General features: G+C 42.1%; 3 protein-coding genes and 1 long non-coding RNA gene across 23 annotated transcripts; all 4 read left to right on the top strand.

Moving 5' to 3' along the window:
• Nucleotides 1–5,356: 5,356 nt before the first annotated feature.
• On the top strand, nucleotides 5,357–45,922 carry camk2g2 (calcium/calmodulin-dependent protein kinase (CaM kinase) II gamma 2). 10 transcript variants are annotated; one of them, XM_054798456.1, is made up of 21 exons: nucleotides 5,357–5,531; nucleotides 6,423–6,517; nucleotides 21,969–22,028; nucleotides 22,237–22,291; nucleotides 22,357–22,422; nucleotides 24,486–24,558; nucleotides 27,545–27,647; nucleotides 27,734–27,817; nucleotides 27,894–27,988; nucleotides 29,416–29,538; nucleotides 30,024–30,107; nucleotides 30,195–30,237; nucleotides 30,778–30,837; nucleotides 32,663–32,703; nucleotides 33,218–33,250; nucleotides 35,992–36,036; nucleotides 37,588–37,633; nucleotides 41,569–41,644; nucleotides 41,723–41,817; nucleotides 43,368–43,611; nucleotides 44,503–45,922. In XM_054798456.1, exons 1-20 carry the CDS (start codon nucleotides 5,467–5,469, stop codon nucleotides 43,598–43,600), a joined length of 1,575 nt encoding a protein of 524 aa, XP_054654431.1. In that variant the 5' UTR covers nucleotides 5,357–5,466; the 3' UTR covers nucleotides 43,601–43,611; nucleotides 44,503–45,922. The 10 variants fall into 10 exon arrangements, with proteins under 10 accessions (XP_054654431.1, XP_054654423.1, XP_054654422.1 ...); XM_054798448.1 differs by lacking the exon at nucleotides 33,218–33,250; XM_054798447.1 differs by lacking the exon at nucleotides 33,218–33,250 and having other exon boundaries at nucleotides 37,588–37,642.
• Nucleotides 45,923–47,078: 1,156 nt separating this feature from the next.
• LOC129193798 (uncharacterized) lies at nucleotides 47,079–49,442 on the top strand. Its single transcript, XR_008573614.1, has 3 exons — nucleotides 47,079–48,497; nucleotides 48,622–48,699; nucleotides 48,814–49,442. It is a non-coding gene; the product is annotated as an uncharacterized LOC129193798 (long non-coding RNA).
• A 1,093-nt stretch (nucleotides 49,443–50,535) lies between these two features.
• Nucleotides 50,536–110,213, top strand: LOC129193762 (girdin-like). 11 transcript variants are annotated; one of them, XM_054798368.1, is made up of 38 exons: nucleotides 50,536–51,179; nucleotides 51,266–51,366; nucleotides 61,934–62,042; nucleotides 73,371–73,440; nucleotides 78,559–78,617; nucleotides 78,796–78,879; nucleotides 78,949–79,089; nucleotides 79,699–79,871; nucleotides 84,629–84,710; nucleotides 85,128–85,286; nucleotides 85,419–85,565; nucleotides 85,633–85,777; nucleotides 86,130–86,299; nucleotides 88,466–88,603; nucleotides 89,095–89,278; nucleotides 89,385–89,515; nucleotides 89,611–89,904; nucleotides 90,013–90,195; nucleotides 90,284–90,562; nucleotides 90,647–90,771; nucleotides 92,219–92,357; nucleotides 92,781–92,957; nucleotides 93,052–93,213; nucleotides 95,233–95,510; nucleotides 95,576–95,719; nucleotides 95,793–95,979; nucleotides 97,106–97,251; nucleotides 97,338–97,430; nucleotides 97,513–97,715; nucleotides 97,873–97,920; nucleotides 100,447–100,524; nucleotides 104,014–104,241; nucleotides 104,328–104,381; nucleotides 106,566–106,655; nucleotides 106,785–107,068; nucleotides 107,285–107,729; nucleotides 108,759–108,852; nucleotides 109,469–110,213. In XM_054798368.1, the coding sequence occupies exons 1-37, from the start codon at nucleotides 51,117–51,119 to the stop codon at nucleotides 108,815–108,817; spliced, it is 5,652 nt and encodes a 1,883-aa protein (XP_054654343.1). In that variant the 5' UTR covers nucleotides 50,536–51,116; the 3' UTR covers nucleotides 108,818–108,852; nucleotides 109,469–110,213. The 11 variants fall into 11 exon arrangements, 9 of the variants coding, with proteins under 9 accessions (XP_054654343.1, XP_054654342.1, XP_054654344.1 ...); XM_054798367.1 differs by having other exon boundaries at nucleotides 109,465–110,213; XR_008573605.1 differs by having other exon boundaries at nucleotides 107,285–108,852.
• A 1,400-nt stretch (nucleotides 110,214–111,613) lies between these two features.
• LOC129193861 (polyribonucleotide nucleotidyltransferase 1, mitochondrial) lies at nucleotides 111,614–121,534 on the top strand. The gene is made up of 28 exons (XM_054798601.1): nucleotides 111,614–111,802; nucleotides 112,549–112,609; nucleotides 112,672–112,746; nucleotides 112,830–112,935; nucleotides 113,020–113,069; nucleotides 113,141–113,204; nucleotides 113,294–113,341; nucleotides 113,407–113,520; nucleotides 113,611–113,797; nucleotides 114,419–114,470; nucleotides 114,551–114,608; nucleotides 114,686–114,782; nucleotides 114,863–114,965; nucleotides 115,054–115,124; nucleotides 115,346–115,382; nucleotides 116,290–116,356; nucleotides 116,439–116,528; nucleotides 116,597–116,650; nucleotides 116,730–116,839; nucleotides 116,922–116,993; nucleotides 117,079–117,142; nucleotides 118,346–118,429; nucleotides 118,505–118,588; nucleotides 118,671–118,777; nucleotides 120,317–120,372; nucleotides 120,449–120,527; nucleotides 120,608–120,655; nucleotides 120,738–121,534. The coding sequence occupies exons 1-28, from the start codon at nucleotides 111,684–111,686 to the stop codon at nucleotides 120,909–120,911; spliced, it is 2,331 nt and encodes a 776-aa protein (XP_054654576.1). The 5' UTR covers nucleotides 111,614–111,683; the 3' UTR covers nucleotides 120,912–121,534.
• The last annotated feature ends 375 nt before the right edge of the window (nucleotides 121,535–121,909 follow it).

The raw sequence follows: 121,909 nt of genomic DNA, 5'->3' as shown, positions 1-121,909 counted from the left end.
TTGTGTAGATAGAAAACTTTTACATCTTTGATTTCAGCTCATGAAAGATGGTAGCAAAAACAAAAATGTAGTGTTTCTATTTCTGTTGAGTATATATTGTGGTTGTAGTCACTGCGCTACCTCAAACAGTGAGGCGTTTCTAATATTTTGCCCCTTTCGTGTAGCTAAATGAGGTAACCAAATTGGAAAATCCTCAAGCGAAAAGACACATCAAACCGAGCAATGCCTTGCAATGTCAGTGGTCAGTGAAAGGGGAGGAAAAGTCTCTCCATAAGGCAGCCGTGAGCCAAGCAGCAAACATTCTTACTCAATCGAGGAAAAGGCTTCTTGAGACGTCATCTGTACTTCTGTGTAGAAGGTGTCGGACGTTTCGCTCCTCATCCGAAGAGCTTCGTCAGCAAACTAATAAGTGCTGGTAGCTTAGGCCTTAAATACAGTAAGAGTGGGCGGAATTGGTGTGCCAACACCCTCCTCCTATTGGTTCGTTACACTAAGCCTGGGCGGAGCAGTGGTATAATCCTATCCTGTTATTCACACCTACGATAAAAGGGAAGTGTCGCTCCCTGAATTGGGTATGAACGACTCTGATACTGGCTTGTTAGCATCTATTGTTCTGGCTCGGCCCTGCCTTCACCTCATTTGCAAGACTAAGAGCTGTGGGTTTTGGTCTCAGTAACCTGCTGAACACAGGGTCCAAATTAAACCTCAAACCACCATTCCGATTCAATGATGGGTTCTGTTGTTTGACAAAAATAGCTTCCTTAACTCCTCTTTCAAACCATCTGTTTTCTTTGGCCAAAATCTTAACCTCGCTGTCCTGAAAAGAGTGATTGGTAGCTTTCAGGTGTAGATGTACTGCTGATTGAGGACCACTAGCATTGTCCCTGCGATGTTGATAAAGCCTTTTTTTGGAGCATTTGCTTAGTTTCCCCAATGTAGTGCTCTTTGCATTCCTCATCTTTACAGTGGATGGAATAGACCACATTGCTCTGTTTCTGGTTTGGAGCCTTGTCTTTAGGATGCACTAATTTTTGTCTCAGGGTATTTACTGGTTTGAAATAGGTAGGAATTTTGTGTTGCCATAAGATCCTCTGGAGTTTTTCGGAGACCCCCGCTACATAAGGGACTACCACTCCTCTCCTTTTTGCTTCTGTGGGCTTTTGGGTTTCTTTCCCTACTCTCTTCTTTTGACATTTGTTAAAAGCCCACCGTGGGTACCCACAGGTTGAGAGCGCTCTCTGGACATTTTTTATTCCGCCCACTCTTACTGTATTTAAGGCCTAAGCTACCAGCACTTATTAGTTTGCTGACGAAGCTCTTCGGATGAGGAGCGAAACGTCCGACACCTTCTACACAGAAGTACAGATGACGTCTCAAGAAGCCTTTTCCTCGATGGACAACTCCTGTACGACTGAGAGCCTACACAGACGCATTCTTACTCAATGACTCATTCCCCTTTGGCCTCCACAACACTACTCTTACTGTGTCATCACCGCAAGAAGGAAGTTGGACTCGAAAAGAAGCACCATTATTACACTACAATAGTAGCGCCCAGATTTCCACCAAGGCTGAAGGAACCTAATTTGGATCAGCACCATACTGCATTGCATATATAAACAGAACTGTGAAAAAGGTCTTATTGGCCACCATTAGATGTGTTGTTTTGTCAATGCTATAATAACCAGACTGTATCTCACAAAAGTGCATATAGCCATCACATTTTAACAAGCACTTGTATTATATTATGGCCTCTCAAGGGACAATACTATAGATATAAAATTGGATATACTTTACAGTAGTCAGTGAACAGCTTGTATATCTGTTTAGATTTATTATTTGCTGAAAATGAGTCAACACACACCCATTATTGTCTCAATAGCTGGCAACACGAGTGAGGAGCGAGATAATTGTGTCTTGCCTACATGATGGTCGTGTGCATGAGTGCTGCCAGCATTGGGGGAGCTATGATTCATTGAGGTTCATTTTCCAACATAATAAGAATCCCAAACAGACACCCAAGCTGCTGAGGAAGCTGAAGTTGAAGGTTATGGAGTGACCCTGTATGATCCCTCCAGACCTGAACCCAATTGACCACCTGTGGACGTTTTCACAATGAGGTGTACTCACTTTTTTTGGCAGCTATTTAGACAATAATGGCTGTGTGTTGACTCTTTCAGTGGATAGTAAATCTATACTGCGATAAAAGTTGTACACTGACTACTCAAAAGTTTATCCAAGTTTACTTTCTGTAGTATTGTCCCTTGAAAAAAACTGTAAAATGCTGTTGTAGCCCAAGACTTTTGCACTGTATATTTCTCTATGGTCAAGCAATGCAGGACGGATGAGGTTGTCGGTAAAAAAATAAGAAAGGCAAGAGGAAGAACCTTCTTATCAGCAGTCTTTCATGACTCACTATCTTTCTATCTACAGTCCAATGACTCTCATTTTCTGTGTACTTGCTGAATGCTGCACGTGTTTACACGTGTACCACTCTGACATGTACTGTAAGTGACCTCATCCAGACCTGATGATCTATATGCGGAAAGAAAAGTCTGAAGTGGATGGAAGAAATGAGCCGCACATTTGGCATCAGACACGCGATATGTGAACATCTGATTCCTGTTTGCAGCACAGGAAGTAGAACATGACAAAGCTGTTTTTCTGAGTGTGTGAATGGCACGATACAAGCAAAAAGAAAATTGTGGCAATGTCCTCGATTGTAATGAGGCGTGCTTCGAAGCAAGACGTTTCTAGGAGAAGAATTCCATGACCATGACCTCACAGATTTGGTTCTTTCTGCATCGCTTCCACCTGTATCTACTGAAGTTGTCACTGATGTGAACACACTGATACTGTACTTGAAGCTTCTCATTCTCTCCACTTCCACCTCCCAGATAAACAGTGGCCGATGAGTTCTCTTCTCCTTCCTCATGTGCACTATCATCTCCTTGGTCTTGTTGGTGTCATCTGCAAACTCTAGCTTGGTGCGTGAATAGTGTTTATAGAATGGGGCTCAGGACACAACCCTGTGGGGTGCCAATGTTTGTTGTGGTGGTGGTTGAGGTTCTATTTCCAATCCTGACAGACTGTCCTGGGGATTATGGGCTGACAGAGGGACAGGTTGAAGATAGAGGTGAGAACATCAGGGAACACGGGGTAGCACATGCTCTACGGGCCCGTCCAGGGTGTCGTCAGTCCCTAGTGCTTTGCTGGGGTTGATCCTCCTCAGGGCTTTATGCACCTTGGCTATTGCGCACCGAAGGGGATCATACTCCTTAGCTTGCCTGGGAAAGTCTTTAGTTAGTCAAATCTCAGATCCAGGATCCAGGGTACGGTTTTCATTTTGGTCTTGGACCACTGGACCCAGGACCATACTCTTACTGGGCTATTGGAGGGTGCATGGTAGGTTGCACAACTATTCCGCATATGCTTTGTGGACACATCAGGACCAAGAGGTTCAGAGTCCACTACAGATCATTCAGAGCAGAATCCAAAGAAATTAGCAATGGAGGATGTGGCCACAGACAGAGAAGTCCTCCCGCAGGACCTGGACCTGAATAAATTGGGAAAAATTGGATGGATTGATGGACAATTTTCCCTTTTTAAACTTTTGCTCTTAATACTAACAAGAAGTGGACACACAATAGTCACAATGCTGAGAACCCCCACCACTGTTTCCACCCAGCTGTCATCATGCCTCCACACTGCCTCTTCGGAGCCTGTCCTCTGACAAGCTTTCTCGTCACAGCAAGACCCAGCAGCTCGGCGTAATTAATATAACGCTACCTCTGCACCATCGCTAATTAGGCTTTGGAATCAGAGCGGTTCCCTGTAATTACACAAGTAACTGGTCTTCTCTCTGCTCCCTGCATGTGCTGGCTGCAGACACATTTCCATTGCTGCAAAGGCTCACTGAGGCTGGAACATTCACACATAGTAAAGATTAACAACGTTATTTCTCTATGTACTTCCACAATGAGGCAAACAGTAGTGGAAAATCATAAATTCGCAAGGATTGCCTAACCTTACTTAGACCACACACAACGCAAGAGTTGGTCATAACATATTTTTTTAATCTCTTTTACAAGTTTAAGCCCCTCAAAAGACATGCTGTGAATCAAAAGTGAATTTTTTCCTCCTATAATTTCCCTATGATTTCTTTAAATGTGTAATTTAGTGACACTTGCAGTGGGTGATGATGATTATAATGGTGTGAAGAGTAAAACAAAAAAAAAAACATGCGGACGGTTCTCAGAGGCCTTACATATTGGTGCGTCACAGCCTTTAGGGTGACACTAATGCAATGCGACGGCAACGAGCAGCGACCAGGCGGTACTTGTACCGAGTGAAGAAATAAATTAGCACAGCACTGTGTCATTATGGGGGTTATTTCAACATTTTACAAGCTTTATGATCTACTTCCAGGGCTAATGAACTGTACTTCTCAGCATTCCCCAAATAGAAGCTTAAACTATCCCCATCCTCCTTTCATGGCTGCATATAATCTAATATGCTGTACTTTTAAGCATAACTACATTATAGTGTCCTCTAAAGTGAAGTTAAACTCACAATTTCCAGTCAAATTATGCACATGATTTTAAAAATGCGTTATTATGAGCCCAGAACTGAATCCACATTAAACCAAAATGTTACTCAAGAGGTCGTGCCTTGGTGTCAGTGCAGCAGCTCACATTAAAATATTGCGGCATTCATCTCACCACCATGATTGGCTCCAAGGAGGATGCGGACCTCCATCAGCTGCTCTGGTGTCAGATTCACTTATGTGCAGTTAAGCATGATGAGATGGAGAGGAGTGGAGTTTAAAACTGACCCTAGAACTGCTGCTCATACAACATGTACGCTACCACAGTATCGAGGTAAAGAGGTCTTCCTCTGACAGTTATTGGCTTTCTTCTGTGCTGGATTTATCTGAAGATATCGGGTGACCGGAGGGACATTACTTTCAATACATTCCTTTTCTTGCTAATATTGCATGTTAAAAAGTGTCAGTGGGTTATCTGAAATGTAGATTCGAAGATGGAAAGCCTTTTTACCTTTGCCATTGGGAGGTCATGATAGTGTGAATGTCTGACCAAAACATCGTTGGTATCAATACCAAAGGTAGTGTCAGTATTGTTATATTTATATTGTCATATTGAAAATGTTCAAGTAAAACGTATCGGTATCGGCAGTACTGGATTTACCTGCTATCGGATGGATACCAAAATTTGCAGTACAGTATTGCCCGACCCTGTTGATTAGATATCGCTCTCAATTAGACACCATGTATCCCCTTCAATAAACAGAATGCCTCTTCGCGCTAATATACGATCTGTGTTTTTTCCAGCTCCTCCTAGCCCCGCCCCTCTCTGCACCGAGCAATCTACCTTCTTGTCTCTCTCGGTGGTTGTCAGCGAGTCGAGAGGCAGGCGTTCCCCCACCTTGTCCCCTTTCACGTCGGTCAACATGGCTACTGTGGTGACCTCAACTCGCTTCACGGATGAGTATCAGCTCTACGAGGAACTCGGAAAGTAAGCGCTCTTCCTCCATCTATCTGCTGTTGTGTGTTGGTTGCCATTGTGTGTGCGTGTGTATGCCGCGCGCGCGCGTTGAGTTGACACGGCGCGAGACGGGGCTGTCAAAAACAGGGAAGCCAGCGACCTCCTCGCTCTTTAATCCCCAAATCCTCACCTCTAAAGGTGCATCGCGCCATGTTGGAAGAACTTGTTTGCAGTACAAGCGTGTTTTTAAAAGACTGTTAGTGCAGTTAGTGGTGGCATTTTACTGCTGCAGCTCCACGAGCGCCATGCTTTCTGTTTTTGTACATGATTACTACTACACGGCTCCTGGAAACACAAGGACCCTACCTCCCTTTTACAAACAGGACTGCATATTTTTGCCATGCACGACCCAGCTGCACCCTTTTTTTTCTTGAAATGACTACACAAACACATCCTGGCTGCAAAGCTGCTGTCTAATCTCCCTGCACCTCCATTAGTAACTGCAGCAGCAGCATGGCTTTAGATGAGAGCTGCAGGCTACTTGTTCCATTCTTCCTGTTGCCTTCTCACATTTCGACCATTTAGCTAATAATGTTTGCGCAATCGAACAGGTTGCCTCCATCCCATGGACTTCACTTTTGTAGTCAAATATCTAACATCATAAACATGCATGTGCCTTCCTTTGCACTTTGAGTGTGTATATTTACATACATACATCCGTTTTCTTGAGTGCTTGTCCTCATTAGGGTCACGGGTGAGCAGAGGCCTTTCCCAGCTGACTTTGGCATCTCCAGTCAATCACAGGGCACATTGAAAAATAACCATTAACACTCACTTGCACACAACATGCATTTTTTTAAGGATGTGAGAGGAAGCCAGAGTGTGTCTGTACATTTGATACATATATTTTTCCTGCTCTAGGGGGGCATTCTCCGTGGTGAGGCGATGCGTCAAGAAATCCACCGGCCAGGAGTACGCTGCGAAAATTATCAACACAAAAAAGCTCTCTGCCAGAGGTGAGTGCATGCAGACGTGCAGTAGCGCCGTGTGGAAAGCTTGACAAATGTGGCTGTTCAGTAGTGAAGTCACCTCCGCTTGCAGGCGTGTTCATTTTCATCCCTGAAGAGCAGCTGATTCCTCTTCCTGGTCAGCTGAGTTTCCTGAAGAGCTGCAAGCCACGTGGCTGAGTTGCCTGCTGCGGTTTTAAAGTCGCACATAGTGAGGCTCAGCGAGCTTCTCACATTTGCATTAGCAGCAGCTTGACATTTGATGCCATAATATCCTTGGATGTAGTTTATGATCAATGCAATCTCTTATTGATGAGAGATGCCACTTTGCACAATAGAAACAAACAGAACTGGCAAGAATTCACAAAGCCCATTCGCTTACTAATGCACAAGCACAGACGAGCAACGTAGGTGTGTCATAGTTCCTCCCACCATTGATCACTGACTATGACTCAAAATAATGTACAACAGGCATGTGCAAAGTCACCTCACATAGATGTGTCATGAAATTAATGCGTTTGTTCCTCTGACCAGTTAATAATGATAAAGTCAAAGCCCCTAGTACGTTTACTCAGGCATACAAAGTAGATGTCATATGATGCGACTGTTCCCCATGGCAGTTATTCAAGATAGCCACCACCTCTCATATGAAAATTAAACAGAATGACCAAAATGAACAAAAATCAACAAATTCCAAGCCGGCCGTACACTTTCTCTGCAAAGTAGACGTGTCATATAACTCATATGATCATTTCTCCTGCCAGTTATTTGGTAATAGCCACCACTTTTACATTAGAAATAAACAAAGACCGTAAAGTAGATTCTGGACTATTGAGTGCACCTGAGTATAAGCCTCACCCACCAAATTTAAAGAGAGCTAAATTTTTGTTCATATGTAGGCCACACTTGTCTGCAAGCCACAGGTGTCCACATTGTAACATGGGATATTTATACAGAAACACACTATAAACCTTCACTTGGTGTTTCCAGCATCATTCATTAGCTTTGATGAGTGAGACGTGAGACGCTTTTTTTTTTCCATCGAAGTTCCAACAGCCCAACAACCCCAGTTCCAACCGCAGTCCAAGCAGAAGCTGTAGCAATTCTACACTTGATCTAACTTACGTAAGATTTGTCAGATCAAAACACCATCACTGCATAAGACTTAAAACCATTTGATATTAGCGTCCTTGTTGAAGCCACAGTGTTCAAAGCATCTGAAAAAAGTAGTGGCTTATAGTACAGAACTTATAAAATTCCAGTGTCAGCAAAGCTATAATAAAGCGTTGTATTATGAAGTGATGACATTGTTCAACTTGTTTATGCAACTTTAACTGGAATCCTTTGACTTGTACAGTGCGAATGGATTACAGTTGATCATGTATAATTGTGATTCAGCATTTGTGACCACGCAAATTCAGGCCTTTTTATATTTTTTTTCATATTGTATTTCTTTTTCTCCAAAAACAGATCTCATTCACCCTAAGTTGGTAATATTTTATAAAAATATATATATATGTATCTGTAAAAATAGACATTTATGTGCGTATCAATTATTCGCAGATTTTCGCCATTCACTGGTAGACTCGGAACGGAACGTCTGCGAAAAGCGGGGATCTACCGGAGTTTCAAAGTAGATCCCTTTATCTTGATGTACAGTGTGAATGAATTAGTTTCAAACTGGAATCCTTAGCGTGGATATGCAGACCACAACGCTTCCACCTTGTCGAAGGTGTGTTTGTTTTTGCAAGTCTTATTTCCAGTTTTGGTGTGAGTCTGCAGCAACCTCACACCTGCTGGAATGTCCACACATGTTGCTAAATCTTTGCATTTCTGCTGTCTGACGCGTTGCTGTACGTGCTGTGCATGTTGGTCCGCATCCCGCAGAGGCTCAGTGACGACGCTGGCGACGATGTTAGCCGCAGTCCAGATTCTGTTCTGGCCTGACTGGGCTGTTCCTTTCCCACGGGGTTGCTGTGTCTTTCCTCGTCACCCTACCCATGTCATTTTTCCCTTCCCCTCCCTCTCTTCTCCATAAACAACTCATTGATTGGAGGGGAAAATCCTAAAGGCGAGACAAATTTGGTGGAGCGTATGCGGATTGTGCACTTGGCTGTGCTGGCAGCAGTCCCGAGCTGGTAACCCCAGCAACAGGAGGAGGAGAGGGAGGATCTCCTCATCCTATAGGCTGTCTCATGGAGAGACCACTTTATCTTTGTTTGTATTTGAAAAAGAATGACCTCTTCTCATTTTAAGTGGACTTGCCAATGCTTATTTCAATACCTTCTTTATACTAGTATGGCCAAACTACTACTTGTAAAAACTATCCTTGGGGAAAAACAACTAAAAACAGTGTTATGTGTGTGCCAGGCCACTAGTTGGCGATGTCACAAAGAAACGCTATGCACTCGCACACCACCTGCTCATTCTCCCGGGTCTTACTCAAAACCGTATTTTCAACACTCTTTGTTGATATACATGCGATATGAGTGAAGATTTTAGAAGACTTTAGTGGTGCAGTAAATGTTATCAACATAGCAAAAGTCATTTTTACAGATGACCATTTTCAAGCGCTAATGCTGCCATTTTTCAAAAGTTGCATTTTCCAATTTTTGGTTTTCAGTCACCTAAAACACTGCTGAAATATCTGTGATGGAATGGTCAAAAATACTTAATTCATGTCAGTTTTGAGTTAAAAACAATCTTAAACATATTGTAAATCACATAAAAAAACTGCGTCACACCCAGTAGAACAGAGACCTCCTCCAAGGCCAAGCCTTCCCCATGTGGATGAGGAGGGTATTTTACACCTTTATAGATACACACTGCCTACATATCCCTGAATTGTTCATACATTATGTACAGCAAAATGTTGGAAAATGCCCTCCCCTGCAGTCTTGGGAGTGAAAGTAGACGAGAAGTAGAGAGGACAACTTCATGATACTTTTAATAGCCAAGACTCAAGTATTTTGTGGTCTGATTTGAAAGATACCATAAAAGGGAGTGACTAAAGCTTCCTCATATCATTCTACAGTCCTTTTTTCTTGTGCTTTGTTTTCCTTTTGGTGAAAGTCCAAATATAGGCAGACAAGTTTTTGGACACATCTTGTATTGATTATTTCATTAAATGAATCAACAGGGGCTTGGGTGAGACTACTTTTTTCCTCTTGAATCTTAAGTTCATAACTAGGGCATTTTGGACAATTGTCTGGTGCCAACCTTGTAGGAACAGTTTAGGGAAGGCCCTTTTCTTGTTCCAGCACAAAGATGGCAAGCCAGGAGGCCCTCTCTGAGTGCCCTCTGACCTCACAAAAGGGCAAAAAATTCCCACAGACTCAACATCTCGTACGATGTCTTCCCAAAATAAGTTTTTGCTGCTTGTGTTGATAGTGCAAGGGATTTTTTTTTTTTTTTAGATTTTCCTTAATTTTTCAATGACTAATCTTGATGACACAGTTCAGACATATGCAGGATGTGGTCTTTCTCTTTGTTGCTGGAATACGCTGAATGTGTGTTTTTACGTGTTTTGGGGCTGGGGGGTGGCGTTTCGCAATGCTCTGGGCTGCTGGCTGCAGGCTGATTGGCAGAGGAGAGCTCGATGTGGCAGCGCCGCGGCGTGAATCTTTGATGAGACCAAGTGTAAATATTAGATGAGCAGGGGAGCGTCGCATATGGAAAGAAGAAGCACGTACAAGTGGAACAAATGGGAGTGAGACGTCGCCAACCCAACTATTAGAACAGAAGTGTGGCTTGGTGTCACACGTCCTCCCTTTTGTAGACCGGGACAGTAACTGAGTGCATGCTTTCTTATCTTATCTCTACCCCCGACTGTTTCTAGCATATGGCATGATCTGGAAGCCAACTTGGATCAAATTTTCATCATATAGAGCTTTTTAGAAGACATGCTCATATGCAGTTACTGTTACCAACAAGTTCTAGGCGAGTAGAATATTAAAAATTTGCTTTTTCTTTAGATAGGGAGCAAAAACAGTTGCACATGTTTGCAAATGACTGTCTTTAGGCGTTTTTGTGACTAGGGATAGTTGTCGTCTGTCCATTATATTCTTAAAGAATGCAAAAAAAATAAAAAATAAAATAACTTTCTAAATTGGTCTCATTTGAGCAAGCCCCCATTTTGCCCAAAAACCCCAAATTGGAAACCAAAAATATCAACTTTTCAGTCATTAATTTGTTTGAGTACAGTAGATCTCCCTAAGAATCGTGAAATTACTTGCTTTACTTCACTTTCTTCACTTTCATTTGCAGTTTGTATTACTTCCATTTTTAAAATATTATACCTGCATTTTTTAATTTTTTTTTTTTTTTTACTGCTACCTACTCCTTCAGACACCATGTAACAATACACACGATGCCATCTAGGTTCAAACCTTATTGGTTTGTTTGTCACAACATCCGCTGAAACTGGCATGCGTCATAAGAGTGCAACCTGTTTTTCCTTTAAATTCTTTCATCCACATTTTGTTATTGCTATTTGGATCACGCTGTTAGTGAACATAAGATGTCTTCACAATACCTCGGTGTGCGCCAGATCAATATTCATCAGCAATATTCAGCTTCTGCAGTCACATAAACCAGTGAAAACCTCCGCAATATCGAAAGACCAGACAGAGTACATCTGAAGGCTGTGACTGTGTGTGTGTGTGTGCGCGCGCGTGCAGGCGGGCCTATTTATAAGGTCACACGTGCATGCATCAGACTTATGGGAGCAGTAATCAGACTTTACAGAGAATTAAGTTACCAGCAGTGAAAGTGGACTAAGAGAGGTGTCTTTATTGAGATTATTTATTGCGGCACTTGGATATTGAGAAAGTAATAAAAGCATGCACACACCAGGGAGAGACATCCGGCAACAGATAGTGTGTGTGTGCGCGCACGTGTGCGTACGAAGTCGGCTCACATTATGGTGGCGACACTCTTACTCTTCCTATTAGAGTTTTCCTTTTTGATTAGCTTTGGAATTGTCACATGATCATATTTCACGCGTTCATATTGTGTTGTTGCAGCACATAAAAAAGGATGGTCCTACTTTTACGTCGCCATGACAACAGTGGAGCTCTAAATGCCAAAAAGGAACTGGAGAAATTAAGTGTGAAAGAGAAGAAGAAATACACAATAAACACAATGACTCATTTATACAACACTATTGCTCCTTTCTATTTAAACTTTTTTGCAGTTTCCCTTAGCCCTTTTTTTGGGTGGGTGGGTGGGGGATTCATGGTTCCAGTGAAAACACTAAGTTTCTGGTTAAACTTTTAATTCTTTATATAATTGTTGTAGCGCTAGCCTGACGACCTGGCAACCTTTAGCTTCAAAAGAGCCATTTTGCTCCTCTTCTAGTAAAGAAAAATAGTCTACAGCTGCAAAACATTACACAACTTATAAACTTTAAAAAGTTCTAATCTTTTTTTAAATTTAACCTGTTACAAAAACAGAGTGCATGTGTAGGCCTACTTTGAAATAATTCAAACACTGAACCATGTAGGCCTTTTTTAGTCGTTCCTGTATTTGTGTAAAATCAAAACAAAACGTAGCCAACTTTAATATGAAAAAAAATTCCCATCATAGCTCACATATCTGCATATCAGCGCTGTCTGCTCAGTATCGTTTACATCACCTGACTCATCACAGGCAATTCAATATGCTTTTATGAATGTCATCAATTTGCCTACTGGTGGTGTTTGTTGTCATTCTATTGGTCCTGTCCTGGACTGTCTTTGCAGAAAGAGGCATTTTTTTTCATTTTCTTTTTTTTTTTTTAATTTGGAGAATAGATGCTCTGATATTTCTATGAACGATTCTCTCATGTATTCTCCAGCTGTGAGCAGTCTCCCCTTTCTTATGATCTCATGTACAGCCACAACGCTAGCAGCTGTAGTTGACTTTGGAGCGTTCATCCACTTCTTGAAAGTACAGTATGTTTGCTCTGTTCAACCTTCCGTAGTAGTTCCGAAATCGCTCTCCTACGCCCATCTGCAGTTGGGTACTTTTCAGAAAAAGGAGAGTGCTTGTTTGAAAATATCTTTCAACGTTAGATTTTAGGTTGTTTGTGAATTTCTCACCGCATATCAAGCACACGGGTAAGCCAGCGTCATTGGCAGTGAAGGCAAAGGACGATATCCCTTAAACTCTATTTTCTTCCGGGATTTTTACCTTAAGGGACATATTCATGGTTATCGATAGCTTACCACAGGGGTCGCACACTCAACAAGATGTCTTCTTTGTGTCTCACTGCACACACTGGCCTCCCTCCCCCTTCCCTTGCTCATCCAATCAGCAGGATGGATGCATTGGTGAAAATGCATATTTCTTCCACTGCGGTGTAAAAAAAACAAAAAATCAGAGCTTGGCGAAGTGAGCCGCAACAAGGACGCTGACCCCTGGTCAGTTCATCATTTTTCATTGTCATTCATTAGTGGCGATTGACTATACATTTTATACTTTAAAATGCCTTTTATTAAGTGTGTAATGCATATTTAGGGATTAACCTGCATTGTGCAGCTATGCATTTAGCTTGTTAGCTTTCTTTTGCCGTGAGCAAACTGTGACAATTGAAGAGTGATGGGGAGGGTTCTGGGGCTGAATCTAATCTATGAATTAAATTATTGCAAATGTTGATTCGAAATCGGAGGAAAACATAACGTCAAGCTGGGAGGAGGGTCCCAAACCTTTGTAGGTGTGTGAATGATGAAGCTTTAATATTGAGTCTCTGCACTATAAACGTCAGCTTTACAGATGCCATATCTTATGTACATATCTTCTCCGTTGCGTTGCTTTTAGAGGTGGGAATCTCTGGCCACCTCATGATTTGATTCGATTCGATGCGATTACGTGTCATTATTATTTATCCAGGAAGAAGGCCGTATTAGTTTTGTTGGACTGCTTAACAAAAATGCATTTTGTGCTATAAATACTTTGTTGAACAAACTATGTATGTATTCATCTGTGCAAATATTGATTCAACGGTATTTATCATTTACATTGCGCACCCTTTGTACAAGGCTGCTATTTTCTCAAAGGAAGGATGTTTGATTAGCCTTGCACCGCAGACACGCCTACTTATTTACACTGTGCACGTCTGCCTGGTGCTTTCAATGTCTTCTTTTTTACCACTTTCACCTGGCCGTCACTCCTACAAGCTGCAGTCGGGAGCATGTCCTGATAAACCTGCTCAGTGGAGTTAATTGTAGAGCGCTTTGTGATGAGGTCCGCCGCCATCTGTGTTGCATTTTTGTCCGCTTCCAAGGTTACAGTCAAAATAAGCTTTCATAGTAATAAGAGGTTTTATTGGTGGGGTGCGTGCCACCAAAGATGGAAAAAGAGTTCTGTCAGTGTTGCCCTGTCTTTCTTTTATGTCCTCTGCCATCCGTTTTTGGACTTGTAGAGAAAATGAAATGAAATTCTGGACTCTTGTTGCGAAGCACATCCAAACAGAGGCACATGTTGTTATGTAGAATTTGTGTCATTTGTTGAGTCAAATGAATATCCTCATCGGAGCTGATGTATTCCATGTGCATTTGTGTCTGTGTCCAAAAGATGGAGCGTCAGGACACCAGACGAGTGTTTGTGTGTGCGAATTCATGAAAAAATTCAACAAAACAGGATGCTGGTGATATTGTTTGACTGGTGAATGTGTGTAAGAAGGTTGAGCCGTGTTTTACCTTTTTATATCTATTCATGAATTCAGGATTTAATTAATAAATTCTGGAATTAATGAGTTTGGGATTGCTTCAGAATAAGCATGCAGATCGCTTCTGACTGTCTCTGCTGGGTTACATCTTCATGTTTTCTTCTGCAACTCACAGGAGGGTATTCAGTATGGATAAAGGATTGATAAAATAGTCTCCCATTCTCCTTTTGAAAACAACAGTTTGAAGCTAAACATGAAACAGTTTAGCTGTAAGGTTAGAAAGCTATGCAAGTAAAATAAAAAAATCATATTTTAATTTATTATTATTAAGGTATACAAATGGGGGAAGTGTTTCGATAGCATCAATTTATTATATGGAGTACTTTGGTTTAAAAAAATAATGGCAAAGATTAAATTACTAAAACAAAATGTATTCAAATGCTGAATTACAAAATACTTGTAATTAATGTATTGTAATGTATTGTACCTGGCTTGTGTAGTGATTTTTTTCTTCATTTGTACTATGGTATTCTTATTTTGCCTTTTTTTTTCATGTTTTGCACGTTAAAATTGTAGAGAAGCCTCGTAGGTTTTGAATGTGGTTTTAATGTGGCTATTTCCTGTCCTATGCTCTCCTATTTTTGATTGTCCCAAAAGAACGCTAATGCATGTGGGGATACTGATGGCTCATCCACACTAAATCGACCATGTCGGCGCATAAACAAGTCTCTGCCTAATTATTAGTTCACTTCTGGGCAAAGGTGCCTTATTGCCAAAATAAAAAGCAAAAGGTAGTTTTTCTTCAGACTAAAAAAAGGTCAAAGCCTCATTTTTTAGTTAACCAAAACCACACAGTGATTGCTATTTGTGCTTCGTTTGTTAATATCAGCCTCTGACGGCCCAATCAGTCAACCAATGAATTCTGTATTTCTGCTCGATTTGATGATGGATGTCTTCATATATCGTTGATGTGTACAAGAAGGAGCATGCGGCTCTCAGACAAAGGTCACGGGGCTCCAAAAATAACCTCATTGCTGAAAGATAGATCTCCTTTTGCAGCTGTAACAACGTCCACTCGTCTGGGAAGACTTTGGGAATGTGTGTGGGAATTTTTCTCCATTTGTGAGATCAGCGCTCACTGATGTTGGACCTGTTGGATGGCCAATGCCATTCTAGTTCAAACCAGAGATGTTCTTCCACTCCGAAATCGTCCTGGGATGCCTTTACGGAAATTGCTTTGTATACTGGGAAGTTGTCTGATTGATTAAGAGGTGTGTCTCCCTAATTTGGTGCACCAAAAACAGGCTCTTCCATTAACCACCCGGCACACTGCCATGGTGGGGGTAAATATTGACATACTGTAGTTTGCTGGCTCATTAGAGCTTGTTAGACTGCCTGCTTTGTTTTAAATAGCCTCCAGCTGATGATACAGGGACCTTTTGATAGAGGGGTGTAACGGGACGCCATAGTCATAGTTTGGTTCACTTTCAGTCCAATGAGGTTGTAGCCCCCCCACCCGTTCCCATCTCTACTGAACAGTGGCAGTACACTGCTTTTGTCGTACACACTTGTCTTTGTCCGTTTATGTATTTCATTGGGAAGGTCAAACATTTCTCACAGGCTTTAACCATGGAAGAGGGTTTTCAAGCTCTGGCTTCTCCTTGGCACTATCACTAGCCAAGTCTGGGCTTCACTGTGACTATATTGTAAGGCAGTTACACTTACTGTCCCTCACTGTACTTGCAGAAGTTATTTAATTATTTTTTTTTTTAAACCGCATCTCAGCTACGTCTGAAAGTGCATTTTTAGTAAGAGCTAAGGTCTGTGCACTTTTTTCTCCCCCATTTTTGCCCTTTTTAAATAATTTTCCAACTATTATAATATTTTCTTCTTGAATACTGTTTGTAAGTTTTCTTTTTGTCATATTTTTACTGTATTTCCATAATATAACTTTTCCCAAAACAGATTTTCCAAAAATTCCAAATATATTTTGCTTTGTTTGTTTCTCATACTATTACAAACTTTTTTCTTTAATATTTCAAGTCTACGCTATTAAAATTATTTTTCCTCACATTACGAGTTTTTTCCTGTTTAGAAGACGACTTTTTTCTCTTAATATTTGACTGTATCCTCATAAAATTACAACTGTTTTTTGCATTTCCACTTTTTAAAAAATTTTCCAACTTTCTTCTTGTAAATTTTCTTGTCATAAATATGACTTTATTCCCATAATATTTTGACTTTATTCTTGTATAAAAACCTTTTTCACGGAAAGTTACACAAACAATTACAACTTTATTCATCGTTTTATTTTTCTTAGTATTCCAACTTTTAAAAAATTACATCTTTTTACTTTAATATTTAAAGTTTATGCTACAAAAATAACGTTATTTTTTTTCTCATAATATTATAATGTTATACTTGTAATATTATGACTTTCTCATTAGATTACAACTTCATATTTCTACATTATTCTTGTAAAATTACTGCTGATTTTTTCACTTTTGCTGTTGTTTTTTTTGTTGTTCCCTTGTTAAATTATATTTTTTAGGATGTGCCGGGGGCCACGGGCTGCGAATGACCCCTGGACATACTTTGGACGCCCTGGTGTATACCACACCGAATGTTCCGTACCGAAAAATCAGATGAAGAAAACATGTACCGTTGCACTCCTAGCCTTTTTAGGGTTTGAAAAAGTGAGAGAATCCAAGCATGGAAGCTCCTCTTAGATGGCGTCCAGCAGCTCTGTCATTGTACTTGACATGATCAGAAGGCCCTCCTAATGTTGGCATTGTTACGCACTATCAGCCTCATGATTGACTTCACACTGACCTCCCGCCATGACACCGATGTCAGACCGCAGCCTATCCAGCAACCGAAAGAGAAATTTCTCAAATTCACTCTCACTAACTCTCCTCCTCGTTCGCTCTCTCCTCGCTACACGCCCACGCCTGACAGCCTCTCCCTATCCTCTTCCTCCGTCTCATTGTCCTCAGCGATGGCGGGCAGGCCCGGCCACTGTGATCTATGTCTGTAAGCCGAAGGGTGGATTGCTTCTATTTATAGTCTCGTCTGCTGTGGGCCAGCACTGACCCAAGTCCATGACTGTTTTGCTTTTCATCTGCTTGTCACTCATTTATTGATCTCTTTCTATGATGCCTCGACCGTCAGACAAACACTTTACGTTTAACAGTATATAATATCTGGTCACTAAAATCCTATTTTCTATTCTAATGCTTTCTTGGGATCTACACTTGACCGTTCATGTTGGTGTTCATCAGACATGTGGCTGTCGATGCTGAATGACTGTCCGTCGAGTACCTCAACTGATTCATTACGCCACAAGATGAATCCTAATAAATGGGTGATCATATGTTTAAGACCAGATAATGAAGGCTTCTTCTTCTACTGACTACTCTCTGCTCACTATTCTGTATAGAGCCATGTGGAAAAAATGACATCCCATGGCATTCAGGGCCTTCTATTTTTTTCACATGACTGTAAATGACATTTACGGTGCACCCTATTGGTTCAAAATGCTTTGGAAGACATGCTAGCATACATGCCATACACATATCCCCAAAGTTTTAGGTTTTGTTACAAACATGAATTTGTTGGATTTAATATGGTTATGAAAATAGCTCATCAAAGCATTAAACATAATGCACCTGAAGTATTGCGGAATTTACTTTTTTAGCATGACTTTAGCATGACTAAAAATATTGTTTGGCTTTTGTAACAAACCTCTGTGAGTCAGGTCCCTAATCCAATAAATGATCCAATAAAAGTGGGAAAAATGGGCGTGCAAAATACTTTTAGGGTAGGACTAATCATTTGACATGATTATAGATTGTGGTGTGATTTAGAATAACAAACTCTCCTTTTATGTTACCTCTCCTCGCCAACAAACTGTCTTAGCTCCGTATGAAATCCATTTTATTTTTTCCCAAATTCTGTTTTCTCCGTTTAATTTTTTTTAGAATTCAGTTTTTTACCTTTTCCACTTATTTTACCAGCATATGTGCTATTTGGGTTACTAAATAAAATGCAAAAATCCTTACATTTATTGATGCAATACATCATTGGCCCATTTTGTCCAGTAATTGAGAAATGGTTGTAGCTTACGGTAGCTAACTTTTCTAATGGGATGTCAGCTTCAGCACATATTGCTACAAAATCAAACAACAAGCTGTAATGCCCGTGCTTGTGATTAAGGAAGATGTAGTCACAAATGCAATTCCAATCGTGTTGTGAATGATATTTTAATGACACCATTGTTTTATTTAGACAGTTAGACAAATGTGACATAGTGCTCTTATTTTGAAGGCCGGAATGTGTTGTGTGTGTGTGTGTTGAGAATGGCAATTGACAGTTGATATGTGCTGGGTAAGAATAAACGTGCCTCTCGTCTTTTTTCACTTAGAACCTGCACGTTATCAGTGTAAAATGTAAAATGGTCTTTACATTAAAGCAGTAAAACACAAAACGGTGAAAATATACTCATCCAGCCTGAGTCACGCACACCCACAGCTGCGCTAGCTAAACTAAGCTAAGCGAACCCTGCTAGCTTCCATTCACGCGCCGTAACAGAGGAGTTTTCAAGGAGTTTTTTGACATGTTTAATAGTGTTTGTGCAGTCCCTATTATAAGCAAGCGGTGGTCAGAGCGGCACGTCCCGTGCAAGCTCCCTACACCACATGTGTCAAACTCGTGCCACGGAAGGCTAAGACACAGCGTTTTTTCTCTCCAACCAGTTTCTTCAGCAGGTGATTTAATTGATGAGCGGCTTCTCTCAAATTGAAGGAGGTGTTGATCATTAAAATCACCTGCTTTAGTGACCGGCTGGAAAGAAAACCTGCATTGTCTTGGCCCTCCATGGCACGACTTTGACACCCCTGCCTACACCATGACGCAGCAGCCCGGGCACAGTGAGAGGGAACTACCGCTGTAGCTACGGAGACGAATACCCATCGTCCAACGTGAAACTAACTTCACCACGGACATGTCTGTATGCCGGTGTTGTGTTTTCTTCTTCTTGCGGGTTGCGCAAGTCGATTACATTACAGCGCCTTCCATGTTGGAGTGTGGCTCAGAGTTCCGAATGTGATACAGCAACCGGATTAGCCCGATCTCGTGGCGGAAGCCGATATTATCCGATCTTCACAAATACAGCGGATCGGCAGCCGTTCCTGATCCTGAAGATTGGATCGGGACATCCCTAACTCTACTAATTTTATACTTAATTTCATCTAAATGGTTAATCTCAGAGGCCTCTCCAAATGTGGTAGACTCAAGGAGGACAGGAAGGATGGAGGGATGCGCCCACTTGCTGTGTTTTTTACATAAACTGTAAAACTAAATCCAAATCACCAGAGCGGTTTCTTTATTCCTGCTGAAATGGTGTTTTGTAACTATTGTCAGGCTGTTTCCCCTGCTGAAGTTAATTGATGTACAAGAGGGGAAGGGATCCATTTTTCAAGCCAGTGCTAAGCCATCTATGTCTCCATCCATCCTGCCCACAGCTTCATGACGGCAACGAGGAGGAGGGCCTGATGGATAAATGAGTGTGAGGATGTGGCCTCCTGTTGGCCATTAATCTAGTTGGGCTAAGTGGTGTGGTGTTCCCCACTGGAGCCAAAGTTATGGTATCAGTGTATCATAATGCTGTAAAAGGATGTGCATCATATGGCTAGGTGGGGTCAGATCCAGCAGACAGATCCGCAGTCATGTTCTTAAATGATGAGCATCAAAGCCTACTGTCTGTTGTCCTTACTTTTACGAAGTGTTGGCTCTCTAATTGTTGTCTTTTGTCTTGGACACACACATCCTTTCTCTATGAATGGTCCCTTCAATTCTGCCCTCACAGTTGTAGTGTATTGTCTCATCTTTCTATCGTGCCAGGGCCACCCGCCATCACAAACAAGTAATAAAGCCGTCATCGTCAGCCAGGGTTGAAAAATAGTCCTTTTTATTTTTGCAGGCCAAGGCAGGTTTCTAAGAATACAAGAAGCCCATTTGGCCCAATTATAGCGCAGAGAGGAAAGTTGTGGAATGTCTACAACTGCTTTGATTGCGCTCCCTGAACAAGTCAGATGAGAGCTGGTTTGAGGTCCACTCCAAAACCAACATGCATGACTAGGGATGCGTACTGCAACAGTAGTAACTGCAGTAGACATCAGTGCCTCATTTCTGTGAAAAGCGACGCACTTTATTAAAATGTGAGAATCAAAAAAGTTTGTAAAACGTCAATGGAGTCTTTTGACAACATCTTAAGCCAATTGATGCTGGCGTGTATGAGCGCTCACCTATCAAAGTCATTGCAGTTTGACTTTTCTGACATCTTTATTTATTCCCTTTGCCTTGGCTGTCACTCTGCCTCAGCTTGGTGGCAACTACCTAGCTAATGAATAAACAAGCAATGATGGGAGTAGTCCAAACATTTTGGTGAAAATATTAGACAAAAAACAAATCATATGAAAACTGGGGCATTTTTTATATTTTTTAGGGAAGTCCCAATCCGATCTTCAGGATTGAGACCGACTGACGATTTGCTGTATAACGTTCGTAACTCTGAGCCATACTCCAACATGGTAGGTGCGGTAATGCGCCTCAGAGCTGGTTGCCACCAAGCAGACATGTCCGCGGTGTACCGTGGTTAAGTTGGTTTCACGTTGGCTATTCGGCTCCGTAGCTACAGCTTTAGTTTCCCCTCACTGTGCCCGGACTGCTGTGTCATGGTGCGGGGAGCTTGCACGGGAAGTGCCGCTCCAACGGCTAGTTGTTTATACTAGGGACCGTCAATAAATTATTATTGCGTTGAAGAGATTTTGTAAAAAAAAAAAGAGTCAAATATTCTAAATCACTCCACAAATTGATCTATAACCATGTCTATATGATTAGTCCTACCTTTAAAAGTATCTTGCGCGCTAAACTATATATATATATATATATTAGGGATGCCCCAAACTAAATTTAACTACATTTTTTTAATAGGCGGGCAGGGACCTGGGGGGATTAATAAGGGTGTCCAGTGCCTCTCCATCCCTGTCACGCTCAAAACAACAACAACAAAACAAACCCACACAGATGCTTTCACCCACGTAAGCGGCCCATCTGTCCCACGGTGGGACAGCTGGTGGGTGGTGATGGGGTGTCCACTTTGAACATGACCATTGACTCTCTGCTCCCTGTGCCTATGCTAGGCTGTGTGTTGTCAACATACACACACACAGAGGGGCATCCTCTCCTCGCCATTAAAATCATTAGTAGACAATGATTATATTAAAGCCACACCCACTAGACTAATTTCACTAAGTGCAAAAGGCCATTTGCAGCTGTGTGTGTGTGTGTGTGTGTGTGTGTGTGTGTGTGTGTGTGTGTGTGTGTGTGCGCGCGCAGTATGCAGCCGTCTGTCGTCCTACATGTGCATGCTCAACAAAAGTCAAATGCTTCTAGCCTTTTAGCTTGTTTGTCTCCCTAAGTGTTTTGTTTTTTATCTTTCTGGCATCCGGTTATTGTTGAAAGTACACAATAATTAGTACATCTGTCCATTACACCTCCAGGAAAATGGAAATAAACGGAAGAATATTTAAGAATTGTGCCCATTTAAAAGATTGTGAGGATCTTGGAGCTGTGTGAGGGTCTACTGTCCCCATTAAAGTTCTTTGCCATGGGTGGATGCATTGAACTTTAATGTTACCATGACATAATGGTATTAATGTAGGCTTAATTTTGTTCCTGTTTCCTTGTAGCCAAGCCCCATTGCTTTTGTCACATCTAAATGTCCCATCTGCCTCGTTTCTCTCCTTTCAGATCACCAGAAATTGGAGCGAGAGGCAAGAATCTGTCGTCTGCTCAAACATCCAAACATTGGTGAGTTAGTCCTGCACAGTCTTGCATGAACAGGACAAGACATGATAATTGAAAATGAACATGCATGTGCTGTATTATAATAAGGCTTTCTGCCGTGATTCCTTGTTAACCAGATAGCATCCACGCAAGAGAAGATGACTTATTTTAGGAATTTCACCATATTCATTGATATTTAATTGTTTGCTGTGTTCTATTTCCCCCTCACTAGTCCGACTCCATGACAGTATCTCAGAGGAAGGTTTCCATTACCTCGTCTTTGACCTGTAAGCACAGACGCACACCACACATTTACAGACTAGCACAGACTTACCGTCTATTCTCTGCGCAGTGTCACTGGTGGCGAGCTGTTTGAGGACATCGTCGCCAGAGAATATTACAGCGAGGCAGATGCCAGGTACCGCATGACCTCATGCAACATTTCATCATGTTATTATGCCATCGTATGTTGTTGTATGTGTCTGTGTCTGTTTGTGTGTGTGTGAATTCTGTGAAGCACTAAGTGGGCAAGGAGCCTCTTTGGTTTCTCGGCAGCCAGTATTCACTCCATCTGTGTGAGCATGCGGTTCTCTGAATGCCATTTTATCAATAAGTAATGAAGCGCTGAAACCTTAGTTTGGGGGTTTGCTCACGACCGTTGCAGTGATCAGCATTTCCATGTCCGTTTATAACCTGCTTGGGCCGCACAGAATAAAGCTGACGCCAGTTTTGCAGAAGTCCAACTGAGAAAATGTATTTCTCAAAACAGCCTGTAAAATACCAAAATTCTGTGTCAAAATTGCGTAAAATACTGTAAATTAGGCCACAAAATGAGGTTTGTCTCTTATATTTCTGCTTTTAGACAACTGCATGTACTGTATGAAAATGTATACATAAAATATCAAAACTAGAGATGCTTCATATTGGCTTTCTTACCAGTATCCCATATTGTCCAGCACTTCATTACTGATACGGCTACAGGCAGCAGCTCTTCCCTCACACTAATGCTGTGTAATGAACAAGTTATAGGACAAAGTGCCAAATGCTGCTTGCGACTCTGAGTGATTCTTCCTGAGGTGTGCAAAGTGCTGGCCGGGGGCCATTTGCGGCAGGTGGCTGTTTTTTTATATTGGCCCATGGCACATTCTAAAAATAGATTTTAACAAGACAACCAAAAAAAACAACAGCAAAAGTGGAAAAATCAGCAGTAATTTTATGAGAATAAAGTCAAAATATTAGAAAATTTTTGTTTTTTATGAGAATGTAATGAGGAAATATTAATATTCTGAGAGAAAAATAACAATTTTAGTAGCATAAAATTGAAATATTAAAGACATTTTCTTAAAGCTGTAATATTATGAGAAACCAACAAAACAACGAATAAAGTGATTTTTGGAAAATAAGGTTGGGGGAAAAGTTCTAATATTAATTTAATAATAAATTACTATTAATTAATATGTAATGTTAATTAATATGGTCAATATTTAATATTAATAAAGTAAAATATTCTAAGAATAAAGTCATGATATAACAAAAATACAATTAATGAAAGATTATTTAAGAAGAAAGTTGAAATATTTGGAAAATGTAAACAAAAAAACCCATCAAAAATGTGTGGGGGGGGGAGAGCAAAGACCAAAGTTCGTACTAATAATACGCTTTTTCACCTTCATCAGAAATCTACATGGGTTGGTTTCCAAAATAGCAAAGTGGCCCCTGCATCCTTTTTAATTTTTCCGTATGTGGCAGTTTAGACACCCCTGGATTAGAAGTATTAAAGGTATTGACATCTTACTTGCAAATAATTCCAGACCTGTGACCAGTCCCTCCAGACCTCCACCAGCAATCTAATTTGGATTACCACCAAATTGCACACCTTCATAGACACCAAGAAAATGTTGCAAAAATGGATGATGTCTTTATTATATAGCTTTTAGCTTAGTCTATGCCCCAGCCCTCTATATAGTTCGGCAGTTTGTGTAATCCTGCTAACAAAACATCCCAGCTCATCCCCAAAACCTTCATAACAAATGTCAAGCTCAGCGTGATTCACAGTGATCTTAACTGTGCACCAGACCAGAAAGAAAAATGCAGATGTGCAAGCTCAGGACTTAGCTTATGTAAGACCGTCGTGCTGACGGCACAAACACACACATCCCTTCCCTTTTGGGTTTCATCCTGTCAATACAGACTTTCTCTGCAGAGATGTGCTCCCTGTGATGTCACACTGTGGTGTCGGCCACAATGCTTACCCACATATAAGCTAAAAAAAGGACAGTGGCAGAATGTGTTTGGCACTCAAAAAAAGAAATGTCATCAAGGGTTTGATCTTTTGTTTCCTCATTCCACCTGGACTTGTTTTTCCTTTCCTTGTCGTTGTGTGAAGCTTGCCAAATAACGCTACAAAGAGAGCCAGATAGATGTGCCTTCCGTGTGCGTGTGTGTGTGTAAGCATGCTTTGTCTTCTTGTGTCTGTCACAGCCACTGCATCAATCAGATTCTGGAGAGCGTCAGCCACATCCACCAGCATGACATCGTGCACAGGGACCTTAAGGTGAGCTATTGTGTAACATCTGCACATGGTCTTAAGTTACACGTCATAGCTTTTGGTTGTGAGACGAAAGGGGTGGCAGATTGGCAAACAGCTGTGCTGACATCAGCCCATGACGTTAGCGGCAACTTAAGAGTCATTCCTGCCTGTCTTCACCTGTTTTGCCCCGCCCCCCTGTCTATGTCTCTTAATTCATCAGTCTGTGTCGACACAAACACCCCTGTTTTGTCTACAGTACACCCCTCCGCCTTTCTCCTCCCTCCCATTCTGCTGAATCTGAGCGTGACGACAGCAGGACAGATGCTATTTTTAGCTGGTCGTTCTTGAGATCATGTCCAGTGACGACCCCCCCCCCCCCCCCCCCCCCCCCCAACATTATTCACCCCCCCTCTGCAAGATTATTCACCCCCACCGCATGCTGACCTCATCAGCTTTGTTATGACGTGGCAATAATACAGTGAAAGATGACAGATTGATTATGGGCGAATTTCATCAGCTGTGTCTCAATTTGCGCACTTTCATACTGAGAAGTACAGCAAAACACAGTGTATTGTAGAGTACCCTGATGTTGCACTCAACACGCCCTGAATGGTGCAACGATGCACCCTAACCACCCTAAGTCACCATCTTGACCAGGCAGCAGAAGAACTTCAACTTGCAATTCACAATTAAAAAGGAGAGAACAAAAAAAGCAGAGTAATATTGCGTTTGTGATTTCTGGTAAGTGTGTAGCAATCTTCGGGACAGCACTATATTGTCAAACTTTGCGCCCTCAGCAGCTAAGTACGCAGTGTACATAGTGTACTTACTAGGGGCGGGGGAAGTGATGGATTCTTGGATGCATTGCGATGCGGACGTAAACGATTATTAATCGGTTCATAAATGTCAATAATCAATGCTGACGGAACAAAAAGAAGGAAAGCGGACGTGCCACCCAGACAGTTTATGGTGGTGCACTGAAGTGTTAGACGCTACCAGAATGGCTGAGCGTAAACTCCGACCCACACCCGCTGGATTTACAGCAAGCATCCGGAAGCACTTTGGCTTTCACGTAGTTGAAGGTAAAAATAAGCTGGACAAGAGCCAGACAGTATGCAAGCTTCTGACAGAAGTATTCTATTTCACACACATTCATCCGTCCATTTTCTTCCGCTTATCCGGGTCGAGTCGCTGGGACAAGCAGCCTACGCAAGGAAGCCTAGACTTCCCTCTCCTCGGCTGCTTCGTCCAGCTCATCCCAGCAGATCCCGAGGCATTCCCAGGACAGTTGAAAGACATAGTCTCTCCAGTGTGGCCCGGGTCTTCCCCGAAGCCTCCTACCGGTTGTCCTGGTGTCCAGGAGGCATCCTGACCAGATGCCTGAGCCACCTCATCTGGCTCCTCTCGACGAGGAGGAGCAGCGGTTCTAGTTCGAGTTTCTCCCAGATGACGGTGCTTCTCACCTTATCTCTGAGAGCCCAGCCACCCTATGGAAAAAACACATTTCGGCCGCTTGTACAAGTAATTGCGATCTTGTCCTTTCGGTCTCTACCCAAAGCTCATGACCATAGGTGAGGTTAGGAACGTAGATCGACCGGTAAATTGAGAGCTTTGCCTGTCGGCTTAGGTTCCTCTTCACCACAACTTTGAATCTTAAGAATCTTATTCCTCTTTTATTTGGAGTGTGAATTATAAGCACTGTCATAATCCAATGTCCAACATGTCCACAAAGGCCATTGGTATTATAATTTCCTCACTAATTCCCCCAACGGATGGCCATTTTAGATGTATTTTATTCTTCCCTACGGAGATAAATGAACAACTGCACAACCTTGCAAACAAAAGTAAGACTGAAGAAGATAAACTTGTCATAGTTTTGCCTCCCTGAAATTGTCAGGGCCGCTTAGAGGGGGGAAAAAAAACATCAGGAAAATGCTGTCAGGCTGAGTTGCCATGGTAACCCTGGCAGGGGTGAGGTCACCTGGCTGCTGTTGCTGCTGCTCCAGCGTAGGGACTCATTACGCCACCTCCTATTTATCTATCTCTATCTGTCTAGGCACATCAGCTCCATGTGTCTTTGCTGCTTTGCCATTCTTCCATGCTTCCTCTGATGGAAACCATGGATTAGCAAGAGCCCAGATATACCTGTATGGTCCAAGTGTGAGATGACTGCTGCAAAGAATTTGTTTGGAGGGCACTGAAACTCTATCAATGGAGCTTGTAGAGTCATGTTGAGACTCCCAAGAAAAACATCTGTACAATGTGCATTCTTTTTAGACTCAACCTGTATGAACATGCAGTGGGGTCAACTACCCTAATATGCACATTAGGACATCACAATGTTGAAAGAAAAGTTGTTTTTCTTTCCTTTGCATATCATGCATTATCATTTCCTCATGGTTTACTTGTTTCGTACGTGCTTAGTACGTTGCTGTACAATAAAGAACATCACATGCTTATATTTGCACAATTGAACATGTCCAAAAAGGAATCGGAAGAAGCAGAGATTATTTAATTCTACCCTTTCCCCCATGTCTCAGCGGTTACTAATAATTAGTTCACACCCGGTGTTATGGTGTGTTGAGAGAAAGAAATAGATATAACTTATTTAGTCATGAAAGAAAAGAAAGAAGAAAAAAAGCTTAAAAATACAAATAAAGAAGTAAATAAAAGGTCAACATGTAGAGGTTAACATGTTCCTGCAGCTCAGCCACTCATGCAAGACATGATAGAGGGCACACTCATCACTTCTGCCCTTCACCATCTTGTTAGAACGTGACTGTTCTGTGATTCAGCTCATGTCAGGCCAAACTTCCGAGAACTGATTTAAGGATAAACGTGACCCATTAGTTGACTTTTATATCTTCTTGAAAACATTTGTGGTATTATCATACCCTATTGTGTGTGTGTGTGTGTGTGTGTGTGTGTGTGTGTGTGTGTGTGTGTGTGTGTGTGTGTGCGCGCGCGTGTGTGTGCGCGCGCGCGTGCGTCCATGCGTGCGTGTCTCCAGCCGGAGAACCTGCTCTTGGCCAGTAAGATGAAGGGAGCAGCGGTGAAGCTAGCAGACTTCGGCCTGGCTATTGAGGTCCAGGGGGACCAACAGGCGTGGTTTGGTAGGTCCATGTCATGCCAAAGTCACCACAAACACCTGACATGTAGCCTGAACACTTCATTCTTACGTTTGTTTTTGTCTTGAAAGGCTTTGCAGGGACTCCTGGGTATCTGTCGCCAGAGGTGCTGAGAAAGGACCCGTACGGGAAGCCGGTGGACATATGGGCATGTGGTTAGTTGAGTCATTAGTTTCTTTCTTAACAACATGAACACATAACACATTTTTGACGTGTGTGTGCTTGTTTCAGGTGTGATCTTGTACATCTTGCTGGTGGGCTATCCTCCCTTCTGGGACGAGGACCAACACAAACTGTACCAGCAAATCAAAGCTGGTGCTTATGATGTCAGTATATATCTGATGCTCCACGTTCATGCATGAGTTCAGCTCAATTTCGTATCAAAAGTTCTGTATTTTCCTCAAATAGAGGCCAGTGCTATAATAGACACCGCACCTCAGATAGACTTCTCATTTTTTCCCCTCAGGAAAACAATAAGATGAGCCATTGGGTGGATGTAAATACCTTCACTATCAACTGATAGTCATGGTAGACACCAGTACCACAACAAAAACTGGCTCCACAGTAGACATGGCATCTGTAAAGCTGAAATTCATGGTGGACATTAAAGAGAAAGCTGGAAAAAATGAAATAAAATGATACCACGACAGAATCAGAAAAGGGCCGCATGCTGCATTTTAGTTAGGAGATCGAGGGTTCGAATCTCCTTTGGAACTGTGTAGTTTGCATGTTCTCCCTGTGGATGCGTGGTTTTCTCCGGGTATTCAGGCTTCCTCCCACATTCCAAAAACATGTTAGGCTAATTGGAGACTTAAATTGTCCATAGGGTGTAAATGTTAGTGTGAATAGTTGTTTGTCTGTATGTGCCCTGTGATTGGTTGGCGACCAGCTCTCACCTCTCTAGAAGTCAGCTGTGATAGGCTCCAGTCTTACAAATGACCCTAATAAGGACAAGTGGGAAAGAAAATGGATGCAAGGATGGTATTGTGAAAATGTACTGGTACAAATAAATACCTTAGCCCTTTATAGATCCCTGTTACTTCTACAATTGACAAAATAAACAAGATGGCCACTGTATGAGGAAATTTGGTACTGTAAATTCCTGCTATTCGCTTTGATGTTCTCCTATGATTTCGGATCAGCTATACTATACTATACTATATACTAACTATTAGATTAGATTCAGCTCCAGAACCCTCCCCATCTCCCTTCAATTGCCATTGCTCACTCGCGGCAAAGCACGGCAACAAGCTACAATGTAAATGCATAGAAGCACAATACAGGTTTAAGTCCTAAATATGCCTCACACACTTATTAAATGTATTTTAAATGATAAAATGTATAGGTGTTCACCACTAATGGATTATACTGAAAGATGATGGAATCTGACTCACGTTGTGGTCTTTAGCCCGGTTGTCAGGCTCATGCTACATCCATACCTGCCAACGTTGCATTATAAAGTAAGGGAAACGTTCCAGCAAAGTAAGGGAAAAAGATAGAAAATACGGGAAAATTCAGATCTTCTACAAGAATATCCACCAACGCATATTCATTAATTATTGCAGAGTTAGGGTGAATGACACATGTTTTCTGCGGGGTGGGGGAAAAAACCCAACCTATTTTCAGAGAGAAAAATAAATAAATAATAACAATTAATTTGCAGAGATGTAAATGCTGCTGGGATTCACTGTATATAGGAAAAGGTTCTGAGGTGGTCAAGGCATGACCAAACATGTTGTCTTTGTTCTTTCAGTTCCCATCTCCAGAGTGGGACACAGTGACCCCCGAGGCCAAGAATCTGATCAATCAGATGCTAACCATTAACCCTGCCAAAAGGATCACTGCCGACCAGGCCCTCAAGCATCCCTGGGTCTGCGTAAGTGACACATCTTTCGGTCTTTGCATTCATATTTGTTCTCCTCATGCAAACGGTCCCATTTTTTCGACTTCCCGCCTAATGAAGTCATGCGGGGACTTCATTTTAGTGTAAAGTCTGCCTGGTGCAACCATGACTAGAAGCACATTTGCACAACTTGCACACTTTTTCCATCACTTCACAGCACATGAACAGTGGCTTACATTCATTTCCTCAAGATGTTCCCCAGCCAAACTTGCTACTTTGCTCACGTCTCACTCCAAAGTGAATTTCCACACAGTCAAGTCAGCAGAACAGCTGTGGCTCACTAGTGCCCTTTCAGGAACAAACAACACTCCTGTGGTGGTGTGCTTTTGGTGCAGGGTCATTATTAGCCGTGCAGCTTTGTTAGCATCTACTCATTCTTTTGGTATATGCAAATTAATATTTGTGTGTTACCTTATGTAATGTGCTCATGTGTTATTTTATCTCCTTTACACACACAGCAACGCTCCACAGTGGCTTCCATGATGCATCGCCAAGAGACTGTGGAATGTCTGCGCAAGTTCAACGCTCGAAGGAAACTGAAAGTAAGGGTGGACATGCATGTGCACACATACACACACACACACACAAACCTTTTCTGATTCCTAATCCTATTCATAATGTCTCTGTAGGGAGCCATCCTCACAACCATGCTGGTGTCCAGGAATTTCTCTGGTAAGTGCAATTTAAGATTTGATGTTGTCTCTATTAGATTTGAGACTACCGAGTTGAAAATCTCAGCATATTTTCTAAATCTGACATCCCAGGGAGGGCAAGCCTTATTTATTGTGCAGTTTTGGCTCGGCACTTCGGGGTGTTGCCTCCAATTTCTTCCCTGTAAGCACTTTGAAAGGCGCTGTACACTCTTGATGGAGCACCCAGTCTGTGGGATGGCTGGCCGATGGCTTTTTAGGCTGATGCATTAATGCTGCTGGTGTTTTAATGCCTTCATGTAAGCAAAGCCGCTCCCGTGGGTGACTGCCAACTGCTTTCGATTGGCCGGGATTGATCCAGACTGTGCAGACATCTGGAAAGCTTCAAGCATGAGTGTGAAGTCACTCAAATATTAAAGTGTTGAATGAAGGCACAGGGAAGAGGGTTAAGTAAGAGAATGTCCCAGTTATTAAGGGTCACGCGGGATTTTGGCTGTTTCACGTCAATGACATCCTGAGCCTGAAAGACTTAAGTGAGGCTGAATCCCTCTCTGTCCCCTAGTGGGACGGCAGCATACGAGCCCTGCCGCCACCACCAGCACTGCCGCCATGGCACAGGAAGGTACGTCTGCTATAGACGGCTACAGTCCGGTCAGGACTTCGCCATCTTTGCATTTGGGTTGTTGGCATGTAGGCCTGGGGCTGCCTGAATAGACCCAATCACCCCTCCCCACCCCCGACTGATGGACCACTCTTGATTGGTTGTCATTGCACTAGGGCATCTTGGACGCACATGCATTAGAAAATAAAAAAGAAAGCTCGGTTGTTGATGTCGCATGTGTGGATGCAACACTCCTGTGACTGACATAAGCAGCCCTTTACCGCATAGCCATCATACTCCAATCAGAAAGGTATCTTCTGTAATGCTCCCATTTCTGCGACATTTGCATCATTTTTATCTCCACGGTACTTGGCCGATGCCCAGTCAGTGCCTGCCCCCACCTCCTCCCCCCTGCATGGCTTTGCCTCTAAGGGCCAGCCAAGCATGTGTTGTTTGAGCAGAGCAGACAGTGTGCCAGTCTGCATGGTTCTACAGTTCATGATAAATGCAATGCACTTCAATGTCCTGCCTGCCTGCTGTGTTGATATGCATGCAGTACTATCTTTATTCTTTCCATTATTATCTATCTATCTATCACATGCAAGATATTATTATTAGTTAGTAACCACTTTCATTCTTCAATGTACATTTCAGTGTACAATTTGAATTCTTCTTCAGGCTAAATTGCCGCATTTTACAGTTTAATATATTCTTTTTATTTTCTATTTTATTTTTATTCAAGGAGTGACCTTGTATTCAAAGGTAGCAAACACCAAAAACGCCAAAAAAGGCCATTAAAAGGCATTGGAAGGATGTACATCAAATGTTATGATACACTGACTTTTCTTTTTTTGTTGTTCTTGTGTGTGTTAAAGTCTCAGGATTTTTGATCAAATGCACTGCGATCAGTCTGGTCAGTCTTCTTGTAGTATGCAATGTCTGTAGTTTTATTATTATTTAAATCTAACAGCTAAGAAATGTTTCTGATTAAAAAGTAGTCACTCAACAAAAAAAATAGAGAGAGAATCTATTAAACTGGCTTTTCAGTTTTACTTTAGGATTTTTTTAACACGCCAACTGCATCTTGAATGTTACATCCCCCTGGTTCCATGCAAGTCAAGTGCTCGCAGATTTTAGGTTGCACATCACGCAGCTGCTACTACTACCATCTTCCAATGCTGACCAGCTCTTAAACTCAAATGTAATGATATGTTAATGGACGACTTCAAAGATATGCAGTACAAGTATGGCAAAAATGCTTTTTCTTCCACTGTAAGCCAGGGGTTGCCAAAGTGTGGCAAGGGAGCCATTTCCTGCCCGCAGCTTGTTTTTTTTTTATTGGCATGTTCTGGAAATGAAATTAATTCATTGTTAATGAGAATTATGATTAGACATTATACTAATTTGCTTTGTCGCCTATAACACCAAGCTTATATAGCTTATAGTACAATATACTGACCTAGCATCTTTAATGCACAACATGTATTAAAATGTGTGTTTTCATTGTCTTAGCCGTGAATGCCGCATGCCAACGCATGAATGAACGAACCCCCAACACCTCTGAGTGGTGTTTTGTCTGCACATTTTCTGAAATGCCAATGTTAAATAAATACACCCATGTTTTCTTTTTACCGTCTTTATTGCTTCACTCCTTCCAACTTTTAAAAACGGAAGGTAAGGAAGGATCACTGGACGTTAATTCAACGCAGACACTAATAATGTAACGTTTCATTTTGATTAATGGGCCCAGCTGAGTAAGCAGTGGGTGGCATTGCTACTGTAATCTTTTTAAAATATATTTTGCTGTTACATCCTTGACTTAATTATTGTTATTTCTGTCTTGCAGCTTGCAAAACCTTGCTAAACAAAAAGTCGGACGGCGTGAAGGTAAGTTCTCTTGAGGACTCGTCAATAAAACTGACTTTTATGGCTTTTTTCCCTCTGTCTCTGTGTAACCTCCCAAGGTTTATTGGATTTAGGAAAGGTTTTAAGCTGGACTAGTTAATGTTATTACTTAAAGATGGTACACATGCAAAACATATTTTCTGTCTTAGATTTTACCGTAAGACTTACCGTAAAGCGAACTGTTTCTTTTGGCCTGGTGGTCAGTGTGAGTAGTGCATGCAGCAAAGCACCATCAGAATTAAATATACGACATCCCAAGCATGGATTTTTTTTTTAATTCAGTGTGACGTCAAAGCTTTATTTTCCAGCCTTATCCCATTTTTTTCTACAAATGGCTTGCCATTTTTCTTTTTATCTGTCAGCTTACGTAGCCGTTTTTGTTTTCTTCTTTTACTGGACTGCTTGTTTTGTTTTTTGTTTTTTTTTAATATTCTTTTCTTGCTTCCCGATGAGCTTTTATTTATTTCCCTCCTCCTCTCCATTTGCTGTCTGTCAGAAAAGGAAGTCCAGCTCGAGTGTTTGTTTGATGGTGAGATGAGCTCGTCGGTTGCTTCCGTTTCCATTTTGTCATCCGTTGTCTCCTTTCGTGGCTTTTCAAACCGTCCCTTTCTGTATCACGTTGGTATTAGTCTGTGTCTCTGAGCGGAGATGCTTAAGCTTGTCGGCCACCAGATCTCATGGCATTCATGTTGAGTATCTGATGTCCATCCTCCATCCTTGCATCTCTTTGTGCCACCAAAAAACGTCCTGACCCACACTAGGACAATCCACGACGACAGAATACATTTTCTTCGGCTATTGTATTTATTTTCATTCGTTCTTGCCTATTTTTTGTCTTTTTCAAACGTAACAGCTACCTCGCCTGTCGACAGTCTACATTGTTAAAATCATCAATGCAAGACAGAAAACTGCAATGTAGTATCAATATTTAGGTTTGTGGTTCAAGTTATGCTTGAAAGACCAACGTCAGGGGTGTCCAAAGTGGGGCCCGGCGGCCATTTTTGTCACTCTGCTGTTTTTTTTTTTTAATTGTCCCTCAGCATATTCTAAAAATCTTTAATTAGCAGCCCTCCCTGCACCCTTCATCTTTTCTGTATACGGCCCTCGGTGGACACCCCTTACTTACAGAGTTAACTTACCCATTTCCTTGACCTGTGCAATGGAAATATGCCAAAAAAAAAAGTCTTGAGACACAACTATTAATCAATGATTTAATTATACAGGGGTTAGGCTAAAGCCCTGAATTTTAATTCTAAGACATTCTGGACAATTGTAAGGCTTTTTTCTGTCCCCAGTGCACAACACAAGCTGCATAAAGGCATGCTTAGATGAGTTAGGTGTGGAAGAAGCTAGCAGGCTTTCCTCAGTGCCCAACAGCCGTGACCTTTGACGGTACAAATGATAATCTAAATGAAAAATGTGTCCCTTAAGGCTTTGTCCCACTGCCCCGTTTCACAATTCCATCTGAAAAGTTAAGTTGTGTGTTTTTGGACATTATTTGTTTTTTTTTTACCTGGTTATCTAGTAATATCTAGATTTATCTAGATATTGATAGACGCCGCTAGCCATTCCTTTGGACATGTTCAGAATTTCTTTGGATGGCGACTGGTGTTTCTTGTAAGTTACTGTGGGGCTGCTTTTCTTGTTGTTGTTTTCATCATTACTCGGGCGGAATTTTACCGCTTTTCAGACTTTTATGGCTACGGAACTGACAATACCCAACGTTTTGACCACAATAAGATAAAAATGAATGCTTTCACAGCCATGACATGTTATTTACTCACACAGTTCATGTAGGAACTCCCTCTCCTGCAGGGCAGAATGTGTATTATGGGACCTAGTACTCCAAAACAATAATATTCCAAGATTGTCATGTTCCAGATATAATTTCAAAACGAGCAATGTGGACCTTCCAAGAGCTACAACTGTTGTGATTGGCAAAGTTTGGCCTTTAGACATTTTCCACCTGTTTATTCATTACAGGCGTTTGATGTTCCGTAAGCTAGGCTGAATGAAGACTTTCTCAAGCATTTCTGAGATGTTTTTGGACGTTATTCACGCTGTTCTATCTGCTGTTCATGGCCAAAACATTTGAATTTGCTGCAGTATGACTCCGTCTGACGTAAATGTTTAGGTGGATGCAGACAGAATCATTAAATGGCAGTATGGGACAGAGCCTTTTGCTGCATGCGCAGTCCTGAATCATCAACATAAAAGTTGGCTGTTGTGCAAAAATAGGCCAGACTTTTTTTTATATTGCGGTGCAATATTGTTTTTTATGGTGTGAAAGATGTTATTTCAATACCCAAACAACCGAGGTGCAGATATTGTGATAAATGACTCACAGAGGCAGTACTTTGGCATCCTACATGGTGGTATATATCCATAAGCCACTCCTAATGGAGCATCATGTTGTGGGGTGAGGCTGCAAGATCAGTGTTGTTGTCAAGTAAAAGTATGGCCATCAGCAGCAGCAGCAGCAGCAGCAGCAGCTCCTCATTGTCTCCATCCCTCACCTCACTTATGGCTTCATTTCGTCGTTATTTGCATCTTCTCAGTGTCCTCTTCTGCCTAATCGTCTCTCTCTCTCCTGGGCCCTCCATCTCCCCTTCTCACCTTTTGTGCTTCTTCTGTTTTGAACATAAATTGCGACGTTGACATTAGCAATTCAAACAGCGGGCTTTGTGCCTCAAGGGTCTCTCCCAGCTTGTGGCCTGCAGACTCGTGTGGTATTTACGCTCTTAGCTCTTGACAGGCATACGACAAACGACTTTCATTTTGCAGCAAGACGTCACCTGCTTACCTGCTTGTGTGCTGTAAAATGAAACGTTGTATATCTTGCACTGGAATCTACAAACACGGGGAGTGGGAATGCCAAACCATGACTAGGGGATTCTCAATAAACATCCTCTCACCAAGTAGATACAAAAAAATATAAACATAACTGCTTTGAATAAGAATTAACTGCTTGTTTGTTGCTAACTAAAACAGAAGCACCTACCGAAACACATCCCTCATATTACTTGATTTTTTCTACCTTGATATCATGACCCATCACGCTCAAATAGAGATTGACATTACAGAGTGACATTAAGCTTACAGACGCTGTCTGTCATCTATGATGTCATTCCGTCACCGCGCAGCTGTGTACGCACGCGTTGTGTTGGTGTTTTCTTTGTGTTGTCATGGAATATTGTGCGTCGGTATTCCCTAGCATCATCATCATTCATCCCCCTCCCCGCATGGTAAAGTGTGTCTACCTCCCCCCAGGAAGCCCAGACAACTGTGGTACACAACCCAGCTGATGGCACTAAGGTAAGGCGCTTCCTCTCTAATCGTTAGCCGCTGCTAACACTAACATAGGCGGATGCTAAAACAATCTCATGAACTGTGTAGGTTATTTTTATTAGTGATTTTGGAGTTTAAATTTTTAGCATGTACAATTTTGTAGATGATCTGGACAAGCCAGCATCCTGTGTTTATACTCCAAACCAAAAGGCGCCAATGAAGTAGAATAGAGGAATGCTGACTTGCTTGCTCCTTGTTCAGGCTAAAAGTAACATAATAAACATGAAACCATAATAACCACAACATTTTAACTATTTGGGATACTATGCTAGTACTCTGCAGTACTATAAATAGAATTGCTCAAGGCGAGGAATTTAAACCACTTCCACAGTCTTAGCCAGGCCTGTCATGATAACAAATTTTGCTGGTCGATAATTGTGTTACAAATTATCGTTGATAGTCAATGTTATCGACAACATTTTTTTTAGACTATTTTTTCATTAATTCACATGTAATTCACATTTTAACCACAGATGGTACTCAAGTATAGTGTACCTGTGTGAGCCAGAAGTTGCCTGTATGTACTGTATGTTGTTGGCTGAGTTGCAAGCTGTTGACATTGAAAGACGTTCGAGATCAACCACGTTGCTGTTCTTAATGTTTCACGGAAACATCACAATTGTATGGCATAAAATGAATGCTATACAACCATATTGAATGTTTATATTTCTTTTGCTATGTAGCGAGTGACACTGTCTGTTAGCGCGCACCATTTTGCACTGTTTTGTTTATATTTCCTTTGCCGACCAAACAGCTCAGTAAGCGTTGACTGTCGGACGAAGGCTCCGCTGCCCGAGACACTTCAATCGGTAGTTGTTGTTTTTTTCCCAGTTGAGAAAACTGTTCATGTCGGCGTTCATCAGCTCACCTTGTTCATTCGGTTTAAAATCTAAATATTCCCACACTGGGGCTGTTGCGTTCGCCTCAGAAAACATCACTTCTGTGCCTTCATTCATGTGAGCATATGCTTTCACGAGGCTAATTTGGTGCTAGTACTCTGTTTGTGTCCACTCGGCCCCGCCTCTACAAAGATGCTGAAGTTGATTCCACTATAGAACCAATGCGCACAGACAGGTGCAGCGTGAACCCTCTTGTCATCCAGCCTGTGTGGTACAGAAAGACGAGCAGAAGAAACACACCCGCATATGTGAAAGTGTCAATTTATCAAGGGCGTCATTATCGACATGTTTTTGGTTTTTTTATCGTTCGATTAATCGATTTATTGATTATCATGACAGGCCTAGTTTTAGTAGTGCTCGAGATGTAAGATTGGTAAGATTTCCACATTAGCAAGCACACAACAACTAGTCTCCTTGGACAATGACTGCTGCCTTGGCTGGTTTGTGCTCCTGGGAGGGATTTTTGTGTCCATCTGTTTGTCATATTCTTCAATGTCTTTATGTACAGTATGTGTCCCGTAGCCGCACCATCAAAAGTAGTGCCATGTTATTTCTCCCTGCGCCTTTTTCATCTCTTACTTGTCTTTCCCAACACGTGTGGTCTTCCATCGTGTCTCAGGGCTCCACGGAGAGCTGCAACAACGCCGAAGAGGAGGAGATGAAAGGTAGGAAAGGTACTTGTCGTCCAACTTTCACCTTCTCTGCATGCATTTTGCTCCTCACTCCAAGCAGCCCAGTATGTCAATGTATTGCTCATGCGGCACTGAGCAGCCAGATCCAGCGCTGTGTTAAAAAAAAAAAAGTCAATTCCTGGTTCTGTGGTTGTCATCACCCTTTTCCTCATTGCCATAAATTTTGGCCCATTTGTAGTGGCACCAAAAAAGTTAAACTGTTGGAGGTAATCCTTTAGATGAGGGCTATTCAACCCCCGACCCACGGACATCACACTGGACCACAAGTTGGGTTCAAAACTAGGCAGCTCCTAACAGAGTCCTAAAAAGACCAGTGCGCTCTTGTCATACACTGTAAAGGGTCTTTGATGAGTGTTTTTATAATAAGACCTTAAAAACAGCAGCACACTCCTGTCATCTAGAGGATCTTTGACTAGCATTTTTGTAATACAGTCGTCCCTCGCTCTATCGTGGCTTTTCACTGGGCGTCAGTAATGCTACACAGATGAGACATCACCTTACATTACGTTACCTTAACTTGGAGTCATGGATGCAGAGACCAACATGACAAAAAGCTTTTCTTCCCATTCCGTGTTGAAGTGGTAGGTTTTCGGTTTCTTACTTTGTCCTTATTCCCCGCTCCGTTTCAAACCCATTCTTAAGTTTAGAATAAATAAATTGGAGGCTAACTAGTTAGCTCGGTAGCTTGCTGTGCTAAAAGAGTTGCGCAATGTGATGTAAACAAAGCTAGCAGGGGTGTCGGAGTGTACATCTATGTGTGGCAGATTACTGTCAGACTGGCTGTCCTGTATATCAGCCAAGTGACAAACGTTCTAGTGAGGATGGATGATCGGCTGATGTCGGTCTTTTTTTTTAATGCCATGCGATCAACCCACATTACAACAAGTAACTTTCCCAATGCTAACATGTGAATTTTGTCGTATTATGCTTGTCATGTCTTCTATATTAGGTAATCCGAGTGTGAAGGCGACTCTAGGGGTGTTATTTTATGTCTACAGGGCATATTAATAATATTAACAATATTATTAATTAATTAATATTACTAATAATATTAAAAAACGTTTTAGAAGGTCACAAACAGGTTTTCTATGCTCTAGCTACGAAATATATTTATTAACCTTGAGTCCTACTTCACAGAAATTCAATTATTGCGGTCGAGTCTGGAACCGTTTACCCGTGATAAAGGAGGGACGACTGTTGGTCCTTAAACACAGCAAGGGCTTCTGTTGTATAGACGATCTTTGACAAGCTTAAACATAATGTTTGTGTTTTATTTATGACTTTATTCATGACTTTATCACTTCGTTAGAACTATATCAACCCATCCACTTTACCTTTTTCGGCCACCTTTGTCTTCTTCCCATCTCATTCTTATTGTCACAAGGGAGTAGTGACAATTCTGCATCGCTTTAAGTAACTTACCACTGCAGTAGAGTGCCAAAATACTAGAATGCAAGGTAGTTATTTTGGTACCCTTGGCTTAACGTTATGTCAATGGGAATGCAAACAAAGAGGCCGGGTGGAAACGGGGCCTTATGGATATAAGAATGTCTAAATGGAGGATGCGCGTGTGCATCACATCATTGCCCTGTGCGATGTCGTGCCTGAATCACACATGGTGGCATCACACAGACACTTAAGCCTGTAATTAGTCTCAGGACCTCCTGAAAGGAGCTAATCTGCTTACCGGGTGGAAGCCTTTCGTAGCTTTTTCCTCGCTCTTGATCCCAGGGTGGCTTGTCAGCTGTTTTGGCTTCTTGCTTTCTTCTCGTCTTTGTGTGTGTGAGTGAGTGTGTGTGTGTGTGTGTGTCTGTGTGTGAGATGATGTGAATTAGGTTAATGAAAGTAACAATGGTGATTTCAATGGCCTTAGCTAACATTTATGACCTTAGCCTACAAAACATAACGTTGTTGAGTTAGAATGTAAACGACATGAGGTTACTATGTTAAAAGTGCATGTATGGCAAAATATAGCAACTATCTGAAGAACTTCACATGAGCGATTAGCAGTGAAACAGCTAACAGGTGTTTCAGTGTTTTTTTGTTCACCTTGTTTCTTCTGCCCCCCAGTGGCCATTAAAACATTAGGTACAATAGCACAATCTAATCCAGTGGTTCTCAATTATATACTGTCATGCTCCCCCAGGGGACAGAAATGTTTTCACGCCGCTCCACCTGAGTTGGAATAGAATTGAGAAACTTATAATATGTATTTATTTTTTGGACTGTACAGACTGAACCAGGAAAATGCAACAAAATGGAGAGCTGTGAAACATACAAGCGTATTCAAGAGTCAAATATAGAGTACGATAAATATGTACATGTTGGCAGGTCTGCAGTAACATTGAAAGTACTGCCTGCCTCTCGCACCCCCCTGCGTCCCCACTATTTGAGAAGCACTGATCTAACCTGAGATTCAATACGAGATACATCATAAATTCTACCTTGACAAAGATAATAACGCTCAGGTTTGGTTGACACTGTCATAGATTGAGTCAGAATAGTCAAAACAGCTCTCAGTATGTCGCAATGCTGTATTTTGTTTTTCTTTCGTCATCAGATGAATTATTGGCTCTTAAAAACATTGCATCATGTACATGTGGCCTCTGGGGCGTCAAGGGTGTGTTGGTACATTGTCACATTAATTTATGTGTGTGTGTGTATGTGTGTGTGTGTTGTAATGTGGGCGGTCACTGCTAGTGCAGGCGTGGCAGTGTTAAATCAGTGCAGCACTGCTGAGGAAGAGCCAACACAAACACTCAACTGTAAGTCAGTCCACCTCTGTGTGCCCTTTAAGATAAACATCAGCACTACTCTTCTTTCAATGACTCATGTGTGATTTCATGGCTTTACTCTCCTCTGCTGCCACCTACTGGCACTGAGGCCCTGTTGTAGACAAGAATACTATATATCAAAACGTGTCTTTCAGTGCGTTTTCTGAAGGCCTTATATTTGTATTGTAACTAAAAATGGTACATTTTTTGACAGTAGGCCATATTCAAACACGATTTTTTATTTTGAAAAACCGGCCGCCATGGCTAGGGACAATTGTATGGCAATCTTTGAATATAAAGTTGAACACAGTTTTTTTTTTTTTTTTTTTTTGGTTTGTTAAATGTGATAAGTATAGAACATGCACGATTTTCCCATGAGACACTTGTTTCAGATCAAATAAAATAATTTGTAAGCGATTAATACGTAATGTCTGCTTTCAATTCTACTTAGAATCCACACGCAAGTTAAATTAAAAAAATAAGTGTCTGATTTTTCTCTGCTAATTCAATTAATTTTCTTTAATCACAAATTAGATAATTAAGCAGTAGCAAACCCAGTAGTCATCAATATTTGAAAATGAATTCTGAATAATTTTTATTTGATGAATTAGATTTTTTTTTTATTTTAAACGTCTTTCAAAATCAAATTTTAACAAAATGTGCCATGTCCATGCCGGAATTGAAGCTGTAACTTACTTATGGTTTTTTTGTTTTGTTTTTTGGGGTTTATTTGTGAATTGTTTGTTGATTCTTGATAATTCTCACGTTATTGGCTTATTAGTAAACTACAAAAATTCCTGTGGCCATTTTAAATGGGCCTGTTGCAGTACCTGTAGCTAACCTGTGGCACGGTACTTGAAATGATACAAGTTGTCTAATAATTGTGAGAGTGAACTTTTGTTTGTGGAGGACTTCATGAAGAGTGCTTAATCACCCAGGTGTGCTGCTTTATCTGGCTTTTCCTGGTTTTAAAGTCAGATTGTTTCTGTTTGTGCTTGTTTTTTCTGGTTCCTGTTAACATTGCTGTGGATTGGACACATTACAAGCTTCCATATTATAACTTCAACATTGCTTTCAATGTTTCACCCTCAGCCAGTTTTTAACCTGTCCTCCTTGCTGCTTGTGCGCTTTCAGCTCGCAAACAAGAAATAATCAAGATGACCGAGCAGCTGATTGAAGCCATCAACAATGGCGACTTTGAGGCCTACACGTAAGTCTTTCTTTCTTTTTGCTACAAACGGACATTATTTATGCCAATAGAAAGATTGATGTGTTTCTTTGTCGGCAGGAGGATCTGTGACCCCGGCCTGACCTCCTTTGAGCCAGAAGCTCTGGGCAACCTGGTGGAGGGCATGGACTTCCACAAGTTCTACTTTGACAACCGTACGTACCGTACCATTTTTCAAAAGACAACCTGTCCACTACCGGCCATTTTAGACGATTTTGACTGATTTTTCAAGGCACACAGAATATTGTGTTCTATGACTATATAAACATGGAACCTACCGAAAGCAAGGTTAGACTCCCGTCTTTCATCAGAGAAAAAAAAGGTTTGTTTCTTACCTTTTCCGTTTTTTAGTAATCAGCAGTAGAACATAGGTATGTTTCAGGAAAATATCAGTTCCCGACTAAAAAAGGGAGGAAAAACAGCTTTTTGTGAAAAGACAAATTTCAAGCATAACTTTCACTTTGACACAATTTTTTTGCTTTTGTGACAGCTCAGATATCTAAAAAAAGGGTTGTTTTACATCAAAATAACCATTTGTTTACAAATATAACATCCATCCATCCATTTTCCTCCGCTTATCCGAGTCGCGGGGGCAGCAGTCTCAGTCGGGAAGCCCAGACTTCCCAGTCCCTGGCCACCTCCTCCGGCTCCACCGGGAGGACACCAAGGCATTCCCAGGCCAGCTGTGAGACATAAACCCTCCAGCGTGTCCTAGGTCTGCCCCGAGGCCTTCTCCCGGCTGTGCATGCCCAGAACACCTCACCAGGGAGGCATCCGGACTAGATGCCTGAGCCACCTCAACTGGCTCCTCTTGATGTGAAGGAGCAGTGGCTCTACTCTGAGCTCCTCCCGGATGACTGAGCTCCTCACCCTGCCTCTTAGGGTGAGTCCAGCCACCCTACGGAGGAAACTCATTTCAGCCGCTTGTATCCATGATCTTGTTCTTTTGGTCACGACCCAAAGCTCATGACCATAGGTGAGGGTGGGAACATAGACTAACCGGTAAATTGAGAGCTTTGCCTTCCGGCTCAGCTTTCTCTTCATCACGACGGTCCGATACAGCGACCGCATTACTGCAGACGCTGCGCCGCCTATCGACCTCACGCTCCAACCTTCCCTCACTCGTGAATAAGACCCTGAGATACTTGATTTCCTCCACCTGGGGCAGGACAAGTATAACACAATGACCTATTGACACTTTTCACATTTGGAACTGAACTGTGTGTGTGCATGTGTGTGCACGCGTGCGTGTGCATGCGTTAAAATTTCCCTACAATGCGTAACTTTCTGCACGCTACACTCCTCCACGTTCTTCCACTTCCTCCTTGCTGTCATGTACTGTATTTTTTTTCCATTCAAATTCACATGCCGAGGTCTTCCCAGATGCACTTCTGCCACCTTGTGGCCATTTTTATGGCTTACAACTGCTCTAAAAGTGATATCCATTACTGTGCATTTGCGTCATCACCTCTTTTTGCCTCTCGTGCAAAAAAATGTGAAAGACATATAAATAAGTCATTGAGATTGGGCATCCGTGATTATAAAAACATATGAATGCGTCTTTGATATTGAAAGAGTTTAATACCCACCAGACATAACATTAGGTACACCTGCACACTGTAATCCAATATGCGAGCTGTCTGGCAGTTGTTCCTGTATTTCCTCAAGTACTACAACCTTTTCTTCACGATGGTGGTGTCCACAGTGTTGAGTAAAAACAGCAAGCCCGTGCACACCACCATCCTCAACCCTCACGTGCACCTGATCGGCGAGGACGCGGCCTGCATCGCCTACATCCGCCTGACGCAGTACATGGACAGCCAGGGCCGGCCGCGCTCCTGCCAGTCGGAGGAGACGCGTGTGTGGCATCGCCGCGACGCCAAGTGGCTCAACGTGCACTTCCACTGCTCGGGAGCCCCCTCCGCACCCCTCCAGTGAAGGCCACACGGGTGAGGTCATGTGACTCACTGATGTCTTACTTGTATGTACTATTAGTGGATGATTTTTAGCACGTCAACGTATCGTCATGTATTGTTGGTTGGCGGGGGTGCAACATTTCAAAAGAAGATAGCGGTCATGAAAATGGTCAGGGTTAGGGTTACAAAATATATATTTCATGTTACATTTTTTCAAATGCAATAATATATCAAGTAGTACATAATATATAAATATATAGTATATTATACATATATAAAGTTGTACAAAGCAGAATATTTACAAAAATATATTCCAAATTATTTTTTATCATTTCATTCAAATGTAATTGAAGAAATATGAATAAGTTGAAGACCTATTAGTTGCCATGTTTTTTTGTACATGTTTTAATAAATGTTTAAAAAATATTTTACACATCCAGTATTTCACTTCTTTTTACATTTTTTGTTTAATTTTTATTTAAATAATAATAATATTTTTTAAAAGAAAAAAAGTGTATATAGCAGTGGACCAAGAAGGGGATTTAAAAAAGAACAAATCTGCCCAAAAGAGAAAATAATCAGCATACTGTAGTGGTAGTAGTAGTTGCTACAATCATTTGAAATATATGTGACTGCATATTACTTATTTTAATAATGAACAAAAGATTACATTTGACGTAAAAATTAATTATTGAAAAATAATATTCTAAATGAATGTTTAAAAAATGAATGTAAGTGAATGTATTCATTTATGGACATCAATAGGCCTTTACTCCTTTTAGTTTTTGTGCCAGAAAGTGTTATGGATCAGTTATTTTGGTACCCTACACAAATAAAACTATGTAGCAAACATTATAGTGCTTAATGTAACCGTTTTGTGCAATATGGATATTATACATCTTTTTTTTTCTTCTTCTTTTTCAGCTGTGTTTAAACTGTGAGAGCTGTTTGGAGCCTTGCCTCTCCTCCTCATGGTGCCTAGAAGGATGTTGGCCTGCTAAACGACGGTAACGTCACAAAGTTGGGGGCACAAACACATTACAACGTAGAGAGTGTTATTTAAAAAACACACAAACACACACAAATATCAATAGAAAGATATCAAAAACAATAATTAGCTTGACTGAAAAAGCGACCAACAGCTACAGCAGCAGCGTTGGAGGCGCGGCTCCTCCATGTTGGATGGTGCATGTTTGTGCTGGCTACATAGGTTCTATGGCGCCCCGTCTGCTGGCTGGAAAATATTCACACGTTTCATGTACAGACGCACACACACATGATTTATTTTGCTGAGGGAGCACAGGAGGAGCTAAATTTGCATAATCAGTGTCCACCTTGGACTTTATAGTGTTACTAAAAGGGACCCTTTTTTTTTTTAGTTTAATTTCCTCCTTTTTTACTCTTGTTAGTGCTTTTTAACATACTTTGTGTTGGAAAAGGGGGTTTTATTTAATGTAAACACTTATATTCATATGCCAGACGGATGTGTGTGTGCATCCAAGCGGACACGCCCCTTCCTTCCTGTTTATCGTGCGTGTGTATGTGTGTAAGCATGACTTGTTTACGCGTCTACTGGCCTGTACTGTTTTTGACTCGATGCTGTTGCACCTTTGACGGAGCGTCTGACCACGCCCACCTCCAAGCCCCACCCACTCCCATCACTTCCTGTCTTAGTATTGATGACGATGATGATGATGTCACCCCTCCGTTACGCTCGTCTCTTGTGTTCCTCGAGTGTGCTTATTGTCCATCTTGGCTTGCCGTACTTTGAACTGTGTGACGCTTCAAGAAGCATGTTTTTAAATTTTACAAAATGAATGGCTACAAGGGCAAAAAATATATATATATATTTAGAAAAGGCATGATTGATGGCAAGAACGCTGCAGAAGGCAATCAACTCAACCCCCTTATGTTATTGTAAATGTTGTAGTTGCTAGTGTTTGGGTGTTTTATTAACAGATGTTGAAGTCACAACTGGAAAACAAGGGTTTAAATGCCGCTGTTGCGACCCTTTGCACACACACACATACACACACACACACACACACACACGTCACAAGCACACGCAATCAAATATCGTCCCTTTAAAAGAGGAAACATATCTGCACCGTCAACACTTTTTCCTAATATCAATACTCAAATTTTTGTCTTTTTATTTATTTTTTTAAGGCTCAGTTTTGGGTCACAATCACGGGAATGGCACCGACTTTTAAGATCTCACGTCACAGTTTAGCCAAAACACGATGGCGCTAACAGGTTAGGTGAAGTTAAAGCACCAAGTCAGTCGTTTATTTGTTTCAAACCCAAGTGTGTCCAATTTTTTTGCTAATTTGTGAGTTTATTTCCCAATCATCCTCAAGATAGCGTTGCCGTACATTACTCCATGTACAAGGGACCAGCGCCACCTCGACGCTTTGATGTGAAATTCTCTGTAGGCCCCTTTGAGAAAAAGTATTGCCAGAAAAACACCTCTGGGCCACAAATATTTCTTTTTTATTATTGTAAAAAAAAATCGTCACAAATGAGACAATTTTTTGTTTGTTTGTTTTTTTGATGAGGGTCAAAAATCATCTTTGTGATCACCTTTTGAGAGCAGAGCCAAAGCCGGGCGTCCCTTGTGCACCCTCCGGCGGCCAACCATGTGCACTGCATTGTGTCGCGCACACTGACTTGTTTTTGTCCATTTTCGGTCACTTCAGCTTTGCTTGAACCTGACAGACAGACAGGGTATCTTTCCACTTCTTTTGAGTCTTAATATTGTACATAGATGTCATGTGACCAAATATAGGGTGGGGGGAGGGGGTCTGATTGCACCAACTACCTAAAACTTTACACAAATCACTCACTGTGCAGTTTTTTTCCTTTTATGTCTGTTTCAGCTTTTGCATCATAATGTCTATTTACAGCAGAAAAAACAGAGGGTTCATGTTAAAAGCCACTGCAAACATAACCAAATATATATATATATATATATATATATATATATATATATATATATGCAGTTTTACAGATGGATGAAATATGCATGTGTACTTTCTTAGTCATTTTTAACTGATGGACAAAAGTTTGCATCGTGGAGGTCACATTCAAATGAGTAGAAAAGCCTTAGCTTGTTTGTGAAACTGCATTGTAACCTTTTGCCTAACTTAAAAAAAAAAGAAAAACATATGAAGAGGGCGGGTCTTCATGGGTCCACCCCACACCTTCTCATTGGATGCTGGATTTTTTTGCATGAGCGTCGAATTAATCATGAAAGTTGTACTTTGTGTGTTTGGATGGTTGTTCTTAATAGCTTGGTTATTACTGGAATATTGAAGTGTATTTAATAAAAAAGAAAAATTAGCATTTCAAAGTTGTTTTTCTGTCTTTTTTGCATCCAAAGGAAGGGTTTTCAAACTTTTTAATTCTTCAAAAAAAAATAATCAGGATTTCAAATTCATTTGATTTAAATTTTTTGTATTAAAATGCAATGGAAAGTGTATTTTTCAAACTAAATAGAAGCTCTGTTATGTTTTGTTTTTTTTTTTGCAAATCCAAATATAAAAAACTTTGTACTTTTTCCTTTTTTTTCTTTTTTTTTAACATTTTTTGTTTAAATGTAATACAAAAAATTGTATTCTTTTCTAAATCCTTTAAAAAATGTTCTGTTATTAAAAGGTGTTTAAAGAAAAATGTCAACATAATATTGTAATAGTGGTTAAACGAAATAAATTCTAATGTATATTATTTACTTATTAATGTTCATTTAAAAATGACAATTAACAAACCATAATAATAATAATAATAACGATAATACAAAAAATACATACATTAACATTGCCTTGATTGACTAATTGAAAATTAATATTTTAAACTCAGTACTCTGACATTACTTGACTGAAAGTGAAATAAAAATGTACATATGACTTATTTTTATTCGACTTTCATTAGAGGGACAGTTTTGGGGCTTAAGGGTGAAAAGTGTAACTTTTTAAGGGCCCCTTAAGGGTTAAATTAACCCGGTTAATGATGTGTAAGGGACATTTATTTGTCTTATCACTGATTTCCCATTGCAGCACCAACTGGGTGACCTTCATTGCTCAGGTTGGAATGGTATTGTATCAAGGAATGTATTAACTGAATCATGTGTTTCCATGAAGGGAAGCAGGCTTGATCAAATGAACTTTGTGTTGACGTTGTCAAGGCCTTGAGGTTGTCATGTTGACTAAACAGAAGTACTCCTGTTGGTGGACAAACGTCTCCTGACACTGTGGTGTTCACTTACAGCATCTGACAAAGGTGAGTACATTTCAGCATTTTATGATATCGTGTCAAGGGACATTACCATGGAGATGGATGTATAAATTAGTGTAGTCAGTGTGCAGGTTGTGCAGAACAGCAGTAGGCTGTACAGTAGATCTACTGGGGGGAAAGCATGACATTGCTTCTAAGTCACACAGAGCTCAATTCAAGTCTGTGCTAATGAATGCAGCCTCTGTTTTTTTTCAGCGCTGGAATTTACAAGTCGCCACAAACATTTACTCTAGGACCTTTTGGATGTGAAGAGGGGGTGACTCATGTTTTAGGACTTTCCTTTTTGCGTACATTCTCCCGACTGAGACTTTGAGACAGGACACATGATTAGGTACACCTACACCATGTAAGCTAATGCAAGAGAGCATTCTGACTACAGTATCACAAAAGTTTCACGACAGTATATCTCTACAATAAAGTTGGATATACTGTCGCCACCCAGCAGTTATGTGTAGTGTTAATGTGTTCTAGAGTTTTAAAACCTAACTGGTAGAGTGGTGAACCTTCCCAGGAGTGGCCGGTCAACCAAAATGACCCCAACAGCGCAGCGACGACTCATCCAAGAGGTCACAAAAGACCTCACAACATCATCCAAACAACTGCAGGCCGCACTTGACTCAGTTAAGGTCAGTGTTCATGACTTCACCATAAGAAGGACACTGGAGGAAAAAAGGGCCTGCATGGCAGAGTTCCAAGACCAAAACCACTGCTGAACAAAAAGAACATTAAGCCTTGTCTCAATTTTGCCAGAAAACATCTTGATGATCCCCAAGACCTTTGGGAAAATACTCTGTGGTCTGACGAGACAAAAGTTGAACTTTTTGGAAGGTGTGTGACCCATTACATCTGGTGTAAAAGTAATGCCGCATTTGAGAAAAAGAACATCATACCAACAGTAAAATGTGGTGGTAGTGTGATGGTGGGACTGTTTTGCTGTTTCAGGATCCTGGAAGACTTGCTGTGATAAATGAAACCATGAAGTCCGCTGTCTACCAAAAAATCGTGAAGGAAAATATCCGTCCACCTGTTCGTGACCTCAAGCTGAAACTAACTTGGGTTCTGCAGCAGGACAATGATCCAAAACACACCAGCAAGTCCACCTCTGAATGGCTGAAGAAAAACTAAATGAAGACTGCAGTGGTTTAGAGTCCTGACCTGAATCCTATTGAGATGCTGTGGCATGACCTTAAAAAGGCACTTCATGCTGGAAAACCCTCCAATGTGGCTGAATTACAGCAATTCTGCAAAGATGAGTGGGCCACAATTCCTCCACAGCGCTGTAAGAGACTCATTGCAAGTTATCACAAACGTTTGATTGCAGTTGTTGCTGCTAAGGGTGGCCCAGCCAGTTATTAGGTTTAGGAGCCAATCACTTTTTCACACAGGGCCATGTAGGTTTGGATTTTTTTTCTCCATTCATCATAAAAAGTTTCATTGAAAAACTGCATTTTGTGTTGTGTTGTCATTGACTAATGATGATCTGAAACATTGTGTGACAAACATGCAAAAAAAACAACAAAAAAAGACAAATCAAGAAGGGGGCAAACACTTTTCACACTACTGTATATTTCTATTATAATAACTGACTTATGGTGCCAGCTATTAAGAGAATAATGGCTGTGTTGACTCATTTCAGTGGCTAGTTAATTCAAATCCATTCACTGAATGTTGTCAATAAGCATAAAGGCAGTTCTTCAACTTGTTTTATGTGAAAATCCTGAATATTAAACTAATATTTACAGTTTTTTCTTAACTGATTTTCTTAAAGCCATTTTTTTCATTAGGCTAAACATATTTCGTCTTACTCACATTTATTTTATTCCGTATTGTAGTGATTTACTATGGCATCGTTGCTAACCATACTGTTGACCTTTTTTTGCATTGCTTCATCTTCTTCCTGTTTAGCCTTACCGCCAGCGCCATCTGCCGTCCGACAAGGTCACAGCAACGAAGTGTTCATGGCTACTGTAAAAGTGACGCAAGAGTCTCAACTTAGGGTACATTTGGGGAATTTCTAATTGTTTAGTATTTATAGTATATTAAAATGACATATATATGTATATATATATATATATATATATATATATATATATATATATATAATCATTTTTTAAATTATCGTACAAAAACGATAATGATCTGGTAATGCTCTCGATTTACCTGTAAGCTAGCACTCTAGCTGACTGTTGACTCATCTTTAATAAAGAGTGCATTGTAATATGCACAGCATTTAACACATTTAGCCTATTTATATGGTCTAATTCACTTTTTTTAGGTCATATTAGTCTTATTAAAGTAGATTGTATGTTTTCGTCATTCAATTTGAAATGCAATTTGTGTACTGTACAATTACAATTACTATTGCAATTACCGCTGCTATCCACTAGATGTCAGCTTTGTTCTTTTCATGAAGCTGCAATACACTAGTATAGTCGTCATGTCATACTGTATACAATATGCTTTATACAGTATATTACGTTACAGCATATATTATTTTATATCGTGTTATGTTATAAGATGCTCTGTCTGATCAATGCCATGTGTTTTATGGGGGTTTTTTTTCCTCCCGGTGGAGGTTGCACCAGCGAGAGAGGGAGGGATGAAGGAGGGATGTAGGCGGTGCTTTTACTCCTCTTCCTCAGCAGCTGCTGCTCCTCCTCACTAGTGAGCTGCAAATGAATGAAGGGACACTGAGAGCTGCAGCGTCCTCCTTGCATTGCTTTGCTTTGCTTTGCTTTGACATGACAGGACTATAACTAAAAAAAAATCTTTCTGGCTGGAATTGAAAACGTTGGATTATTTTGGGGCATTTTGGCTTTCATCAAACCACCCAGGATTTATTATTCTCCCTGGAAGTTGCTGCAAGTGGATGATTATTTTTTTGTTGAAATTGTTTCGGAGGATTAAATCCGGTGCGAGTGTTTCGTTGTGAGCGATTTAAGGGTTTGTTTCGGAAGATTAAGAAAAAAAATGTGATTCAGCGTCCGATGCTGTGGCGGAGCTCAGTGGGTCCAAACAGCTGTGTCGTGTCGAGACATTCGTGGATTAACCTTTCTTTTCCCTCCCCCTACCTCCTTGACAATCTCCGTCAAAAAAAAGAAAAAAACAGCAGCCTTGCGCCAAAATGCGGCTCTTTTTAATGCAATCAACCACATGAGTGGAGCCAAAACAAACACTGCTATAATTACACCCACCACCACCCCCTCTTTTTTCCCATATCTGCTGAAATAATCCCGCTGGAAAATATGGAAAGTGAGGTTTTTACTCCTCTGCTGGAGCACTTCATGCTGTCGCCTCTGGTCTGCTGGGTAAATCCATTCAGTCCACACAAGTACATTTATTTTCAACATTTACTGCTCATTATTTATTGGAATTGTTGCCTTTCCTCTTGCAGGTGAAGACTGCAGGGCAATCCAAAGTGAAAGATGGCAACAAACTATCAGAATATGTGGAATTAGTGGATGGAGTCTACCTCAATGAGGTCATGCTGGAGATGTAAGTACCTTACTGTAAATGCTGCTTTGCTGCGGTGTTTGGTGATCTTATGTACGTAAAAGGTCCACAGTTATTCAAAATGGACTTTTAGATGATGTCCAATCATTAATTTGTGTCCCTAGTGCCTGTTTATGAGTTCAAATCATGAGAAAAATATACAGTCATGGAAAAAATGATTAGACCACCCTTTCTTGTTCATTTTAATGCCTGATACAACTAAAGGTACCTTTTTGTTTGGACAAATATAACAATGACAACAAAAATAGCTCATGAGAGTTACATTTTTTGGCAGTACAATGCTATAGCTATTCATGTAAGAACTTAAGTGATTTTGGTTATCAAGAAAACCATGGAAGTTGCTAGATATCAGCTCTTACATTCAACTCCTATGAGCTATATTTGTTATCACCATTACATTTGTCCAAACAAATGTACCTTTAGTTGTACCAGGCATTAAAATGGATCAATAAACTGAAGAAACAAGGGTGCTCTCATCGTTTTTTCCACGACTGTATAGCTTCCCTCGCTTGTTAGCTCCACTTTTGAGAGAAGAGGCGCTCAAACGCTCACTTTTTGAAGTAGTGAAAGGAAAAACCTTCCACGTGGCCATGATACCACCTCCTAGATAAGCCTGCCCCAGCTTTGCAAAAAAAAAAAAATCAGCAGGCTTTGCTACATATCTTAAAATGACGCCCGGAGCTCTGTCAACCATCAGTAAGCTACAGACATTGCAGCTGTAAATTTGATCCTCATGCTCCCAATATACTACTGTGGGACCACTGACACTTAAAGCTGTTGAAAAATGCCATCATATGAGACCTTTTCAATCATTACGTGTGTCCACTGTCCAGTGCATGAATGTGGGTCCGCTCTTCCTCCCCCACTTTTCATCCCCTCCAGGAGCACATTAAGCAATTCTTCAAGAACTAGTAATTGTCTGCTGGAGTGAATGTAGGCTGCACACAATGGGACCTTTTATTTGGGCCACCGATGGGTCAGAAATCAGACAGTCATCGCAGGGACCCCCTTCGGAGCCGCACATGCTTGGTCACGCTGCCGAAGAAGTTGGGTTCAGCTTGTACATAATGATTCCATTTTCCTCAGACGGCTACCGCTGCCACCTTTGACAGTCGTCTGCTGCCAAGTGGAGGACACTTCCCCTGCTGGAGGCGACTCAGCTCACGTTTCCCCGCTGGGCTGTAGATTAAACCGCAAAATCTGGTTACAAATTTAGCAGCAACACAGATCCGTCCTCACCGGGCGTTGGGTTTTAAGTCGATTAATGCTAACTTGGGTGTTTGGGCTGTGGAGAAGCAGAAGAAGCAGCCACGTAGGGAGACATGATGCTGGTGTGATGATTTTATGTGATGGGCTCTTATTTCTTAAGAGAATATTTCATATTTCTTGATGATCTGGAGCCATTGTTGTGTTGTGGTTCACATGGCTGACTTGGCATTGGCTCGATTTTCCATTTATTGACAACCAGTCGTTGGTGTAGTCCACCTTTTGCACTAAATAAGCTGACTTCTCGGTCATGCTGTAACCCCTAACATTATAGCTTCGTACATAATAGCGATATGATTTATCTTATTTATTATGTATTGTGTAAAACTAAGACATGAATAACATCAAATTAAAAGCACAAAATGAATGCCGACCCACCATCCACCAGTTCAAGTTCCAGCCAAGTTTTTCCAGAGAGATGATTACATCGCTAGCATGAATTAACTTGAGACAAATGTGCACATTAGCACTCAATAAGTCATCAAAACTTACCTTTATGCATTCCCACATAGTATCAGCATTTGAGACCAAATATGAGGTGAAAGAAAAATGGTAAAAATACAGTAGTAGTCTATCTGTGCGGCACGAGAGAAAATTAGCACACGCACAATGGACATGCGTCAAGTGAGACGGATGTAACAGAGAGAATCTGGCCACTTTTCAAAATAAAACATAAAAAAAATGAAATAATGGAAATTATTTTTTTTCCTCTGCAGCCCGGTACCAAATGACTCGTGGCCTGGTACCGGGCCCGGGGGTTGGGGACCACTGCTCTACATCAGTGGTTTTAAAGACCTGCCGCAAAAATGCTAGTCAAAGATCCACTATATGAAAGGAGTGCTCAGTTGTTTATAAAAAGACCTACTGCAAAAAGAGTCGTCAGAGATCCTCTATATGATATGACAGGAGCAATCTGCTGTTCATAAGGACCCTACTGCAAAAACACTATCGTCAAAGACCCTCGATATGATGTTACAGGAGCGCTCTGCCTCCTGCAAAAGCACTAGCTAGTGATCCTGTATATGATTGGAGTTTGCTGTTTTTGCTGTCTGCTGTTTTTAAGAACCTTCTGCAAAAAAAATAAAAAAAATAAAAATCCCAAGTTTTGAAATGAATGAATAAATGATGCCATTTACCTCCGGGCCATCTTTGGCCCGTGGGCCGGCAGTTGATTAGGCCTGGTCTTGATGGTTATGATATGAGGGTCTTGCAGGCAGGAGATTGGATTTTGAAGTTTCTTGTGGGCATGAATGTTGCGAGCTTGGCAGCTGTGAGTCGCCTGACAGGAAGTCGGAGCTCACCAGTCACGGCCAGCTGTGCGCACTTTTGTTCAGGGGTTCTGTGTCAGCACGGGACTGGCTGTTTGTATGTGCTTTGTATGTGTGTGTGTGTGTGTCTGCATTTGTTTTTGGAGTCGGGCAGCTGTCGCTGGTCGTGTTGCCCCGACCTTCTTCCCACACACACACACACACACACACACACACACACACACACAAGGCCCGCTATTGTGAATGATATGTCTGGATATCTGCAGACGAGCACTATTTTCCAGCAGGGACTGCTTGTCCTAAAATGTGTAAATGTGTGTTACATTCACCACAATCGATCCGGATAAGAAATGCTGCGCCTGCCTGAAGCCATTAGCGGCCGTTTACACAAAGAACAGTGTCTGGCGCAGCCAAACGTTGCTGGTAGTTTCTCATATTTGCAATGCACTTTTTCTCGTGCAGTGTGAGTGTGTAGGACTTAGCAAGGGAGGTGGCAGGCGGTCAGCAGTCATCCCCCGGAGGGCGACGTCGGGATTATCTAACGGTTTGCCGACACCCAGATGGCAACGTGTCCCACCCCCCTCCTCTGTCCTCTCATGACCGTCATTACCCAGCCAATTAGATGACCTCCTCAATGCTGTCAAACCAATTAGTTTGCCATCTCGGTGAGAGGCAGCCAATTAAAAATGCTGTCGGTGACAAGGGTCACGTGGGGTTGTCACCCTCAGCACTTTGAAGACGCATGCTGGTGCATTTGGCAAGGTGGGTCAACCAGCGGACTTGTCCTGCATGGTCCAACTACACCAGAGTAGAGTTTTTACAATCAAAATATGCAATTGCAGCTACAAAGTGCGTACAAACTGCATATTTCATTGGCCTTTATGGCTAATGTCACAAACAGGAAATACATTCCACGTTGCTTCTCTTTAAAACAGTTGCCAGATCTACACAGGAAGTTGTGTAAAGCTGGAATGTAATGTTTAAACAGAGATAGAAAAATGTCACTAGTGATAAGAGCTGAAGTGTTACCTACAGTATATGAATGATGCATGTGGTAACGAGGATGAATTAGGTTAGTCTGCTCATCTGCATGTTTACTCCCTGTGTTTTGTAGCTACTCGGCTTTCTTCGCCTTCAAGGCCGTAATGGAGTCTGTCTGCGGCGTGGATGCTTTGGACTGGTTGTGTGCAAACATTTGACCAGGGAGTCTTTTGTCTTTAGCCTTGGTAATGGTAATGGTTTAATTTTATTTGGAACATTGGAGTACATCACATGTTACAATTTATATGTGCAAAAAGGAGTAGGAAGAAGCAAAGCTTATTTAATCCAACCTCCATTTCCGTTATTACATTTGATTTTGCACTTCCTGTGTTCAACATTTACCAATTTGGAAATAGAAACCCAATTGAAATAGCGTAAGAAAATGATAAGGCCGTATCACAACGTCTTACAATAGGAGTTAAGGGTTTTGATATATTGATACATAATAAATATATACTACTTACTACTATACTATATTATACTACTATATAACTACTGCTGAAAAGTTAACAGTTGACAGAAACATAGTTTGTTGTTGAGTGAGTACAGACGATGTAAAACTTAATGTAGTCCAAAAAAATGAGAAATAAGTAGTGGGCGGAAGAGTGGTTAGACATGGCATTGTATGTACAACAGTGCAACAGTACAACAGTGGTTCAGGACTCTTCTTCTTTGTACTTGGTCAACAACTGCTTGTACTGTTTCTTGAAATCGCTCTTTCTGGTGCTTTGTTTGAGTTCTTTGCTCAATACGTTCCATAATTTGAGTCCACATGCTGATATGCTGAAGGTCTTTTAGTGCTGTTCGCGCATGTGCCGTATTTTCCGGACTATAAGTCGCTCCGAAGTAGAAGTCGCACCAGACGAAAATGCACAATGAAGAAGAAGAAAAAAAACACATAAGTCGCAATGGACTGTAAGTCGCATTTTTGGGGGGAAATTTATTTTATAAAGTCAGAGACTAAGAGCAGACTTGAAAGGCAAGTCCTAGTAGTAACAATAAAATGTATAGCAACAGGATAAACGAGCATCTGTTTACGGAACGTGAATAGGTGGTACGTTAACGTACTGTATAAACAGTAATTAACAGTTATCAACTATACCCTAAACAACATAACATAACTAGTACTTTAACTTGCAGCTCGTAGTCTGCAGAATAAGATTTTCTTTTTGGGGGCATGAATGTTCCGTCTTTCTCAGTTGTCTTTGTAAGTTGATGTTTACATTGTACATTTTCAGTGGTACAGGAGTGATAGGAGGAGCAGATGCTAGCACACAAGCCTGCAGCGCCCTCTAGCAGCTGTCTGTGTGTAAAAAAAAAACAAAAAATGTATGTACGTATAAGTCGCTCAGGAGCATAAATCGCAGGACCAGCCAAACCATGAAAAAAAAGTGCGACTTATAGTCCGTAAAATACGGTAAATGTTTCAAGTTAAATTTTTCCCTAAGAAATATGTGCATATGTTTGACAGCTTTATTGTCATTGTAGTCAAGACCTACAACAAAATGACCACAGCAGCTCTGTTAGATAAGAGCATAACGTACGTCTCTGGTGAAAGTCACAAGTAAATGTGCAAGCAATGGTTTCGATTGCCGGGCGTTGACATAAATGGGTTGCACTTTCTAAATGGCTGAGAAAGGAATGGGGAAAACAAATATTTGAGGATGACTTTGATGCACCACAGCACATCATAGCAAACGTGCTCCCTAGTGGCTGTGGGAAATATAGACATGAATGTGATTAGATGCTTTTCGTGCATGGGGAAACCTCAAACCAGTTTTTTGGTAAGGAGAAACAAAGCAAATAATTCAGCCTACCGTGGCCACGTTCTATTTTGTTCACCTGTGTTGTTTTGAATTGTTTTGCGATGTTGAGCCCATAGTGGGATGCTTCCTACTTTCCTGCAGTCTGGATTGTCGTATTAGCAAGCCATCTTGACATCATTACTTTATTATGATCTGGTTTTGATTGCAATGTCTTCAAGAAAAATAATGAGTATTTTGAAGTGTTCCTTATCACACAATACGCATAAGGGTGACATACTCATGCTAATGTTATGGAGCGCATGTTTTTGTCTCTGCTGTCTACTTGTTTCACGCCTCACTTATTTTTATCCTACTGTTAGCGCGTATTCTTTCCCGCTCTTTCACCTCGCCCCTTTGTTGTTTTCTTCTGAAGCCTCCGTTGACTTTTTCAGCAAGGCTGATTCCAGCTGACATAGCTGGAATTCCAGCTGCAGGAGGGAAGCAGGGATGCAGGTCTGCTGCTGAGGTGTTCAATCACAGTTGGCTGGTCTTGGAAGCTTTCGCTGTCCAAGGAAGAGGAGTCGACTTTCATCTGATCTGTCTTGCAGTCATCTTTGCGTCTGGCTGCCGATGTGCAGACAGAGGTTTCACAATCAAGCGTTTATGTGAGCCACAACCATGAACCTCAAAGAGATGGTAAAACATGCTGAACGGAGGTCTTGAAACGTCAGGTTTTTGCATTGTCTATGGCAGGGGTTTTTCTTGCGAGAGATACTTTTAGAAAATGAAAATGGCCACGAGCTACTCATTTTTGTATTTGATTTTCATACCTTATTTCAACCCAAACAAATCACATATGCTTGTTTTACCAAAACATTAACAAAATGCTGGTATCCACAACTCACATTTTATGTTTCAGGCTTGCGGGCACCTCATGTGGTTGTGGGGGGCTACCTGGTGCCCGCGGGCACCACGTTGGCGACCCCTGGTCTATGGCCTCTTGGAAGTTCAGATTAGAAACACATCTTTCCTGAATCTGATACCATATTTTGTGTGTGTGTGTGTGTGTGTGTATGTGATGTGCTGTTGTTGCTGTTTTGCTGCATTAATGCCAACTCAACACATCCTCCATCTGCTTCATGTTACAGAGCTCCTTGTGTGGCTCTAATCCGCTCTGTCTGGAGGGGACATTTACAGTACTAGCTAACAACTGCAGGAAGAGCTGAGCTTCAGCTGAAGCGCATTGAGAATGAAACACAAAGTGGTATCAATTAGAGGACTTCCCTTTATGAGGAGAGAATAAGAGCTTGCTTTATGTTGATGAGTCACAATCGCTATCAGGAAATTGAGGCAATTATTGGCGATGTTGAGCGTCATCTCTTTCCACTTAGTGTGTGTACTCTGCTTTAATGGTTTAACTCACTTACCAGGCTGGAATGGAAAGGGTGAGCTGCCTATGGATACAGTGGCAGAGAGGCCCGGTTGAAACGAGACAAAAGACAAAGACTAGGACGGAGGGTAAGGAATTCATGAAAAGCCAAGACAAGGAACTCCACATACCAAGGGTCACATGGTCCGTTTATATGGCGCCTTCACCATTAGCTTATTATTGCTCCCCTTTTGAGAGAAAGGCACTCAAACCTCCTTCCTCGTGGGCATCATACCACCTCTGATCACTTTGAATGCCACTTTGTAAAAAAAAAACAAACAAACAATAGAAGCAGGCTTCCCTACACATCCTAAAATGCAACCTGGAGCTCTGCCAACTATCAGTCAGCCAGCTACAGATGTGGGGGCTGTACGTTTGATAATTTTGGGTTTTTTCAGCAAATAGTTTAACCTAGTATGATGTTGCTGCTAAAATGTGTGTGCTATGTTAGCACTGTATCGTACATAGCTATGCTAGTGTTGCTAACATTTGTATCCTCCTGTCCTGTGATCTATGGCTTCTATTGTGGTAGACAAGTGCAGAGTTTGCGTGTGCAGTAATCCCTTGTTTCTCATGGTTAATTGGTTCCAGACCTGACCGTGATAAGTACAATTCTGCGAAGCAGGATTTAACATTAATAGACTGAATATTTTTGTAGCTAGCATAGAAAACCTGATTAGAACTTTTATAAATACAATTTTGACCATTATTAAAGCACGTGAAACGTGAAATAACACCCCTATAGTCACCTTTAAACTCATATTCACCAATATATTAGATATAATCAGAGAAAATAAGACTCGTGCTCGTGTGTGTTTCAATAAATGTCTTTCGGACGTGTGGACAGGAAGTGACATCAAGGATTTTTAGCTTGAGTACGGCCACAACAGTACCCGTGTTGTGATTATGATAATGATGAGGACTATCATTATTTTTATGTTATTATTGTGCCTGCTCTGAGATAAATGATTAGAAAATATTAAAGCCAGTTGTTGGCGATCAAGTCTGGTGCGTGTTACTAGTGACACCTAGTGGCCAGTGTACAGTTCATCAGCGTCCCTTACTGCTTTCAACTGTATTTGTATTCTACTTCATTTAGAACATTTTTATGCTAGAAAATGCTCAATTTAGGCCAAGAATGTGTAACATTTGCTTAAATATGCATTTTTTTATTTTTGTATTTTTAAACAGCAATCATTAATTATTTTTTGGAAAAGCGTGATAGAGTTTGAAGTGAGAGATGGAACTGTATGTGTAAAAGGTGGATAAAGCTGCTTTTTGGAGACAAACACAGGTGTGGACAAACACAGCTCATTAGCATTACAGCTACAGACACATAACGGTGTGTGAGAGCTGGCTGAATGCCAGCACCAACCCTAGATTTGGACAATATTGAATGCACTGTGTGATGGAAACACAGAATTATCTGGAACCTTTTCACCCACATTCATGTGAGTTGTTTGGCTTTCCCATTGCAGAGGTAATGACACACACTGCTGCTATGTTTGGACTGGCTCCATCCCAACACGTGGCCAAATGTAGCCTGTCTTTTCCCTTTTTGTGTGTGTGTGTGTGTGTGTGTGTGTGTGTGTGCGTGTGTGTGTGTGTGTGTGTGTGTGTGTGTGCGTGCGCGCCTGGCTGCCCCTGCTGATTGTAATTCCGGCTGTCATATATAGGTTACCACTACTCTGTAAAGCACCCAGCCAATCAGAGGCAGCCTCGGAGAGACGAAAGCCCCATGGCTGCTACTGGCTCTGCATACCGCCTCATCGGCCATCGACAGAACCTGTAGTGCAGATTATTGACATTGTGTCCGTGTGTGCCTGAGCTGTCCCTCCTTAATCTATGTGTCTGCCCAAAGCCTTAAGTTTGCTGTATCGGCAGGAACAGCAAGGGGGTTAATATCTGGGATTTTTCACCCCCTACTAAAGCTGTTAGTCCGTTTTGTCGCCTGATCTCCGCAGGGGTTCTGTCTGAAGCGTGGCCAAGTGTGCGGCATCAGGAGTTTTGCTGTCGTAGGCCGCCATGTTCTTGCTGGCCTTACTGTAATGGAATGCTATGGAGACTGGGCAACAAACGCACACACACACATCTTATTCAGCTTGTCATCCTCCTCGCCTTGACAGGATTACAGCCCCCACTTCTTAATTAAGGGGTTAAATAGACCCCCTATGATGGACTTCTGAAGTGGCTGTGTGCAAGTATATGTGTGTGTGGGTGGGTGTGTGTGTGTGAGGAGGCCACATGACCACTAATTCAGACCATTAAAAAGAGCCTTGTGTCCTCCTGATTAGCATCAATGGCACTGTGTGTCGGGGCAGAGGCTGATCAAAAGACTAATTAACGCGTCCACGCTGCAAGATGAAGACAACAAGGCCGTTTCTTGTTTGGAGCTCTGCATATTCAAACGTAGAGGCTATGTAGTGATGCGTGAAGTTGGAGTGGGAGTTCAACCAAATGCTTTTATCACGCAGCGTCACTGACCACCTCATTCCAACATAAACACAAATAAATCAAAGTGTTTTGTTTTTGTGGAGGCTTGTAGACTCGTTCCAGAGCACAGATGCAGACATGCACACTCAGGATGCATGCATGACTACTCATGTGCTCCCCGCCACGTGCATACATGTATGCATGCATGCATTTGGCGCAGTCTGCTCCCCCACACTTGACCCTCATATATAGGTCATGAATGCACACGCTTTTTAAAGTGGGAAGGACGTTTCAGGAACAAGAGGTCTGTCTGTAAGCACTTGTTTGTAATTACAACATTCTTTTTTCCCCCAACCTCAAACATTTCATTCAAATAAACATGCTGTGAGAGTTGCATAATAGGTCCTTGGTCATTATTGCAATGAAATGCAATATTTGTAATTTCATCACTGGCCACAAATGCTATGTAGAAGCTTTTTTCCACCTATTAATACCATGTGTGTACCTAAAAATAATAATAATAATAATCACGGTGGACCGCTTTCAAAAGCGCTCAAGGAATACAATATGCGGTGCGATGTCGCACTTTACAATGTCGCACCCACGGACACTTTACAAAAAAGTTACAAATAAAAGTAGAAGCTACAAATTTATACTTAATAAATGAAAATATGAAAGTTGAACTAAAATATTAAATGTATAAGTAACAACATTTGGCACAGGAGTCTTATTTTGGTTGTTTCAGCCATCATTAGGTCTGTAAATATTCAAGCAGGTCATGTGATCTCACGCTGCATCATGACGGGAAGGTCACATGTCCAACCCCTCGTTAAAATGTCATAATCAGAATACTTCTGAAGCGGTAGCTGTTATAGGTTTACTTTGTGATAACATGTGGTAGTCGGATGATAACAGTTTTTCGGTCAGTGATAGTTGAAACAAAAATAAAAATAGTGTGTTTAAATGGAGGTCCAGGTATTTCCCGTAAGATACGCAAATGGGTGATGTAGAAGATAGCGGTTGCCGGGGGAATGTGGTTGCTGTGTGAATTTGCGGAATGTTTATGAGGCCCCCTTAAAACGTGTTGGCACCCGTGATAACATCATCAGTCGTCACGCATGCTCCCTCTTAAAAGGCCCTCGGGCACTCGCCTCGCTCTCCTGAAGAAGGTTCATGCAGGAGATGTACTGTGTGCACGCACGAGTCATGATGCAAAACAACATCACAGCTTGTAGCTTGGAAAAATGTTTTCATCTAATTGCTTGACTACCGTGGGAATTCTGGAGCATTGACCTGCATCCTCTATTCTTTCATGTCCATGTGTAACACGTGATTGAATGACATTCTGTTTGTTTTCTTTCCACCAGAAACCCCAAGGCCACGGTGCAGAGGACCAACAAGAAGGTGAACAACGACCCCACGCTGCGCATCCAGAACCTTTCCATTCTCATCCGGCAGATCAAAGCTTACTATCAGGTAAGAACGCTGCAACGTGCGCAGCATGTCCCCTTTTTACTGTCATTTCAGTTGCTGGTGATGGGAGATGCTTTATTTGAATGCATCCGTGAGTGCTTTATCATAGCCAGGCTTTCCCACACTTCAGAGCATGACCCATATCCTCGGGGGCTGTGGAAAGGTCACAGCCATAACTAGCTAAATGCTAGCATTCATATAAAGAAGTGCATGGAGACACAACGCTGTTTTTTGGTATCAAGAGGCAAAGATGTTGCAAAACATGACCTCCCGTACACAGCAAGGTCACGGGAAGGAGGTTGCTGATTTCTTACAGTAATTGTAGCAATTAAGAAAGGACTCCCAAACATCCTGTTAGTTACTACTAGATATGTTTAATTAGACAGTAAACCCACAATAGATCCCCAGGCCACGCTTAATAGCCAAACAATTCACCATTGGTTTGTTCTAGTGAAAGATATTAAGTAGAAGTGTCTTATTAATACTCTTCTACCGCTTGGTCTGCTTGAAGGTCCCATATTTGAGTATTTCACAAATAAACGGTCCCACAGAAACGAATGTTTGTGCAGTGTGTCGCCCTACTGGGAACACACGGTTTTGTGTGTCTGTAGCTGTAATGCTTGTGAGCTGTGTTTGTCACGCTTGTCTCTAAGAGTGTGTGTGATTTTGCACTTTATCCACTTTGTACATAAACTAACTCGGAACTTGTCCAATGTGATATATGCCATATATCACATACAACAAGGTAACATTAAGGAGTGGGACAGCAGGATACAAACGTTAGCAACATTAGCATAGCTACGTGAGCTACAGTGCGAACATTACCGCCACATTTGAACAGCAACATCATTCTAGGTTAGCCTGTTTGCTGAAGAAAAACAAAACAGTCATACTCACGGATGACTAACAGATAGTTGGCAGTGTTCAAGGCTTTATTTTAAGATGTGTAGCAAAGCCTGCTATGGTATATCCATGAGAAAGGAGGAGCAAACAAGTGAGGGAGACGATAGGTTATACTTAGGACATGATTAAAAAGTGCATTTTGCATAATAGAGGACCTTGAACCAACTTAACGATGCTCCTACCTGTTGATCTGCTTAAGTAAATTTACAAAGCATATTGTACAGTATGTATTGGTTTAAGTGAGGCTGTAGATTGTTTATTCAACACCCCTGTTTGGTTAATCTAATTGAGTTGTTATAGATTAAGGGGGAAAATGCAAGCAATCAATGAGCCTCGTCTGTCTGCTCCGCTTCGCTAATCCTCTCTGGTCGTCTCATGGATCGCTAAGTTTGACCATCACTCGTGTCTGCAAGCTCAGCTTCACGGAGACCACCGACAGGTTAAACTCCCTCCTGGTGTGTAGGCCCCCCCACCCCACCCCTTAAAGACATTTCAGGGACCTAATGATACTTCATCCATGACGTGATAAAGTTTGGTTAATTTGTAGGATGATTTGGAATGCTAAATAATCCATCATGTTTGGTAGAACATGCTTTTTGGTAAAACATGCCAGTTAAGCTGCAGACCTCCGTTTGTTAGGCCCAGGAAGTGAAAAAGTGGACTTCCACGTGGGCGTGTTTTTTTTTTTTTTTTTTTTGGTCCAAAGTTAGTGTCTCTGTTTCTTGACAAAGAAAACAGGCTTAAATAAACCCAGCTCTGCTTTCCTGTGGTGTTTTTGGTTACTTATGGGTTTCACGTTCCCAGAGCCGGATGGATGCAGACGGACCCCTTCTGCTCTTAAAGCTAATGGGCTTAACAGGTTTGCACTTTACTGTACTGCTCAGTATTCTCAGCCCACTCACGTCTGCTGCTGCTGGCTTTACATGCTGCGATGCTTTTAGGCTTCTTGATTTTCTTTCAGTCGTTTTCACACTTGGAGACCTTCCTGAGACCCTCTTTGTCCTAAACCATCCCCCCCATTCCACTTCCTGCATGCCTCAGCTCTGCTCGGCAGCTTTGCGCCCATAAAAAAAATGAGCCTGACTCGCATGTTTATGCACTAGACAGTTTCTACAGACGAAGGGACAATACGTCTAGAAAGCCAATGTTTTTGGGTGCATATTATGCCCTTTTCCACCATACTGTACCTCACTTTGAAGCAGGTACCACCAGTTACTATTTCTGGTCAGGGTTCCAAATTTAGTTCCCTTTCGATGTGCCTGACCTGTGGATGCTGAAATTTTATATTCCATAGTCTCCTCTTTGCTGCCCTCAGTCTCCTCTTGGATAAAATCCTCCTCTTCCTAGGTTAAGGTTCCATTACAGCAGACTGCGTAGGAGGGTTTCAGTGTGTAGACATGATTTAAGTTTCGGTGATCGTGTTACAACAGTTGTCATAGTCTCATATTTTTAATGCCACATCACAAAAAGGCTTGTTTTCACCTCCCTAACCTTACATGGTCATGTTTGCTTTCATCTTTTTGCCCGGTCAGTTCAAATATGCCCGCGGCCTCTTTTTAATTTAGCAAGCACGGTCATGGTTGTCTCCGGGGACGTGTGACATTCATCCCTGGCCGGCTGGACTACATTCTTGTCTGCTTTTCCGTGAATTCTTTCCTCCATTTTCATAAAATAGGGGTCACATCATTCCAGCTTATTGTCTTGCAGGCTCTGCGTGGTTAAAAGGAGAAGTGTTTTTAAGGCATTGTCCAAAAAGCTTCAGATGTTACGTTTGGGAGATGGAAAGTAGAGGTGTCCTGTCCACTTGTTACCACTTTTTTTTTTTTTTTTAATCCGGGGTGTGGTCTAACGTTTTTGAGCTATGTTTGGACTTTTCAGAGACTAACAGAGGGCATCATTCATTCCCTCTTAGGCCCTTGAATATGGCTGATGTGCTGAGCACATGCAGTAAGCGCTGATTGGTATTGCAGTGTTTTCTACATTTTATTTTGTGAACATACCCGCTAAAGTAGGACTACAAAACAATAAAAGACTATGGGGATTCAGACTGCTAAATGGAAACTTTGTTGCTTTAATGGGGTCATTGTACTGTAGTTGAATTGCTTTGGACTTCTTTTTACTCCCGCCTACTGGGTTGCAGGAAGGGATGTAAATCTCTTTGTGGTACACGGGCTACAACCATTCAAAAGCCATATATTTTAAAAACAGAGAGATTCGATACAGCCTACAAACGATACGATTCCATTCGATATGACTCTGGTTACATTTATTGGTGTGGACATTCGACATTCATCTTACATTATAACATGAAGAAGCCAATTCTATCCAAGTGGAATTCTTACAGTATTTCCAAATGTGCAAAACAGCACATCATATCCCCAAGAATGCTGTAAGGCAGGGTTCCCCAATCACCGGGCCGCAGGAATCTTTCAGGCGCAATAATTAAAGGGGGAAAAAAAACACCTAAAAAAGTTTTTTTGTAAAATTGTAAATAACTACATTGAATTTTATGTAAATGGATATAAATTTTGGAAATATGGGGCATTATTTTATTTATAAAAAAATAAGTTTAAGTTGCTGCGAGCGGCGACTTGTCACACATTGTTCGACGGTCCTTGAACGCGCCATCTAACTTTTTCCCACGCTGCACAGATAGACTACTAAACTGTATTTTGCCCGTTTTTCTTTCACCTCATATTTGGTCCCAAATGCGGATACTATGTTGGAATGCATAAAGTAAGATTTGATGACCTTACTGAGTGCTAATGTTTATATTTGTCCAGTCCACAACCTCAAGAGAATTCATGCAAGCACACACATCAAACAGTGATGGACCAGGCTCTTGTGTTGTTTCAGAGACTCACCGTCAACCAGTTGCTATTCTTGCCATACCCGGTGCATGTCTCTGCAATCCATTAATCGAAGGATTTATGGCTGATTCTCATCGATCCAGGAGGCTCCTACCAAGGCAGCTGCATCTCACACTATATCCGTCCGCATCGGTTTATTGTTCACCGCCCTAGTTTGAGGTGCAGTGCAGTTAGCTTTGTTGGAGATGATGCTGTGCTTTACAGTGTCACAGTAGATTTTGGAATTCATCTCCCCTTGATGAACTCGAGACACAATTACCTTGCTACTCGCTTGTGTTAGCAGCTATTTAGACAACAAAGGCTGTGTGAGGGCTCATGAATCTATACTGCTATACGAGTTGTACACTGACTACTCTAAAGTATTTTCCCTTATGAAGATATACGGTAATAAAAATGCTTGCCGAAATGTGAGGACTGTCGTCACTTTTGTGACATACTGTATGTTTCAATATATTCCTATTTTCTCTGTCAAACTATCGTGTAGTTAGTGATTTCCTTTCCTAACGTTCGTCCCCCAAGTTGAAGAAAGATGCAGGTGTCCAGCTCCTTAAGTGTTATTTGACGCATGCAATAACAAGCTTTTCCTTTGCCTGCTGGCCTCAGTCCTCACAAAGATCTTCTGTTAATGGAAAAAAAAAAAAAAAAACTCCCTCACATTCCCTCACACAACCCGCTTCAAACTGTAGCTTTGCATGGATGTTTAGCACTAAAATTACAGCCTTGTTGTTGCAGCTTTTGCCTCAAGTGGTTATTTTTATAGCCTTCCACTGGAACTCGGTCAATGCATACATAATGTACAGTACATATCGGTGTCAAGTCTGGAATTCTCCGCTGACTCCCGCCTGCTTCTTTTTAGTCACAACCAAATCAGTTTATTAGGGCATGTGCTCACCACCCGCGGGCCAAATGTGTGTTGTCATGCACGCTCACATGCTAGCTGCTTTTTAATATCCTGTTGATGATGCAGCATGGAGTCTGGAACTGTACGGTAGCTCAGCGATCTCATGGAGGAATGGAATTTGTTCTGGGGGGGAAATCGGATTGATTAGCCTGACTCAAGGCATGAAAAGTAGAGTCCGCTTGTCTCCATAGAGCACAAGCCCTCAGTGTTATGGAACCATGAGGCACTCATGCTACTCCTGTTTGCACTCATGCATCCGCATTCACAGCCTGTGTTAGGAAGTGTAGCACAGAGTATACTGTTAGTTTCAGTGTAGATTTGGTTCCCATTAGTGGAGCTGTTTCCATCTCTGCAGGCAAGATGGCTGCATGAAGAGGAAGCGACTTGTTCTCTTCTCGTACACCTGCACAATCTAATGAAGTCCATCACAAGTTCTGTGTTTACAAATATATTCATGTTTATTTTGGACTGATACCGTCAGAGAGGTATTCAGAGGCATCCCATCGGTTCGAAAATTACTCCCTTGCCCTGTTGCGGTTTTTAAAAAATGAATGAATTAATAAATGTTAGCTGTTTCGTGGTTGAATATGGCCTATCATCTGTCAAAAAATAAAATTACCATTCCACATAGCATTCTTACTCACGGTGTCTTTAAAGAAAGAGCTTAAAAAAAAAACAAAACATCACACAACAACATAACATGTAGATAACAGACAAGACACAACCAAAGAATAATGCTGAATAATCAACAACTATGTGAGCTCTAAACATGTGACTAGGCAGCCATTTACAACAACAGTACAGCAAAACACGCTGGTTGTCACAACCATATGCATAGGTGTCGCATCGAGCTCTGAGACTTACGTCGACGTAGCCGCCATATTGGATGTGGCAAGGCTGCGCTGTAAGTGAATACAAATAAATAAATAAATTACTTTCATAAAGCGCCTTTTCTACAAAGAAATTGAAGTTAATGCGTCTCGTTTGTACAGTCACATACGCACTAATATACTTGGGAAACAGTTAAGCACCAAAAACAATGTATTTGATCTTCTCAGATGGCTAAGATAAGAACTTTATTGATCCCACACAGTAGTAATTCACATTACATCAGCTGTAGAGCACAAAGTAGTACCGAAAAACCATACACAGTAATGTGTGTGTATATGTTTGTATATCTATATATGTAAGTATTGTAGTTTTAATGCAATAAAGTAAGAATATAAAATAAGAATATGAAAGTTATCAATCACAATAATAATCAGCAAATTCATGTATTTTAAACATTACCCCTTTAACTAAAAAATACATGAAATCTTTCCAAAAATAACATATAATCAAGGCAGAAGAAACACAAATGTATTCTTATATAAAATATGTAATACATTACTTATCTACTCAGAGACGGGTGGAGTAACCATCAAAACAACTGTACTCATTTAAGAGTTTTACTCAAGAAAAAGGTATATGACGTTACACATATCGGTATGGGTTGATATCAGAGAGTTGGACAATATCGGTTATCGTCAATAAAGCCAATATCGGACATCCCTAATCAAAATCAATTTTACACTACATATACAGTATCATAAACAATTGGGAGGAATCCTGGTGGTGGTCTAGGAATGTATGTCTCCCAACGATGAAGTGAATGTTGCAAAGACGACAATAGCACAAATTACTATTACTATTACTATTACTATTACTATTACTATTACTATTACTATTACTATTACTAATGTGATGGTGAAGATTAGAGAACAGTCAAACAAAGAACAGTGTGTGTATGTGTGTGATTGTGTTAACTTTTCCAAGCAGTGTGAAGCAGTAAAGCCCAGGGGGTGTGAGGGGGATTTTTTTGAGGGGGCGGGGGGGGGTGAGTGGGTGGATGGATGGATGGTATCAGGCTTCCCCCGGCCCACCTGCCTCCACCTTGGACAGCAGCCGCTCCTTCGTTCAGCCTCGGGGAAGTTGGGGAGGTGGAGGGGTTAGGTCACGTTGTAAAAAAGCTTTTTCGCTGATAGATAACACGGGAGAACAAAAGAAACGTGCTGTTAATGGCTCGTTTTCTCCTCCTCCTCGTGTAGCACATCAACTCTGCTCCATCTGGACCACACTAAACCCCCCCCCGTATGCTGCTCTTTTCAGTGCGCCCACCCAGAACAACTGCTGGTTTGATTCATTAGTGCTTCTAAACAGAATCAGTCTGTCATTCATGTTGTCTTATGGTCCTTAATTAATGTACTTAAGCCTTCTTGGATCTTTCTTGTACAGTATGTCCAGCAGAAGCACGTAACCCCCCCCAATTGTGTTTCCATTACAGATTGTGAGGTGAGGTGTCAAATGGTTTTTCAGTGGAAGTTTATGTGTGTATTGTGACAAAAAGAGGAAGCATTTTTCTTCCCATTGTTGTTGTCACTGGTGGCGGTGATGGACAATGCCATTTCAGGTTCCATTTCCATAGAGGTGTGTGTGTGTGTGTGTTTGCACATGTATTCTACTACATAGTATGTATGAGAACATGTGGAGATCATACCCCGTCTCCCCCTGGTTGCTAGGGTAACGGTGCTCCGTGTCTGCAGAATGGGTGTGATTCATGCTCGCAGGGTTTAAGCACACTCACAATTAGCCCCCTGTTAAAGACATACGCCCTTGGCGGAACTGGGCGGCTCTGTATGTGTGTGTTAAATAGACAGGGGTGCCTGTGAGACAGAAAACAGTTGAGAACCTGTCCACCCCTTCAACACACATGGATGCAAACTGAGCACATGATCATTTTGTGAGATAAACTGCTGTAGAGTGTGTGTGTGTGTGTGTGTGTCAGGTAGCGTTGGTGTCTTTTGTCTGCTGAGACATTATCCTCACATATAAATAGCGTCCCCCTCACAAAAAAAGATGTAGCAATATGTATGACTTGCTTGTGACATGACAGCATACTAAATCAAGTGCATGCTATTGTGTTTGACAAGTTCCCCTTCTCTATCAATCTATCTAAATGTCTCTGTGGGATGGAAGATGAGCCACAGTGGAGGGCCTGCTGGGATCAATAACACAGCAATATAATACAGTCAGAGTGGGGGAGGAAATATGCCAAAGAGGAGGAGAAGGAGGCGGGAGGGGTTGACCGGTGTGCCTGGACTGGGAAGTGATGGAATCAAAGACTTCATCTCTCCCCCATCCCCGCCTCCACGTCCTCTTCCTCCTTTCCCCTCTATTTGTCTTTTCCCTTCTAATGTTTAAAAAGCCGACGAGATGAAGAGTCACATTGTGGCCGCAGTGAAGCGAGAAAGGAAGGCGTGTGAGCACGTGCTTGCCTTTTGGAATTAGCAGCGCATCGCCATGACACCCTCACTTCTTCTCCTTCTCTCGCTCTCGTTCTCCCGCAGTGTCCATGTTTTATGTATGAGTGAGGGCGCTAAGCCCTGCACGCGGATAATCCGAGAGGAATATTAGGCTGCTGTGTTTTAGCTGTGGCAGTAGCCTGAAGCTAATCCTCAAAGCGTTTTATTTGCCGTTTTAAATGTGCAGTCAGAAAGTTGACAAGCTGAAGGTGCTGCATCAGGAGGACATGCATTATCTAGTGCACACATTCAATACAAATGAACCCTTCGTCTTGTTCCTTAACGCATTCAATACCAAAGACGTATTTATACGTTTTTATAAACCCAATACCAAAGACGTATAGTCTTTTTACAGTTTTTTTACTCTATATACTGTATATATACAGTATAACTTCTTAGCATATCTACATGTGTTGCTTTAAATACCAAAGTGGCCCTCCTTGCACCCTTTCATTTTTCAGTATGTGGCCGTCTGTGGAAAAACTTTGATAAAAGACTGATTTACGGTGTGGGTAGCCTTACCCGCAGTTTAACTACAATTTACTAATAGCACTTTCTGATATGTGGCATCATTTATATTCCAGTGATGACTAATCTAGTTGATCCCTTTTTAATGAATTTCATTGAAAATATTGAGGGAATGTGTTGTGAACTTAGTTTGAACGGACCTGGTATTTTTCATTTAACATCTTTGCTGAAGGAAGCACAGGGAACAAAAAAGTGGCTTAATGGACATTTAAAAAGGAGAATAATCCTTAATAATCACAATATTACACTACCCCTATGACTACACAGCCCAGTTATTGCGTTGTCTGAATTGTAAAGAGTGAATGAATGTCTTTACGTAGACACCAATGCTGCTTCTGCTGTGTTTTGAGCTGCCATTACATTTGTGTGGCTTGGAAAAATTGCAAACTGTGCTGCTGGCACAGCACAGCACAGCACACATGTTGCCACTGAAGGGGACAGGTGGGGCCACAACAGCTACAGGCTGGACAGGTGGTTCCTGGCAAACCCACAATGTCCAGTCAGCTTTCTCCTCTGACATGACTAAGCATTTTTTTTGGTCAGGTCACAAGCACACTAGTCACATTAGTGTAAGTACCGTATGAAAGCAACCAAAAAAATCTGATGAATTATCAATAAATTGTTTGTTTTTTTTAACCTGAGGCTAGCATTTAAACAAGCAGCCAAGTGGAAATGCATTATTAGTACTAGCATTAACATTAGCACTTCATTCACCCATTTAGGCTGAAAACTATATTAGTTGGAGTGAATTAACTAACAGACATTGATGCTAAAGAGCTATATCCAGGCCTGACAGTCATAGATTTTGTTATTGTTTTTTTTTAGATGATTTCTGTGCACGAATAGGAAATTGTGTCATTTTGAATTAAGATGTTTGATTCTGCACGGTGCATCACGCTGTTCTCCTCGCATAACGCTCACAAGACAGAATGATAGACGGTCAGGTCAATTGGAGTCACAGCTCGTAGAACTGTCAACCAGATTACCATGCTGCTAACCTTCATAATGGGTGACCTTCATCTCTGCTGCTTCTTCGCGCTTCCTCCTCAACAGAAACTCCACTAACTGCACATGGATCGTGCAGTGTGTGCATTCGGGGTCAAAGTGGAGAACTTTTCCACGCTGTGAGTTCAATACTGGCGCCACCATAAAACACACATTGTGCTAAAACTGCAGTAGCTCACCATACACGACAGTTCAGTGCCAACATGTCGTCGTCCATCTGTCCCTTGGAAATGACTGTAAGTGGAGCACAGAGTTCCTCTCCTCTTATGCAATCAACTTTTTTTTTCTGTCCCGGTGTCACATCCAAAAAGCCAGGCAATGTTTTAGACAAACACACTAACAGTGTGGACATCACAACTCTCCTCAATACATTTCAATAGCAGGAAGGAAGAGTGCCACACGCACGGTATGTACAGTAGGTGGTCCAAACAAGCAACAACACTCAAATATACTGTAGAGTAGTCAGTGTACAGCTTGTATAGCATTATAAATTTACTATCCACCGAAAATGACTTATTATTGTCAACACCTCAGAGTGGATGTACCAAGATTCTGGCCAAAGTGTCAATTCATGGCTCCCTTTAATGAACCACAGCTCCCCAGCACCGGCAGCACTCTTGCACCCCCAGACTGATGCTCCTACCACCATGCTCGACTGTCGACAAGACACAATTATGTCGCTTCTTACTTGTGTTGCCTGCCATTTAGACAATAACGGCATTTTCAGTGCATAGTAATTCTGTACTGCTGCTATATAAGCCGTACACTGACTACTCTAAAGTATATCCTAAATTTATTTTCTATAGTATTGTCCCTTGACAAGACTGCTGAAATGTGAGCTATATATTAGATGTTTATGGAATTCATGTTCACCTTTGTCAGTTGTTTGGGGGAAAGCATCAGAGATGTGTGCCCCTCTTTGAACCCCTTGCCCCCCATGCCGTAATGCAATATGTATATGACAGATGGTTACAGCAGGAGGGGCACTTCTACAGTATAAACCTGTAAGTCTCAACCGTTGGACCAGATGAGCTGAAACTGCTTTCTGACATAAAAATGAGTCAAATCAGTGTCCTTAGTCTTTGTGTAGTGCTGCTGTCCTCCATGTTTGTTCTTGTGTTAGCGGGCAGGAAGTTTCCCTGCACGCCTTGTAGTATGTCCCCGCCCATTTCCTGTTTAAATTCTCCTGACCTGAGATTAACCCTCATCAACTGACTTGGTTTGAATGGACAAAGGAAGGTCGGACGTGAGTGTTTGGTTTGTGAAAGGATGTGGCGGTAAAGTTACGCAAAGACGGGACAGCGTGCGTGTTCGTGTGTCTGCTAATTGTTTCCTTTGCGTTGCGGGGGGACAACCACACACACACGTACCACCTGTGCACACACGTGTGCACAGGTGGTACCATTAACACTGCAGGAGATTGATGCTGTTAATTCCTCTGTCCATCACCTGTGCAATGTGAGGTCCACATGTCGCCCACTAATTCTATTCAGCCCAACGCCTCAGACTCAACATCAACAATCAATGTCTTTGTTGACTGACAGATGCAGTAGATATTATGATGAGTCAACATTGTTATAGCTGCACAAGGGAGAACCAACTCTAGTGATGGGCGGTACCCCACATTTTCTGACCAATACGATACCAATTAAAACAAAACTTGGTATGTCCAATGCCAGTGCTGACACTTTGGGAAAGCAATGGTTTTGGGAAATAATACCCAAACACCATAATTACAAAAACAGCCTCTGACGTATTATTTCTTCCCTTTTGTCCATAACAGGAGACGCTCCAGCAGCTGGTGATGATGCCCCTTCCTAATGTGCTGGTCCTGGGCCGCCACCCCCTCACTGGTAAGCCGTCTGCTTTTAAACTGAGCATTGAATAGACACTTCTAGTCAAGGCTGGCACAGAGTTCACTCAGAGGTCATAAGCAATTTTTATGGGGCTATTCTCACATTGCTACAATGCTGAGATAAACTGGCTTTCATTTTCCACCGCTTTGATGTCTTAAAATGAGTTTTCTTTCCGACTCCAAGATTCCTTTTTTGTGCCGCTCGCATTTCCCCCCGTGGCTCAATAATGAGGCTTGCTGCTCCGTCCTTCACAGCATACACGCTCACAGATGAAGGCGGCATGGCTGACAAAAATGAAAGGAAACAAAGTGCTAAATAAACACAATCATTTTTGCAGCGTTGAACTCAGCGACACCATTTGATACATCTCAAAGTGAAAGCGCCGGGTTTGAATTTCATGCAAACACGGCTCGGCTGCGCTCAGATTAATTTGACCTCTGCAGCCCTAAAATGCTACTTGATATTCCTGGGTGACCTTGAGGAGGGACGATAACTAGCAGCAGACGTCTGGTCACAGTGGATGAAAAAAAACCCTTAATGTGATGGAAAAGTCAGCTAGTTAAATTATTGCCATTTTTTTTTTATTATAGCTCGGGTGCACTCAACACCTCTTCAAATTTCAGACCCAGTTGAAGGATATCTGCGCCTTTTCCTCTCAGCTTAACACACACACCCTCCAAATGCTCGCTCGGCTGCCTTTATCTTGCTTTCACCACGGCCTTCGCTGTCACTTCAGGTCTTTCATCACCTTTCAGCACTCACCATTTTAATTTAAACACGCAGCCATGAGCCTTGAAAAGTAAATAAATGAACAATAAGCGGCCGACTGGCGTACACATCTGCACCAAAGGATAAGTGGCTTGTTGGTTTATTTTCTGGAATAAAGAAACACTGTCCTTGCAAGTGCTGAAAGCGTATTCATTCACATTCCAAAAATATAATTACTAAAAAAAAAAACAGCAGTATAAAGGCATAACAAGCGAAAACATTTGAAATATTGATTAATAACACAAAGCTGACATGCAGCCAGTTTTTTTTCTTTAAATACACAGTGCAATAGAGCCCCGCTTTTCGCAGAGGTTACATTTCGAGACTGCCCGCAAATGACGAAAAAATCATGAGCAATTGAGACATGCATAAAAATGTCTACTTACTTACGTTGCTCGCTTTGGCCCTTCAAACCCACCTGTTAGCTTGACATTGATGTTTTCCTTCGATTTTGGATGAACATTTGCAATAAAAATGACTGTTGTAATGATTAGGCAAGAAAAGAAGCGAACAAGATGAATGCATCAATCAAGGTCTAAGCCCCTGTTGTGTTTGTTTCTTGTGTAGACAAACGAGCAACAGCAATATGTAACGGTATCTCAACTCTTTATTTCTCGAACAGCATAGCTCAGACAACAGTATCCCCCCTCCAGTCCGGTCTGCAGCACTCAGCCTTTTGGCTAATGTAGTATATAAACATTGACCAACATAGCCCTAAATAGTAAACACATTTTAAATGATAAAAAGTATTGGTACTCACCATGAATGAATGATAATGATGATCCACGATCAATAGATTAGATGGAATCTGAGTCGTAGCCGAGCCTTTTGCCTGGTCGTCAGGCTTGCGCTGCGTGCGTGCAGTCTTCTCGTTTGTTTGGTTTGTAATTTTCTAAGTTGGAATTATTATTTTCTGACAGTTTTCTGCAAGAAGTTAAAAATGAATAAAAGAAATGATGCATGCTGTTACTACCAGGGTAAAGCACTAGCCAATCAGTTGTCATCTAGTGCTATGTGAAATTTCTGGATTGCTATGATATGCTTTTATTTAACCAGCGTTATTGTCCTAATGTCTTCACTTCTTTCTTTGCCTCTTTGCCTTTTTTTTGCCCTCAGCATTCAATTGAGGAAGAATTGCTATTTCTAGTTTCCAGACAGTCTTTAAAATAACATAGACGGTCGTGGGGGGGATGCTTTGAGCAAGTGGACCAAAGCAGACAGAAAGATTTAGGCCAAATTCTGCTGTGTGTGTGTGCGTGTGTGTGTGTGTGTGTGTGTGTGTGTGTGTGTGTGTGTGTGTGTGTGTGTGTGTGTGTGTGTGTGTGTGTGTGTGTGTGTGTGTGTGTGTGTGTGTGTGTGTGTGTGTGTGTGTGTTGCAGACAAACCAGTCAAGCCACTGGGACCAGTAATGTGTGCAGTCTGACCCAGCGACTGCTAGCTGGCCATTGGCCATGTGGCTTTTATTATGCTCTCGTTGGAAGGGGGCAATTTTGTGGAAGTGTGTGTGTGACTTTTTAAGTTGGCATTTGGTAGGGGGAGGGGTGTTTTCCCAATGTTGGGAATGCACCGTGGACCCCGAAGGCTTCGACGTAGCTTGTTCCGCTTGCCGCACAGTGAGACTGTGCATGTAGTCGTGTTTTAATGGGTGCATGCTGATGCCAACACGTGCGCGCACACAGTACCCCCTTTGTTTAGTCTCGCTTAAAGCCAGTGGATTTTAAACAGTCATCTGTCTTGTGTTTTTGGTGAATATCAATGTTGTTTTTGTTTTGAGCGACCTTCCCCCTAACTCATCCCACTTGCAGGCAGCCTGTTTGTTTGACCTATGATGATCCCAGCTATATTCATGTGGTTTTAGCCATTATTTTTCTGAAAATGTCATTGTGGCAGTCAATAAATCCCCAAAAAGCACCTGTGCAAAGAAAACTGACTCACTTTTTTTTGTTTTTTTATTTCTCTTATGGCAGCATAGCATCATAGTGTGACTCACTGCACTCACTCACCACTATACTGATAATATGCTTTAACCACCATTAGGATCACTTTTTTTATTGGCCAGGCTTGTGTGTCTCACAGTAAGAGGAGCTTTACATAGCTTTACAGTCATGTATTGTGATAAATTATACTGTATGTGCGATTGGACTGTGTTGAATCTTGTCAAAGGTGGCACTAGTTTAATTCAGCTGAAATAAAACACGTGGTGAATAATGGCAAAATGTAGAAATGTCCACACGATGAGAGGGGTTTTATGTTTGGGAGGCACCAGAAGACTTCAGGGATTATATTATTATTATATTCTGTGAAGGGAAGCTCAGTGATATCGCCAACTATTAGGCTGGCATGCATGTATATCACTGCTGTTGTTGGTTGTAGTTTAGGTCCAGGTGAAAGGGCAATCGTGTATTTTTTTTATTTTAAAGATTTTTTCCTAGAGCATCGTCATATCCATTCGTCTGCTGCAGGGAAGTTAGCACAATGAATCCTGGCAACCCGTCAAAGCAACATCTGACTGACTGTGTGCTTTACCGCAAACATGCAAGTCATGCAGTCCTGAGTGAGTGTATTCATCCCGGCAGACGAGATGCGCGCACACACCTCATTCCTACTCACTCACACAAGCGCTAACAATGGCATTGCCAGATAAAAAGAGTGACTACCTGTCCTTGAGGATGGAGCAGGGAGAGAAGAAAGGAAGCGGAGATGATTCATAACAAGGAAGGAAGGAAGGCTGGGTGGATGTGTGCAGCAGCTGCATGAATGAATTGAGTGTGTGTAAGAAGAAGGATGGATGTGTATCCTTACGACTGCTGCTATTTTCAATCATGCCTCCTCCTCTCCATTTCTAAATCCCAGTCTGGTGTTTGTGTTGCTTCAAATCTGCCTCAAACAGCGTCTCCCTCCTCTTCCTCTCTCACTCGGTGCATTTATTTGTCCTAGCAGGCTGCTTATCTCGCTGTACCTGTCTCTGCTAGATTTGCCGAGCTAAATCCTTTCCCCGTCTCCAAGCGACTCTAATGGAGTTCCTGCTAAGCTCTGCAGCCGCGAGAATTAACTTTTTGTCAGCCCATCACCCATCTGCGCCTCCAAAGTCACTCTTTTTCTCCTTTTACGCACCCATGAGACACTTCATTAGGAACACCTATGCAGCTGAACGGGTTGGCGAAATGCATGGTTATAGACAACCAGAATGTATTCCACTGACATTATTGGGTGAAGCATGGTGGTGGTAGCGACTGTTGCCGGGACTGGGGAGCTACGGTTCATTAGCAGAAACATGAATTCCAACATGTTCTGTGACAATGTAAAGCTCAGCTTGATCGCCTCCCTTGGGAAACTGGGCCGCATGGCAGTTTTCCTACAAACACACTTCGGTGAAGGTGATGGAGTGACCAAGTATGTCTCCTACACACCTGAGCCCAATTGAGCACCTGTGGAGATATCCTCAAGCAGAAGGAAGGAATGTGGAGGACTGCAAGGTGTCTATCATCGACCAGCTCATCATTGAGGAGTGGAACAGGATTCCAGTGCAGCTCTGGTCAATTCCATGCCCAAGAGGATTAAGGCAGTGGTAGATAACAATGGTGCTCACACTAAATATTCAAGGACACAATTTGGACATGCCCACTATGAGGTGTGCCAGCTATTTAGACAATAATGTCTGTGTGTTGACTCATTTGAAGTGGCGAGTAAATCTAAACTGCTATACAAGCTGTACACTGACTAGTCTAAAGTATATCCAAGCTTACTTACCATTGTAATGTCCCTTGACAAGACTGCTTTCTGAAATTTGTAAGACAGGTGTGGTGTGCCTAATGAAGCGGCATGGAAGTCAACCTTCTAACCTTTACAAAGTGACCGTTCCAGTGCCTCTTTGTTCTGTATCTTCTTTCCAGTGTTTAAAAAGGTTAGGTCAGAGGTCAATGCCCTGCTTCTTCGTATCTTAATCAATGAGTTGGTTCATCTGTTCAGACGGGGCACATAAATCATCTGTGACGCTACTCTGGATTTGTGGTTAACACCCAAAGCAGCACCAGAGACATGGACGGCGACTGCGTGCCTCTTGCGTGTACCGTACATCTTACTCACTGTGACACACACACACAACACCTGGTTCCCATACCCGAATTCAGCAGATGAGTCAAGGCCTGTAGAGCTTGATGACAGATGTTTGGACGCTCATTTGGTCTTCATGCTTTGTAACAAATGAAAGAGGAATTAGTAGTACATCTCTTAGATATATCATCTTCATGGAGCTCCAGCATGGAGTCATACATCATGAATGGCGTAACAGGAAGATTAACAGAAGATTCATTTTCTTATTAAGCTTTTCTTCTGTTTCTTCTTCAGAGCGAGGTCTGGAGGAGGTGAAGAAACTGCTGCTGCTGCTGCTTGGCTGTGCTGTTCAGGTAAGAGCAGTATGGATGGTGGAGCCCCAAAAAAACAAACAAGCATACACAAAGACCTAATCTTTTGATGCTCCCTGAACTGCTGTCTAATCCTAAATTGTGTCTGACTTTAAAGGAAAAACTATGCAAACCCTTCCTAGTTTCCACAGTACTGATTTGGTGTTCTTTCTTTTTATAGTGTGAGAAGAAGGAAGACTACATTGAACGCATCCAGACTCTGAATTTCGACACCAAAGCAGCCATAGCGTCCCACATCCAAGAAGTGTGTGTCCCACCTGATCCCCTCCCATGACCTGCCCAACTTCTTATTGTTATTGTGGTGTCATTAAAGGTGACGCACAACCAAGAGAACGTAGTGGACCTACAGTGGTTGGAGAGTGGGGAAATGCCTCCTGACGACCTGGAGAACCTGTCCAGGAACCTGGCCCTTCACCTCAAACATGTGGTGGATGAACGCGACACGCAGCTGGAGGTAATGAGATGACGTCGTGGTTCTTGGCACCACTTCATGCTTTGCTTGATGGAGATCTGCCCAGGTTCTGTAAACAGAGAAGGTGGTGCTGTTGCTTTCAGGGGGGAGGGGTGTTGTGTGGAAACATTACCACCAAGTGAGCTGCCTCAGGAAGGAAGGGTTGAAACTGTTAACGGTCTCACGGATGAAAGATTAGTGTGTCTGTGTGTGTACTTGCCTTAGCGTTTATGCCTCAGTTGAGTTTCCAACCCAAAGGGTGCAGATGCCTACCACTGATAGAGCTGCTGTGTGTGTGTGTGTGTGTGTGTGTGTGTTTGTGTGTGTGCGCGTTTCAGGATATCTCATAGCCTCCAGATTACTACTGTGTTGTCCAGAAGTTCTCAATTAAAAGCCCATTTCCTGTCACATGCTTTGGATCTAAATAGATTGTGTTTTAGTGGGGGTGTCATTGTGGTGCTTTTTACTTCAATGCCCATTTTCAAGTTTGGGGTTTCTTTGTAGTGGCTTGTTTGTAAATGTTTTAAAATCCAAATGTGTGTTTTATATCTGTCAACATGTCACAGTGAACTTTCTAGATCCATCTGTCAAAACCGTTTCTCTGTCATCCAGACTATCGTGGAGCTAACCCAGGAGAGAGACTGTGTGCAGCTGTCCCCGCTGGGTCCCGGTCCGGCCCAGTCCCCCAACGGCTCCCCTAGCATGAGGAGGACGGAGAGCCGGCAGCACCTCTCTGTGGAACTGGCCGATGCCAAGGCCAAGATTCGACGTCTGCGGCAGGAATTGTGAGTGCCAACGCCTCATCAGCCAAATTGACTCATTACTGTGGGTGGCAGTGGTGTATAACAGCACTGCATCATATTGTTTGGAATATGTTGGCCCTCTTATGTTGCTAAATATAGCCAGGGAAATATTACAAACAACTTTTTGCTACGATGAAAAATGGAGCATCATTATTATTACCAATTACATTCGTCCCTCTTTTTACGCGGTTAATTGGTTCTAGACATTTTTTAACATTATTAGAGACCTCTAGACATGAAATAGCACCCATATATTGACCTTGCGCAATATATTAGATATAATCAGAGAAACTAAGACATGGTAAACATAAATAATATAACAGACTCACAAGTTAGCAGTTATTTTTTGTTGTTGTTGGGGTTTTTTTTGTTGTTTTTTTAACAGAGTACTTCCTGCAGTGGCTATTGTCCAGTTGTATCAATGTATTGCAATGGCGGCTTTAAATGGCTTTGAACTTGAATTACCCAATATAGTAGACATAGATAATAGTAGACAATAAGAGTAAATAAGCCATTCAAGACGTAAATAAAACTCCTGCTCGTGCGTTCCCTAGGAGCCGTTAGTGGTAGGCAGACAAATGTGTACAGATGTGTACAAGACATGTAGTGAGTTTTAGCTTGTCGTGGGTTATGGCCCCAACAGTAGTCTGTGTTATTATCATGATTATTATGTTATTATTATTGTGCCTTTTGTGGGGTAATTGAAATCTACAATAAATGCCTGTTTTGGCCATCAGTCTTGTGCCTGTTTCACCGAACAATTACTGACACCTGGTGGCACTGTAGAATACTACATTCACAATTAGAATGGTGCTTGTGTGTTGTATTTGTATTTTAGTTCATTTCGTTACTTAATTAAGCCATTTTTATGACTGAAAATGCTTAATTTAGGCCTTGAATAAGTAAAATTTGCTTAAATATGCATTTTTTAAAAACTAATGATAAGCCGTATTCAACCATGAAAAAGCGATCATTTATGAATTAATTGATACATTTTTGAAAAAACGCAATAGAGTGGAGGTGCGATGGTCGAACCGCGCTGTAGCGAGGGACGACTGTATTACCAAATAACAGCCAGAGTCTGTAATAAGCGCTGGGTCAAAAAAAGCATCAACAGCTGTGGCTGTAGGCAACCTTCTGATGTAGTTTTTTAAATGTAGCCCACAAGATGGCGGTAGCTACATTTGAAGTGGTCAGCATCCATCAGCGTTTGTCAACCCCTGCATGCGCTTTAAAAGCTCATTTGTGCTCCTTGGCTGCTGGTGTGTACTTCCCATACTGTTGTTAATGAACTCATTAGGGCGATTAATGCTGGCTAAGGAGTTTCCTCCTTCCCGCTATTACAGCATTGGTTCTCTTGCTGCTGTGTTGTTTAAAAAGTTTAAAAACTCTCTCCAATTATTGCCTACCTCCGATTAATGTCCCCCACTTTTGACCCTGGCTATAATTGTAGCATTTATGTTATGAAGGCACAATTTTTGCTGGAGCTCTTACGTTGGATCTTATTTTGTGCCGGTCTACCTGTTGTTGTGGCTTTTGAGAGTACACGAGCATCAACAATGCAAAGTGCTCTTATATGGTGAGAACGTCAGTGGGGACCACATCTGTATTTCCTGACATACAGTACATATAATTGAAGCTACTCTCATAAAGTATATATGGCCTTTTAAAGTCCTTCAATGAATAATGGAGCTTCCGTTTTGAAAGCACTATATTCATTTTCACTGGTCAACATTCATTAGTAAGAGCACAAGCAGTGTCCGAGACACTGAAGTGTCCTCTTAACAAGGCTGTTTGTTCACACCCATCCTGTCAACTTGATGACTAGAAAATGAAGGACTTGTAACAATACGCTGTAGGTGACAACAAGTCTCAGACTCATTTATTGCGGTGCTCGATCACCGCAGGCGCCGTTCATTGGCCTGAAGAGGAGTGGAGCCAAGCTCATCAGTTGTTTGTTGGTCTCTACGGTAACTCTGCTAGAAAGCACCAGAAGAGAGGCATCAACAAGGGACACAAAGGTCCTTGAGTTGCTGTTGTGTGGCCACACGATTGCTTTTAGAAACAATACACAGATTGTGCATGCATACTAATGTGTGTGTGTGTGTTTGCTGTGTGGTCATGTGTGTCTGAAGGAGAACAGGTCACAGCCTGGAAGACGAGGGGGGTGGTTTAGTGTTCCCACATTGGTCTGTTGGCTGCTTTGCATCTCGTTATTATTCAACCACAGTCATACTAAGTTTATATTGATAAAGAACAGTTTTAGTTTGTTTTTTTTGCACATCGCCCCGTTACCAAAGTTGTTGTCGAGTTCTGTAAATACAGCTACATGTTTTGTATACGCTTGATACAAAATATCAAAAAATAATACCTCAGTAGTTTTGCAAATGATCCCTGTTTTTTCCGGTTGTTGAGAGATTCACGTTGTATGGCAGTAAATCATTAATAGTGTCACACATGCTTCATATTGGGCGGATTGACTTAATTATTTACACTAGAGGCAAGTATAGCCATACTTCAGGGATAAAATGTTCAACCAGCTAACTAGATAGTTAACCCACAAGTTCAAGTCTGATAATTATTACCACAGACAACTGCACTGTGCAAACACAGTAAGTGAATGGAGTGAAGTTCCCCAGGCAGACAAATTTAGCGCATCCATATGTCTAATTACGGTACTGTTGGCTACTTGAACATGTTGACCTGATGCGTTATCTCATGAAAGTTGTGTATTTACATTTAAAGAGGTTTAGCACCGAGCCTCAGGTACACCGCTTCCTTTTGGACCTGTTGTTCTTTTGCTTAAACCGGGGGTTTCCAAAGTGCAGACCGGGGGCCCACGACTGCTTTATTGGCCCTCTGACATTAAACAAGACAATAAGAAAACAAGAGCAAAAATGGAGAAAAAAAGCAGTAATTTTACAGGAATAAATACAAAATATTAAGAGAGTAGTAAAGTCATAATATTAAGAAAAATGTCATACAGTTGAAATGGAAACAAACAAAACAGAGAATAAAGTTGCAATTCTAGGAAAATTAGGTTGATTAAATGTTATGATAATAAAGTCAAAATATTATGGGAATAACGTTGTGTTAGTACGAGAAAAAAATATTCAAGAAGAAAGATGAAATATTTGTAAAAAATAATTAAAAAAAAACAGCAAAAACAATGCAATGTAAGTAGAAACATTTTACAATATGCTTTGTCATAGATAAAATTCATTAATATACATTTTTCTTTTGTATATTAAATATTTTTTAAATATACAAAACATCTCTGCATATCTACCTGGGTTTGTTTAAAAAAAAAAAAAAAATGTAAGTGGCCCTCGGTGGAACAAGTTTGGACCCCCTTGGCTTAAACAATGAAATTTTAATTTTAATTTTAATTTAATTTTACAATTTGCAGAACTCTTTACAAGGGTCTTCTCTTTCGTTATTATTTGGAAACTCTTAGTGGTTGGTGAAATGGAAATTCCATGGCTGTAATTGTTCCATTATTAAGGTATAGTGATGGTAAAACGAATGTTAATTGAGTGTCTCTGATATGACCTGTAATTGTATCCTGTAAAATGATATGCAGTGGAGGTCATTATTGATGTGCTGTTTGCAAAATATGCACATAATTTATGCTACACAGATAATACTGAAGAAGTGCTGGAATTTTGGCAATCCAACAACAATTGTCACCTTTCGTGTCCGCCGCCATCATGCGCGTTAATAAGCGCCTTCAATGCCTTCTGTTTTGCTTCTAACACACACACCAGCTGCAAAGCCAGAAGCTAGGCTATAGTTATGGGGCCAAATTACTCCACGTGAATAAAACGATCAGTTAATTATGTATTGATATCTAAAAATCATTGTGTGGTGTCCACCATCACCATTGTTACCACTGACATGAATGCTTTGTGAGTGCAAGGTTTTATTTGGCGCTATTTTTTATGAGCTTAACATTGTATGGTTATCTTTTTACATGTTTTTTGATGATCTGGAGGTGAGTGAACCCTGCAAAAAAAAGTTCTGAGTCCAACTCAATTTTAAATTTGGACTCCCTTGTCAAGTTTTTAGTCAGCATGTTTGGAGAACATGTCATATGCAAAATTATCTTTATTTAATTTCAATGTATTAATTATTTTTTTTATTAATAATTAGTCTCGAGTTTTATTCCAATGCCATTCCCTCGGTTGAATATTTTCACGTAATGTTTAAATATAGCAGCAAACGCAAATGTACGCTCAGATGCAAGACGTGTTAAATCGTTAGCAGCAGAGCCAGCTGTATCTAAAGTATGAGCCCGGGGCGAAGACACCATGCAGGATCTGACAGGTGTTTGTCATTTGGGAAGAGAGGTTACAGGGGGAGGGGGCGTGTAGGCGAATGGGATTAACTGGTAAAAAACAGCGCTGGATGAAAGAGATGTGTTGTCTTCAGGAGGGATGCCATTCCCTTATTGAGATGTATGCTGAGGCTCCAGAGAGCTGCAGGCATGCTAGAATAAAGCGAGATGAGGATCAAGTCCCCCTGGGGAGGGGGGCAAATTTACATGCAGGTATGCAGGTTGCTGTTTATCTTTTGGCTGTAACTGTCATTTTGTGTTGTGTTGTTGAACGTGATGCTCAGCAGAAGGAGGTTGTTGAAGTAGGAGTCAAATTCAGGTCAGGAAGTCGGTAAAGATGCATAGACGTATTCCACTGTATAGCACCGCACAAGCAAGCCCATTCGCCACTCTTGTTTTCCAGAGAGGAAAAGAGCGAGCAGCTCCTAGACACCCGGCAGGAGCTGGAGAACATGGAGGTGGAGCTCAAGAAGCTTCAGCAGGAGGTAACCACACATTCACAGTAGTAGTAGAACATAGTAGTACATTAAGTGTGTTGTTTCCGCAGCTCTTAATTGGCTAGCTGGTGCGTTAGCTTGTTAGTGGCAATTATTGCAGCTATCTTTAGCTTCAAGCAGCAGCCTGACACTGACTTTCATTGGACTGAATGGCAGCTAAGTAACTGGGGGGAGTGGTTGTAAACAAGGTGGGTGACTTTAAGGAAAGATTGTGTGTTAATTGGTTGTGTTGTTTAGATAGCAAATAATCTACATAGAAACAAGCATGATAATAAGCATATTGTTAAATGAATATCTCTCTGACCGTGTCAATCGAATCTGAACAGTAGCAGAATTTTGAATATGGCTTTTGTTAGACCTTCCAGTCTCTTCTAATGTATGCAATCGGTCTGCCAACTCCTGCAGAGCTACCAGCTGCTGTCGGACGCCCGCTCGGCTCGGGCGTACCGCGACGAGCTGGACGCTCTTCGGGAGAAGGCCATTCGTGTGGACAAACTGGAGAGCGAGCTGAGCCGCTACAAGGAGAGGCTTCACGACATCGAGTTTTACAAGGCCAGAGTGGAGGTATGCAGTGGTGAAACAGTGCATGTAGCATGTTAGCATGCCTCAGTGGCTAACATTACAAGCTGCACAGTGTGGTTGTTTTGTTTGAGCCTGCTCTGATTGTATTTTGTCGCCTTGTGATGGGTCGTGTAGGAGCTGAAGGAGGACAATCAGGTCCTGCTGGAGACCAAAACTATGTTGGAGGAGCAACTGGACACCAGCCGAACCCGATCAGACAAACTCCACCTCCTGGAGAAGGAGAATCTGCAGCTGAAATCCAAAATGCATGACTTGGAGATGGTGTGACAAGGATAATTGACAGAAAATATTGAAAGGAGTGCACTTCTAACCAAGCTGTTCCCATCAGGAACGAGACTTGGACCGTAAGAAAATGGAGGAGCTGTTGGAGGACAACCTTGTGCTTGAGATGGCCCAGAAACAGAGCATGGATGAGTCTTTGCACCTGGGCTGGGAGCTGGAACAACTGTCCAAAACGCCAGAATTGACTGAAGGTAAGAACCAGATGACGTTGTCGCTTTCCTTTCGTCCGCTCGGCCTCTAGTGTAATTAATATTCACTGGCTCCTGGAAGATAATCTCTTCTTTTGAGTTATTAAAGCTGTTAAGAGGTTTAACGAGCCAGGGATCTGGATAAAGACATTTTTACGGGTGTGTTGTTTGTTGAAGTGGCACTTAAAAGCTTTAACACCTGTAACGTTAGACAATGGGGCTTTGGCTTAATTTAGTTTTGATGGACTGCCCCTCATGATTTATGATGAAAAGCAGTTAGACTGGCTTTGTTTTCTTATATTTGTGATTTTTGGTAAAAGCTTGATGATAATAATCTGCTCGTTCCTCTTCTTAGCCCCGCAGAAGTCTCTTGGCGAGGAGGTGAACGAGCTGACCTCCAGCCGTCTGCTGAAGCTGGAGAAGGACAACCAGACCTTGCTGAAGACGGTGGAGGAGCTCCGAGGAGCTGCCAGTCACGACAAACAGGGCAAAGTCGGCCAGGAGAACCAGAGACTCAACCAAAAAGTGAGCAGTGTTATTCATTTGGAACACCACAGGGCTCTGTTCTTGGTCCTATGCTCTTTATAATAATCTTTAGTAGCGCTATTGTCTATTAGCATATCCCCAAAGCACTTTAACACAATGCATCCCTCCATTGCTTGCCTTCAACCTTTTCCCACACCCAGTGAAAATAAGAGACAAGAGAAAGAAGCAGAGAGTATTTGGAAGGGGGCGGAAAGGGCGATGAAAGCAAAGCCGTAAATCCAGACAGCCTTTTCTTTTCTGCTCAGTGACATCCAAACGCTCCTCACTAAGAGGAGCTTTCTGAGCTATTTGTAGGGAGATACGCCTCCCGTGGGCCCACCGGCTCTCGTGCTACGCTACAATTGTGTTTTTCTTATTATTTCTGGGTGGATTGATGTCCTAAAAATGTGAATGCAGTATGAAAGGAGAAATAATCTACTATGCATTGTTTTGTGTGTCCATGCTTGTGATAAATGGGTTCACTTCAGCACATCACTCAGTTGCCAGGTTACACCTTGATAAATCTAGTGCAGTCTAATACAACAGTTATACATAATTAAGAGAATTTGATTAAGCCAGAGGTAGCCAAAGTGCGACCCAGGGGCCCAATTGTGGCCTGCAGCTCGTTCTTTATCGGCCCGCGGCCTGTTCCACAGATAAAATGAAACACAAACCACATTAGAATATTTCATAGAAAGCAAAGATAAACTGAAAATTGGCCATATCCACAAAAAATGGTACCTGCAAATGAAAAAAATTATTATCGTATAGGCTCTTTGACAGCAAACGTATACACCAGGGGTGTCTAAACGTTTTCCATCGACGGCTGCATACTGACAAATCAAAAAATGCGGGGGCAATGTCGGTGACAAAGCGTATTGTTAGTATGAACTTTTCACTTTTTTGTTAGGTTTTCCTTTTTTTTTTTTTTAACAAATATTTCTGCTTTTTTCTCTCATTGTTTGTCTTTCATAATATTACGACTTACATATTTTAATCATTCAAGTCAATCATTTTTCAACTTTATGCTACTTTTTTCTCATAATAATATGACTTTATTCTCTTAATATTTGGTCTTTATTCGTGTAAAATTACCCTAATCCCGTTTTTTCCATTTTGTTTATTTTAAGTTTCTTTTAATTGTATTTTTTTTACTTGCCGAGGGTCAATAAAAAAAGTTGCAGGCCGTAAATGACCCCCAGGCCGCCAGTTTGGACACCCCTGGTATACACAAAAATATAATAATAATAATAATAATAATAATAATAACAATAATAATAATAATACTGATGAAGTAAGTTACAGTAGACGCCCCTACAACGTAAATAATCCGTTCCAAGAACCTTTATGTTATAGGGTTTTTATGTTATACGAAGCGTAAAATGCATATAAGTAGCCTAATCCGTTCCAAGATCTTCCCAAACTCACCCCTTTGGCCCTTCAAAATATTCAAAGTCCACCAAATATGGTGGGAAAATATAAGAAAACATTAGCATAAACATAGTAGAGTAACATTCCAATATAAAATAAGGTAGTAAATAAGATTATTGTAAATAAATAAAACTGAAAAACAAAAACAATCAACTAGTTTAAGGGCGACTACGATGAAGAAGGGAGGTTGAAGGGAGAAGCCTGTCTCTCACACAAAATCACGTATGCTCTGTATAAATCAGCCAATGAGATGAGAGTGTAGGCGGTGCCCCGATAATCAGCCAATGAGAGCATCAGAAGGCGTCACCAAGTGTACTCTGTTAGTCATGGAAAATGTTTCCCTCTCTCTGTCGCGTGAGCTATTCAAATCGAATTTCTGAACTTGCACCGACTTGACGCTTTACGTTATATGGAATTTCTTACGTAATACGATGCAAAAACTTTACATAAATTCTTTACGTTCAGTGGAATTTATGTAAAAGGAGGTTTACGTTATGTGAGCTACTACTGTATATGATTTCAAAAGTGACCTTTTGTCACCTATGCCATAAAGCTTAATTAAGCTTATAACTTGGCCCTCTTCGGATTGATCTTGGCGTGTTTAATGAAATAAAATTTTAAGAATATCAAAGCAGTCCTGACACCCTTCACCCTCAGTGGAAAACATTCGGACACCCCAGGATTGAATGGTCATTATGGCCATCTCTAACTTGTGTAACTGCTTTGTGTGTTTAGCTGGAGCAGCTGGAAAGCGAACTGGCGGCCGAAAGAGAGTCGCTCCGCAGTGCCGAGTGTCTGAGTACTGACCTGATGAAAGAGAAGGCCTTGCTGGAGAAGACTCTGGAAACCCTCAGAGAAAACTCAGAGAGACAGGTCAGTTCTCACTGATTCATGTGTCTTGTTAGCATGAGGTCTTTAAACCACTAGAACCTGTGCAGTCATTGTCCTAAACCTTCATTGATCACGTTTTACAAGGAAGATAACATGACTAAGAGTTACCCAAATTCTCTCCTGAGAGCATTTTGCAAGCAATTACTATGCATTTGGAAGTGGCGCCAGCTGCCTGTACTGTATTAGCAGGTCGTGGTGTGGCCTAGATGCAGATGCTCTGGTTCTCTGCAGGGTCTGTAGGGACTCTGTGGCTGTTCGACCCAAATCTGACATCTTTGATTAGTTCCTGTGTTTGATTCAGATGACACCACATGCTGCACTCACCGATTACTGTGGCTAATTCACTCTGCTGGGTCATAAACCTTAAGAGACAAAATGGAATCTGTTGCTATTTTTTGCTAGTTTGCAGCCTACTGTCCTAAATGATATGTTGCATGAGTTCAGCACTGACCCAGCTGTGTTGTGTCCTGCAGCTGAAAGGTCTGGAACAGGAGAACAAGCACCTTAGCCAGACAGTGTCGTCACTGCGTCAGCGCTGCCAGGTTGGCGCTGAGGCTCGGGTTAAGGACGTGGAGAAAGAAAACCGCATCCTCCATGAGTCCATCTGCGAGACAACAGGCAAACTCAACAAAATGGAGTTTGAACGGAAACAACTACGTGAGTAACATCTCATTCAGTGTGTGTGTGTGTGTGTGTGTGTGTGTGTGTGTGTGTGTCCTTCCCCCCTCCACCTCTGAGCCACAATGTGACTGTTTGTCTGCAGGTAAAGAACTGGAAGCCATGAAGGAGAAAGGCGAGAGAGCGGAGGAGTTGGAGATTGTGATGCAGAAGCTGGAAAAGGATAACGAAAGTTTGCAGAAGAAGGTGGCCAGCTTAGGAATCACCTGTGACAAGGTCTTCTCTTGAGTTCTTGTGCATACAAAGCAAACAAGCACCATGAAAAACCACCCCTCAATTAGCATCTCCAACTCATTTGCTCCTCTACGTAGGTTTCTTCATTAGAGAAGGAGAACACCGAGCTTGAGACAGAAGGCCGCCGACTCAAGAAGAAGCTGGACGCTCTCAAGAACATGGCCTTCCAGCTGGAGGCGCTGGAGAAGGAGAACTCCCAGTTGGAGCAGGAGAACTTGGAGCTGCGGCGCTCGGCCGAGAGCTTCCGCTCAGCCGGCACCAAGGCGATTCAGCTGGAGGCCGAGAACAGGGAGCTGGAGAGTGAAAGGAGCCAGCTGAAGCGCAGCCTGGAGCTCCTCAAAGCAACCTCCAAGAAGACCGAGAGATTAGAGGTGAGACTTTGCAACCGAAAAGTCTAACAATGTCGTCTATAAAGCGTACATTAAATGGCGGTCCATCATGATCAGGTGTCCTAATATGATGGTTCACCTCCCCACTAGGTGAGCTACCAGGGCTTGGATACGGAGAACCAGCGTTTACAGAAGGCGTTAGAGAACAGCAGCAAGAAGATCCAGCAATTGGAGGCGGAGCTGCAGGAAGTCGAGTCTGAGAACCAAACCCTTCAACGTAACCTGGAGGAGCTGAAGATCTCCAGCAAGCGCCTGGAGCAGCTGGAGCAGGAGGTTGGTGGAGAAATGAAAGACGGATCTCTCAAACTGTGCGTAATTCAACTCTATTATGTTATATCTGTTATCTGTCCTCCACTCCCAGAACAAGACGTTGGAGCAGGAGAGCTCCCAGCTCGAGAAGGACAAGAAGCTCCTGGAGAAGGAGAACAAGCGGCTGAGGCAGCAGGCCGAGATCCGGGACTCCAAGCTGGATGACAGCAACCAGCGCATCTCTAGTTTGGAGAAGGAGAACCGCACCATGGGCAAGGAGATGATATTTTTCAGGGACTCGTGCACTCGGGTCAAAGACCTGGAACGGGAGAACAAGGAGCTGGTCAAACAAGCCACCATCGATAAGAAGACCTTCATCACGCTCAGAGAGGTATTCATCCATCATAAATAATTGGAAAGGTTCGGTTTTGGTGAATGGATGCAATTTTCAGCGTTGCTTTCTCAATGTGTTTAGGAGTTGGTGAGCGAGAAGCTACGCACTCAGCAGACCAACAACGACCTGGAAAAACTCACCCACGAGTTGGAGAAGATTGGGCTGAACAAGGAGCGGCTGCTGCTCGACGAGCACTCTGACGATAGGTAGTGTTCATTTTTTCCATCTTAAGTTGAAATCAGTCCTCAGTCTTGTCTTGGGTTTGCATTGCAAAGTACGCTAAGGCTGCGTCTCAATTTGAGCACTTTTCACAAGTGTGTTCACACTCAGAAGTACAGCAAGATGCAGTGCACTGTCAGTACCCAACACGCCCCGCTTGATGAGCATGCAGAGATGGAATCTCACAGCCCTAAACCTTTGCCATCTTGGCTATGTAGCAGAAGGGGAGGGGCTAACTTGAGTGGTTGCAATTCACAATTAAAAAGAAGAAACCAAGAGGAGGCGGGTAAATATTGCAATAGACATTGTGCACAACGACATAGTCTACATATTTAAGTGCACGTATTCCATTTGAGACACAGCCTAAATAAATCTGGTCCATGGCCCATTTTAGATGTAGGTCTTAGGGCATATATTGAGTCATCCTGGGGGACATGCCAGTCATAAACTAGCCCTCCTTCTTCATTGTTAAGACACTTGTCCTTCATTGTTGTCTTTGGTGTGGACTTCCTCTACTTCCTTACCACATCAGGATTTACCCTTTCAAATAACACAACTACTGTACAGTTGTCTCTCGCTATATCGCAGTTCAAACATGACGCCCTCACTCTATTTCAGTTTTCAAAAATGTATTCATAAATTACTGCTGTTTAGTGGTTGAATATGGGCTATTATTAGTATAAAAAAATGCATATTTAAGCAAATTGTACTTATTCATTGTCTTAATTAACCATTTTCAAGCATAAAAATGGCGAAATTAGCTAACTAAATTAACTAAAATACAAATAGAAGGTAGAAGAAGCGTTCCAATTGCAGCTGTAGTATTCTACATTATCCACTAGGTGTCAGTAATTGTTTGGTGAGACAAGCACCAAATGTGATCACCAGAACCGGCATTTATTGCAGGTTTAAATTGGCTCACATAATAAGCATAATAATAACACGGGCTACCGCTGGGGCCATAACCTTGAACCTCTGACATCACTTCCTGTCCTCTACACATCTGTCCGCCCGCCACTAAGTAGGAATGTTACAAAATTTTGAAATATGTCAAATCAAGTCTGTGAGTACTTCTGTCTGATGAAACATGACTTGAACTTCAATTTGATACCTCATTCACTTCTCTATGCTAAGTATTAAAGAAGTTAGAGCATATTCCATAACGGGAAATAGTGCCTTTTGTTCCCATTGCTTTAACATTGAGTCAAGACAAAAGCTGTGATCGACCCACGGACCTTGGCAAGTACAACCGTACTGCAAAATATATCATAACTTATGCTGTGACATTTGTTTGTAAAAGTCAACAGAATATCCATTTAAATTTTTTTGATCATCAAAGGGAAGAAAATTAAGTCAGGTCAGGTCTGGAACCAATCAACCACGACAAATGAGGGACTGTAAATCCAGTTTGTTTGTTTGTTTTTTTTTTTCAAGATTTAAGCTCCTGGAAAGCAAACTGGAGTCGACTCTGAAGTCCTCGTTAGAGATCAAAGAAGAGAAGATCGCCGCCCTGGAGGCCAGACTGCAGGAGTCGTCTAACCTTAATCAGCAACTTCGGCAGGAGCTCAAGACAGTAAGCGACACACACGCAAAGCTTGACAGCATTTGCAACGTCACGTCTGCCATGTCCACTGGAAGAAAACAGGATGTTCCAAAATGCTCCTTCTCGGCCAGCGTGAGAATCACTGAGAGCGTCTCAAATCGGATGCATTATTTATTCATGCATGCGCTCCTGCGCTTGGCTTTATGTATTCATGAAGAGACAGAGGTGGAGTGCAGGGGAGGATGTCTGCTTTTCCTGCAGGGAGATGTTCACTGGAACAACCTGCAGACTCTAATCCCAGTCAAACTATTTAGTGAAGATTCAGTAACGGATCCTGTCTTTTTGTGAAACAGAAACATTACTCAATGTTAAAATGGTTCATCTCAGCCACGCTGTTGTAGTTTACCGGGGTTCTTTTCAGTCTGCTAAAATGATTCACTTCTGTTGAATCAGGTGAAAAAGAACTATGAGGCTTTGCGGCAGAGGGAGGAGGAGGAGAGGATGGTCCAGAGCTCGCCTCCTAGAGGAGGGGAGGACCCACAGGCTGTCAGTAAATGGGAGAAGGAGAGTCACGAGGCTACCAGAGAGCTGCTGAAGGTCAAGGACAGACTCATAGAGGTGGAGCGGAACGTAAGTTAGCCCGTTCTGCTTTTGGCTCGCACCTCTCTGGTTATCCGCTCTCTCACATGAAGACATTGTTTGTTTCTTTTTTACCTTGCTTCAGAATGCCACGCTGCAGGCTGAGAAAGCGGCGCTGAGGAGCCAGCTCAAACAACTGGAGACGCAGAGCTCCAACCTGCAGGCTCAGATTGTGGCCGTGCAGAGACAGACAGCCTCCCTGCAGGAGAACAACACCACCCTGCAGACACAGAACGCCAAGCTGCAGGTGATGGCCGCCAAGCGCTACACAAGAAACAATAGACTGTGCTGCATCTTATTTGTATCTCGCTTTTTGACGGTGCTTTCTATCACAGACACAACAGATGATGGCCAAACCAGTCTTTAAATATTTTCCTTTATGATACAGCAGGTTCACTTGGTTCCAAGCAAAAGGGGACAGCCTATTTAAAAGCTTTTTACCCACATTAGCAAGGCTAAGCTGGCCCATCTTTGGCTCTGTCCCAACCCTGCTAGCCTGCTTAGCTCTCGCTATGGATTTAGGCTTGAACTCCTTGTTTGGCAGCTTTTCAAACCCAGGCTTATGGGACACAAGGATTTACGCTGACCGGCAGCAGCGGTCTCACGGTTTTTCAGGGTGTGTCGCTCAAACGTTAAGTAAGTTAGTAATTAAGACGTTGTTTGTGTTTGGGAGCATATGTTGCTTGACACTAATTGACAAGGGATTGAATTAGAATTAAAGTAGTTTGAATGAAGTACAGCAGACACCCAACATGGCAAAAATATTTGTTGCTTGTTGAATCAATTAGTGGAATAAAAACACTACCATGTAGGAGCTCAATAGATGCCCAAACCCAGACTACATGCAAGGGAACAAACTTTACATAAGCGCAACAAATGGGAACCTGATTTGATGATATTTGATATAAGCTTCTTAACATGTAAATGGCTTCCAAATGTGCAATTTGGATCAGAACCTTATGAAGCTAGTTTTTACATTACATTGACCAGTGGTGTCCAAAGTGCCTGTAATTGTTAAATTACAATTAAATAAAAAAAACTAAAGAAAACAACAGCAAAATGGCAAAAAGAGCAGAAATTTTTACAAGAGTAAAGACAAAATATTAGGAGAAGAAAATCATAATATTAAGAGAAGAAATAGCATGAAGTTGAAATATTAAAGACTAAAATTTTAAAAAAAAATTGTAATATTATGAGAAACAATTCAAAGAATAAAGTTTTGGAAAAATAGGTTTGGAAAAAGTTATGATATTACAGTGGTAAAGTAAAAATATTACGAGAATAACGTCATAATATTCAGAGAAAAAAACGTGAAATATCTGTTTTTAAAAAAAAGCAAAAAAGTGCAATATGAGGAGAAAAAGTTCATGATAATATTGCGTTTTGTCATTGTTAAAATAAAGCTGAGATGCAGGCTGTTTTTTTTTTCTTTAAATACAAAAAATGTCTTTGCATAGCTACATGGATTGGTTTAAAAAAATGTAAAAGTGGCCCCTGCATCTGTTGATTTTTCAGTATGTGGCCCTCACTGGAAAAACTTTGGACACCCCTGACATAGCCATCGTAAGTGGTGTGGATTTTTTCCTGATTTAATGGTAGCATCCTTGGAAGAACACCTACCCATTATTAAAAAATCTCTCCTCCTTGGCATCCGTCAGTCTCAGAAGACTATGGATCTGCACCTTGAGCTGGAATAGTGGGATTACGACAACTTTGTTTGTGGCTGTATAGCCTGATACGCGAGTGGCAGTCACGGTTGCAGATGTAGGTGCTTGGTTTTGGTGTCTTTTCCAATGCATTTTTTCGAGCCAGTCGTTTTTCGTCGGCTGACTGACGGAGGCGCTCCTCTCCCCTTCTGAGTCCGTTTTTCAGCTCATGACTCCAGTGGGTTCGGTCGTCTGCAGTTTCCTCCCAGTTGCTCACGTCCAAACCCAGAGCTTTCATGTCTCTTTTGCACAGATCTTTGAAGCGGAGATGCGGCCGGCCTAGAGCTCGCTAAAATACATGATTATTTTAAAATTATATTTTAGAATTATATTATTACTATTGAACATTTTGTTCATGTAGAATTATTGTAAAAAATAAAAAATGGTTCTTGGTAGAAAAAAAAAATACAATCAAATAATAAAAAGAGAGACACAGCGCCCCCTACAAACTAAATCATCTTTATATAATTTACAGTACCCTTGCTTTCTCATTACCCTCTTTTATTTTGGTCTGCTTGTCTTGTTCTGGTCCTCTCATGATGACCATGCTGTTCCTCCAGGTGGAGAACTCCACCCTGAGCTCGCAGGGCACCACTCTCATGGCCCAGAATGCTCAGCTCCAGAGCCTGCAGAGCAGCATGGAGGGCGAGCGCGAAGGGGCGCTGAGGGAGAAGGAGGAGCTCCGATCCACTTACGAGCTCCTCCTCCGCGACCACGAGAAGCTGGCAGCGCTCCACGAGAGGCAGGCGGCAGAGTATGAGGCCCTCATCGGGAAGCACGGCGGCCTGAAGAGCTCTCACAAGAGTCTGGAGCAGCAGCACCGAGACCTGGAGGACAAGTGAGGACTTGTAGTGGGTCAGGATTGGAAGCAGTGAAATTGACAGGTGTGATATATTCTTGTAGGTACAAGCAGCTCCTTCAGAGGAAAGGAGATCTGGAGGAGCTGGAGAAGAATCTGAAGGAGCAACAAGACAAAATGACCTTGGAGAACCAGAGCCACAGAGCCACAGCCAACCAATGTAAACTGCTCAAAGACGAAAATGACAGGTCGGATCGACTTTCAAGTCTTCTGCAATTCAATACAAGTGGAAGCTTCAACTTCAACACTCTTTACACACAGACTAAACACAACATACCACCAGTTACTGAAGGACAACGAGAGCCTCCAAGTGGATCACAAGAACATCAAGAGTCAGCTGAATGGCGCCAAGCTGGAGCAGACCAGACTGGAGGCTGAGTTCTCCAAGCTAAAGGAGCAGTACCAGCAGCTGGACATCACCTCCACCAAGCTGACCAACCAGTGTGAGGTGAGGAGACAAAGAGACAAAGTTGAGATTGATTTTTTTTCTCAATTTTTATATATGTTTTTTCGTTCATTATGGCTTTTTTTTGTTCACAGTGCATGTTTTTTTCATTTATATGTTTTAAGGCTGTAAAACCCCTCACCACACACTTTATACGCCTTTCTCAGACATGAGAAAATATACAGTATCAGCTATGTAGTGTTTCCAAAGTAAGTCTGCCTCATCCATATTTAAAACTTGTTCAGGCGTATATCCCCCTTCCTCGATGATAGCTTTAAATTTGCTCATGTTTCCCTCTGCCATGGCATTCGCAGAGGCGGCCTCTCCGTGGTCTTGCTGCAGACAGTTAAAGCCCTTTCTGCATCCTTGTTCAAATTTACAGTATTGCCGCTGTTGTCCTTATGTTATTCTTCTCCTTCTTTATGGTACGAACCGAAGATTCGTTTATTCCGTAATGGCGTCCTGCAGCTGCACCTTTTGGGTGCAACTGCAGGTGCCTTTGTCGGTACAGAGCGTTTAGTCGACATTGTGAGTTTTGTCAGGGAGAAAACTTGCAAACCTACCGAAGAGCCACACTGCTAGCGATCGAGCAACTATGTAAATTAGGCAAGCTGAACGCATTCTGTACTGTACAGGACACATGGCATGGAGGAGATTGATTGATTAGTCCACAGTCCCTTCGCCAGTCGGGACGCAGAAGACAGTGCGGGTTCTCTCTTAGTGAATCAGAACGCAAAACACAATGGTTCATACGCTGGGAAAAAAAAAAAAAAGCATGTTACACTGTAAAAAATTGCACACAAAAAAATCTGTAATAGCGAGGCCGTGTAAAGTGAACAGTGTTGTAGCAAGGGAACACTGTATACGTATTTATGTTGTCTCATTCTACTTTTACTTTCTGTTTTGATTTATTCAGCAGCCCGTCTAGGCGGTTAACTAGTTTACTGAATTACTGCCAAGTAGATGAATCAGTTCTTCCTTCCCCTCAAGACATAGCAATGACACAACATAACTTGTGTTGCTTTATTTGCACAACAGAACATCCACTTCCTGTCTTGAGATGCTCAGCAGCCTGTCTCGGCAGCAAACACAGTTTACAGAATGACTTCTATCACCATGTGCATTTCAGCTGTTGAGCCAGCTGAAGGGCAACCTGGAGGAGGAGAATCGTCACCTGCTGGACCAGATCCAGACCCTGATGCTTCAGAACCGCACCCTGCTGGAGCAGACCATGGAGAGCAAAGACCTGTTCCATGTAGAGCAGAGACAGTATATGTAAGCTCCCTCTTGATGCCTAAATAAGATAATAAATAACAGTTTGAAGTAAAAACGCATCACACCTGTGGTTGTCTTCCATCCAGAGACAAGCTGAATGAGCTGAGGAGACAGAAGGAGAAGCTGGAGGAGAAGATCATGGACCAGTACAAGTTCTACGACCCCTCACCTCCACGCAGGTGAACAGGAGCTCCCTCTCGTGGTTGTCAGGAAGTGATTCTTTTAGTTCAGCAGCATTAGTCCCTTTTTTCTCCTCTTTAGGCGTGGCAACTGGATCACTCTGAAGATGAAGAAGCTGATCAAGCCCAAAAGCCGGGAGAGGATGCGCTCGATCACGCTGACTCCGTCACGTTCTGATTGCAGCGACGGTTTCCTGTCTTTCCCGCCCGACAGCCAGGACAGCTCATCTATCGGCTCCGGCTCCAACTCGCTGGATGACACGCTCACGCAAAAGAGGAGCAGCAGTGAGTAAACACACACACACTAATAAAGAGTGGAGATTGTACATTTTCAGCAGCATGACTGACCTTTTCCCAGAGCCAGGTGCCGATTAATGTGTGCTCGTAGGCTAAGCTCCTCCCTCTTTAACCATGCCTCCTTATTTCTCTCTGTCTGCCTAAGGGAGGAGAGGGCAGCGGTGCCTTGCCCAAGAGCAGGGCTCCACCAATGGTATGCTGCGAACAGGGAGGGTGGGTGGGGTGTGCGAGCCGACTCTCACCTCTCTCGGGGCATGTTTTTGTGAGTCCATTGTCTGTGTGGGTCTGCTGGGCTTACGGCTGAGCTGCGCCAGGCCACAAGGTTGACTCTCCAACTAGTCAGGTTTTATTGAGTACATTTTTAACATTTGTTTACTCAGTCAACCTGCTGATCTGTGCAGTTCACCTGTAAAGAGGAAACATTACAACGTTAGCTCCACATTCTTTATTAAATGGTGCAAAGCATCACATCCTGTGCAATGAAAGACAGTTATTCAAATGGAGATCTAATTTGCGCACCAAATTCTAAGACCTTTGGATGAAAAACCTCCTGTACTTTATATGTTTGGATTTTCTGGCCAAGATTCATGCATGATTTTAAAAAATCTGCTAAAAAAAAAAAAAGTGGAGGTTAAGAACAGCCTTGTTAAGTCATCAAGTTGCTTTGACACGATGAACTAGTATCGTTATTTACATTTCTATCGTGTTATTTCTATTAATATTTAATGCTGCAGCCACGTAACAAGTAATTTAACGCTCGTATTCCTATCCGCTCTTCAAGATTGCACCCTTTAATATACTGCCATCATCTGTGTGTCGTGTTGCCGTGGCAATGCGTTGGACTGTGACGTGTAGCATTGTTGTGTACAGATTGTGATGCTCGGTTTAGAAATGATGGCCATTAACACAACAGGTGTACGTGTGTGCTTGCAAGTGTTTGCCGCTCCACTCGGTTTGTTTGTGATGCTGTAGTTGAAAGTCTGTTTGCTTTAAGGATCATTTAGCAGTTGTTAGTCAGCTCTAGTGGGAGTTTAGGTACAAAATGTGGAAAGAATGTAGCATCTTGCTAGAATTGTGTTTGCATGTTTTTACAGAGATCATATGTGTGTAAATGATGTATTTGTAGTGGGGGTGGATTACTGTATTTGTCTACACTCACCCGACACCTTTGGTACACGCACAGAGCAGACCTCCGCCAAGGCTTTAATATGTGTCACGTGATGTTTTAGCAGCAGCAGCATCATGCTAAGTTAACCTATTTGCTGAAGAAAAACAAATTAATCAAAGTTACCCACCAACCCACGTCTGTAGCTGATTGGCAGATAGTTGGCAGAGCTTGAGGCTTTATTTTAAGATGGGACGTAAAGCCTGCTTTTCCTCCCTTTTTTCAATATACAGTAATCCCTCATTTATCGTGGTTAATTGGTTCCCGACCCGACCATAACAAGTGAATTTCGGCGAAACAGGATCCCTTATTTATAAATGGAATATTTTCATAGTTGGAGCACAGAAAACTTCTAAATGTGGTTTTACCATTATTAGAGACCTCTAGACATGAAATAACACCGCTATAGTCACCTTTACACTCACATTACCCAATATAGTAGACATAATAAGAGTAAATAAGCCATTTAAAATATAAATAAGACTTGTGCCTGTGTGTTGCTAGAAATCTTCCCTAGAGGAGCTGAATGAGGGGTGGACAGGAAGTGTTCAGAGTTGAGTTTTAGCTTGCCGTGGGTTATCAGTAACCCGTGTTTTTATTATTGTGCCTGTTGAGATCATTCAAACCTGCAATAAAAGCCTGTTGTTCCGGCAATCAAATCAAGTGCTTGTCTCACCAAACATTACAGTAACTTTACTGGCACCTAGTGGCCAGTGTTGAATACCACATATCATAAACATCTTTGAATGCATCTTCTAAATGCCTTATATTTGTATTTTACTTAATTTTGCCATTTTTATGCTGGAAAATGCATAATGTAGGCAAAAAATAAGTAAAATGTACTTAAATATTCATGTTTTGACTAAGAATAGACCATATTCAACCAGGAAACAGCATGATTGATTAATGAATTAATATATTTTTGAACAAACCGTGATAAATGGTAAATAGTCTTTCACTTGTATAGCGCTGTTCCACCTCCAAGGCACTCAAAGCGCTTTGACACTGTTAGCACATACATCATTTCCAAAGTGAGCGTTCCTCTGTGGAACGTTGAGCAAAGAAGCGAGGGGGATGCTACATTTTTTTTTATCTTTGGTGCTCATAAACAGGCTTTAAGGACACACATTACTGTTAAAACATCATAAAAAGGTCACCTTAGTCTAATAGGGGACCTTTTAAAAACTATAACCCATGTTGTCCTTGGCTGAGGTAATAATGCTCACTTATTGACAACATCAGAGAGGTTTGCAGTGGTGTAGAACTGCACCGCATCATATCGAGAGCTGTATTTTGAGCAAATATTTAGGAAGCATCATGCTGACTATTATCGTTCTGTTGTAGTCGTAGCATGTGTGTTGGCTGTGCAGGCCCTTGGCTCGCTCCCTGCTGCCTGTCATTTTGTGACAACATTAACAGAATCCCTCTGTTGTACCCCCCCCCCCAACCCCCCCTTTTTTCTCGTCTAATTCTCTGTCTCCTCCCCCCCCCCCCCCCCCCCCCCCCCCCCCCACCATCACCCGTCTGTACCGCGTGGCTGCGCTGCGATGACAGCTTTAAAAAGGTTGCCTTTCATGAGGAACAGATCGAAGGACAAAGACAAGGCCAAGGCCATCTACCGACGCTCCATGTGTAAGACCTCTGTTAGCCGACAGCGCTAGTCTTCCCCGCCTCCTCTTCCTCCCGCCGCCAAGAGGAGTTGGTCACTGATGTTGGTGCTGCAGCTGACATTCCCTTTTAGTTAAAGTGAATTTCTACTCTGAGCAAGTGTGCTGAACATCAGTGACCTGTCCTCTGTGGGCCTTCACCCCTTGTGTCGCCTCCTCCACTTCCTTCCTTAGACGCTGATGTAGTGGTTAACATAGAAGGGATCAAATCAGGACTAATCACGTAGATTGAGTACACTCTTCACTTGCTCTGTCAAGACAATTTGATTGAACAAAGTATGTGTTGCCTTCAGTGTTGGAATCAGTGAACAGCTTTCTGCTTCATTTGGTGCTGATTGGATGACAGGCACTTTGTGTGTGTGTGTGTGTGTGTGTGTGTGTGTGTGTGAGGGAATGTGTGCTTGCCTTTCATGCGCCTTGGGTGTGTTTGCATGACCAAAAAACCCCCAAAAAAGAACACTTTATCGCTGCTTCCCCTCACTTTGGAGGACTTTGAATGGAGTCTTCACCTTCTATGATTCTGTGCATATCCTCCATGAATCGTTTCAAATCTGCCAACATGAATTTGCCTGATTGTTTTGTGCACAGTGCTGCATCTCTGCCTGCCTTCATCGCACCGCTTGTGTGTGTCGGCTCAGTGCAGTGGTCGCCTCTATTGCACTTTACACTCACTGGCCAAAACATTAGGCACACCTGTGCATTCTAATGCGATCCAATACAAGAGCTGTGTCGACACAGTATGCTGTGACGGAAACAATAATGCCCAATTTTAATGTCAATTATATCTACTGGATGAATTAACATGATGTACCATATCATTGGTACAGCTTTAGTATTGGACCTCATTAGATTGTGCATGTGTACCTACCATAACTGCTCCAGTTTACGCCATGATTAAGTTTCACTGCCAAGTCCACTATACAAAAGCAAATAACCGCTCTCATTAGCACTGGGTCAAAATGGTTGTGGCTGTAGGCAACCTCCTGATGTCTTTTTTTTTTTTTTTTTTTTTTATTAGCTCAACAAGGTGAAGTATCAAAAGCTTTACCTACCTCTGCATGTCCTGTAAATTGAGCTACTCATCTGTTGGTGTGAAACAGCGCTATATGCTGTGCAGTTTGCACCTTACTGTTATTACAACATTGGTTCTGTTGCTGCTGTGTTGTGCAGTAGACTGTGGTCAAAGAGAGCTAGATTTTCCTTTCAACTTTCTCAAGCAGTCCAAATCATTATTAAAGTAAAAAAAAAAAATTTAAATAAATAAAATAACAGCCTCACTCCAGTTATCACCTGCTTCCAATTTGTAGATTGGGTGAGCAAACACCCTGACAATAATTACACCATTTATTTATGCCGTGGCCAGTGATTGTAGCTAACGTTTGTTTTCTTTATTTTGTCTTATACAGTGGAACCTTGGTTAGCGTCATTAATTCTTTCCGAAACGGATGCCAACCGAATCAATTTTTTCCGTAAGAAATAATGTAAATCTAATTCATCTATTCCATTAATCCATGAGTGAAATGGGCCGATACGATCACATGGATTAACTGTAGATTGTTCCATTTATTTGTGTAGTTTTGGCCAAGGGTGTTGTTAGACAATTTCAAGTGCCCTTGGCAAATAGGTAATTATTAAAAAATAAACTTTTGTGTGGATTGTCTCTTGTTTTTTTTTGGGGGGGGGGTTGCCTTTTATTTGTGTGAAACGATTTTTGTACTATGTGACACAAACTTGAATTTAATTTGATGCATGTTTTGGAGTAATAGGAATACATGGGAAATAAATTGTTCAATATTTTTTTGTTGTCCAAAATAACAAAATTAACAGAATAAAATAATACAAATAAATATGTTTATTAAATACAAATCTGTCCTGCTTAACTTAAAACAGAATAAATTACAGTAAGTGTCCAGGTTTCATAACTATTTGAGATGTCAACTATTTATTTGTTTATTTGTGACTGGCAACATGACCCTTTGGTGAGCTACTCAAAATCAGCTGTGATAGTATCACCATCATAAGGCTGGACACACTATGTGTTTATGTTCGTTAAACAACCACACACAAATAGTGTGTTGAGGACAAGATTTAATTAGTATAATGGCAACAAGAGAGCAAAATTGTTCAGCGACACTCGAAAAAGTTGGTATGTACCCCATGAACGTGATGGCCACTTCCGCATGGGACAAAAATGAGCTCTGAACTAACCTTACTGCTTGTTTGTTTTAAAAACAAAATGTCACTGTGGTAAAAAATCCCATTTGGAGTCCAAAGACCAGAAGCTAGGCGGATAACACGCTATTCTAGCTAGAGTTAAAAAGTTGCAACATAAGTCGAAAAGCAGTACATTTAATCAGGGAGTGATCAAACACGCTGGCATGGATTGGCGTAGCCTGTGTCAAGCTGTCAAACTGAATCCATGAGATTTTACAGACTAGTTTTGATCATCACGGAAATACGGGACACAGTGCGTCCATTGTTGGCTCAATACAGGTGTTGGCAACCCTACGTGACACAGCACACATGCCGTGTTTGACACCGCACACCGATAGGTTGTTGTGATTGGCTTTGAACGGCATTTATCGGCATATGCTGATCACGTGTTTTTCACGGAAATCGGCCGATATTGACCGGTGGCCGATCAGTCGGCGCATTCCTAGTTTTTATAGTTTTACCATTATAATTTTAGATGCAGTAAACAATTCCAAAATGCATCGAAATACATCTAAATGATGAATGAAAGGGATAAATGAACATTCAAGGTTACTTTTACCTTCACTGAAGACGTGATTCTTGACGTGACTGTTCCCAAAGACACAATGTGGCAGCGAGACACCACACGGACACCACATTACTGTTTTGCCATGAGTTATTTCTTGAATTCAATTGTGTTTCTCACCTCAGTAACCCAAAATGGAGCCACAGAAGGTTTTAAGTGCCAGCGTTTTGAGAAAGAAAAAGAAAAATTAAATTCAAGAAATAACCCATGACAAAACAAGAAGATGGTGTTCCTGTTGTGTCTGGCTGCCACACTCATATCAAGAATCACGTCTGGTTCCAGTTGCCATTTTGTAACTTAGCAAGCTAGCTTCTTTGTTAGAAGTTAAGGACATTTTGTGATAAAAATACATTAAGAATGCCAGGATAGGTGCTGTATTGTACGGTAACAGGAAAACGTACGTGAACCGAGACAAAATTTTGTTGTCAATTTTGGATGTTAACTGAAAAACACGCTAACCGGGGTGAACGCTAACAGAGGTTCCACGGTACTGTACCTTAACCTGAATGTCTGCATGTGCCTTGAGTTTGACAAGACACATTTTTCCTTGCTTGTGCTGCTTTGAACCGGATGGGTGTTATCAAGAAAAAGTCATGAATCCATCCTAAAGTAGCATTTGCAGGTTTATTAGTCAGGAGCATTTTCTAAATGTGTCCATCACACCCGTCCATCCAGCCATGAACGACCTGCTGCAAACTATGGCGGTGGCCGGCGGGCCTGGCGCCGAATGGGCTGGCAGCTCAGAGAACCTGGATGGCGCTGAGGCGGGAGATGTGGAAGGAGGGCGTCGGGGCGGCCAGCGCATGAAAGAGCTGGCCTTTTCCACCAACGCCATTGACTGTGCGGCGCTCACGCTGCCCTCTGCTGGACATAGGAAGGCCAAACAGAGACTCCAGATCAAAGGTCAGGCAGCAGTTACTTTGCCTTTATAATCAGCCATATTTGCATGGAATAATATGTGCCATCACCTTCCTCCTCCTCCTCAATAGATAACGTCTCCTGTGAGGATGTTGCCGCTTCCTCGGACGACCCAAAGAGTCAAGGTAAGCTTGTGAAAAGGTCACAGAATGTAGTAAATTGAGGTCAGCAGCCCCCCCTGATAGTCTTAGAGCCCTCCTGCCTCTTTGATTAAGCCTGATCTACATTTGAAGCCGTCCAAATCAGGATTGACTCGGTCGCAGCCTGCAAGACGCTATTCAGGGTGATTAATCTAGAGCCAGGCAGCAATTTATCAACACCACTTTTAATGTCACTGACCCAGATGTTAAACATTCATTAAGCGAGGTCTAAACTTGTTTTATCGCTATTCGGATGTGTTCTCAATCCCTCAAACTGCTGACACTCTCACCATGGCTCCTTAAAAAATGTTAACTTGGAGCCTCACAGGTCATTAATGCATTTGCGATGGGATGATTTCCCAGCATGCACTCATAAAAATTCACCTAAAACCCAAATGAGTCAGCCATTACTGTTGCTCGTCTGCCAGGCATATTACTGAGTCACTAATGACGAGGGACTTTTCTGTGTGCAGACAGACAAGGCTCGACTTCTTTCACTTTTAAAGCTTCCATGTTAGAGTATTTTTCCACCAATTTTAGTGTGTAAAATTAGTCTGTTGTCCAAATATAGCCTTGATGTTGGAATTTAGACAATTTACGTGTTTATCGTAAATTCTTCTGGGAACACGCAGTTTTATGTGCCTGTAGCTTTAATGCTAATGAGCTGCTTTGTCTACACCCGTCTTGCGACAGAGCGTGTGTTCAAGAAGACTGCGCTTTATCCACCTACATGTAGTCGTCCCTCGCTACAGCGCGGTTTTTCAAAAACAAATTCATTAATGATCGCTTTTTCTTGGTTGACTATGTCCTATTTATCAGAAAAATGCATATTTAAGCAAATGTTACATATTGTTGGCCTACATTAAGCATTTTCAAGCATAAAAATGAATTAAAGTCTAAATATGTTTAAGGCAATACAAGATGTTGATCGAGGTGTCACTAGTAATACGCATCGGACTTGATCGCCAACGACAGGCTTTTTGCCAGTTTGAATTTGTTGAAAAACTCACAGCAAATATAACAAAATAACAATAATAATTATCATCGTCATCACAGTCACTACTTTTGTGGCCGTACTTACTCCAGCTAAAACTCAACTCTAAATTCCTGACGTCACTTCCTGCCCACACCATTTATTGAAACGCACATGAGCACAAGTCTTTTTTTTTATGTCTTAAATGGCTTATTTTCTCTGATTAAATCTACTATATTGGGTAATTTGACTGTAAAGGTGACTATAGGGGTGTTATTTCATGTCTCTAGAGCTCTAATAATATTAAAAAGCGTACGTAGAGGGCCGTGAACGGGTTTTGTATGCTCTAACTATGAAAATATGAATTATAATAAGAAATCCTACTTGGCAAAGATTCGCTTATCGCGATAGGGTGTGGAACCAATGAACGAGGGATCACTGTGCACTGTAACTCGTGTACGTGTCCAGCTTAATAGATGCCATATATCACACGCAACAACGTCGCATTAAGGAGTGGTACAGGAGGACACACCACTAGCATAGCTATGTGAGCTACAGTCGCATTTTAACAGCAACATCATGCTAGGTTAGCCTTTCTCGCTGAAGAGAAACAAAACAATCAATCTTGCAGCTTCCGTATCTGTAGCTGACCGACGGATAGCTGGCAGAACTCCAGGATTTATTTTAAGACGTGTAGCGGAGCCTTTTTCTCTTCTTCTTCTTCTTCTTCTTACAGAGTGGTGGGTGTGTATACACAAGGTGGGCTCATCTCGCTATGATCAGAGGGTTTTCCTTCATGATGTCACGAAACGCCGCAATTTAAGAAGGAAGTGCGTTAGTGCTTCTTCCCTCAAGTGAGGGAGATGATAGATTTTTCTCATGTTTGGTGCTCATAAACACATATTAGTCTTACAGCATCATAAAAAAGTCACTTTTGCGTAATAGGGGTTTTTATAAATGTCGTCCTTCCTCTTCCTCGCTGTGACTGTGTTCTTTGTTCCTATGGCGACCACAGCGGGCCGCAGCCTGGCACCCGGCCACACTTCCTGTCCCTCCGCCTGGCACGTGCCATCTGCTGCCCCAGCAGGGGGGGTGTGGGCGCTGTCAAGTCGACATGTTACTTCCTGTGTGTGTTACCACATGTTAAGCGTTCTGCGTTCAATCCGTCTGTCTTCCCTTTTGTTCGCCCTTCCCAGCCTCCAGACCCTCCAGTTTCCATAGCAACAGGACCACCAGTAGTAATAGTAACAATAACTCCCAGCTCACCTCTCCCCTCGAGGGCAAAGGTACGCTCCCCCCTCAACCCCACCTGCTTTTCCTCACTAACCCCTCCTTTTCTTGTTTTAATTGTACCTCTTCAACATGACATCACGCTAAATAACATGTGACATAATAACCCGAACTCACCCCCGCAGGCACGTTGAACGGGAGCCTGAGTCGTCCTCACAGCGAGAGCAGCGGCGAGTTCAGCCTGAGTTTGGACCAGGAGGCGTGGTCCAGCAGCGGCAGCAGTCCCGTCCAGCAGCCTTCGTCCTCACGCTCCTCCCACCAGAGCCCGGTGCCCCCCCGCTGCACTCTGGAGCCACCGGGCACCGCCACGGGAATCCCCGCTCCGCTTCAGATCAGGAAGACGGCGTCCCCGGGCAGCGAGGTGCTTTCTCTGCAGCAGTTCCTTGACGAGGGCATCGACCCTGCGGAGGTGGGTGCTTTTTAGTATTGCTGCTATACACTGTAGACTGTCACGGCTAATCAGAAATGAACTGCAGGCCTCAGTTACCCCTGAGCCGCACTTTGGACACCCCTGCTGTAAGCACTCCTTTGCCTAATCACTGTGCACACAGTTTACTGATGCTAAGTGCCCCATTTCTTCCAAATGAAACCCCTTCTGATGGTCATTTTTGCTTCTGTTGTGTAGTCGGGCAGCCAGGAGAATCTGACCGTGGACTCTCCTCGCCTCTCCACGTCTTCTGACCGCACCCCAAAAGAGCGCCCGACCACCAGAGGGCGTGGCATCTTACGCTCCTCCAGCGGGAAAGCGGCGCCGGCCAGCGCAGATCGCCCGCCCAGATCTTCGGGGCAACCGGGACGCCCGACCTTGCGCAAGGCGGAGAGCACCCGTGTGAGGGGCTCAGCCCGGCCCAGCCTGTCCTTGCAGGGCAAGGCCACGTCGGTGTCGGAGCGTCTAGACTCAGCCTCTTCCACGTTGCCCCGCGCCAGCAGTGTCATCTCCACGGCCGAGGGCAGCTCGCGGCGCACCAGCATCCACGACATGCTGTCCAAGGACAGCCGCCTGCCCGTGTCCGTTGACGCGTCACCTCCTGTTGCTACCAAGCCTGGAGTTCGTGCCCATCCCGCACCCAGTGAGTACCACCCAAAGGGACCCTCTAGCGCCACCATGCCCAAGTCGGTCAGCTTACCCTGCCATAGCTCGGATGACCCCGACCTCCCCACCCTTGAGTCTTTCCTTGGGCCCTCCTTCACTGCAGAGTCGGTCTTCATGGACTCCATCTTTAGCGAGTCGGCGGACAAAAACCTCCCCTTCCTCTCCCTCAACCCCACCCTGGTCAGCAACATCAGCGGACCCCCCGTCGCTAAGTACACCTCCAGCCATAACCAGACGACTCAGCAGAGCCAATCAGATGGTCTAATGAGGTCCGGCCCCGCCTATCAGGGTCCTGAGGACGCGGACCATTTGGATCCGGAGGAGAACCAGTCGCTGTGGTTCGAGTACGGGTGTGTGTGAAGGATGGAGGGGGAGGTTCTGGCCCGCTGACACACACTCACAGAACTTGTGCATGAATATTTATCACATCACTGTCTCTTGTGTGTGGGGGGGTTCTGTTTATTCTGTTCTGTTGGTTCCATGGTGCTGGGGGTGCCTTTATTTGATGTTATTTTCATTTCGGGGGGTCCTGGTGCCTGTTCCTCGCCATCCCTGATATTGCTTTGAACCTGACTATTGGCTATTGTTTCAGTTGATAGCCTGGTCCCAGCCAGCGGCTTTGAACACAACACCTGCATGCCGGCCATCTTTCTTTTTAATGGATTTGTTCTGTGGTTGTACGTTGTTTCCTTCGGAAGTGGGCTTCTTCTCTTGATGGGGGCTGAAATGATGTTGGCTTCGTGGCTGAAGGGGGAAGTGAAAATGAAGGAAAAGCAAGTTTGTATGAAGGGAGGTCATGAAAGTGTGCAGACGTGATGCTGAGGATTGTACACACACGCTAATTTATCATCTCGCAAAGACGAGCACTGCTTCCTGTGCTAGACTTGTAGATTGTTTGTTTATTTATTCCCTCTAGTTGTTGTTATCAATTTGTGTGTGTGTGTGTGTGTGTGTGTGTGTGTGTGTGTGTGTGCAGATTTTACACTCATATTGCTTTGTCCCACAGATGTGGAGGGCAGAAAGTCAAAAAGCAGGAGTGGCGAGCCCCAGCCGCCAAGCTGCTAAGCCCCGCCCACGTCTTCCCCTGCTGGGAGTGCGTGGTGAGTGCGTGCAAGGACGGAAGGAGGGAGGGAGGGAGGGTCGGTGGTGGGGGTGGGGGGGCTGATTGTCTCCATGGGAACCTCAAACATGGTATCATCCCTCACTCCTTGCACCCAGCCCCACCCCGAAACCACAGACGCCGCCAACATGGATGCCGTTCTGTGTGGCGTTAGGAGCTTTTTGTCTGCATGGCTTTTCGCCCCGTCCCCTTTCTACACGTTGATGACGCCTTTAGTTCCCTACTGGCTGCTTCCCGTTTCCTTTCATTCCCATCATCATCATCATCAACTTAACTTTTCTACTTCCTGTCTGTCTCCAAGTGTGTCTCACCCCTCGCATTTCAAAAAGCATTTTATGGCATCTTGTCAAGCTATTTAGACAATATCAGTGGATAGTAAATCTATACCGCTGTACAAGCTGTACACTGACTTCTCTAAAGTACATCCAAGTTGGCTTTCTTGAGTTGCCGCATGACAAGATGCGCTGTCATAAACATGCTTGCTGAAATGTTAGGTGCTGTATTTTCTTGTCTGTTTCTAAACCGTTTCTTTTCATCTTCACACTCTTCTTCTATTTCTTCTATTTTTCTTCTTCTTGTCTTGCCGGGGAAGTCAGCAAGCGAGGCGGCCTTGGAGTGTCTGAAGCCGAGTAGAGAGCGGCGATTCAAGCAGCGAGAGGGGAAAAAAAAAAGATTGTAAAATCCTCGTTTATTTCTTCCCGCTCCTCCAGTAGAGAAAATTCGCTTCCTTCTCCGTTTTGTTTTTCTTCCTTGAATCAAGGAAACAGACGAAGATGCCCCAGTTATTCCCCCGCCCCTTTTTTTTTGTTTGTGGCAGACCACACTGCCATGTGTTCTTCAGCGTGATGGACTGTGATGATGCACGACACTTTCTAAAAATAAAAAGACAATTTAAGTGCCAATGTTCAAATCACAGCCAAAAACAAGATAAAAAGGAGGATGATTCTGTTGGAACAACACAATGGCGGCATGGTGCAAGTCTTACATGCTTCCAACTGGAGAATGACAATGTGCATGGAGCAATCAGTGGACCAATCAGCACACTCAAAATGACTGCATAAGCCATGACCGTTGCGTGTGTACTGTATGTATGTGTCATCTTAACTCATGTAACAATAGCAGTAAGTAAGTCAGTTCTCATCTTACTCTCACAGAAAGCACACACACACACACACACACACACATTCTTTCTGTTAGCCAACCTTCAGGAGTGTCTAGCTGAACTTTGACCTGCAGATCGTTATTGTTGCTGTGAAGACGAACACAATGGCGCTGAAGAGTTTTCCTCCTTTTCCACTTTTACATAAATCCATGTGCTGTCATTAAAATTCATCAAGAGCACTGTGTGTGTGTGTGTGTGTGTGTGTGTGTGTTTTGTTGTGTTTTTTCATAGTGGTGTTTATTTACACTATTGCAGACAGGTGGCTGTCATACCGTATTATAATGATGCAGTACCAATCAAGTTTGGTAGCACTCGTGTGACCTTGAATGATCCTGGAACATTCTTTTATTTTTTAATTTCATGATTTTAAAAATTGAATTAAAATATTTTAAAAGATGTTCCCCACAAATAATGATTGAAACTTATATGAAATAATTTATATACACAGTACAGGCCAAATGTTTGGACACCTCATTCAATGCATTTTCTTTATTTTCATAACACTTTACATTGTAGATTCTCAAAACTATGAATGAACACGTGGAAATATGTACTTAAAAAAGTTTGAAATAACTAAATATGTCATATTTTAGATTCCTCAAAATAGCCATTCTTTGCTCTTTTTGATAGCGCTGTAGAACCTCGGTGTTCACTCAATGACCTTCATGAGGTCGTCACCTGAAATTGTTTTCACTTCACAGGTGTGCCTTGTCAGGGATTGCCAAATTGTGAAAAAAATACATAAAACATTTTAAAATGTGTGACAAAATATACAGTATCAGTATGTAATACATATATATATATACACACACACAGGTATATGACAAATATGCAGTATCAGTCATTTAATACCATTAGAAAGTGTTATTTTCTATTATTGCAAAACGAACTATCAGCAATGATAAGATGGTCTCTGGCGACCTCCAGTGGTGAGTAGCAGAACTGCAAGTTGGACATCGGCAGTAGCTTGTCATTACAGTACTCAATACATTACATCTGCAAGTAAATGGTATTAATTGCATCAATATTTTGGCCTTAACACACAAAACATCTCAATTTTGATGGACACTACGAATATAACGTGTTTATCATGATTTACCAAGATATGTTTTATATTATTTATTTGGAGTCTTGAAAAAACCAAGCTCGTAAGCCGACATTAAAACCAACATCGATCCATGTATTACATATCAGCTGTGCAATAACGTGGTAATCAATATGTTAATTATTGACTGTTAATTATAAACTGTTAGTCTATAATGATGTAAAAATAATTTGCCCGTGAATGAATGTCTGTATTGTTGCGTCCGCCACATAACGGTTAGTTTATCAGGTAGTAACTGTGAAATGTCCTGTCCGCAGCTTAAGCCACCGATATTGTTTTTAAAAAATCATAATTCCAATTTTGTGCTTGGTAACGTTTAAAGTAACACTTACATTATTGTTTTTTTAAACGGTAAATCGGACAGATACTTTGTAATATTTGTCCTGTTGCAAATCGGACCGCTTTTATCGTCGGACACTCAACAGCAACGTCCAATGGAATCATCCTTCTCAAAGTCACTTCCGCACATGTGACGCACTGTCATGGAAGCCCGCACGCGCCTGTCTGCGTCGTAAAGTCACTGTTTTCTTGTATTTGTTCAAAAATGTGGTTTTTACGACAGCTACGACGTTCTATTCCTCGCTGCCATGCTCGTTTGTGCCACCAGAGTGTTTACAGAAGTCATGGAAACGTACGACGTGTGGGAGTGGACCTTGGAGAGAAGTGAGTTGACTTTTCCTTGCTCCCATTCTTCCCATTCATAGAGTAGTTTCGACTTCCTCGGAAGAGCTTCTAAAATGGGGCATCACCAAAAACGCTGTAAAGTCCTGAAATTTGTTAGCTTATCTTCATTTCATCAAGAATATACAGTGGGAGAATTGTACTGGTAGGTTTCTTTAGCATGCAGAATCCAGAAACAAATTAATGAAAGGCTATGAATGGATTTGTAGTTGATTAAGTCAAACAAAAACATGGCTTCATACTGTTTGGCAAGCAAAGAGGTCAGGTGGTTATTGTGTTACACACATCTCAGGAGACATTTTGGTCCACTCTTTACTGACAAGAAGGTTTCGAGGTTGTCGCTTGGCAGCTCAAACGATCAGAGTCCTCTCCAGGATCCTGCTGTGCTTATTTTTGAGCCACTCCTTTGTTGCCTTGGTTTTATGTTTTTGGTCATCGTCATGCTGGAAGACCCATCCACGACCCATGTTTGGTGGTCTGGCTGAGGCCAAAGATTCCATGGCACGTGGCCCCAAACTCCATGTTTCACAGTAAGGGTGGTGGTGTTGTTGGGGTCATATACAGCATTTATCTGCCTCCAAACAAACTGACTTGATGCCATAGAGATCAATTTTAGTCTCATGTGACCACATCACTTTCTCCCAAAAAGGTGATAAAAACAACAGCAAAAATCAGCATGGGTTCAAATAATAATTTTTTTCCATTGTATGTGTGTTTGTGACTTGTAGAAAGCTTGAGATCTCCTCTGGGAGGTTGGCCAGGTTTGCCGATGGAGCTGCTGTAGTTCAGGTAGATCCATGCGCATTGTTATCTCCTTCCATCACATGTTAATTTTGTGCTTCTGTCTGAAGCTGGGCGACACCTCTGTGATGGTGACGGCCGTCAGCAAAACCAAACCGTCTCCATCTCAGTTTATGCCTCTTGTGGTACGCCAACCCTCACATGCAGCATTGATATATTTGTACGGGAAGAAGCTCGCACCGCAAAACAACGTGCCTATTATTCACAGGTGGACTACAGACAGAAAGCGGCGGCGGCCGGCAGAATCCCGACTAACTATTTAAGGCGAGAGCTGGGCACTACGGACAATGAGATCCTCACCAGCAGACTCATAGGTGACTTGATGAGAAGCCCTTCTTCATATGAACTTAGCCTGAGTTGCTAATCCATGCTGTTCATTTTGCTTTTTTAATGTTCAGACAGGTCCATTCGGCCTCTTTTCCCTCCTGGTTACTTTTATGACACTCAGGTCTGTTTCCGTTTCTACACATTTAGCCATTTGCTTTTGTTAACATGAAATAAGAATAAGGTTGCCTGCAGATCCTATGTAACCTGCTCGCTGTGGATGGTGTCAACGATCCAGATGTACTCGCCATCAATGCAGGTAATAACGCAATATTCCACTCTGAGTCGATAGATAAGATCTTTATGGTGTCTTTCTCGTTTAAGTGATCTTTTGTCTTTCCTTTACAGCCTCGGCTGCTCTCGCTCTTTCTGACATCCCTTGGAATGGACCCATTGGTAGCAATCTTTTTGGAAGGCTTGGAGTTGATCATGTCGGTTCACAACAACTGCATGTGTTATAGGTGCCGTGCGCATGGGAATGGTTGATGGAGAGTTACTGGTCAACCCCTCCAGGACAGAAATGGCCTCGAGCACTCTTAACATGATTGTAGCTGGAGCCCCTAGCAGTCAAGTGGGTCAGTCTTTAAAAAAACACAACAACATGCAATGCATCAACTACTTTTGAAGGCTTTTGTGCTTATCTCTTGTTTCTTGCTCTTTGCCAGTGATGATAGAAGCGTCGGCGGAGAACATGCTGCAGCAGGACTTCGCCCACGCCGTGAAGATGGGAGTCAAACACTCTCAGCAGATCATCCTGGCCATCCAGCAGCTGGCACGCGAGCTCAAAGTGACCAAGCGCACGCCTGTCAAAGTGTTCTCTGCCCCGGCGGACATGGTGGCGCACATTCGACAGTAAGATTAATGCTAATAGTTGAGATATTAAATGCTGTCTCTGTTAGAAGCGAGGACTTGGCTCATTCGCAAAAGCCACAATTGTAATATTATTTGTGTTCATATTCTATTATAATGATATTATTTTATAGATATGTTTATTTGTGTGTGTGCGCGTATACTGTATATGTACTATTAGCATAATAATAACATGGGCTACCGTTGGGGCCATAACCCACGACAAGCTAAAACTCAACTCTAACCCTCCTATATCACGCCCTGCCATCCACCCGCCACTAAGGTCTGCTAGGGAACACATTTACTGTGACACACACAAGCAGGAATTTTATTTAGGTCTTATTTACTCTTATGTGTACATAAAGCCATTTAAAGCCATCATTACAATACACTGATGAGACAATAGCCACTGCAGGAAGAACACTGTCTTTAAAAAAACAAACAAGGAAATGCTAACGTGTGAGTCTGTTTTGTCTTATTTATGTCTAATATGTCTTATTTTATCTGATTATATCAACTATATTGGGTAATACAAATGCAAAGGTGACTCTAGGGGTGTTATTTCATGTCTAAAGGGCTCTAATAATTGGCCTCAGTAATGACTTATTTTATATTTTCTTGCAGATCAGCTTCAGAAAAGATTTATGCTGTTTTCACTGATTACTCACATGATAAGGTAAGCATCAAACTCCCCATGGAGGCATTTCTAAACGTGTCCTTCATTTATTGAAAGTCGTTAATAAGTATCATACATAGATATCAAGAGATGACGCCATCAACAAGATTCGCTTAGAGACTGAAGAGGAACTAAAAGGTAGATCTTTGTTTGTGGGGTAAAAAAAAACAAAAAACGTTTGCATGTCAGTTATGATTAAATCCTTTATTTTAAAGAAACATTTCCCCAAGCTGAACCTTTTGAGGTCATCGAGTCCTTCAACACTGTGAGCAAAGAAATCTTCAGGAATTTGGTGCTGAATGAGTACAGGAGGTATAAAAGCTGTCCTTTTAAATCTCTTTGCACCTCACGATGGAATCACGTGCATATAAAATACATGACTGTGTGTTTAGGTGTGATGGGAGGGAGCTCACGGCGCTGAGGGACATTTCCTGTGACGTCGACCTCTTTAGACCGCTTCACGGTTCAGCTTTGTTCCAGCGGGGGCAAACCCAGGTGCGTCGAAGACAGTTTAGTTCGACAGTATGTCCTAAAATCATGAATAAACGGCTTCATTCTGAGTCCTGGTTGTGTTGCTTTTCAGGTTCTGTGCAGCGTCACGTTTGATTCGCTGGAATCCAGTATTAAGACAGACATCATCACCACAGCGTTAAGGTAAATTTAAAAAAAAAAAACTTTCTCATGCACTCCAAATCATTAACGTCAAAATTTTTCAAACTTAGCAAATAACAGCGATTTCCACTTATCGTCTGCCTCCAATTAACGGCCCGTCCTCCCTCTACTTTAGCTAAATATAATTGGAGCATTGGGGATATTTAGCCGTCCTCGTGCGAAACATGACTGTGACGCGACATTTTTGTTTTTTCTGTCAACAGTGGCATCAAGGACAAGAACTTCATGCTTCATTATGAAGTAAGTCCAAGTCCAAAGTCCAAAGTGCAGCACATTGTACAAATACAATTAACCAAAATAAAAAAAAAACAGCAAAATGGGGAATAATGATGATAATAAGCTTTGCTGCAGAGACATAAGTCTATAGCAATACATTCAAATCCAGTGGAACCTTGTTTAGTAGTTTTGTTCCAGAAGGTCTGACTCCAACCGAAACAGATGCTAACCGAATCCATTTTTCCCATAAGAAATCATGTAAATCCAATTCATGTGTTCCAGAAAGCTGAAAATGTTAACACAAACATGTTGTTATAGTTTTACAATTATAGTTTTACATGCAGAAAACTATTTGAAATGCATGTAAATTAGGGCTGTCAATCGATTTTTTTTTAATATATTTCATCACGATTCATCACATGTTGTCCATAGTTAATTCCTAATTAATCACATTTAATTGCAGACAAACGTAAGTTTTTATCTATAATAAGTAGGGCTGTAAATCTCCTTGTGGTTAACGATTTGATATGCAACTACAACAATTACATCAAATTTTATGTAAAGGGATATCAATTTTGGAAATATGGGACATTATTTTATTCAAACATAATACACCCCCAGTTTTTGAATGTTTAATGCGAGAAGCCATTTTCCCCACTGTTTGACGGTCCTTGAATGCACCTTCTACTTTCTCCCACGCTGCACAGATAAGACCAGGGTCGAGGGTCAAACAGGACGTGCGCACGTTAATCGCGCTCCCAGAAAATAGTTCTGTGAAAGGAAGCTTTTGTTAAGGTTTTATTAACACGTTAACTTGACAGCCCTGATGTAAATGCATCGAAATAATGAATAAAAGGGATAAATGAACATTTAATGTTACTTTTACCTGTTTCATTCATTCTGGTTGTAAATCTTAATCTTTTCATTCCAGTTCCCACCCTATGCGACCAATGAGATCGGAAAGATGGGAGGTCTAAACAGGAGAGAGCTCGGACATGGTTAGCATGGATTCCGTTCCTCCTAATCCAGTAGCAACACACGCTGGACACTTGATTAGGAACACCTTGTGTGTGTTTGCAGGCGCCCTGGCTGAGAAAGCACTGAGGCCTATCATCCCCAAAGACTTCCCTTTCACCATCAGGGTTACTGCCGAGGTGCTGGAGTCAAACGGTGAGGGTCTGAAGACTGACCGTTCCTGACTGTTTATTCATTTGCCTTCCGTTGCTTTTACCTCTCAGGGTCTTCATCCATGGCCTCAGCATGTGGGGGCAGCCTTGCTCTCATGGATGCAGGTATTCTTCCCAAAATGTGTTAAAATACTGTTTATGTATAAAAGCCAAAACCAGATGCTTGACTTGCGCTGTCTACCAGGCGTGCCCATCTCTTCTGCTGTGGCTGGTGTCGCCGTGGGCCTCATCTCTAAGTCCAACCCGGAGAAACCGTCAGAGATCCTAGACTACAGATTGCTGACTGACATTCTGGTAACATGCCTGTGCAATGTGGTGAAATAACAGTGACAGGAAAGCACTTGTAGATACGATGATGAGGTTTATTTTGGAACAGGGAATAGAGGACTACCTTGGAGACATGGACTTCAAGCTGGCAGGGACAAACAAAGGCATCACTGCTTTACAGGTAACATGGGCTGACTCCGACATCTTGAAGCGGCCGTGCGCAACACCGGTCGCTCACTTATTTATTCCGTTTGTTACATTTCCAGGCTGATGTGAAGATTCCAGGTTTGCCTCTCAGGGTGGTCATGGAAGCCATCCAACAGGGCACAGGTAGTGTTTTTTTTTTAATTAACATTTTACTCCAAGAAATACACAGTGTCACCCAAAAGTGAGTACAGCCCTCACATTTCAGCAAGCATTTTATTGTATCCCGTCAAAAGACAATACTATCGAAAGTAAACTTGCTTACACTTTAGAGTGGTCAGTGTACAGCTTGTATAGCAGTATAGATTTGCTATCCATTCAAAATGAGTCAACACACAGCCATTATTGTTATAAATAGCTATTAGAACCAGCGCCATTGTTATCTAGCACAGCCTTAACCCTCTTGGGCTCTTGTTGGAGATGTTGGACTCCACCTTCCTTCTGCTTGAGGATGTCCCCACAGATGCTCAATTGGATTCAGGTGTGGAGGAGACATACTTGGCGACTCCATCACCTTCATCTTCCGCTTCAGCTTCCTCAGCAAGGCACTTATCTTCTTGGAGGTGTTTTTAGGCTCCATACGTTGGGAAACTGCCATGCAACCCAATTTGTGCTTCACAAGGTCACTGTGCATTTTGATCACAGCTCTCCCAGTGCCGGCAGCACTCGTGCACATTACCACCACTGTGTTTGAGTGCAGGCAAGACACAGTTATCTTGCTCCTCACTTGTGTTGCGGGCTATTTAGACAATAATAGCTGTGTGGTGACTTATTTTCAGTGAATGCTAGTAAATCTATCCTGCTATACAAGCTGTACACTGACGACTATATCTACTATGGAGCAGGGGTGTCCAAACTTTTTCCACCGAGGGCCGCATTCGGTAAAATGAAAGAATACACGGCCCACTTTGATATTTTACATTTTGTAAACCAATAGTAAGTTTAAGTTTAATAACAATTTTGTTTTGTTCTCATGGTATTACGACTTTGTGCTTGTAAAACATTTTTATCTGTTAATATTATGACTTTATTGTAATATTTTGTAAAATTACTGCACTTTCTTACACTTCTGTTATTGGTTTTGTTAGTTTTCTTGTGTAATTGTATTTTTAAAATGTGCCTAGGGCCTAGAAAAACACAGCCGCGGGCCGCAAATGGCCCCCTGGCCGCACTTTGGACATCCCTGCTGTAGAGTATATTATCTCTATTGTATTGTTTCTTGACAGGGTATACATTCATAAATGTGGGTGCTGTAATGTGAGGGGTGTTCTCACTTTTGTTTTAATTGTACTGTCGGTGGATGGGTCAACTCTATACATGACATTTCAGTGGCAAAGAGGGAAATTCTGGGCATCATGAGCAAATGTATACCAAAGCCGAGGGCCGCCAGGAAGAAGAATGGGCCAGTTGTTGGTGAGTTTTGGATAGAAATGAGTGTAACCTTTGGCCTAATGCAGTTGAACAAGATTGTGCTTTGTGTGTCTGCAGAGAACGTCCACGTTCCTGTGTCCAGACGGGCTCGCTTTGTGGGCCCAGGAGGGTACAACCTTCGCCGATTACAAGCTCAAACAGGTAACATTGGTTGTTTTATTTTTCTTCTCCACAAAGCCTGGGATCGTATGTGGAATGATTTGGTGTTTGGTGTCGTTTAAAGGTGTGACGATCAGTCAGGTGGACGAGGAGACTTTCTCCGTGTTCGCACCCACGCCGGGAGCCCTGAGCGAGGCGCAGGACTTCATCAGTGAGATCTGCAGAGATGATGTGAGTCTTTTGTCAGAGCTGCATGCTAAAAAGAATAAGTCAATTTAATGCACGGTCAAAATGATTCCGTCATGCTGTTCCACTAAATCAGGTACCACATTTTCAAAAAGCTAAGGACTGGGGGCCAAACACGTACAGCTTCATACTGCTGACATAGATTGTCTATTTAACAGACACTGTACATGCAAGCAAAGGAGTGATTGTCCTTGCCCTTGAACATATTTCAGATGGGTAATGGTAACGCTTTTATTTGTTTTGAACATGCTTAGCAAGGTTACATTGAGGAACATCACTTGTTTAAATTTGCCCAATTCAAAAGGAGTGGGGAGAAGCAGATCTTATTTAATCCTACCCCTTCTACATTTCTCAGCAATTACTGATCATTTTTCCACATGCTGTATTTAAATGTTAAATAATAAATAAAGAAGAGAGAGAGAAGACGGAGATGAAATTAAAAAAAAAAGGTGTCTTCCAGGCCGTTCTGATTTGATATACAGTGTTTCCTCGCTCCGTTGCAGTTCACCTTCTGCGGTCTCGCTGTTCCTCGGGGTTTTTTTTTGTTTTTGTTGTTGTTTTTTGTGCTTTTTTTTTTTAAACAATGCGTATGAACGTGCATTGTGTTCTGCAACTTGATTGGCGAATGGAGAACCCGCGCATTGTTTTATGCGTCCTAATGGGCTAAGGGAGAAACCATCCATTATCTGCTGCGTTCTTATTGGTTAAGGGAGAACCCGCCCATTGTATCTGCATGGTGATTGGCTGTTGACCATTGTCAATCTATCTTCTTTGTGCCGGCTCGCACGGCCGTGTCCCCTGTTGTGTTGATTGCTAGCAAACAGCTTGCCTTGCAGCGTGACTTGCAAGTTTTCTTCCCGACAAAACCCTGCAATGTCGACGAAACTTTCTGCACCCCAAAAGGACCGATGCTAACCATTGCACAAAAAATTGGACTTCTGGACATGCTGAAGGAAGGTAGAAGTTATGCGACTGTAGGGCGCCATTACGGAATTAATGAATCTTCGGTTTGAGGAAGAGGAGGACTGCAGCAATATGTTTTAACAAGGATATAAAAATGCTACAGCTGAGCAGCGCCAGGATGAGGGGGCACGGTCAGATGAGTGAAATATGCGTGAGTCACTAAATCATTTCTTGTGTCCAACCTCCTAGGCTGACCATTAAAATTCACATGAAGATTTGTACTTAAAGTGTTTAAACAAGAGAAATGTGAGAAAATGTAAACGCCCGTCTGAGAAAAGTGTGTTAAGTGTATGATGAGGGGTTTTACAGCCTTAAAACATATATAATAATTGTAAAAAAAAAAAAATAGGTTGGCTACTTAGCGGATTTCACTTAATGCGTGCTATTTTGGGAACCTAACCCCCACGATAAACAAGGGAACACTGTAGTAAGAGAGTCATCTTTCATCTCTCCTAGTAAAGTCAAATAGTGACTTTAAGTTCAAGAAGAATAATGAGGTCTTGTTTGTCTACTGTGACTTTTAGTGTGTACATAAAGACATGCATTTTGTCTGTATTGCAGCAAGAGCAGCAACTAGAATTTGGTGCTATTTACACTGCCACCATCACTGAAATAAGGTAAGCGCATACCCTTAAAAACATGGAATGCATGTTTTAAATGGTAACTGAGATTTTTTTTTGTTCTGTGCTGCAGGGACATTGGAGTCATGGTGAAGCTCTATCCCAACATGAGCGCCGTGCTTTTGCACAACTCCCAGCTGGACCACAAACGGGTGCGTAGCTCGCCCTCTGCAACATGTTTGCAAGTCACCATTTAAAATGTCTTTCCTTTGTCCCCCCCACCCCCTTTTAGATCAAACATCCAAGTGCCCTGGGTTTAGACGTGGGGCAGCAGATTCAGGTTGGTTGTCACGGGAAGCATTTTTTTAATGAGAAAACAGTGCACTCTGTAGGCCTCCTCACACGGTGACTCTTACCACCAGGTCAAGTATTTTGGACGGGACCCCACAGACGGCAGAATGAGACTGTCTCGGAAAGTCCTCCAGTCTCCCGCGGCCACGGTGGTCAAGACGCTGAGCGAGAAGCAGAGCATCTCTATGGGATCCAGCACAAACAACACAACAGCCAGCACAGATTCATTACCTGATCTCAAGTGAATGACACTAAAAGGCAGCCGAACTTGCGCCATCTGGCTGTGGATGCGGCACTTGAATGCAGTCCGGGCTGGATGAGGAGCAGGAGTTACTGTATAAATGTGCTGTGTTTTGCATTTACTGTGACAAAGTGACTTTTGAGCTGCGAGGAATTATATGACTGACAAAGCAAGAGCAGGAAATGTGTAAAATATTGTTTTTAAATATTAGTGGTACATTTAGGGGTGGGATATACAGTATCAATATCACAATATGTCCCGTTATCTTTCATAATACAACAATGACCAGTAGACCAATCTCTATCTATCAATTTGTTTCCATTGTTATGTAAATAAACCTTTTGGATTGTGCATTACTGTGACTATGTCCTAATTAGCGGGGTAAGTATTAAAAAACCCATACATGCTGCTGCCTTTGTGTTTAAACGTATTATGTCATTTTGTGAACATTCATCGGCACAAAGCAATGAGAGCCAATGCAATATCTGCCTTTCCGAAGATAATCGGCTTAATTAAAGAAAAAATAATCATAGTGTCAGTATAATGCTACAACCACAATTGCGGTTAGGGTTAAAAAGTATTTTTTTAAGTAATTAAATAAGAAGGAAAAAATGACAGATAAATGAGAATAAACTAGAAAGAAATGTTGCCAGAAGTTAAATTTTTTTTTGAGATGCTGAATGTGGGGGTTTTATCAGCTATAATCATCAAAATAATAATAATACAAAAGAAATTCATTCTTGAAGTTTTTCACTCTGCAATGAATCTACATAATAGAATAATTTCACATTTGTAATTGAACTCCTGTACTGAAATAAATGAACTTTTCAAAGCTATTTTAATTTATTGAGATGCACCTGTAAATGTCAGTCCCAGTAAACTTTTTAGATCGCTCTGTACTGTGAATAAGTCTCAATCATCGGGGTATATATTGATAAAAAATAATGCAGTTGACAGAGAGGTGCCGCTCTAAGGATAATAACGCTCATTAAATATGATTGT

The sequence above is a fragment of the Dunckerocampus dactyliophorus genome, chromosome 14 (genome assembly GCF_027744805.1).
Source record: "Dunckerocampus dactyliophorus isolate RoL2022-P2 chromosome 14, RoL_Ddac_1.1, whole genome shotgun sequence".
Classification (NCBI taxonomy): domain Eukaryota; kingdom Metazoa; phylum Chordata; class Actinopteri; order Syngnathiformes; family Syngnathidae; genus Dunckerocampus; species Dunckerocampus dactyliophorus.
Note: the sequence above shows the minus strand (reverse complement) of the source record. Positions and strands in the feature narration are given on the sequence as shown.

What these genes read in the sequence shown, in the direction of transcription:
- LOC129193762 (XM_054798360.1), top strand. Translation starts at nt 51,117, where the DNA reads ATGGAAAGTGAGGTTTTTACTCCTCTGCTGGAGCACTTCATGCTGTCG. An exon ending in AACGCCAGAATTGACTGAAG is followed by an intron (nt 85,778 to 86,129) that starts GTAAGAACCAGA and finishes TCCTCTTCTTAG; the next exon opens with CCCCGCAGAAGTCTCTTGGC. An exon ending in AGAAGACCGAGAGATTAGAG is followed by an intron (nt 89,905 to 90,012) that starts GTGAGACTTTGC and finishes CCTCCCCACTAG; the next exon opens with GTGAGCTACCAGGGCTTGGA.
- LOC129193861 (XM_054798601.1), top strand. Translation starts at nt 111,684, where the DNA reads ATGTGGTTTTTACGACAGCTACGACGTTCTATTCCTCGCTGCCATGCT. An exon ending in GATTGCTGACTGACATTCTG is followed by an intron (nt 116,840 to 116,921) that starts GTAACATGCCTG and finishes ATTTTGGAACAG; the next exon opens with GGAATAGAGGACTACCTTGG. An exon ending in GAAGAATGGGCCAGTTGTTG is followed by an intron (nt 118,430 to 118,504) that starts GTGAGTTTTGGA and finishes GTGTGTCTGCAG; the next exon opens with AGAACGTCCACGTTCCTGTG.
- camk2g2 (XM_054798456.1), top strand. Translation starts at nt 5,467, where the DNA reads ATGGCTACTGTGGTGACCTCAACTCGCTTCACGGATGAGTATCAGCTC. An exon ending in GCTCGAGTGTTTGTTTGATG is followed by an intron (nt 33,251 to 35,991) that starts GTGAGATGAGCT and finishes ACCTCCCCCCAG; the next exon opens with GAAGCCCAGACAACTGTGGT. An exon ending in CGAAGAGGAGGAGATGAAAG is followed by an intron (nt 37,634 to 41,568) that starts GTAGGAAAGGTA and finishes GTGCGCTTTCAG; the next exon opens with CTCGCAAACAAGAAATAATC.